Raw genomic sequence first — 144,179 nt, 5'->3', positions numbered from 1 at the left:
TCTTCCCGGACCGGGGCACGAACCCGTGTCCCCTGCATCGGCAGGCAGACTCTCAACCACTGCGCCACCAGGGAAGCCCCCCAATATTTTTTAAAACAGGAGTACCCTTATATCAAATGGAACCTTATGTTAATCCCTGATACGTAAAAGAGATAAAGGCAGCATTTTTAAAAAATAAATTTTATTTATTTATTTATGGCTGCATCAGGTCATCGTTGCTGTGCGTGGCCTTTCTCTAGTTGTGGTGAGCGGGGGCTACTCTTCTTTGCGGTACGTGGGCTTCTCATTGCTGTGGTTTCTGTTGTTGTGGAGCACAGGCTCTAGGCGCATGGGCTTCAGTAGTTGTGGCACAAGGGCTCAATAGTTGTGGTGCGACGGCTCAGTAGTTGTGGCACACGGTCTTAGTTGCTCCGTGGCATTTGGGATCTTCCCGGGTCAGGGATCAAACCCGTGTGCCCTGCATTGGCAAGCAGCTTCTTAACCACTGCGCCACCACGGAAGCCCCAAAGGCAGCATTTTTGTTGTAAGCATTTATAAGTTCGTATTTTTAACATTTACTTATTATAAGCCAATCATTGAAAGCATAAGTAAATATTGATGGCCTCCGATTAGTTAAATTATTACATATAAGATATGTGACTGTGGATGCTATCTTTCATTGAATTAAAAAATAGTTTGAATACAGAAAAAGAAGGACATTTACAGCGGATGTCTGCAAATAGATGCCCTGGGGCTACCGTGGAGCCGTGGAGCCCCAGATCACATTTTGAAAGTCTCTGCTAAGGGTATTGACAGCAGACGGGATCTCACAGACTGTCAAAGCCTGCCCTCTCATTTGACAAACAATACACCTGAGACCAAAGAGGGAATGTGCCTTCCCAAGGTCACACATCTGGGAAGGGGAAACTGGGACAAGAAGTCAAGGCCTTAGCCGCCCGGCACAGTGCTCCATTCACACAGCCATGCCATGCAGTGAGATTCTGGAGTCTCAGGAGACACAACCGAGTGTGCCCCTCCCTGCTGGTGGCCTCCGGCTAGTCCTGGCATTCATTATCACCTAGCTCCCAGGTGTACTGGCTACACTGGGCTCCAAAGGGCTTTCACCAGAAACTTATTAAACTCTGCATGCGTCTGAGCCTGTGGATCAGTCTGAACAGGTCTCATGATTTCTAATATTCCCATGAGGCTCAGAGAGGCTGAGTTACTTGCCCATGGTACAGTGCCCTCAGAAGACTGAGCTGAGAGGAGACCTGTCTTCAGACTTCAAGCCCATCTCTACTCCTTCAGATCCTCCCTCTAAGCCTCAGTTTCCTCATCTGTTCAGGAGATTTGATAATGTTCCTGGTCTCAGGTACCTCAGCCTCTATGCTCCACTAGCCTGGTAGGAGGGGACAGTGAGACTGATAAGGTCAAGTGCACAGACTCTGAAGTTAGTCAAATCCTGCCCTCCCTGATACCAGGGGATGACCTGTCGTCAGGGTCCTGCCCTGTCCCTTGGGGCCTTGCCACTGCAATGGCTCTTGCCAATCTCCACATCTCTTTGCTTCAGGGCTTTTTCTGAAGTTTTGGCAGGTCACCTCTACCCCCAGCGGCCCTCAGCCTCGATTCTGGGGAATGCCCCCGCTCCCCCACCCTCTCTCCCTCGCTGCCCATCTGCGGTCCTCTGTCTCTCCCAGATAAACTACTTGGGCTCAAATCCTTGTCTCGGGCTCAGTCTGGGTGAAGCCCAACTCACACAAGTAAGTTATTTAACTTCTCTCTGCCTCCAGTCTCTCAGCTGTAAAACGGGGGAAACCATGGTGCGTTCCTCATGGGGTTATGGTGATGGCCTAGAAAGATGGCCTGTGCCTGTCACTTACCAAGCGCTCAGTGGATGTTGACAAGAATCCCGTGAACACCTGTGGGCGTGGCATTTCCCAAAGGAGGAGATGGGGGAGCCACAAGGAGGGAGAAAGTTTGGTTCAAGCAGGCTCCCTTGCAGATGTGTGTGGTGGCGTCCTGACGGGCCTGTCGGGGGTCCTCACCAGCCCCGAGCACCCCAACAACTACCCCAACAATGTGGAGTGCCACTGGGTGATCCGAGCCTCTGGCCCCGCCACCGTCAAGCTGGTCTTCGTGGACTTCCAGGTGGAGGGCAGTGAGCAGTGCACCTACGACTACGTGGCTGTGCTTGGAGGGCCCGGCCCCGCCCATGGGCACCACTACTGCGGCAGCTCCAGGCCCCCCACGCTCGTGTCGCTGGGCCACGAGCTGCAGGTGGTCTTCAAGTCTGACTTTAACATCGGGGGCCGGGGCTTCAAGGCCTACTACTTCTCAGGTAGGAGGGCCGGAGGTACACCCTGAGTGCCCTGTGTGTGCTGGGCTCCTGCCTCCCCATCATGCCTGCGGCTGGGTGGGGAGGGGTTGTACTCTTCTGCCTCTGGGCCTTACACTTCCTGCTCTTTCTCTGCCTGAAATGTTCTAGCACACCCTCTCCCGTCTGGCCGATGCCAAGGCACAAGCATGTCACCTCCTCTGGGAAGCCTCCTTGATTCACTCAGAATTACTCCCTTCCTTCAACTCCTTAGAGAAGTTTTCTCATAGCGATGATCTAACACATCACTTCTGTACCTGGTTTGCATGCTGATTTTCTCTGCTTGACTGTGAGTTCCTATGGACTTATCTTTGTACCTGCTACGTAGAGGGTATTCAATTAATGTCTGTATGAATGAATGAATGAACCCTTGGGAATTAAACTGTCTAGTGGAGGAGATAGAGAAGGAAACAGACAATGACAATGCACTGTGATCTGTGCTGTCTAACAGTAAGAATCATGGATGACTTCCTGGAGAAGGAGAGAACTGAGCAGTGCTTTGAAGGTGTTAGCCAGTGGCAGAAGAAAGGGAAGAGTGTTCCAAGCAGAGGGATCAGAGGCACGGAGGACAGAGAGGGTTTGTGTGCTTGTACTACTAGGAAATATTTGGTGAGGCTGGAAGGTAGGGCTGGATGAGGGGCAGGGAGAAAAAGGGCAAGGTCAGGCCATGAACCACCTTGTCTGTCAAGTCCAAGTGGGACTCAACTCCGAGGAGAGGTATTAGGCATTGTTACTGAATTCCTATCAGGGTCAACACTCATGAAATGGTTTACGAATTGCAATGACAGTCTCAGTTTTCAGCTAGTTTCAGTTTAAAGCAGGCTTTGGGATCAGCTGTCTGGTTTTCTGGCCATGGTGCCCACAACCTGCCAGGGTGGTTTAAGGACCCTATAGCACCTACTGCCCAAGCTGTAGCTGCAGAGGGTGACAGTCTCCACCCTTCTCACCATTGCTCCTTCTGTCCTGCTCTCCCCAACCCAGGAGAATGCCAGGAGGTATACACGGCGGTGCGGGGCAACTTCTCCAGCCCACAGTACCCCAGCTCCTACCCCAACCACATCCGGTGCCACTGGACCATCCGCCTGCCTCTTGGCTACCGGGTCAAAGTGTTCTTCCTGGACCTGGAACTGGAGGGGCCCAACAGCCTGACCAAGACCTGTGACTTTGACCATCTGGCAGCCTTCGACGGGGCCAGCGAGGAGGCGCCCCTGCTGGGCAGTTGGTGTGGCCACCGCCTGCCACCACCGGTCACCTCGAGCCACAACCAGCTCCTGCTTCTGCTGCACACGGACCGTAGTACCACCCGCAGGGGCTTCTCTGTGGCCTACATTGGAGGTCAGCTGGGGTTGAGGGTATGGGTGTGCTGGTGGGGGAAGGTGAGGCCGGGGTTCCTGGTCTTTGCAGCCTCCTTCCTCCATCTCACCAACTTCTCGGTTGGCTGCACCACTGTGGACTCCCGCCCTGGGACCTCTGAGGCTATATCAATGTGGCCCTTGCTTATTCTCACTATTACAGTGCCCTATTTTTCCAGCTTCTAAATCCACAATTCTTAATTCCTCCCTATCTGTCACCTTCCTCCATGGGCCCCTGGCCTCTCTTGTACTATGATTAATCCTCTGTATCCAGGGGTAATACACAAGATATGGTAATACTATTTATCGAAAACAATTGATATAATCATGGAGATGCTGACCAACCTTGCTTGTACAGTCATAAGTCCTGACTGACAGTGGTTTGAAAAAATGACCTTTGGTTTTCTTACATAACAAGAAGCCTAGAGCTAGGCAGCTGCTGTATTGGTTCAGGGACTCAACAGTGTCCCAGCTGATATGGCTGGGATTCTCTTGACCTCATGACCACAAGATGGCTGCCACAACTCCAGGCATCATGTCCATGTTCAAGGCTGGAAGAAGGTAGGGGAGGTGCCAGACACAAATGTTCCTTCATCAGGAAAGTAAATGCATTTTCAGAAGCCCTCAAAAGACTTCTTCTTGTTCTCATTATTTTGAACTTGGTCATATGGCCATGCCTAGCTGAAGAGCTGGCTAGGGAACTTGGCACTCAGCTTTTCCATCCTGCATAGTGCTAGTTAGATTTGCCAGCTGACAGCAGCTATCATCTATCCCCCGCTCTCATCACCCTTCCCTGGGCCACGGTCCCAGAAATGCCTGTGCTCTGGACCCATTTTGCCCTCTGCCTGACTAGGCGAGAGCCTCCTGTTGTGCAGGTGCGGAAACAGAGGTGCAGAGAGGAAACGACTTTCACTGCTGTCACACGGGCAGTGGGTGGCACAGCCAAGGCTAGAACTCACACCCTTGCCCTTTGTGTGGCTAAGCAGGGCCTGGGGAGGAGGCCCAGGACTGAGCTCAGACGGACGGGGGCCACATCCAAATGCTGCCATTTACTGACCATCCAATGGTGCTCACCTGTAGGAGGAGTTGATGGATGCTCTAGACAGGTGGTCGTTAAGATGAAATGAGGTAACACAGGTCACAGTGCCTGCCTCCGAGGGCATCCTTGCTGAGTGTGGATTTCTTTCCCTTATGTGTCTCAGTCCTGGTCTGCATTCAGAAGATCTTTCCTCGGGACTTCCCTGGTGGTCCAGTAGTTAATACTCCGTGCTCCCAATGCAGAGGGCGCAGGTCTAATCCCTGGTCAGGGAACTAAGATCCTGCATGCCACACGGCACAGCCAAAAAAAAAAGTCTTTCCTCTTCTTTCTTTCTTCCTTTCTTTCTTTTTCTTTCTTTCTTTCTTTCTTTCTTTCTATTTATTTTTGGCTGCATTGGGTCTTCGTGGCTGCGCACGGGCTTTCTCTAGTTGCAGTGAGCGGGGGCTACTCTTCCTTGCGGTGCGCAGACTTCTCATTGCGGTGGCCTCTCTTGTTGCAGAGCATGGGCTGTAGGCATGCGGGCTTCAGTAGTTGTGGTTCGCGGGCTCTAGAGCGCAGGCTCAGTAGTTGGGGTGCATGGGCTTAGTTGCTCCGCAGAACGTGGGATCTTCTTGGACCAGGGCTCGAACCCGTGTCCCCTGCATTGGCAGGAGGATTCTTAACCACTGTGCCACCAGGGAAGTCCTTCTTTCTCTTTCCTTACCCATGTGCAAGAGGAGTTTGGGGGCCCAGCGATGGTGAAGGAAACAGTAGAGCTGCAGAAAGCTAGTGGCAGCAAAGTGACCTGGGCAGACGCTCCTTCTGTGGGCCCCAGTCATCTCCATCCATAAACCTGGAGGAGAGCTGTCCCCCTGTTAGAGCGACCCCTTTCCCAGAGTGCACTCAGAGAGCCAGGTGCCATGGGGCTCTGCCACAGCTAGCTGGCAAGTCACTTTCTCTCTGCGGGTCTCAGTAAAATGAAAACATCAGCTGAAGGAGCTGAGAAGTCCCTTTTGCTCTGATGATCTTATTTCTGGGCCTGGGTCCTCTCCCAGCTGTGTGTGATCTTGGACATGCTCCTTCCCCACTTGGTGCCTCCAGAGACACCTCCCCGATGGCTGTGGGAGCCCAGGGTCAGACAAGACACTAGTGCTGGGCCAGGCTCCAGATGTGGCCCAGGCTGCAGGCGGCCTCCCGGCTGGAGGACAGCCTCGGCATCAATCAGGAGTGACACACAGTTCAGCATCACCAAGATCATCGTGGGAGACGGTGGGCCCATAAATCTCCGACTGCCGAGACACCAGAGGCTGAAATAGGTCTGAGGCATTTCCCGGAGAGGGGTTGAGATTTCCAGGCCTCTGCCTACCAGCTCTTTCCTTTTCCTCCCGCCAGCCACCCAGCTTCCTTCCCCCTACCCTCACCCTTGCCCCAGCAAGCACTGCCTCCGTACACACACGCGTTCACACACACACAGGCTCGCACGATCCCAGACACTTAGAGTCACACAGGCCTGGCTGGGAGGGGCTGCAGGGGGCCACCACATAGGTGGAGAGACCAGGAACTGTGGGGTCTTACAGACACAATGATTAAAATCCTGGCCTAGCCACCTTTCAGAGCTCCGGGTTCCAAAACTTTCAAATGCGTTTAGTCATGTCCACCTCAAGGCGTCATGATGAGGAGGGAGAGTGGGGCTTCCTTCACCACCTTTTCAAACTGCAGCCACTGCAACCCTTACCCACACACGTTCTGCTCTCCCCGCTCCCCGTCTTTCTTCTTTGCTGGATTTTCCTTCAGACTACTCTGACGCTTAGGTGTCTCTTACGTATTTACTGCCTCCTCACTCAACTAGAATGTAAGCTCCAAGAGGGTAGGCACTTGTGGCTGGTTTCTCTCTTTTCATTTCTGTATCTGGTGTTTAGAATAGTGCCTGCACCTAGTGGGCCACAGATACTTGTTAAATGATTGAATGAATTGCCTGGTATATGGCAAACATGATCAGCCAATAATAGCTTTCATTATGATTAAGAATATTCATTCATTCGGTCAGTCAGTCGTTTATTCAGCATTCACTGCACCTGCCAAGCCCTGTGTTGGGCTCAGAGGGCGCTGAGAAGTAGGCAGGGGGCCTGTCCTGGAGCTCATAGTTTGATGGAGTTAAATGGAGTAGCGCGTGTAAAACGTCCTCGTAGGACTGCTTAAGAGCCATCCCCTCTCTGGGCCTCGGTTTTCCATCCACCACCCTTTGGATAGGGGCTTGGAGAGGGTGGGGGTCAGACCGCCTGCCCCCATGGCCTCCAGCTCCCCACTCCCATCCATCCTCAGTGGTCCCCATGAACGTGAGTTGCTCCCGCACGGACTTCCAGATCCTGATCTCCGCGCAGGCAGTGGCCCCTCTAGAACGGACCAAAGTCTACCTGGGCAGCCGGAGCTGTGCTGCTCAGGAAGTCGGCAGCAACTTCCGGATCCAGGCCCGCTTTGACACCTGCGGCACTGAGTCTCAGGTAGGAGCTGGGGGAGGAGGGCGGGCACGAGGGAGGGGCTCTGATCCCTGGGGAGAGGCACCTGCCAGACCTGAGAATTCAGCTTCTCTTCCTGGCTCTGGTCACCCCACCAGCCTGGATGCAGAACTCAGCCCCTCTTGATTTTACCTCAACAAACTTGCTCAGCGTAGACACAACAAAGAACTCCGGTAGGGGAGACAGAGAAGGGGTGTCCTGCTGCACAAGCTGGCGACAACCAAAAGCCCCTACTGGAGGCCCCTCCCTCAAGGTCCTGTGAACTGACTGTTCCTGGGGGCCTTCCTGCTGCCCCCCTCCCCACTGGAGCTCCCCAGGGCCACCCGGTCCCCACCCCTCTAATGCACAGACCTGTTTGAGCGCTGCTGCCTGCTGCCCACCCCCTCCCCAGCCTTGTGATCCAAATCCATCGCTGGGCTCCGCAAAACAAAGGGGCCCCTCAAGAGACAGGATCCACCTCCCTCCAAAGGCAGCGAGGTGTACAAATGAAGTTTTTCTACTAACCTTGTATTTCGGAGGCCTAGGACCCAGGCTTGGGGCCCTCAGAGTCACCTGGTAGTGGCCCAGGAACCCTGGATGTTTGGATTCTCAGGGACAGGTTGGGAAGGGGAAAGGCGGAGAAGGCACAGTGGTCTCCATCGGGGACAACACCCCAGCCTTGGTGACGAATCTGGGGATTCGTTAGACTGTCTTGGCAGAAATCACGTGCTTTCCAGCAACCGTATTTCCCCACCACCCAACATTAACCGAATGTATGCCTCTGGCCCCTCCAGTCCACCCTCTGCTTCCCCAGCCTCCTGGCGGCCATCATCCTTTTCACCTGAGCAGAGGAGAAGTGGGAGTCAGGCTTAGCTGCCAAGATAATCTGCCCTCACCTCTACACCATGCCCTAAATCCCCTTGGGGTTTTCTCTGGGGGCCGAACCACGTTCCATAGAGTCATAAAATGATGGAGACAGAGAACCTCAGAAGCAAGGAATCATGAAATCTAGAACAAAGAACTCACAGACACTCAAGGTCTCAAAGTCACAGAACCACCAATAGAACCTGGAGCCACATAATCATAGAATCTTGGCATCAATATCATGGTAACATAAAAACTGAGAGCCTCAGACTCATGGATTCTTAGTGTAACACTTATAAGTCCTAGACGCATGAGGACCAATCTCTGCATCGAGTTGCTTTCAAAGATGCACAGTTCAAATGGCCAAAAGCCATGACAGCCTATCTGTGCATCTCTTAAGAACCACAGAGACTTGATTTCATAACTGTAACACCACATTTGTGTGGACTTTCTTTCCTCCTCAAGTCTCACTCATCAAAAACCCATGAAACTTCCCCGCACACCTGTTTTGTGTGATTTTTCCCTCCCTTCTTTATTATGTGGATTCACTTCAGCCCTTTCACTGGGTCCCCTTCCACTCCCAGGTTCTGTCTTTCTTTTTCCGATTCTGTGTCACAAAAGTCCAGGACACCGGTTCTCCTCAGAGGGTGTGGTGGTAGACAGGCTGAGGGCACAATGCAGGAGGCTCCTCTGGGGACACGGACTCAGAGCTTTTTGGAAGCCCAGAGTTGGGAGAGACCCACAAGGTCATCTGGTCCATGAAACTCCAGATCCGTGATTCCCCTTCACTGCCTTCCCCAAAAGGACCACCCAGTGTCCAACGATGGCAGCTTCCTGCAGATCACGCCCGTTTGCTCTGTTCTAGGCAGCTTTGGTTTTTAGAGAAGCCCCAGCTCAGAAGAGCCATGACTGGACAGGGGCAGTTGGGCGGCCTGAGGAGTGTAACGGCTGCTCTAGATTAAGGGTGGGTGGGAAGAGTAGCCCAGCATCACTGCAGCCCCCAATCCAGACCACACCAGACTGCCCGTCAAAATGCTGTCCCTCAGTCCCCAGCCCAAACACTCCACTGTCTCAGGTTGTCCTAAGTCCTGCCTCCTTCATCCATGGGGGTGGGGAGGGCAGCGGTGTGACAGGCTCCTCACATCACACTCCTCAATGGCTCTTCCCAACCCCAGGGTGGTGCTACTGGGCTGAACAGAACTCAACCACGGGGACACATAATTGCTGCAGACATAATTCGGCAAAACGGTTCCATAAGGAAAGTCAAGTAACACCAGGGACAGAGCATCTAACTGGGAGGCAGGAGACTTGGCTTCTGGATCTAGCTCTGGGCAAATTACTGCCTTTGCGGGGCCTCAGTAGCCACATCTGTAAATTGCCAAGGAAGGGAGATTGAACTAGATGTCCTGAAATTCCCCTTTGGTTCTACAGTCTTTGGTTTGAGTGAGGTGTGATGGCTAAGAGCACAGTTAAGAATCAGGCAGATCTGGAAGAGAATACGTTCCCTGTCAACTGTGTGCTGTGTGACCTCAGACAAGGGATTTAACCTCTGGGCCTCATTTTCCTTATCTGGCAAATGGGGATATTGATGGTACCAATAAGAGAAGGTTGTTGTGAGAATTAAATGAGGTAATGCCCTTAAAATGCAGAGCCTGGAACATGGCGAATGTCCCTGTTGTTACTGTTACTATCTTTCATAGACACCACGTCCTTCAAGCCAGAGCAAACACTGACCCATCAAATATGTATTGTCTTTTCAGACACCGTCGTAGTGCCTCTTTTACAGGTGGGGACACAGGCTCTGAGTGGGAAGGGAGTCAGTAGCCAAGCTGGGACTGGAAACCAGGCTCTGGAGTTGTGCCCCCTTGGCACTCAGTGCCTACATATCCAGGGGAACAGGGTCAGCCCTGGCCCCTTCAGGTGTGAGCAAGTGCCCCTTGACCCCCACAGAGAAGAAATAACACTTCAGTGATCGTCAGCGTGCTGTACATCGACTTCTCAGCCGGTGGGCAGGAGGATATCCACGAATACGAGGTCCGCTGTGAGCCGAGGCGAAAGGAGGCCTCTGTCCACCTGCTGTCCGGCTCCCACTGGCTTGGGCCCTATGCTGCCACGGCAGAGCACCTTCAGGAGGCACCACCCAGGGACGAGGCAGAGGCACTGGAGGGCCCCGTGGCCATGGTGGCCCAGGACATCAGTGACATCATCTTCCTGGGCCTTTGCATCCTGGCTGGAGTCCTCATGGTCATTGCCATAGTGGTCCTGATGCTGCTGTAAGCAGGGAGGGTAGGGAAGTGGCATCTGGCATTCCTGGGAGGCAGCTTGGGCACCCCACAACAGGGGCAGGACCAGGCCTTGCTGACTTTATGATGACCATGGGCAAGTCACTATCCCCCTCTGAGCCTCAGTTTCCTGGGGACCTTTACTCTGCCCTGCTTATCTCACAGGGCTGGCGTGAGGCTCAGAGAAGAGGATGGATAAGAGCTGCGTAAACTATAGCATGCCATGCATGTGTGTGCAATTGTTGTTGTTATTAATTTTGAAGATTTTCTGCTATAGAAAAGAACTCTGCTGTGTGTATTTGTCAGAATAGATAGTTGTGGTCACTGGTGACAGAGTTGATAAAACTGACTTGTTCTATAACTTGTATAACTGCTTCACCAGCTCAGGATACCAATAAGACCCCTCCTAATTTTCTGACTAATTGCTCGTCTTAAGCATTCATTAGCAGGAAGCTCGGTATCCATCCAGGGGCCTCCACTCTCCTGAACTGATCCAGGAACCCTGAGGACTTTATCTAAAGCAGATTAGTCCTGCCTCCAAACTCCAGGAACAGAGAGAAAGGAAGCTGAAACCCCCCCTAGTGCTGTTGCTTTAGCCCCTGCCACATGGTGGCGCTGTTGAAGACTGGTCTGGGACATCCTGGTGGATGCCTGTCCACCAGATGGACAGACCCCTAGAGTATAAACCACAGGCAGGCCCATACTATGCTCAGTAGTGAGGCTGGAGGCTGAGGACTGGTGTCTCTTTCATGCTGGTATTTTTCCTTAAATAAACCATGATCCTTGACTGAAAAACTGATTGAAGTCCCATGTGTCTCTGTCCTCACCCTGATGTTGAGTTCAGATTACTAGCCCATCCTTCTCCTCCAGCTGAGCTCTCTTTTGAGCCCTCTGGACTTTCTCCTGCCATTGGACTTCACTCAGAGCTACTCCAGTCCACCCACATTTTTCTAAGTTCACACCACAGTGACCAGGGGTTGGATTTCCAATGCTTCCCTGTGAGAAGACCTCTGGCATCCTTATGCGAATTGGTCCAGCACACCCCAGAGCCCTATATATCAAGAAGTGGAGGGCTTCCCTGGTGGCGCAGTGGTTGAGAGTCCACCTGCCGATGCAGGGGACACGGGTTCGTGCCCCGGTCTGGGAAGATCCCACATGCCACGGAGCGGCTGGGCCCGTGAGCCATGGCCGCTGAGCCTGCACGTCTGGAGCCTGTGCTCTGCAACGGGAGAGGCCAAAGAAGTGGAGCGGTCTTGTTAATGAAAAATAAACAAAAAATACATTTATAATACATGACTTCCCCCTGTTCACCTTTATATTTGCATGATGAATCACTCAAGTGAGTCCTTTCATAATAACAAAAATCTCCAAATTGACCGTGCCAACCACTGACATCAATTTAAAAGATTGTAGTCCAATTACAATCCCTTCAACAATCCAACAAACATCCACTGGTTTCTAGCCTTGTGCCTATTGCTGTGACAGGCTCCAGGCATACAGAGGGGAGCAAGTCAAAAGAGATTCCTGACTTCAAGAGGCTTACAGTCAAGTGTAGCCAAATCAGGGACAGGGAGGGCAGATAAGTTGGTAATTTGCAGAGAAAGGACCTAGAGAGAAAAGAGCTGATATAGCAAGAAATGAATCAAGCAAGGGAAAAAGAGTAGCCTGCACATTGGGAGAACTGGGCTCAAGTCCACACTCTTCTTTTTAATTGAGTCAGCCTGAGCGAGCCACTTTGATGCTATGAGCCTTGATATACCCACCTGCAGAATGGGACCAAAGTTCCAGGTCTGTTGTGAGGGCATAGCAACATGATGAATTAGAGGTCTGTCAGGGTCTTGTGCCAGCAGGAGACTCTGGGGTGTTTGGAACAGAGGCCCCAGCCTCTTCCTCTCCCACCCACTTCTTGCTCTCAGACTCCTCCAGCCGCTGAGCCAGGCTTCCTTCACCAGCCTGAGTTGTGAACACCTCATAAACTTCCCAGGTCTCAATTTCCCTGTCTGGGCAGGACTGGACACACAGCATACACTCTCTGAGGACGACCTTGGGTGGGGTTCTGCCTCCCGGGCCCATGAGCTGGGTTTTGGGCTGGCAGCGGGACCTAGGCTTGCCTTGTCCTCAGCAGCTCATCAGATGGGGGAGACGATAGGCCAGCCTGTGGCAGGGCCAAGGGCGTCTGCGCACAAAGCTGGGAGCCTCGATCTCCACCCTCAGCAGCTGATCTTCAAGGGCCCCAGCACGGAGGCTGGAGCTGCACCTCTGCAGACAGACCACCCGGGTTGAACTCAGGCTCCGCTACTTGCTAGCTGTGTGACCTTGGGCAGGTCACCTCATCCCTTTGAGCTGCAACCTTCTACCGGCAAAGTAGGAATAATAATAACACTGACTTCATCAGTCCATTGTGGGGATTAAATGAGATAATACGTGACAGTGCCCGCCCATGGAAGGAGTCAACAAAGCTCACTCATTACCATTGACCTATGAGTCAATGGTAATGAGCAAAGGCTCTGGCCTCGAAACCCAAGTTCTAGGCCGAGCTTTGCCACTGGCTTGCTGTGTGACCTTGGGGGAGCCCATTTCCTTCTCTGGCTTCAATTTCCCTATTTCCAAAATGTGGCAGGCATCACTATCACCCCCAGCATCATCACTTTCGTAGCTACTATTCTTAAGCACCCCTACATGGCAAGGGTTTAAGATACATCCTCCCACTTAAGCCACCTTGTGAGGCAGACATAGTTGCCCCCATTTTACAGATGAGGAAATTGAGGTTTGGGGAGGGAAAGTGCTGTGCCCAAGGTCACATGGCTATGACATGTTAAAACTAGGCTAAGAGGGACTGTTCTTCCCTGTGCTGGGGGTACTATGCAGTGATCTGGGGCCTCTTGGGACCCCAGGCCAATGCTCTGAAACACAAGAGCTGTACCTGCTTGGGAAAGGACTGGAATGGCAGAGAAAGAGAGGATGGTTTTATCTTCCCGATCGTGCCCAGATACTGCCGTTCCCAGCCCTCCGGGCAGCCAGTGCATTGATCATCTTGCAGGAAATGACAGTCTTTATGACAGCATAGTGTCTCCAGAAATGAAAGGGCTGAAATGATACCCATTAGCCAGTGTGCCCTGGCCCTGGATGTATCGGGCACGGGGGGTGGAGGGGGCGGGCATGGCGCAGCTTTCCAGCTCACCTACCATTTCCCCTTTTCAGAGGGTAAGGGGGCTGTGGAAAAAGCCAGGCTTAGACCCCAGGTCCCTCCCTATTGACGTATGGCCTTGGGATGTGCCTCCCCTAGCCTGGAGCTTTGGTTTCTCCTGCCAGCCTGTCCCTGTAGGGCCGATATTATTGATGAGGAAGCCCTTGGCAAATGGCTGTGCTGGTCCTGGGAAAACCTCTCCTGGCCTGCAGGTCAGGCAGACCTGGGTTCCTTTCCAGTTCTTTCTCTGACTCTATGTGACCTTGGGCAAGTTGCTTAACCTCTCTGAACCTCAGTTTCTTCATGTATGGAATGGGGGTAGAAAAACCCTCCTCATGAGGTCATTGTGAGGACTGAGAGAACAAGGGGGTGTGCTCCACATGAGGTCTCCTCCTGGACCTTTCAGGAAGTGGTTGCTGGCCGGCCCTGGGCTCTTCTCACATCCCAGAGCTGGAAGGGCCTTACAAGAAAGCAAGTTCCCACCCATTCCTAGGAGTCTCCCCTGCACCCAACCTGCCCTGGTCTCCCGGCTTCCCTGCTGTTCGTCAATAGACCGAGGTCGTTCCCACCCGCAGCCTTGCTCGCTCCTGGTCCTTCTGCGTGGAAAGTCCTTGCACCGAGCGTCCCCTGACGTGGCTCCTGCACATCCTTCTCTGCCCAGTGGGCCCCCAACCACGTATCTAAAACTGCACCTCCACCCCGTCACTTTGTACCCCTTTGCTTTGCTTTGTCTCCTTCACAGAATGAACTGTCACCCGAAATGGTGTGAGGAGTGTGCTGGCTTTTGCCTGTTTACGCCCGCTTCCCCTCAGTGCAACGCCAGCTCCGTGAAGTCTGTCTTCATCAGAGCCTGGTACACGTGGCCTTCAGTGAGCACTTGTGGTTGAATGAGTGGACAAACAAGTGAATGAATGGACGATTTCACGCAACTCCCTTCGTTCGACCCCACGTGTGTGGCAGTACTGGTACTTTGGTGCTTTCTGAGTCAGGGACACTTCCCATGTCTTCTGTGTACTGCATCTGGGCACAGAGATGAAGACTGGTTCAGACACGACCCCTCCCTTCAGGAACTCGCATCTGGGGGGATGAGCCAGCTGTAAGGCACACAGTGCTCAAAGGGACTGTATCAGCTATGTCAGTCAGGGTTGGCAGGAACCAGCAGATAGCCCACTGAATTCAGGAATCTGAAGCGTGTTTAATAAAGGGGCTGTTTACAGATGTGCGGGCAGGATGCAGAGAAACCACAGGGGAGTGTGCAGAAGCTGGGGCTAGTTAACAGTGGGGTCCTTACTGTCCTCTGGCTTGAAAGGTGAGGAGAGGAGACTTGTGCTTGGAAGGACACAGCCAGCCAGGGGACCCCTGGCTCCTCCTGCCCTCTAGTCTTCTGGGGAGACGGGGGGCTCCTCACTGGCTGAACCCAGAGGGTTCACAGAGCAGGGTGGAGAAGAGTGACAGTGGATCTGGAGCCACAAGTGGAGACTAGCACAGAAATAAGCAAAGTACTTTCCTCTCAAAGCCTTTTGGGAACAAGACAGGGTTAAAATTACTGACTCAACTTGTGCTAGAGGAGCCCAGAGAGACTCATGGTGCCAGGAGGCTCAACAGACGGAGGAGGAGGAATGGCATCCAAGCACAGGGAACTGCATGTGCCAACACAGAGGCATGAAGGAGCACATCATGACTGGGAGACAGGAAGGGTGCAGCGGGCAGGGGCTGGGAGGGATGCTGGGGGGCGAAGCTGGAAAGGCAAGCTGGGAAGTTATTATTTAGGGCACCTGGATGACACCAGCTGCTTCTCTCGGAACAATGATGGAAGCAGCCCCTGTGTCCTTGGCTTCAGAATGAAACCCACTTGACCAAAAGGGCCACGTGGCCGCTCTTAGCTGTCATTGATGTCTTCTCCTGGGACACAGCCCACCACGTAGAAGGTCTCTTAATCTGTTGGCACCACGCAGGTTGTTGGGGGGTAAACCAGCTTAGCACCGTGAGCTGAACCTTAGCTTCATGGCTGTCTCTGCTGCTTCCTGGCCAAGCAACCTTGCTTTGTCCATCCACCAGTTCTCTGGGCCCCCTTCAAGAGGCACTTCCCCAGCACCCACCACAAGACAGGACCTGGACCAAGGCTCTGGTGTCCAGAGAGGAATGAGGCACAGGTGGTGTCAGGAGTTGGACTTGAGAGGAGGATTCCCATCTTAGCTCTGCCACTAGCTTCCGTAACCTCTCTAAATCCCAATTTCCTCATCTGTGAATTGGGAATCATAGTAGAAGCATTTTTTGGAGTTTATTCTATTCCAGGCATTTTTCTAGATTTTTTTTTTTTTGCATTTACTTTCTCCTTTAATTCTCTAAACAGTAATTATTATTTCCTCAAAGAAACGGTGGAAGGAGGATTGAAACCCAGGCACCAGGTCTGTCTGCAGAGCCCAGACCTTACAGTAGAGAAGGTGAGGAGAGTCAATGAGAAAAACAGGTAACAACTGTAACTCATGCTTGTAGCTGTAACAAAACACATTTTAGATATTAATACTGAGCATTTTGTGCCCGGCGTTCTTCTAAGAATCTAAGCGCTTTCCATAAATTAGTGCCTTTGATCCTTGTAATAATGCTATGAGGCATGAGTACTGTTATGAGGCCCATTCCACAGATGGGGAAACTGAGGCACTGAGGAGTTGAGTAACTTGCTTGAGGTCACAGCTTGTAGCTCTCATTAGGTGAAGGCTAATGCTGACAGCAGGAATTGTTCTAGACGCGTCACGTGGATCAACTTGTTTAGGCCTCACAGGAGAGGAGCTTGGACAGAGAGGGTGGGTGTCTTACCCACAGTCGTATCACTAGTTAGTGGTGCTGCCAGGCCTCAAATCAGGAGTTCTGACTTCAGAGTCCAGCAACACTAACACTATGGGCACAGTGCCTAGTGCAGAGCACGAACTCGGTAAGTATTGACCAGTCCCAGCCTGAAGCTACAAAATGACTTGGGGCTCCTGAGGTCCCAGAGAGGCCCTGACAAGCTGCTGCCCCATCATGGCTGCCTCGTCAAAGGCTGCTCCCGGTGGAGCCTTCCAGGAGCCCCTGGCTACCCTGGCCTGCTGTTCCATCCCTGCAGGCCCCCAAGCACACAGTGCCCGAAGCCAGGCCCAGCTGTCCTGGACACTGAGCCTCAGGGCCTCCCAGGGCCACTCTACATTCCCCTCCAAAGTCAACGACGCCCCAGCTGGCCTCCCTCCTGGAAAATCAGTGGGCTCACTGCCCTCTGCTGGCTTCCTCCAGGCCCACCCAGGCTCTGAGAAGGCCGCTCCGGCCATCTCAGCACCCTGGCTCCACCTGGGCCTGGACCCCACGGCTGCACTGAACATCCCTGGCTACAGCTCTGGGGGCTGCACTGCAAAGAGCCTGGACGCCATCTCTTTCAGAGTTGCTGCAGAAATGGAGATATAGTAGCAATTGCTCCTGCTTACTGAGCCCCCCAGGGACATGGGTGCTTCAACCACCCTATTCTTCATGACTATCCCACTTTACAGATGAGAGAGCTGAGGCTAGCCAGGCTGAGGAGCTTACCAAAGACCACCTGGCTGGTAGGTGGTGGAGGGGGAACTTGAGCCCAGCTCCTTCTGGGGGATCTTTCCACGAAACCAGAACCATATGGATTCTCCCAGATGGTCCTCCTGCTGTTTGTACCAAGAGGACAATTCAGGGGTATTTATTCATGCCTTTGGGTGCCTGGCCCTGAACTTACGGCTGCTGGGGAGACAGGGCAATGTGAGTGGTGTGGGTAACCTGCTCCTAAACCAACAGTGACACAAAGCAGGTGAGTGCTGGGGCCAGAAGAGGAGCCCCAACACTGCCTGGAAGCAGGGAGGGTCCCCTGAAGGCAGTGATGCCTGGGCAGGGTCCTGGGGGATGAGGAGGTGTTAAACAGGTGAAAGGGGAGAAAGGGCATTTCAGGCAGGGCACGGCTATAGATCAGAGATTTGGGAGCCTCGAGGGAACCCCAAGTTCACCAGGTGGGACAGCACAGAGTGGGAGCGGAGAATGGAGGTGACAAGCCCAGAAAGGCACGTGGGGACAAAGCCTGGCTGTCGAAATTCTCCCCACACAGCGAGGCCAAGGCCTGGGGGATCTTGGGTGGCCACGTCAGCTCTTGGTCCCCATTTGGTGCTGCCAGACCCTGTGGAGTATAAAGGGCTCCCCAAATCATAAAGCCTGTGCATTGGCTTTATAGTCGAAGCCCAGAGAGAAAGCAATTGGCCTAAGGTTACCCTGAGGAGCCAGAATCACACCCAGATCGCCTGACTCCAAGGGACACTCTATCCCTGCAGTGCAATCTCATGGCCCTTCTCCATCCTGGGGGGTGAGTTTCCACCTGATCACCGTGGGGGGCATCAGGGTCCCCAACCCCTGGGATTCCCCTGGCAACTCTGTTGACCAGGCCCCACCCATATCACCTGGGTGAGGGAGTTTCCCTGTCTTTGAAATCAAACACAAACAAACCCCAAACAGAAACTGCCTCACACCTGAGCTGCAGGTAGTCACAGCCCAAGCCTGTGGGGTGTACACACCTTCTGGCTCACACCCAGGAGAGGAAAGGAAGCTGTTTGAATAAAAACTCCCCTGGATGGGTGCCCAGCATTTAACAGTTTGCAAAGTGCTTTCTCCAAATATTCTGTCTTTTTGATCCTCACACCTGTCCTGAGAATGAGGTGTTGCCCATTTAAAAAAAAATTTTATTGATTTATTTATGTATTTATTTTTGGCTGCATTGGATCTTTGTTGCTGCGCACGGGCTTTCTCTAGTTGCAGCAAGCGGGGGCTACTCTTCGTTGTGGTGCGTGGGCTTCTCATTGCGGTGGCTTCTCTAGTTGCGGAGCACGGGCTCCAGGCATGTGGTCTTCAGTAGTTGTGGCTCGTGGGCTCTAGAGCGCAGGCTCAGTAGTTGTGGCGCATGGGCTTAGTTGCTCTGCAGCATGTGGGATCTTCCCGGACCAGGGCTCGAACCCGTGTTCCCTGCATTGGCAGGGAGATTCTTAACCTCTGGGCCACCAGGGAAGTTCCAAGATGTTGCCCATTTTACAGAGGGGGAACCTAAGGCCTGAGAGATGAAGTGATGTGCTCAAGGTCACACTGAGAGTTAATGACAGATCTAAGGTTAGAAACAAGCAGCCACAGGAGGCTGCACCTGCTGCCCACACATCGACCAGACGGCTCGTCCCTGATGAGGGTGGTGGGTAAAGCCAGGAGGCATTTGGTCTGAGTGGGACAGAGGAGGTGCCACTGAGGCCGAATCCTTCAAAGATGCACCGCAGTCACCAGGCAGAACGGGGGGAAGGGATTTCTGAGCAGAGGGAACAGAGTGAGCAAAAGCCTGGAGGTAGGAAAGCAGGTGGACAGTTCCAGAACAGGGAGTATTCCAAGGGGGCTGGTGCACAGGGGGTGTGGGGATGTGGGAGGTGCTCTCCCTCCATCGCAGGGGCCCCCTTCTCCCTTCCTTTGTCTCCAGTTGCCTCTCTCAACATCTGCTTTGCTGTCACTGTCAGTGTTCAGATCTGTCACCCCCGTCATTCTGGAAGGTCCTGGAGGTCAAGGACCCTGTCCGGTTCATCTCTGTGTCCTCAGCCTCCAGCACAGGGCTGGCCTGGCATAGAGACGGAGTCAGTGAATGAATAAAAATGAATAAATGAATGAGTCCACAGTGCTGGGGCTGCGTATGAAATAGCAACTAACAGCTTTTTGAACACCAACTGTGTGCCACCAGGTGCTTGGCTAAAAACTGCTTTTTACATGTATCCTCTCTTTAATCCCTTGAGGCCTGTGCGAGCATTTAAATTGTATTATCCTAATAATCTCCATTTTACAAATGAGGAACCAGAGGCACAGAGAGGTGAAGTAACTTGGACAAAGTCACACAGCCCAGAAGTATCTCTGGAATTCAAACCCAAGCCACAGGCTCATCGGAGAAATTTTGCACACACTCTCAGGCATGCGGAGAGATGTCCTCCTGCACACGTATGTGCACACACACACACACATACACAGATATGGATGCACACAACATGGACGCCCAGGCCACAGCCCCACGCTCAGGTGGGCTCTGAGTCTCTCACCCACTTCTCCTTGGGTTGCAGCTCCCTGTCCTTAGGCAACTCTAGTTCTGTCAGGGTTGTGGAAATGCTCTCTTTACAGTCGTCCCTGTCCGCACAAACCCCAACACAAAATACTGGTTCCCTATCATGAAGGAAGCAAAGATTTCCCATCTGCTTCTGGCGTGCCAGGCCATGTGCCAGAATCCTTGCTAACAGTGTCACCCCTGGAGAGCACACCCAAGGTCGCCCAGAGTCAGAGGTGGAAGGGAGCTCCGATTTAGGTGGATGGGACCCTCCAGAGCAATGTGTCCCCCACTGCCCAAGTTTCTCACCAGGACCCCCAAGCCCCTTTAAGGTCTGTAGAGGGCAATCCAGTCTCAGGGAACAGAGGAGGGACCAGAGAGGGGAAGGCCTTGCCTGAGGTCACACAGCCAGTGGAGGGAGCTAGAACAAGGGCTGGCAGTGGGGGACAGGTCTCAAGAGCACATGTCCATCCAGAGCTGAAATTGAGGCTGGCTGGGGGCTTGTCTGGAGGTTTGGGGAAACACTGCCTGGACACTGGCTCTCTTTGCCAACTCCGTTTCAAAGCTGAAAGGGACCCTGGAAGGGAGGGGCCCGCTGGGTGTCGGGTGTGCAGACCAGGCCTGCAGTGCTGAGCCGCAGGCGACTTTGGGTGCCTGAGTCCCTGTGCTGGCCTTCACACGCGCGCTGGACGGGATTCCCCTCGCGTGTGGCTGGGTCACAGGTGCGAGAGGCTGCATGTTGCTGCGTGTGCCGGTGTGTTTGGAAATATATGGGTGTGTCTAACGTCACCCCCACTGCACTCTCACGTGTGCCCGACCTGCTTCGCTCTATGAAACCCCATCTCCTCCAGCGTTTCATTTGATCCCCACCAAAGGGCTGTGAGGGGGTCGTGGAGAAAGGGAGGTTGAGAGGGAAGCGAGGGGAGGGGCACTTGACTGCAGGAGACAGCTCTGTGTGTTCACGTACAGGGGTGTTCCCGTGTGTGTGTGCGCATCACTAGACGGGACCGGAAGTGGTGATCCCTCAGATGCCTCCTGGCTCTGCCGAGCATGTTCCCGCAGGGCTGTCGGGTTTGGGGTATTTGGGGAGCCTGTGTGGGCAGGAGAGTGTGGTGTACATGCCTGGTGAGAGAGAAGAGAAAACCCCTGTGTGCACTGTGGGTGCATTGGGGTGTCTTCCTCCACCAGACGTTTCCTAAGGGCCCGAGGCCTGGAGAGAATGGGGGAGCCAGCCCAGAGGGTGGGCGGGAGGCCCCTCTGCCCACCCGGCAGAGTCCTGGGCTGGCGTTGGGCACAGCGCCACCTTGTGGAGCCGCAAGGAGGGATCCGTGGCATCATCAGGATGCTGATGGCCTCCCTGGGGAGGACGGATGGTGATGGGGAAGCGTGGCCTGGGGGACCAGGAAGGCCAAACCATCCCTGGAGCCGGACCCAGCCACTACATCCGTGTTGTGCCAGTTTTCCAGCAGGAAAAAGGTTTGAAATGCCTCCTAGAGGGTTTTCTCCAACATCCCAAACACAACCCTGAATCCTCCTGGCATCCTTCTCCTTCCCCTGACTCTTAAATCCTATTACACTGACCAAATCCTTAAAACTGGGATATGTGAAAGCTGACCAATTGTCCTGGCTTGCCTTGGTTTGCCAGGACTGAGGGGCTCCCCAGGATGTGGAACTTTCAGTTCTAGAATCAGGGAAGTCCTGGGCAAACTGGACTTGCTAGTCTCCTAGATGAGTGAATGTGTCAAAGGGGAAACAGCCAGTGTAGTGGAGACAACTTCCCAGGAGCTTAGCTAAGTCTGAAGGGCGAGAGGAGTCCTCTGCCCTCACCTAGTAGGGTCTTGGATGATCTTGTTTTTCCTGGGGGTTTTGGTACCATCTTTGTGGTATTTGGTGACTCCCAGCCTGTGTCTCCACCCAGACCTCTCTCCTGGGTTCAGTCCCCTCATGCGCTGCTTTAGGTGACAGTTCCAGGCTGCCCCACAGGCAAAGCCACCCCGTAAGTCTCAAATAGAATCATTACGTTCCCCGAGCCTCTTCTTCCTCCTGTGCTCCTATCTCAGTGAGTCACCCGACAGATACCTGGGCTCATCTTTGATCCCTCTCCTTCCCTCACTTCCCACATCCAGCCTGTCAATTCCATGTGCCCCCATGTCTCCAGTTTGTTCCTGTCTCTCTCATCCCCACTGCCACTACACTGCCATCATTAACCTCCCCTGCCTCCAGCTATTGCCTGGAGTTCATCTAGACCGTGGGCAGACCATGGAGTCTGGACACAGCATGAGGATGAGTAAAAATGTTAGCTTGGACTTGTTTCCAAGTTCTGGGTCCTGAGAATTCTTGCCATGCCGGCCTGAGGACACTCCTTACCTACCCTGCACTGGAGGGGCTGCGAGGATCCCATTTCTGTCCTTTAGGGCCTCTGTCTGGGCAGGCTGACCCTGGCTGCAGGCCCCTCTACTCCATCCCCACACTGCAGTGGAGATCTTCCTGCTGAGGCCCCACCATGGCTCCCCACTGTCCTCAGGATGAAGGTGGAGCTCCTCAACCTTGCCCACAGGCCCTGATGACCAGCTTGCATCACTCTCAGAGTGATGCTTACATCCATTGCTCTACCTGTACCTACTATGCTGTTGATTTTCTTTTCTTTTTTAAATTTAATTTAACTTATTTTTTTATACAGCAGGTTCTTATTAGTCATCAATTTAATACACATCAGTGTATACATGTAAATCCCAATCGCCCAATTCAGCACACCACCCTTGCCACTTTCCCCCCTTGGTGTCCATATGTTTGTTCTCTACATCTGTGCCTCAATTTCTGCCCTGCAAACTGTTTCATCTGTACTATTTCTCTAGGTTCCACATATATGCATTAATATACGGTATTTGTTTTTCTCTTTCTGACTTACTTCACTCTGTATGACAGTCTCTAGATCCATCCACGTCTCTACAAATGACCCAATTTCAGTCCTTTTTATGGCTGAGTAATATTCCATTGTATATGTGTACCACAACTTCTTTATCCATTCATGTGTCGATGGGCATTTAGATAGCTTCCATGTCCTGGCTATTGTAAATAGTGCTGCAATGAACATTGGGGTGCATGTGTCTTTTTGAATTATGGTTTTCTCTGGGTATATGCTCAATAGTGAGATTGCTGGGTCATATGGTAGTTCTATTTTTAGTTTTTTAAGGAACCTCCATACTGTTCTCCATAGTGGCTGTATCAATTTACATTCCCACCAACAGTGCAAGAGGGTTCCCTTTCCTCCACACCCTCTCCAGTATTTGTTGTTTGTAGATTTTCTGATGATGCCCATTCTAACTGGTGTGAGGTGATACCTCATTGTAGTTTTGATTTGCATTTCTCTAATAATTACTGATGTTGAGCAGCTTTTCACGTGCCTCTTGGCCATCTGTATGTCTTCTTTGCAGAGATGTCTATTTAGGTCTTGTACCCATTTTTTGATTGGGTTGTTTGTGTTTTTAATATTGAACTGCATGAGCTGTTTATATATTTTGGAGATTAATCCTTTGTCCTTTGATTCATTTGCAAATATTTTCTCCCATTCTGAGGGCTGTCTTTTCATCTTGTTTGTAGTTTCCTTTGCTGTGCAAAAGCTTTTAAGTTTCATTAGGTCCCATTTGTTTATTTTTGTTTTTATTTCCATTACTCTAGGAGGTGGATCAAAAAAGAGTGTTCTTCCTATGTTTTCCTCTAAGAGTTTTATAGTTTCTGGTCTTACGTTTAGGTCTTTAATCCATTTTGAGTTTATTTTTGTGTATGGTGTTAGGGAGTATTGTAATTTCATTCTTTTACATGTAGCTGTCCAGTTTCCCAGCACCACTTATTGAAGAGACTGTCTTTTCTCCATTGTATATCCTCGCCTCCTTTGTCATAGATTAGTTGACCATAGGTGCGTGGGCTTGCTGCTGATTTTCTAACTGTGTTCTGTAGAGAAAGAGGATATGTGTGTAATGGTGTGTGTGTGTGTGAGAATGGTGTGTGTGTTGGTGGTATTTATGTATGTGATAGTTGTGATGATGGTGTGGTGGTTGGGACGATGGTGTGTGTAGTGGCTGGGACGATGGTGGGGGGAAAGAATAGGGCTTTCAGACCCCTCAAGTCTACTTCAACCAGAGCAGATCCACTTGCATCTGTTTTAATGCATTGGTTTCTCACATGACTTCATTTGTAAGGAGGCTTTTGCAGCTCTGAAAGGCTTATGAAGAATCGCTGCCCTAAGATGACTTGCTGTTCTCTGCTCCTCCTTGCCAAGCGGGTTCCCATCTCTGTGCTTTACCCACGCTCTTCAAAGACCTCCATCTCTGCCTGTAGAAATGCTGCCCTCTCAAATGCCCCTACCTCCAAAAAGCTTTCGGGGCTCAATGGCAGGGACGGGATTGCTCCCTTCTCTGTACACCCTGCTTGGCTCTACCTCCTGTATTCTTGTCTTACTCACATGCCTAGCCTGAGAGCTTACCGCCTCAGTAATCTCCATGCTAATATTCCTTCTTCTCTGCTGACTCCTGCACAGAGATGAACAAAACTTCATCAGGGTTTTCCTTCAGCACAAAGCCTGGGGACCAGGGGGAGATAGACACATAAATGGATGGTATTGTGACATGAGTATCGTATGATGAAGGGGAGCCCAGAGGCCCTGGACCAGGGATCGGTGGAGCAAAAAACGTCTTCCTAGAGAAAATAATCCCCAAGCATAATTTAAAGGATGGCATGTGAGCCTGAAGAAATGGGGAAAAGTGTCCTAGGCAGAAGGAATAGCATGTGCAGGGCACCCAGAGCGTTAGAGAAAATGGTTGGCTTGTGTGACAAACTATAACTAGAATGTGGACTAAAGAATGTGTGTGGCAAGAAGCAGAACATGAGGCCTGAGAAGTGGGTAGGGAGCCGGGTCATAGAGGGCCTTGGCTGCCAAGCTGTGGAGCTGGAACTTAATCTTCAGAACAATGGGGCCTTTGCAGGGAACTGAAAAGATACTGACAAGGTCAGATTTACTTAAATAATTTTTTTAAAAAAAGAATTTTTTTATTGTGGTAAAATACATATAACATAAAATTTACCATCTTAGCCATTTTTTTTTTTTGCGGTACGCGGGCCTCTAACTGTTGTGGCCTCTCCCGTTGTGGAGCACAGGCTCCGGACGTGCAGGCTCAGCGGCCATGGCTCACGGGCCCAGCCACTCCGAGGCACGTGGGGTCTTCCCGGACCGGGGCACGAACCCGCGTCCCCTGCATCGGTAGGCGGACTCTCAACCACTGCGCCACCAGGGAAGCCCCATCTTAGCCATTTTTAAGTGTGCGGTTCACGGCATGAAATACGTTCACATTGCTGTGCAGCCATCACCACCATCCATCCCCAAAACTCTTTCCATCTTGGAAATCTGAAACTCTGTACCCATTAAACAAGAACTCTCCATTCTCCCCGCCACCCACCCCCCAGCCCCTGGCAACCACTCTTCTGCTTTCTGTCTCTATGGGTTTGACCACTCTAAGCACCTCATATAGGTGGAATCATACAGTATTTGTCTTTTTGTGACTGGCTTATTTCGCTTAGTATAATGTCCTCAAGGTTCATCCATGTTGTAGCATATTGCAGAATTTCCTTCTTTTTGTAAGGCTGAATACTGTACGTATGGACCACATGTTGCTTATCTGTTCACCCTTCTATGGACACGTGGGTCGCTTCTACCTTTTGGCTATTGTGAATCATGTTGCTATGAATATGGGTGTACACATATCTCTTGGAGACCCTGCTTTCAGTCCTTCTGGATATATGCCCAGAAGAAAAATTCCTGGGTCATACGGTAATTCTATTTTTAATTTTCTGAGAAATCACCATATTGTTTTCCACAGCAGCTGTACCGTTTTACATTCCCACCAACAATGCACCATGTTCCAATTTATCTACATCCTTGCCAACACTTGTTATTTTGCTTTTTTGATATTAGCCATCCTAATGTGTGTGAGGAGGTCTTTTAAAAAATAATTTACTGAGGTGAAATTCACATAACATAAAATTAACCACTTTAAAGTGCACAGTTCAGTGACATTTCGTACATTGACACTATTGTGTAACCAACATCCAATTCCAGAACATTTTCATGGCTCCGAAGAAAGACCCCTTACCCACTAAGCCGCTTCTTCCCATCCTTCCTCCCCTCAGCCTCTGGCAACAATCAACCTGCACTCTGTCTTTATGGACTCTTATCTATTCTGGACATTTCATTTATAGAACCATACGATATGAAACCTTTTGTGTCTGCTTTTTTTCCCTTTGCTTAATGGTTTCAAGGTCCATCAGTGCTATAGCATCTATCAATACTTCATTCCTTTTTATGGATGAATACATTCCATTGTAGGTGCAGTCATCCTTTGGTATCTGTGGGGATTGGTTCCAGGACCCCTGTGGATATCAAAATGCACAGACGCTCAAGTCCCTTATATAAAGTGGCCTAGTATTTGCATATAAACTAGGCACGTCTTCCCGTGTACTTTAAATCATTTCTAGGTTACTTATATTATCTAATCCAATGGACTTAGTTGTAAACACAATGTAAGTACTGTGGAAATAGTTGCCAGCCCTCAACAAATTCAAGCTTTACTTTTTGGAAACTTCTGGGATGTTTTTCCCCCAAATATTTTCGACCCACAGGTGGCTGAATTCACAGATGAAGAACACGCGGATACAGAGGGCCAACTGTATAAACCACAGATTGTTTATCCATTTATCCGCTGATGGGCCTCTGGGCTGTCTGGGTTTACTTTTGATCCCTCTAGCTGTGTCCATGCAATGGTTTGGAGGGGACAAGACTGGATGAGGAAGATGGGCTGGAGGCTGTGTCTGTGATGCAGACCGAGGTCACTGACTGTGAGAAGACAGAAGGGCTGCATTGGTATAGAGGGCAGATGGTTGTAAGATGCTGGAGGGAGGAGTTCAAAATGACTCCCCCGTTCATTGCTCGTGAGACAAGCTATAGGGGAGGAGAACTTTGAGGAGAAGGTCATGAATTTGGTTTGGACCTTGCAGGTTTGAGTTGCTTATGGACCAGATGGAAGTGTCCTCCAAGCAGTGAGAGGTGTGGGCCTGGAGCTCAAGAAGAAGGTCTGGGCAAAAGATTGGAGTCTGACAGTCATCAACCTGTAGCTGAGATTAACAGGAGGGAGTGGGGAGGTAGCAGATGTGGGGAGGCTCAGAACAGGACCCTGAGGGTCCCGTTATACTGTGTGCTCTTGAAGGCAGGTCCTGACCATCTTGCTCACCACTGACTCACCAGGCTGAAGCACAATGACTAACACATAAAAGTAACCACATACATCCTAGCTGAATGAATGAAGGAATCCAAGAAGCCCAAGAGACCCAGGAGGAGAAACCAGAAAAATATGATATTGGAAAAATCGAGAGGAATGTGTTTCAAGGATGAAGTGGTCAGCAGGGCTGATGTTGCAGCCAGCCATCGTTCTGTTACGATCCAGCAGCTTTGACTTATATTTAGGAAGGAGGAGAGCACTGGTGACACAGGCAAGTGACATGGTGAAGGCGAAGGTCAACGCCCAGTGAGCGTGGAGTCAGATTTGCAGCGGTGCAAAGTTGGGGCAATCCCGAGAGCCCTTGCAGGAGAGGTGCTCGGAGTGGAGAGGGTGAGCTGCAACGTCCCATCTGGTCAGCCTAGGCCCTGGTCAGGAAGCCAGGATCTGACTGAGTGACTTGGCTGAGTCCCCTCCCCTCTCAGGCATTTGAACAGCTGCTCCTGGAGAATCTGCAGTGACTCTACTACATCCTCACTAGCTGCACATCCCCCACCCCCCGACTCTCCCCAGGACCCCCTTACTTGTGAATGTGACCCAGGCCCCTTGGCTCTGCATAGGGAAGAGCTCCCTACCTCAGGGAACACTGATGGGTCCCCTGTCTTTAAGTGGCCGTGGGAAGCAGGTAAGTGGAGAAGGCAGAACTAGAAGCTTCTGGATGTTCTGCCAGAGTTTCTAGGAATCCATAATAGTTTTCCTTCTCTTCTCTGAAGCTGAGATTTTTCATAAGCCGCAGGCACATCAGATGGGAAGAGGAAAGGCATCTGGGAGAGGCCGAGAGACCACAGGAGCACCTAAAGTTAGAGGGAGGGCTGGCCTTAAATCCAGATGGCTCACAGGACCCCCACTCCCATCTGCTGCTAGCCCAGAGGTGATGTCCACATCGGTGGTAGGAGTTGAGGGAAGAATGTGGACACCGGGGCTCTGGGTCTGGCTTCTCACTTCCTCACTGAGTGGCTGCGGGCTAGGACTCCTCTGTTCCAGAGCTGTTTCTTGTCTCTACCATGGATTCACTTGACTGTCTAATGCCCTGACATTCTAGGGCTTCAAACTGCCATACAGAGACCAACACAGACACAGCACAGCAGATCGCAGCCAATGAGTGGCGAATACACATCCCAGCTCCCTTGCTCCTTGACTGGGACAACTTTGAGGCACGTTCTACACTATCATCCAGAATCCCTTGGTGGAATCCTTGGTTATCAGAAACTTATTTGATAACATCCTCCACTTCTTTCCCTTCCTTGTCTCACCTTTCAACATGTCTGCAGGTGCTTCCTCTCGTCTCAAATCCTTGTTTCAGGGACAGTTCCTGGGGAAACCCAGCCTCAGACAGTATAATAATGATAATGGTAACTGCCTTTTATTGAACACCTACTATGTGCCAGGCTTCATGTATATTGGCTTCATGTGATCCTCCTGACAAACCTTCCAGGTGGACATTATCACCTCTGTGTCACTGTTGAGATGGCTCATGTTCAGAGGGGAGGTGGCCTGACCAAGGACTCTTGGCTGACAAGCTTTCAATCCACAAGGGGGTGAGGGTCGATTCCCTGCACTTGGTAGGACTGGGTGCCAAGGGGCCCAGCCCCAGTGGTTGGTCGCACCCAGAACAAAGGCAGCGTGGGGCACTTTTAAGTCCTGACACAGTCCTCACGGCAGAGGCACCGTGAACAGTGGCAGCAGTGGGTTCCTTCCAAGGGTGTCACTAGTTGAGGATATTGATGAAGATGTAGCCCTGAGCTGCAGAGGAGGAACAGGCAAGTATCTTATGATGACTGCCATCAACAGGCTGTTTTTTGGCTACTCTTGGGGATTCCCAGGAATAGCCGGGGGACCCTCTGAGAAGGGTAAGTTCCCGCTTATGTAGAAGGAGGCTCAAGATCATTGTCCTTTGGACAAAAATGGGACTCCATTTTGTAATCACAGGTCGGTGAAGCCAGGCAATGTTTAGTTTGTGTCTAATACATTCTTTTTTTAAATTTATTTTTATTTATTTTATCCAAACAGAAAGTCACAAAAATTATAGTCATCCTCATCAGTTCCCTCAGTCCCATGTAACTAATCTTTTTTTCATCTTGATCTTTTGTTAGCACTTTTATGAATTCATCAGTTTTCCATTAGAGTTCTGGAAATGCTTATTCATTCAGTTCAGCAGTACAGTCAGTTACCAGTAAACCTGTACTTGTCAGAGTCTTTTCCATGAATTCCTTGAAGATGAAGCCCTTTAATAGGAACATTTTTGCAAAAGTATCAGAGTACACCCAGAACTGTCTGTAAATGACAAAAGACTTAAAAATGACCACGGTTAAAGATTTGATGAAAGTTTATAATAATGCAATTGATAAGGAAATTTAGTTTTTTCTGAGATATACATTTTAAAGTAATAACTAAAATTATGACTTATAACATTATACCAGAACATATAAGATTTTTCGAAATTTCATGTAATGTCTGAAACATTTATATTAACATATTCCCATACAAATAACCCAAAGAAAGTTTAGTATTAGTTGTTTTTTGTTTTTTGTTTTTATACTGCAGGTTCTTATTAGTCATCAATTTTATACACATCAGTGTATACGTGTCAATCCCAATCGTCCAATTCAGCGTCTAATACATCCTTAATGTGTTTGTGTGGACAGAATATGGTCTTTGTTTATGGCAGTCAATGTCTTGCTTTAGGTTTGAGTTTTAAAGCATGGTTCCATATAAAATATTTTGTCATATAAAAAGAAAGCTATTGAGACTTCCCTGGTAAAGCAGTGGTTAAGAATCCGCCTGCCAATGCAAGGGACATAGGCTCCATCCCTGGTCCGGGAGGATCCCACATGCCGTGGAGCAACTAAGCCCATGTGCCACAACTACTGAGCCTGCGCTTTAGAGCCCACGTGCCACAACTACTGAAGCCTGCGTGCCTAGAGCCTGTGCTCCGCAACAAGAGAAACCACTGCAATGAGAAGCCCGCACGCCACAGCGAAGAGTGGCCCCAGCTCGCCGCAACTAGCGAAAGCCCATGCACAGCAGCGAAGACCCAACACAGCCAAAAATAAATAAATTAAAAAAGAAAGCTATTTGGGTAATAATGAAGTCATACACTCACGTACAGTAAAATAAGCTCCCTTGACGGTACTCAGGGGCCCACATTAGACTTCACACTGGGCCCATTTTTCCAAGAGGAGCTTGGAAGCCCCCCCCCCATTTCTGGCCTCAGTTTCCTGATGTGTAACAAGTGAGGCAGCCAAATGAGCCCCAAGCTCTCTGAGGTCCCAGGTTCGATAGGGCCCGTGGCTTTCCTGTGGGGCTGTTTGGCAAATCTAGGCAGGTTCCTGCCCCCCATCTAGCCTAGAAGCAGATCTGTAATTGAGCCTGCAGGGTCACTGTGACAGGCACAGCCTTCAGATCTCAGCTGGGGAAGCGACCCAAGGAGATAAATTGTACTGCGGCTGGCTCTTTCCTGGCTCTGGGGGCAGCCTGGCTCCGGGGTTAACATGGAGAGAAGGGGAGCTGACAAAGCCATTCCCCATGGATGAGACACCCAACAGAGTGGGCGGCACAAGGACCCAGGCCACCGCCGGCTGGGAAGGAGTGGGTGCAGAATGCTCTTCTCCTCAGGGCCCGTGAACAGGGGCACAGGATGGTTTAAGCAAAACAGCGATTGGGTCAGAATGAATGCTTTGTCATGGAGTGTTCACACGCCTCTTTCCTCCCCTGGGCTCTGAAGCCAGACACTGTGTGTGAGTCAGCTTGTTGTGCTCAGCACAGGGACAGGGAGAGGATAGGCGTAGCTGAATACCAATAATAGACAATAACAATGATAACTAATACTGAGTGTTTATTCTGTGCCAGACCCTGTGCTTCTTGTTCTGCATATATTATTTACTCCTCACAACAGTGCCAGAGGTTACCCTCATGAGAATAGTTGAGAACATATAGCACAGAGATGTTAAATAAATTACCCAGCATCACTTAGCTAGTTGGTGGCTGAGCCAGAATTTAAACCCAGGTAGCTTGGCTCCAAGCCTGGGCGCTGGATCCCTCTGCAAAATGGTCCATACAGTAGTGATGATAACAACAGTGATAACTTACTGTGTGGGGCACCCATCACAGGGACTATAGGAGGAATTGATGAAGGATGGCCGGAGTCCCCTAGGCAGCCTGGCAGAGGGAACACTGGATGCAAAGACAAGGGACTGAGAAAGGTCATTGCATGTTTGAGGAACAATGGTACGCTTGGAAGATAACGGGGTGTGCTGAGAGATGCATGCGCTGGGGGAGGGCAGGGCCCAGGTCCAGATGAGCTTTGGTGCCAGGCTAAGGGGCACAGGCTCTCTCCTGTGGGCAAGGGTGGGGCAGAGACATGGCCGGGTGTGAGGACCTCCTCTCACCAGCTCTGTGACCTCAGGCAAGGCACTACCCCTCTTGGAACCTCGGTTTCCTCACCTGTAAACTGGGGGGGATCATTCCTGTAGCATTCTGCCTCTCGGGGCTTGGGCAAGGACTAATAAGACAATAGACCAAAAGGATTTTATAAGCTGTAGCAGATTTGACAGATGCAGGTTGGTGGGAGGGATGAAAAGAAGTGAACAGACAGCAGTTGTGAAAGTAGCCAGCTGTTTTTATCTAGACTACCAGATTGCCTCCAGCTTTTATTGTTATTAAAAGTAACAGCATTTGCATGAGGCTTTGCTACTTGCCTTTCTCGGCCTTTATCACCTCACTTGAGGATCCTCAGACCTTTTAAGTTAGATGTAATCATTTCCATCTTACAAGTGAAGACACTGAGGCACAGAGAGGTGACGTCACCCGCCCCAGCCAGTGCAGGTCAGGGGCAGAGCTGAGGTACAAGCTGGGGTTAAAGCTGCACAGTTGCGTTTTTCACTGTTTCACCTGGCCTTGCTTATACTGAGCAGCTTGTCAGAGCCGACACTTCCAAAGGGCAAACCAAGGGCCTGAAGGTACAAGGAGGCAGGAAACAGCAAGGACTGATGACTAGAGCTATTCAGGGTTGGAATAATAGGTCAGTAACCTCAAAGGTCTGTGACAGGTCATAATTTGTCATTTTACTGAGGCCCAAATTTGAATTCTTTGCTGCAAGACCAGTAAGTGGGGAAAAGCCTGTCAGTGGGCCCGTCCAGCTGACTGCCCAGTGGACGCTTCTCAGCTCAACTTTCCGGTTTGTTCCTTCTTGTGGGAGGCAGGGTGGCCTGGGGTTGAACGCACACAGGGTTAGAGACAGTCCCAGCTCTGCCACTTGAAGCTGTGTGACTTTGAGTAAGTAGTTTCCTGTCTCTGAACTTGTTTCCTGATATGTAATACAAGGATAATAATACCTACCTCCAAGGGCTGTTGAGAGGACTAAATGAGATAGTAGTAATTGATGGGACTCTCAGGATAATCAAGGAGCTGGGTGGTGCAGTGTGGCCTCTGGGAGGAGAAGTGGGAGACGGGTGCAGAGGAGGGAGGGAGGCTTTCTTCTCCCCATATACTCTTTTGTAATCTCTTGTTTTGTTTTGTTTTAATCATGTGTAGGGGGTTCCTTTTCAAATAAATTAATAGAATTTCAAAAAGTGAGATAATACATATAAAGTACTTAGCACAGTCTTGACATTAATACTGCATAAATGTTAGCTTTTATAGTTATTATACATGTTAGTATAAAGCAGTTTTTATGAACTCTGTTTCTCTGTGGAAAATGACTCCCTCCCCACCAAAGGTGAAAACCTTGATGGAGCTGAAGAGGAAGAGGCTAAAACCAGGGATGCTTCTTAGCCAGAAAACAGGAGTTTCACGGGGCAAATGCCTGCCTTTGATTGGGCTTCTTGCTGAAGCAGGCGAGGCTGACACCTGGGTACCTGCAGAATCATGGCAGCTTCTCTGGAGGGGGAGGCTGGCCTTGAATGTGTGTCAAACCATCCGTCCACAGGCCTGGGCTTTGCGCCTGTCTCTGCGGCTGGTGGGCGGAGTGACCTTGGGCAAATCAAGGAACCTCTCTGAGCCATCAGATTTTCATTTGACAAATGAGGGCAATGAGACTGGTCTGCCTTGCAGGGCCGTTGGGAGGGTTTTGAGAGAGTTATGTGGTACCTACCATCATCACCTCTTCATCTTTATCATTGTGAGGCATTTGGCCTTCACCCGGGCACAGTGGGGGCCAGTAAAAGGCTTTCCCCCTGGTGCGGTAAGGTTGGATTTTAAGCATTCTTAGAGAGGTTGCTCTGGAGGTCAGTGTGGAGAGGGAACTGGAGGGGGAGAGCGAGGAGGGGACTGAAAAGGATTCTGCTTGTGACCCTCACACCCACCCCATTTGACCTCTCTGAGCAGCACCCCCAGCCATGAACTGGACTCGCCCCGCAGAAGGAGAGTTCTGGAGCATAACTAAGAGAGCTTTTCCCTTATCCACTTGCCCGGGACAGTATTTATGCTAATCCTATTCCCAGCAAAAGCATCTCACTAATAAAAGCGGCGCCTTGGCTTTGGCCTCCACTCCATCTGTCAGTCTCTATCAAGAGGAGCTCTTCCTGGGTAGCAAGGGCCCTACCGCTGGGCTGCGTGAGCCCTCGTGGGCCAGCCTGGAGGTGCCATTCATTGAGCACATATGTACGGAACCCTGATGGAGGCCAAGCCCTGGGCCAGGTGCAGGGGACCCGGTGGAGAGAAAACAGACAAGGTCGCTGCTCCCATGAAGCGTGCGCTCTGATGGGAGAGGCGAAAACACAAATGAATAAATAAGTGACTAAGGTAAGTTCAGATGGGGTTAAATCCCATGAAGAAAAAACTGTGTCAGAGAGTGACCTAACAAGAGGGTGACCAGGGGAGACCTCACTGAGGAGGTGAGTCACCCGGGCCCGTCAGAGTGCGCCAGGCAGAGGGAAGAGCGGATGCAAACGCCCCAAGGAAGGGTCACGGTCGGCGAGTTTGAGGGACAGAGACCAGAGCACTGGAGCCAGGGTAGGAGACAAGATGGAGACCCCTGGTGCCACGTGGGACCCTGTAGGCTGTAGTACGGACTTTGTGTGACGGGAGCCACTGGAGGGCTTTGAGTGGCATGACCTACAGTTTGTTTTAGACATTCATGCTGGCTGCTGGGTGGAGAATCCATTACAGGAGGGACAAGAGTGCCCCCAGGAGACCAGGTAAGAGGCTCTGGCACTGGAGATGGGGGAAGAGTTAGGATCAGGGTTACCTTTTGGAGGCAACAATGTGAATAAGATACAGAGTGTGGCGTACATAGCACAGTGTCTAACATGCAGCAGGAGCTCAGTCCATGACGACTGGGGTTTTGATTATTTTGATTTTCCTCTGCCACACAGCCTCTCCAAAATAATATTCTTTAAAAATCCTGATGTTTGGTTAGCTCAAGTACTGGCCCCGAGGCCCCCAGGACAATGCTCTGGGCATTTTCCCTGGTGGGCTGGCCTCAAATCATGTCCCTGAAAGCCACATGGGCTGCTTTCCTCTGAAGTGAACCTCCCAGGGGCCATGCGATCATTTTCTGGCTCTGAAGCAATCCAACATTTAGTGCTTCCTCAGGGAGACTAGCTCTCTGCATCAGGCGGGAGGGGATACGACTCTTGAACGTAGAGAGATTTACTGACCCAGCACACACTTCAGAAGCAAGAGAAATCCACAGCTGAGGGAGGGTTTGGCCCCAGGCCAGCAAGGGGAGGTCCCAGGCAGGACCCAGGCCAGGATCTCCCCTGGTCTTCCAATCACACTCATCCAGGGCATGTGGACTGAGCTCCTGCTCTGTAGCAGACTATGCTGAGGACCCAGAAAGGAACCAGACACAGTCCCTGCCCTGGAGCTCGCCTTAAGGTGGAGGGGGAAACAAATAGTGCCTGATGGTGGTCAATATTAGTAGGTGCTCAGTATTTGTTAATTAACAGTTACCCACGCAGTAAGCCCCTGATACTGTACCTATAATTTTATTAAAATTTTATTTATTTATTTTTGCCTGCGTTGGGTCTTCGTTGCTGTGCGCGGGCTTTCTCTAGTTGCGGCGAGCGGGGGCTACTCTTCATTGAGGCGCATGGGCTTCTCATTGCGGTGGCTTCTCTTGTTGTGGACCATGGGCTCTAGGCACACGGGCTTCAGTAGTTGCGGCATGTGGGCTCAGTAGTTGTGGCTCGCGGGCTCTAGAGCGCAGGCTCAGTAGTTGTGGCACACGGGCTTAGTTGCTCCGTGGCATGTGGGATCTTCCCGGACCAGGGCTCAAACCTGTGTCCCCTGCATTGGCAGGTGGATTCTTAACCACTGTACCACCAGGGAAGTCCCCTGTACCTATAATTTTACTTTGGTATTTCCTCATCTCAAAATCTTTAAAGTTCTCCAAGTAGAAACTCCCAGCCCAGAATCCAGGCCCTTCATAGATTGGCCCCCACCTCATTCTCCAGTCTCACTCCATGCCATTCTTCCTCTTCATGCACTTTGCCTCCTGCCACACGACACTTAATATTGTTCCCTGTCCTCTGATCTTTCTCTGGCTTAAGCTACCTTTCCTCGTACCTGGAATACCACTTCTCCCATTCACTACCTGGTAAACTCCTATACACCTATCAAAGCCCAGCTCCAAAATTAGCATCTTGGCAAAGCCTTTTTGATTGGCTCCAGACCAGGCCCCTCCACAGGCACAGTTAGCTCCCTCCCCACGATGCTCCCACAGTCCTCCACTCATCGCTCTAGTATGTCAGATTGCTACAGGTCAATGACTCAGTCCCCACATTGGACTGTGAGCTGTGATAAAGAGCCTTATCCGGTTCACCTCTGTGGCCTGGGGCCCATCACAGGGCCTGGCGTAGAGGAGGGAGATAGTCAATAAGCATTTTTGTTGGGTGATAAGACCATCAGTGTGGCCATGGTTATAGGTGGATAAGAGGAGCAAGCATGAGGCCAAAGAGGCCAGCAGACACCTGCTAGGGCAGGGCCTTGAATGCCAGGCCTTGGGGTGGATTTCAGCCACTGGAGAAAAAGCTGAGGAAGAACAGGAAAACCAAATCCCACTTAGAGAGATGAAAGAGCAAGGAAGGAGAACTATTTGGGATTATGATAGGGGATATAAATATTAATTATGTTTACACAATGTTGTCAAAGGCTATTAGCTCTGGGTCCATTTTCCAACATAAATAAGAGACGATAACCCTTGCCATTAAGAACTTAAGGTCTATTAATAGACAACAAAACACCTGTACACCTATAAACATAAAAAAATCATCCCTTTCTTGGCCTCTGACTCCATCTCATGAAACATTGCCTCATTCAGAAGCGGAAATCAAGTCATGGAGAGTTGCAATAGCTTTGCTTAATGTTGTTAGTTGAACAGCAACAAGCCAATGACTATTTTACTCAAAGTCAGTCATGAAGTGCTTTGGAGGAAAAAAGTCTCACCAGTCATAGAATTTATTTTTCACACAGCATCATTGTTTATATGTTTTCTGCATTAAAAAAAAATACAATACAGGAGTTGATATCCACTGTGAAAAAAAGTCAGATTGGATTACAAGCCAAAGTATAAAGTCCATACTCATATGAAATAAATAATAAATAGGGGAGAATTCCAAATAATATAAGTAGATACTCCACCCTCCCCCAGGAGGTGGAGTTTAATTCCCACCACCTTTGAGTAGAGTCTGGACTCAGTGACTTGCCTCTAGAGTATGGAAAGGGTAAAATAGAAAACTTCACAGGGGAGAGACCTGGCAAACTCCACCTCAACCAAGCAGTCAAGGTTAACATCACCAGTGATAAAGTCTGAGGATATCATGTACCCCCGGAAGTGACGTGACGAGAAGGGCACCTCACCTCTGTGGTATTCTTCCCCCAAATGCATAACCCCAGTTTAGTCATGAGGAAATCATCAGACAAAACCAAATTTAGGAACATTCTACAAAATACCTGGCCGGCCCTGCTCAAAACTGTCAAGGTCATGGGAAACAAGGAGAGACTGAGACACTGTCATGGAGTGGGGGAGACTGGAGCGGCATCATGACTAAACGCAACTCAAGCTTGGACTGACTCCTGGAACAGAGACAGGACATGAGGGGAAAAACTGGCGACGTCCGAATGAAGTCTGGAGTTTAGTTAACAGTAATGTATCGATAGTGGATTTTTAATGTTGACAAATGCACTACATTAATGTATGATGTTAACAATAGGGGAAACTGGGTGAGAGCAGATAGGAACTCCCTGTGCTATCTTTGCAACCTTTTGTAAGTCTAAAATTATCCCCGAATAAAATTTTTTAAAAAAAAATCAGTAAGGAGAGAGCAAGTCCCGCCCCCCCCCACCCAGACCAGCCCCACTCCATTCAAAGCCTCTCCCTAATTAGGGTATATAGCTGTATACATCTTTATCTTTTTTCTCTTTTTTTTCAATATATTCCTATAGAAATAGTTTTTTTCCCTTTATATAGATGCATCATACTGTACATATTATTCTGTAACTTCCCTTTGGCACGTAACAATATGTCTCAGTGGTGTCTTCATGTCGGTACTTACAGACTTGTGCTGTCATAATACAGTAGCCACTGGCCACAAGTGGACACTGAGTGCTTGAACATGTACAGATCTTCCTTGACTAACGATGGGGTTGCTTCCTGATAAAAATACACCTAACCTACCGAACATCAGAGCTTAGCCTGGCCTACCTTAAACGTGCTTAGAACACTGACATGAGCCTACAGCTGGGCAAAATCACCTCACACAGAGCCTATTTTATAATGAAGTATTGAAGAGCTCATGTAATTTATTGAATACTACACTGAAAGTGAAAAACAGAACGGTTGTCTGGGTACTGAATGGTTGTAAGTGTATTGGTTGTTCACCCTCGTGGTCGTGTGGCTGACTGGGAGCTGCGGCTGCCGCCCAGCATCGCAAGAGAGGACCCACCGCACATAACCAGCCTGGGAAAAGATCAAAATTCAAGCTTCGGAGTATGTATAGCTTTCATACCATCTTAAAGTCGTAAAATCTTAAGTCAGCCAGTTGTAAGTAGGAGACCATCTGCAGGTAGCCCAAACTGAGATGTGCTCTAAGTGTAAAATGCACATCAGATCTCAAAGACTTGGTAGCAAAATAAGAATGTAAACTATCTCATTAATAATTTTTACTTTGATTACATGTTGAAGTGATGATATTTTGGGTGTATAGGGCTCAAAATCTATTATTGATTTCATCTGTTCCTTTTTACATTTTTAAAGTGGCTCCTGGAAAAATTTAAATTACCTATGTGGCTCACATTATATTTCTATTGTACAATGTTGTTACATAGATCTAAACTCATTCTTTTTATGTGCTGTATAGTATTCCAAAATCTGCATGTACCACAATTTATTTAACCATTCTTCTTTTTTTCTGTTGAATTTTTGAATTTCATTTTATTTATTTTTTTATACAGCAGGTTCTTATTAGTCACCTATTTTATACACATCAGTGTATACATGTCAATCCTAATCTCCCAGTTCATCACACCACCAACACCACCCCCGCCGCTTTCCCCCCTTGGTGTCCATACATTTTTTTCTCTACTTCTGTGTCTCAATTTCTGCTCTGCAAGCCAGTTAATCTGTACCATTTTCTAGGTTCCACATATGTGCGTTAATATATGATATTTATTTTTCTCTTTCTGACTTACTTCACTCTGTATGACAGTCTCTAGATCCATCCACGTCTCTACAAATGACCCAATTTCAGTCCTTTTTATGGCTGAGTAATATTCCATTATTATAATATACCACATCTTCTTTATCCATTTGTCTGTCGATGGGCATTTAGGTTGCTTCCATGACCTGGTTATTGTAAATAGTGCTGCAATGAACATTGGGGTGCATGTGTCTTTTTGAATTATGGTTTTCTCTGGGTATATGCCCAGTAGTGGGATTGCTGGGTCATATGGTAATTCTATTTTTAGGTTTTTTTAAAAAATTTATTTATTTAGTTTTGGCTGTGTTGGGTCTTCGTTTCTGTGCAAGGGCTTTCTCTAGTTGCGGCGAGCAGGGGCCACCCTTCATCACGGCGCGCAGGCCTCTCACTGTCATGGCCTCTCATTGCGGAGCACAGGCTCCAGACGCGCAGGCTCAGTAGCTATGGCTCACGGGCCTAGTTGCTCCGCGGCATGTGGGATCCTCCCAGACCAGAGCTCAAACCCATGTCCCCTGCATTGGCAGGCAGATTCTCAACCACTGCGCCACCAGGGAAGCCCCTATTTTTAGTTTTTTAAGGAACCTCCATACTGTTCTCCATAGTGGCTGTATCAATTTACATTCCCACCAACAGTGCAAGAGGGTTCCCTTTCCTCCACACCCTCTCCAGCATTTGTTGTTTGTAGATTTTCTGATGATGCCCATTCTAACTGGTGTGGGGTGATACCTCATTGTAGTTTTGATTTGCTTTTCTCTAATAATTACTGATGTTGAGCAGCTTTTCACATGCCTCTTGGCCATCTGTATGTCTTCTTTGGAGAAATGTCTATTTAGGTCTTGTGCCCATTTTTTGATTGAGTTGTTTGTGTTTTTAATATTGAACTGCATGAGCTGTTTATATATTTTGGAGATTAATCCTTTGTCCTTTGATTCATTTGCAAATATTTTCTCCCATTCTGAGGGTTGTCTTTTCATCTTGTTTGTAGTTTCCTTTGCTGTGCAAAAGCTTTTAAGTTTCATTAGGTCCCATTTGTTTATTTTTGTTTTTATTTCCATTACTCTAGGAGGTGGATCAAAAAAGATCTTGCTGTGATTTATATCAAAGAGTGTTCCTCCTTAGTTTTCCTTTAAGAGTTTTATAGTGTCTGATCTTACATTTAGGTCTCTAATCCATTTTGAGGTTATTTTTGTGTATGGTGTTAGGGAGTGTTCTAATTTCATTCTTTTACATGTAGGTGTCCAGTTTTCCCAGCACCACTTATTGAAGAGACTGTATTTTCCCCATTGTATATCCTTGCCTCCTTTGTCATAGATTAGTTGACCAAAGGTGTGTAGGTTTATCTCTGGGCTTTCTATCTTGCTCCCTTGATCTATATTTCTGTTTTTGTGCCAGTACCATATTGTCTTGATTACTGTAGCTTTGTAGTATAGTCTGAAGTCAGGGAGTCTGATTCTTCCAGCTCCATTTTTTCCCTCAAGACTGCTTTGGCTACTCGGGGTCTTTTGTGTCTCCACACAAATTTTAAGATTTTTTGTGCTAGTTCTGTAAAACATGCCATTGGTAATTTGATAGGGATTGCATTGAATGTGTAGATTGCTTTGGGTAGTATAGTCATTTTCACAATATTGATTCTTCCAATCCAAGAACATGGTATATCTCTCCATCTGTTGGTATCATCTTTAATTTCTTTCATCAGTGTCTTACAGTTTTCTGCATACAAGTCTTTTGTCTCCCTTGGTAGGTTTATTCCTAGGTATTTTAGTCTTTTTGTTGCAATGGTAAATGGGAGTGTTTCCTTAATTTCACTTTCAGATTTTTCATCGTTAGTATATAAGAATGCAAGAGATTTCTGTGCATTAATTTTGTATCGTGCAACTTTACCAAATTCATTGATTAGCTCTAGTAGTTTTCCAGTGGCATCTTTAGGATTCTCTATGTATAGTATCATGTCATCTGCAAACAGTGACAGTTTTACTTCTTGTTTTCCAATTTGATTCCTTTTATTTCTTTTTCTTCTCTGATTGCCATGGCTAGGACTTCCAAAACTATGTTGAATAATACTGGAGAGACTGGACATCCTTGTCTTTTTCCTGATCTTAGAGGAAATGCTTTCAGTTTTTCACCAATGAGAATGATGTTTGCTGTGGGTTTGTCATATATGGCCTTTATTATATTGCGGTAGGTTCCCTCTATGCCTACTTTCTGGAGAGTTTTTATCATAAATGGGTGTTGAATTTTGTCAAAAGTTTTTCTGCATCTATTGAGATGATCATATGGTTTTTATTCTTCAATTTGTTAATATGGTGTATCACATTGATTGATTTGCATATATTGAAGAATCCTTGCATCCCTGGGATAAATCCCACTTGATCATGGTGTATGATCCTTTTAATGTGTTGTTGGATTCTGTTTGCTAGTGTTTTGTTGAGGATTTTTGCATCTATATTCATCAGTGATATTGGTCTGTAATTTTCTTTTTTTGTAGTATCTTTGTCTGGTTTTGGTATCAGGGTGATGGTGCCCTCGTAGAATGAGTTTGGGAGTGTTCCTTCCTCTGTAATTTTTTGGAAGAGTTTGAGAAGGATGGGTGTTAGCTCTTCTCTAAATGTTTGATAGAATTCACCTGTGAAGCCATCTGGTCCTGGACTTTTGTTTGTTGGAAGATTTTTAATCACAGTCTCAATTTCAGTGCTTGTGATTGGTCTGTTCATATTTTCTCTTTCTTCCTGGTTCAACCCTGGAAGGTTATACTTTTCTAAGAATTTGTCCATTTCTTCCAGGTTGTCCATTTTATTGGCATAGAGTCGCTTGTAGTAGTCTCTTAGGTTGTTTTGTATTTCTGCAGTGTCCATTGTAACTTCTTTTTCATTTCTAATTTTATTGATTTGAGTCCTCTCCCTCTTTTTCTTGATGAGTCTGGCTAATGGTTTGTCAATTTTGTTTATCTTCTCAAAGAACCAGCTTTTAGTTTTATTGATCCTTGCTATTGTTTTCTTTGTTTCTATTTCATTTATTTCTGCTCTGATCTTTATGATTTCTTTCCTTCTGCTAACTTTGGGTTTTCTTTGTTCTTCTTTCTCTAGCTCCTTTAGGTGTAAGGTTAGATTGCTTATTTGAGAATTTTCTTGTTTCTTGAGGTAGGCTTGTATAGCTATAAACTTCCCTCTTAGAACTGCTTTTGCCGCATCCCATAGTTTTGGATCGCCATGTTTTCATTGTCATTTGTCTCAAGGTATTTTTTGATTTCCTCTTTGATTTCTTCAGTGATCTCTTGGTTATTTAGTAACATGTTGTTTAGCCTCCACGTGTTTGTGTTTTTTAAGTTTTTTTCCCTGTAATTGATTTCTAATCTCATACCATTGTGGTCAGAAATGATGCTTGATATGATTTCAATTTTCTTAAATTTACCAAGGCTTGATTTGTGACCCAAGATGTGATCTATCCTGGAGAATGTTCCGTGCACACTTGAGAAGAAAGTGTAATCTGCTGTTTTTGGATGGCATGTCCTATAGATATCTATCAAATCTATCTGGTCTATTGTGTCATTTAAAGCTTCTGTTTCCTTATTAATTTTCTGTTTGGATGATCTGTCCATTGGTGTAAGTGAGGTGTTAAAGTCCCCACTATTATTGTGCTGCTGTCGATTTCCTCTTTTAGAGCTGTTAGCAGTTGTCTTATGTATTGAGGTGCTCCTATGTTGGGTGCATATATATTTATAATTGTTATATCTTGTTCTTGGATTGATCCCTTGATCATTATGTAGTGTCCTTCCTTGTCTCTTGTAACATTCTTTATTTTAAAGTCTATTTTGTCTGATATGAGTATTGCTACTCCAGCTTTCTTTTGATTTCCATTTGCATGGAATATCTTTTTCCATCCCCTCACTTTCAATCTGTATGTGTCCCTAGGTCTGAAGTGGGTTTCTTGTGGACAGCATATATATGAGTCTTGTTTTTGTATCCATTCAGCAAGCCTATGTCTTTTGGTTGGAGCATTTAATCCATTCACATTTAAGGTAATTATCGATATGTATGTTCCTATTACCATTTTCTTAATTGTTTTGGGTTTGTTTTTGTAGGTCCTTTTCTTGTCTTGTGTTTCCCACTTAGAGAGGTTCCTTTAGCATTTGTTGTAGAGCTGGTTTGGTGGTGCTGAATTCTCTTAGCTTTTGCTTGTCCGTAAAACTTTTGATTTCTCCATCGAATCTGAATGAGATCCTTGCTGGGTAGAGTAATCTTGATTGTAGGTTTTTCTCTTTCATCACTTTAAGTATATCCTGCCACTCCCTTCTGGCTTGTAGAGTTTCTGCTGAGAAATCAGCTGTTAACCTTATGGGAGTTCCCTTGTATGTTATTTGTCGTTTTTCCCTTGCTGCTTTCAATAATTTTTCTTTGTCTTTAATTTTTGTCAATTTGATTACTACGTGTCTTGGCATGTTTCTCCTTGGGTTTATCCTGTATGGGACTCTCTGAGCTTCCTGGACTTGGGTGGCTATTTCCTTTTCCATGTTAGGGATGTTTTCGACTATAATCTCTTCAAATATTTTCTCTGGTCCTTTCTCTCTCTCTTCTCCTTCTGGGACCGCTATAATGTGAATGTTGTTGCATTTAATTTTGTCCCGGAGGTCTCTTAGGCTGTCTTCATTTCTTTTCATTCTTTTTTCTTCATTCTGTTCTGCAGCAGTGAATTCCACCATTCTGTCTTCCAGGTCACTTATCCGTTCTTCTGCCTCAGTTATTCTGTTATTGATTCCTTCTAGTGTATTTTTCATTTCAGTTATTGTATTGTTCATCTCTGTTTGTTTGTTCTTTAATTCTTCTAGGTGTTTGTTTTTTAATTCTTCTAGGTCTTTGTTAAACATTTTTTGCATCTTCTTGCTCTTTGCCTCCATTCTTTTTCCGAGGTCCTGGATCGTCTTCACTAACATTATTCTGAATTCTTTTTCTGGAAGGTTGCCTATCTCCACTTCATTTAGTTGTTTTTCTGGGGTTTTGTCGTGTTCCTTCATCTGGTACATAGCCCTCTGCCTTTTCATCTTGTCTGTGTTTCTGTGAATGTGGTTTTTGTTCCACAGGCTGCAGGATTGTAGTTCTTCTTGCTTCTGCTGTCTGCCCTCTGGTGGATGAGGCTGTCTAAGAGGCTTGTGCAAGTTTCCTGATGGGAGGGACTGGTGGTGGGTAGAGCTGGCTGTTGCTCTGGTGGGCAGAGCTCAGTAAAACTTTAATCCGCTTGTCTGCTGATGGGGCAGGCTCGGTCTCCTCCCTGTTTGTTGTTTGGCCTGAGGCGACCCAACACTGGATCCTACCCAGGCTCTTTGGTGGGGCTAATGGCGGACTCTGGGAGGGCTCACGCCGAGCAGTACTTCCCAGAACTTCTGCTGCCAGTGTCCTTGTCGTCACTGTGAGACAGAGCCACCCCCCAACTCTGCAGGAGACCCTCCAACACTAGCAGGTAGGTCTGGTTCGGTCTCTATGGGGTCACTGCTCCTTCCCCTGGGTCCCGATGCACACCTACTTTGTGTGTGCCCTCCAAGAGTGGAATCTCTGTTTCCCCCAGTCCTGTCGAAGTCCTGCAATCAAATCCTGCTAGCCTTCAAAGTCTGATTCTCTCGGAATTCCTCTTGCCGTTGCCAGACCCCCAGGTTGGGAAGCCTGATGTGGGGCTCAGAACCTTCACTCCAGTGGGTGGACTTCTGTGGTATCAGTGTTCTCCAGTTTGTGTCACCCACCCAGCAGTTATGGGATTTGATTTTATTGTGATTGCATCCCTCTTACCATCTCACTGTGGCTTCTCCTTTGTCTTTGGATGTGGGGTATCTTTTCTGGTAAGTTCCCGTGTCTTCCTGTTGATGATTGTTCAGCAGTTAGTTCTAACCTTTCTTTTTCTAATGTATATTTAGCTTGCTCCAAAAATTTTGTTATCACAAACCATGTTGCAATTAAAATCTTTGTACTTGCCTACTCTGTGCACATGTAAGAGCAGGGGCTGGCAAGCTAAGGCCCATGGACCAAATGCAGCCCACTGCCTGCTTTTGCAAATAAAGTTTTATTGGAATACAGCCATTCCCATTCATTTACATACTGTCTATGGCTGCTTTAGCACAACAAGGGCAGAGTTGAGTAGTTGTGACAAGGACCATATGGCCCACAGAGTCTAAAATCTTTATTATCTGTCCTTTTTTAGAAAAGTCTGCTGACGCCTTCTCTAAGAGTTGTTACCAACAACTAGAAGAGACATGTTTCAGGCCCAGTTCCCTAGGGAGGAGTCTCTGAGATGGACATTAGCATACAGGAAGTTATTAGGGGTTGCTCTTGGGTGGTGGAAGGGAAAGGAGCAAGATTAGGCAGAGACCAACAGTAAGACCAGTAGTAGTAAGACCTGGTGCAGTAGTTTTGCCACCGCAGTAGTAAGACCTCAGCTGGTGCCACAGAGCTGTGAAGCCCTGGTCCTTCAGAGCTGTGCTGAGTTGGGGTAGTGGAAATAGGCCTTTATAACCCTTAATCAACCTGCCCTGGGGGAGGGGTCTGACCTGGGGTGAGGTAACTCTCTTCAGCTGAGGGAATCCCCCGCTAGCTGCTAGCTGAAGGGGAATGGGTGCATCGGTCGTAGGGTTGGGGGTCTGGGTAGCGTAGAACAGCATCTTCTAGAGCCCACACCTGTGCCATCCAGCCCCACTTCTTCATTTAAGTTCTGGGAGCATCTCTTCCAGGATTCTGGTGGGCCTTTTTTCCTGGGGGAAACTTACAGAGGAAAGTTAGTGGAACAAACTGCAGCCCTCACCACTGTGACTGGTCTTGAGACCACAACTGACACTCATCATCTTCCACTTCTGTTATCCATTCTAGGTTCCCCTCACCCTTCGTTAGCACCTCTTCTGGTCTCAGTGACCTACATGGTGGCATGATACAGACCCTCCGTCCTGAGACGTCTGAGCCTGTGGTCACCTTATCCGTCTCAGGCCATGGACCCTGCACTTGTCTATTTCCTGTAAGTATTGGGCAAGGGAGTACCAAAGGGATTCCAAATGGATCGACTGAGTACCAAAGATATACCTCCCTGCTCTCCAGTGCTTAACAACAGCCTTACCTCCTCTGGATTATCAGGGTTAATTATGCCTGAAAGAATGGTGACTCTACTTTTTGCGTGCTGGTCCCTTGACACCAGGAGCTCAAAATGCCCAGGTGTCAGACACGGCGAAAAGTTCAAGAGTCATCTTGATGTTTCCCCTTGCTGAAGAGTTGCCTCTTTGGGAATCAGGGCCTCTAAACCTGCAGAACCTAGAGCTGCGGGGACAGGAAGCATAGATGCTTCCTGGGAGTGATGGTAAGCAAGAGACCACTCCTGCTTTCATCCCTTAGTTCCTGGACCCATGTATTCTATAATACCTATTGGAGACAAAGCACTGTGTAATGGTCTTTGATTTAGAATATATGCTGCTTCTAGGAGGACGACATCCTGTCCTCACAGAGTATTGTTTCTGAGCTGGTATCTCAGCCGTGCCTTCTACACATAGTTCCAAGCTGGCAGCTTAAGGATAGTGCAGTATGTGAAGGGATGAGTTGCCTCCATGGCCGTGTGCCCACTGCTGTAGAGTCATGAGAGATCCCATGCCAGTAGATTAAACACTCTGTAACCCTTGGAGAGTTACACAGGATGAAGCCCTACAAGCAAAGCAATACCGAGGATATATGTCTATTTCAGTGAAGATGAATCACAGCTCTTTCCAGGGTAGAAGGGGTTTAATATAATCAACTTGTCAAGTGGCTGGTTGTTTTCCTCAAGGGAAGGAAACATATCTGAGATTCAGAGTTGGGTTTTGTAACTGGCAGGTTGAACACTTAGCATCGGCAATAGCTACATGAGTCTTGGTGAGAGGGAACCCATGCTAATGGGCCCATACTTGCCCTTTCTCCATGCCATCATGGTTACTCTGTTTATAGGCACCTCTTTTGCCAGCACTGGGGTGGTCTCAGAGGCTGGCTGATATCGACTGCACATACGTGGTTGTTTAATGCTTCTTCTATGGTATACACTGTCTGGTGGGTGTTAACATGGAATACAATGACCTTCACGCTTGGTGCCCATTTCCATAGGTCCATCCACATGCCTCTACCCCAGGTCTCCTTGTCCCCGGTTTTCCAGTCTTATCCTTCCAGATCCCGAACCAAACAGCCAAACCATTCACTGCTGCCCATGAGATCCAGTAATAGTCTAACCTAGGGTTCCTTTTCTTTCTCCAAAAAGTGGACGACTATTCAAAGCTCTGCCCACTGAAACTATTTTCTCCTTCCCTGTCTTTCAAGGACACCCCTGTGTGGGGCCTGCAGTGCAGCAATGGTCTATTTTTGGCTTGCTCACATGTACTGAGCCGACTCTCTCATGAACAGATTTTGGCTTTTTTTCTCCTCCAGCTGGATATAAGGAGCTCCCCAGACAATCACAGGTGAGCTGAGGAAGACACACTGGTGCAAATGTGGTGGGTGACATAGGTGTCTGGGCCACCTTTTCATGCAGCTACCTTCTGCCCTGTGGCCCTGCTGTGCCCAATCCCACTTGTGCCAGGTCTATCTCATGACGAATTGCTGCTGGCCTTGTCTGACCTTATGACTTGGTGGATCTGAAGGAATCCAGCTCACGCTGAGCAGCTTCGGCTGCGTGGTCAACTTGATGATGCGTGGTCAGACGGTCTGTCTCTACCAAAACCCTGCAGCGAACCAGGCCCCACGGCACGTGGGACCTTAGTTCCCCAACCAGGGATTGAACCCGCGTCCTCTGCATTGGAAGGTGGACTCTTAACCACTGGACCACCAGGGAAGTCCCTGGGAGCTGTGTTGTGAAAAGTGTGTCATTCCTGGCTACAGATGACATGGCCCTGCTCCAGAACCCCAGGGGTCTAGACTATGACTCTCCTACTAGGCCTTGTCATAAACTCCATAGGCATCTTTTCCCACTACAGATACCTCAGACACCATGGGTTCTGCTAGATCATATGGTCCACACAGCAGGGCTACTTGTCTTATAGCCTAGACCTGCTGCTGAGACCTTTCCCACTCTGGGTCCGCATCAAAATGGGCAACCTCTGTGTTATCCAGTATATGGGATGAAGCAGTATTCCCAGGTATGGAAGGAATATGCTGCCTCCAAAACCCAAAGAGGCCTACCAGGCATTGTGCTTCCTTCATAATGGGGGAGTAGATGCAATACTGTCTTTTACTTCGGAAGGAATGTGCCTGGCCTATCCCAGATGACAGGTCCCTAAAAATTTCACTGATATGTCAGGCCCCTGAACCTTCATAGGGTTTTCTCCCACTGTCTGCAATGCATGTGTCTCACTAAGGCTTCTGATACACTCGCTGTTTTTTTCTCATCTGGTCCAATTAGCTGATGTCTTTACACAGTAGATATGTGTGATGTTCTGCAAGATACCTAGGCAGTGCAGGTCTTTCCAGACTAGGTTGTGAGACAGCGGGAGAGTTAACAGTCTTGGAGCAAGACTAAATGTATACTTTTGTCTGTTCCAAGTGAATACGAACTCTGATCTTCCTTTCTGATAGGGAAGGAAAAGAAAAACATTCACTACGTCATTGGCTACATACTATGTACCTGAGAACATGTTAATGTACTCTAGGAAAGATGCCACATCCGCAATTAGAACTACCACTTGGTTGACCTTGCTGTGGTCCACTGTCATCTTTCAGGACCCATCTGATTTTTGTAGGGGCCAGACCAGTGAATTAAATAGAGAGTTAAAGGGAACACTATCCCTGCATCCTTTAGGTCTTTAAAGATGTCATTAATCTTTGCCATTCCCTGATTACCAGTGAGGTTGAGCATCTTCTAATATGTTAATTGGCTTATTTCCTCTTTTTGAATTCATAATTCAGTCTGCCTTTTAAAAAATGGTTTATCTGTCTCCTTCACTAGACTGTGAGCTTCCTGGGGCCAGAGACTGTTTTATTTATCCCTTTGACCCTTGGGCTTGGCACATGAGAACTCAGTAAATATGCCCTGAATCCAAGATTTTTTTCTTATTTTTTTTTGGCCATGCTGTGTGGCTTGTGGAATCTTAGTTTCCCGACCAGAGATTGAACCCGTGCCCTCGGCAATGAAAGCACCGAGTCCTAACCACTGGACCACCAGGGGATTCCCTAAATCAAAGATTTTTAACAAGATGAAAAAGTAGCATTTGATTGGACATCCTGGTCTTCTTGGATCTTGCAACCAACCTCCTTAGCTTATGGGTAAAAGCCTATTCCTGGCAGCAATTGTATCATTTTGGTTGATTTAAAAGAAAATACAAAGTCATCCAATCAAATCATCTCTCTTCTGAAACCAAGGCAGTGTCACTAAACTAATCGAAGCTCCAAAGCCTTGTTTTCTGGATGGACTCCCTTCGATAGCAATAATGGGCAGTAACAAACTAAGCCCTTGGCCCATCTGGCTGTGATAAACGCATCCAAAACACATTACAAATCTCAGGGTGAGGCTCTGAGGCCTAAGGCTGTAGCAAAAGAAAACCAAGGTTGACAAGCACAAGTTTAAAAACCTGATATTCTATAAATGAAAGAAGGCCAGCTGCCTGTTCCTTCACCACTGAACACAGTAAATGCATTATCTCAGCTTTCTGCCATTTTTCAAACTTGGGACTCTCTAATGATATCTGTTTGGTCAACTCTAAACTTCATTTGTCAAAAAAAAAAAATCTCTCATTTACTGAATCTCAAGTGTTTCTTTCCTTTGCCTTAAATAGTTGTGTGTTTTTTTCATTACATTTTTTTCTTAAATATCTGTTTATACAGGAACATTTTTATCGTTTTAAAACACACATCTTATTAGGTCCCTCACCTCCTCAGAAACTTCTCATGGCTTCCCATGATCTGAAGGCCAAAGTCCAAACTCTTTCACAAGCCCTCCAGGCTTTTTTTCGTCCCATTTATCTCCATTACTAAGACCCTTATGCTTCGACCACCCATTATATTTGCCTTTACTGAAACAAGCCATGCACTTCACACCTCTGTGCTTTTGCACACATACTGACCCCTCTGCTAAGATCTCGTAACTGCCCTTCGAGATGTGGTTCAAACGTTAACTGTGTGAAGACTTTCCTTCCCTTAGAATGGTGTTAATCACTGCTTTCTCCACTTTCTCAACATTTTAAATATCTACAGTAAACACTTAATATGCTATACTGTAATTATTTTCCTACCTGTCTGTCTCCCCACCAAACTAAGAGTTCCTGAAGGGTAGAAATTGTATCTCATTTACTGCAGTTTCCCCAGAGCCAGTCTAGTCCCTGGAACACAGGAGCTGGGCAACAATTTTTTTTTTTTTTGGGCAACATTTTTTTGTTGAGTGAATGAAAATAGACAAGCTCCCTACTCCAAAGACCAGGACCTCCAATTTAACGACCACAAGAAAAGGATCAATAAGCTGCTGGAGCAGATTCTAATGGTATATAGTCTCCCAAATTTCCCCTAGCAACTGAACACATTTAGAAACCTGGCTTCTATGCCTAGGCTTACAGGCAACTCAGAGGTCCCAGGAACTTCTCTCACCTCATTTCACGAGCTGACCCTTTCATTTTTAAGAGGCTGGAACTCAGAGGTGCTTCTTAGTGGGTGGGCAAGCTTGCACGGATGTCTGCAAGCCTCCTTCCCTTCAGCAAGCACTAGAATAGCTCCATTAGTGTTCATGGAAATTCTGCACATGCACCAAGGAGAAAACAGCCACAAATAACATAGTCTGCTTTCCAAATCTCCAAAGCACATCTCTGTAATCATTGTAGTTTCCAACTATCACCACTGAAGCCTTTCAGCCAGAGAGCAATTTGTCTTCAACTTACTCTGGGTTCCTAAGTTAACAGAACCTTTCGGTTGTTTAAAAATGAAGCTTCCCACTTCCGGTCTCTCTCCCTGCTCCAGCTTCTCTTCTACACAGCCCCTTACCCAGAAAACTAAGTGCATAGTTCCTGCATGGAATCAGTCCAAACGCCTTCGCCTAGTGCTCAAAAGGCCCTTCAAATTTGATCCTGGTCATCCAGGGTCTGAAACTTGGGGGACAGGGATGGGCTGAAGATACAAACTGGAGTTGTCATCAGCATGTAAAAGATGCCTGAAACCACGAGAGTGGATGAAATCAACCTGGGAGGCTATATACAGGCAAATAGACCTGTTTCTGTTTTTTTTTTTAACATCTTTATTGGAGTATAATTGCTTTACAATGTTGTGTTAGTTTCTGCTGTATAACAAATTGTTTGTATAACAAACAATTAATTTTTGGCTGCTATATGTAAATCCCCATATCCCCTCCCTCTTGCGTCTCCCTCCCACCCTCCCTATCCCACCCCTCTAGGGGGTCACAAAGCACTGAGCTGATCTCCCTGTGCCATGCGGCTGCTTCCCACTAGCTATCTGTTTTACATTTGGTAGTGTATATATGTCCATGCCACTTTCTCACTTCATCCCAGCTTACTCTTCCCCCTCCCCATGTCCTCTTTATTCCTGTCCTGCCCCTAGGTTCTTCAGGACCTTTTTTTTTTAGATTCCATATATATGTGTTAGCATACGGTATTTGTTTTTCACTTTCTGACTTACTTCACTCCGTATGACAGACTCTAGGTCCATCCACCTCACTACAAATAATTCAATTTCATTTCTTTTTATGGCTAATATTCCATTGTATATATGAGCCACATCTTCTTTATCCATTCATCTGTCGATGGACACTTAGCTTGCTTCCGTGTCCTGGCTGTTGTAAATAGAGCTGCAATGAACATTGTGGTACATGACTCTTTTTGAATTATGGTTTCCTCAGGGTATATGCCCAGTAGTGGGATTGCTGGGTTGTATGGTAGTTCTATCTTTAATTTTTTAAGGAACCTCCATACTGTTTTCCATAGTGGTTGTATCAATGTACATTCCCACCAACAGTGTAGGAGGGTTCCCTTTTCACCACACCCTTTCCAGCATTTATTGTTTCTAGCTTTTTTGATAATGGTTATTCTGACTGGCGTGAGGTGATACCTCAATGCAGTTTTTTTTTTTAACATCTTTATTGGAGTATAACTGCTTTACAATGGTGTGTTAGTTTCTGCTTTATAACAAAGTGAATCAGCTATATATATACATATATCTCCATATCTCCTCCCTCTTGTGTCTTCCTCCCTCCCACCCTCCCTATCCCACCCCTCTAGGTGGTCACAAAGCACAGAGCTGATCTCCCTGTGCCATGCAGCTGCTTCCCACTAGCTTTTCTATTTTACGTTTGGTAGTGTGTATATGTCCATGCCACTCTCACTTTGTCACAGCTTACCCTTCCCCCTCCCCGTATCCTCAAGTCCGTTCTCTAGTAGGTCTGCATCTTTATTCCTGTCTTGCCCCTAGGTTCTTCTGACCATTTTTTTTTTTTTTTTTAGATTCCATATACATGTGTTAGCATACGGTATTTGTTTTTCTCTTTCTGACTTACTTCACTCTGTATGACAGTCTCTAGGTCCATCCACCTCACTACAAAAAGAAATGGATTAAAGACCTAAATGTAAGGCCAGACACCATCAAACTCTTAGAGGAAAACATAGGCAGAACACTCTATGACATAAATCACAGCAAGATCCTTTTTGACCCACCTCCTAGAGAAATGGAAATAAAAACAAAAATAAACACATGGGCCCTAGTGAAACCGCATTGCAGTTTTGATTTGCATTTCTCTAATGATTAGTGATGTTGAGCATAGACCTGGGTTTTGAATCTTAGATCTTCTATTCACTATCCGTGTGACCTTGAGTAAGTGACTAAACCACTGTTGAGCCTCAATTTTCTCCCCTTTAATTGGGTCTTTTTAAAAATGTCTAGCACAGTGCTGATCAATCATTATTCCAGCTCCCACAGTCACTAGCAGTGGGAAACTGAACAAGGTACTTCTGCTTGGTGAGCCTCAGGGTCTCATCTGTAGCTCCAGCCAGGTATCCACAAGGCCTCATGGAATGGGTACTCAGCAAATGGTTGCTGAATAAAAGAAGAAATCTAAAGAACTGAAACAATACCTACTAATACAACGAGATGATTCAACAGGATTTTTAAAAATCTATATAAAGATCAATGTAAATGCTAACAAATTATCTTAGAAAAAGTATCTAGCACCTAGAAGGTAGACAATGTTAGTTCCTTTCTTTCTGTCCTTGCTTCTTTTTTTTAAATTTCTCTAAAATAAATCTCTGATAAGCTTAATCCATTAAAAGAACAAAATTATAAACATAAACACACACAAAATCATACAAGTATATTCAACATCATTACATTGGCAGATTTCATCTTGATACACTTTTTTCTTCCCCAGCTCCTATCTCCTCTCATGCCATCTTCTGACTCCCCTCTCCTCCCTAAGGCAGCCAATGGAAATGACCTGATATATATCGTTTCATACATTTCTCCGTGTTCATATAATCCTGTACAAAGACATACATTCATATATAGGATTTTTTTGCTTCCTTTTTATGAAACTGGGTTCTTATTAAAGACATTTCTCTATAAATTTCTTTTTTTTTTCACTTAACAATACATCTTGGTCAACCCTTCAGGTCAATGGATACAGCAGTCATTCATTCTTTTTTTTAAATTAATTAATTAATTAATTTTTGGCTGCGTTGGGTCTTCGTTGCTGCGCGCAGTCTTTCTCTAGTTGTGGCGAGCAGGGGCTACTCTTTGTTGCAGTGCGCGGGCTTATTGCAGTGGCTTCTCTTGTTGCAGAGCATGGGCTCTAGGCACGCAGGCTTCAGTAGTTGTGGCACGTGGGCCCAGTTGCTCTGCGGCGTGTGGGATTTTCCTCGGACCAGGGATCGAACCCATGTCCCCTGCATTGGCAGGTGGATTCTTATCCACTGCGCCACCAGGTAAGTCCCGTTCTTTTTAATGACTACTCATTGTCAGTCTTCCCCACACACAAATAATGCTGCACAAAACATCCTTGTATGTATTACTTTAGGAAAACTTTCTGCTGGGTCAATGTACATATATGTTTAAATATTTGTAAATATCGGCAGATTATTTTCCAAGAAGGGTGTGGTAATTCATATTCCCACCATCAGTGTATAAAAGTGACCATTTCCCCACATCTTCACCAGAAGTTGGCATTTTATTTTTTAACATCTTTATTGGAGTATAATTGCTTTACAATGTTGTGTTAGTTTTTGCTGTATAATAAAGTGAATCAGCTATATGTATACAGATATCTCCATATCCCCTCCCTCTTGCATCTCCCTCCCACCCTCCCTATCCCACCCCTCTAGGTGGCCACTAAGCACCGAGCTGATCTCCCTGTGCTATGCAGCTGCTTCCCACTAGCTATCTATTTTACATTTGGTAGTGTGTATACTATGTCAGTGCTACTCTCTCACTTCGTCCCAGCTTACCCTTCCCCCTCCCTGTGTCCTAACTTAAAATGTTTTCCAGTTTTATCGGTGAAAAATGGCATTGTATTATTGCTTTATTTTGCATTTTCTTGAATATTTTTGAGGTTAAGCATCATTTTTCTTTTATTTAATATTTATTTGGTTGCACCAGGTCTTAGTTGCGGCAGGCAGGCTCCTTAGTTGTGGCTCACTGGCTCCTTAGTTGTGGCATGTGAACTCTTAGTTGCAGCATGCATGTGGGACCTAGTTCTCTGACCAGGGCTTAAACCCAGGCCCCCTGCACTGGGAGAGCAGAGTCTTACCCACTGCGCCACCAGAGAAGTCCCTAAGCATCATTTCTTGTTTATTGGTCATTTGGGGTAAAAATCTGTGATGTATGCAACTTACTGTCAAAAGAGTGTCAGAAAAAAGCTGAGTGTGTGTGTGAGCGTGAGAGAGAGGGTGTCCTTCCTTTTTAATCCATCTCTTCTTTTTCTGAATTTTAAATCTCTCCCCCCCTTTTTTTTTTTTTTTGGCTGCGCTGCGAGGTTTGCAGGATCTTAGTTCCCCGACCAGGGATCGAACCCAGGCCCCCAGCAGTGGAAGCACAGAGTCCTAACCACTGGACTGCCAGGGAATTCCCTAAATCTCTCCCTTTCTACTGGCTCCTTCTTTTCAGATTACAAACATGCTCCAGTCTCCCCTAACCTAAAAAACTTTCTTTGGGTCTTGCTATTTCCCTCAGATTCCTGTCCAATCATTCTTTATTTTCACCAACTATACTCTTTCTCAACCCAAAACACTTTTCAGTGAACAAGCCATACCTTTGGTTTTAGGGACAAAAAAGCCCCAGTTTATTATTACTTTTTAAAAAAAGCAAATATCACTTACATAATTGTTCAAGCAAGTCTATATACGGGTATTTCATTTGAAAATACATATGTATATAATTTTTCTCCTACAGTAATTCATTTCAAGAGCAATTTCATTATGTATCTTCTACAGAGCCCTAAACCAAGAGAGCCAACATATTCAAATAAACCCCAAGGTGTGGGGATGCTTCAGGACAGTTCCTCATTAGAAGCCTCAGCATGGGGGCTCTGGAGACCAACGCAGGTTTTCCAGGGAGAGCTGAAACGTTCAGATAAGTGAGTTCTGGAAAGAAGGGGTAGTTGGCGGGCTCTGGCAGGCTCACCCCTGGGGTAGAGCAAAGAGTACAGACAGGGGAGTTCTGAGAGGCACTGGAGCTATCTAAACTCAGGGGGATGGAACTGAGTGAGCAGCTGTGGTAATTGAGTTTCAGTTACCTGCAGGGTGGCAAAATAAAGTAGTAACTTCATCTGCCTGACACGGAGGAAGTTTAGAGGTGTCCCTGGCATATTCACAGCGGAATTCGTCACCCTTTCACTGTGTTGGGTGATGGCAACCGTACTGCGCTTCCTAGCGACAGCAAGCGCACATCCTGTTAGGCAGCACCAGCGCACTCCAGCTAATGAAGCACTTCCTGCAGGTCTGTCTCCCAGGGCTCTCTGTATCCTCTGTCTGAAGGAATGGCACCATGGGAAAATTCAGCACCGCCAGCATCAGCCATCGCCCAAACTCAAAAGAGTCTTTGAATGGCAGAGAAAGGCCCATTTTCCTTTCTGCCCAGCCCAGGGTTGGAACCATCCTCAGGTCATTTTTTGTGGGTCTGTACAAACGTGCCGACTGGCAGCGTGCCGTTCTTCACCTGAGCCCGGATTTCAGCTCGATGCTTTAATGTGAAGACCAGGGCTCTCACTGTCCGCCGGTATGGCCCATTAATGAGGCGGGAGCAGAGATGAAACGTTTCCTGTTCAATATTTTCAACCAGTAGGTGATCCATCTGAAAAAACAGCAAAATTATCAAATTAGGGCCTTGCATTGCATAAGGATTAAAAGCAAGAGAGGCTGGAGCACTTTGCTCAGAGGCCTCCATTAATCAACTGAAATTCAAAGACATCTACTTCCTGTCACAAAAGAAACAGGAAGAGCAAATTAATTCCACCCTGGCAATTAAGGAACAAGGCCATGTGCTTTGTGACAGGGACCTCATTCACAACCCCTGCCGGGTGGTAATATTTGCCATTATAACAGGAAACTGGCTTGAACCAAGCAATGGGTTCTGGGCCCTGGGCCCTGTACTTTACCAACCAGGAAACGAAGACCAAGGATAATAAATCAGTATAACAGTTTATACTTTTTTTGTTGTTTGTTTGTTTTTAAAGTGACTTTTAACCCCTTACAGCATTTTAAAAACAATGGGTCTGGATCCTAATATGTGTGTAAAGCAGTTTATAAATCACTTTTCACATTTACTGCTCACAACTCCTATTATCTCATTTTATAGATGAGGAAACAGGTTCAAAGGTAAAGGAATGTTCCAGATCTTACAACTATTAAGAGGCAGAGTTGGGACTCTAACTCGGAGCCCCCAACTCCAACACCCATGTTTCTTCCCTTTCACCATACTCACTGCCCCCTTAACCTTCTGACAGACCAGCTGAGTCTGGAGAGACCTCTGCAGGGTCAGCTAAGCAGAAAGTGGCCTAGAGGATAGGACCTGTGGCAATTCTGGGGTGGTCTGGCTCAGGCCCAAGCCCTCCTGAAGTCACAGGCCTAATGAAAGCAGGACAGGTCTGAGACTTTTGCCCACATGATCTGGATCCAGGCCAGACTGGGTTGCTGGTCAGAGACCCCCTCACTTCGTTCCTTTCCAGGTGCATCGCTCACTATTCGCCTCCCTGGTCCTGACCCTGGCCCAGCCTGAACAACCTCAGCTGCTTTTACATACCTCTACGCCCCTGCGCAGGTACACGTTTCCTCAGCAAGGCGCAATTTCCCTAGGAAACTCATTCCTATTTATATGTCAAAGCTTAAGTAAAAAACAAAAAGCAAAAAAGCAAATCCTAGCTTAAAGGACTGAAAGTTCCCCTTGGGGCTGCCACAGTGTCCCGAGCTTCCCTTAGTCATTTTCATAACATATTATAATGATCTATTTTTTCGAGTTTGTCTTCCCTGAGAGTGAGTTCCTTGAAAACAGGAAACAAATTTCTCTCACTTGCTTTTTTCCCTTCAACTCTTTCCCTCCCCACCCTACCACACATTCAAATACTTACTCAGCACTACGTGCCTGGGCTGAGGAAAGAGCAGTGAACAAGGTCAACACAGCTCTTGACTCCACAGAGAGCACGGGTTGGCTGGAGACAGATAGAAGCAGGGACTGCAAGTGTACCGAGGGCTGGGAAAGAGGATATGAGCGAGTTCTGGGGCACAGAGCTAAAGCAAAGGGACCCGACCCAGGAGGGCAGCTCCTGGCCTCAGGAGGGAATGGCATTTGACGTGAGACCTGGAGAATGACAAGGATCAGGCCAGGTGAGGTGGGCACTTGCTTAGTGATGAATTCAGTGAGCTATACATATATCTTTTGTGTGCTTTTCCATATATGTACTATACTTATATTTTATTTTATTTTTTTAATTTTTTTTATTTTTTTGCGGTACGCGGGCCTCTCGCTGTTGTGGCCTCTCCCGTTGCGGAGCACAGGCTCCGGACGTGCAGGCTCAGCGGCCATGGCTCACGGGCCCAGCCGCTCCGTGACAGGTGGGATCCTCCTGGACTGGGGCACGAACCCGTGTCCCCTGCATCGGCAGGCAGACTCTCAACCACTGTGCCACCAGGGAAGCCCTATACATATATTTTAAAAAGGAAAAGTTTAAGGAAAAAATGCACCAAAATAAAAAAAGGATCACCAGACATTTGATAAGTGTCCTAACAAAAGAGAGAGACCAGCAGACCAAAATGAATATAATAAAGAAACCTGGAAGAAATGAGGACCACGCAGGAAACAGAACAGGACTGAGAGAGAGAGAGAGAGAAAGAGAAAGGGAGAGAGAGAATGAATATCCAGGTCCAGACATCTGCCTAGGTGTAACAGACAAAAGGTGTTCAGGGAAGTTTGGGGTCCTGATGACTGACTGATTATCTCCAAGGCTGGTGCTGGAGTGAGTGGACGTGGTGCCATGGCTCTCCAGAACCCAGACTCCTTGAGCTTTTCATGGCCTCCTGGGTGGGCACTGAACTAGCCCCCAGCCTGAGGCAGCCCGGGTACCAGACTACTTTACAAGGCTATAAGGGTGGCTGGCCGTCTGCCCAGCATTTGTCCAGCAACATTTGCAAAAGAGGCTCCTCACCCCAATGAGGGTTCCTCGTCCCAGTGTGAGGATGGTTAGTCACTGACTGTTTAGAGATTCACTTAATACGACAGGCAAGAAAAAAAGCTCTGTTTTTAAATTTTTTCTTTTTTTGAGGGGAGTGGTTGTTAGGGGAAGAAGGGTATGTGTACATTTGCAAAAATAAGTCATGGCCATTCCATCAAACTGTAGTATATATAAAAAAGAACCTTGAGAGTGCCTTGAAATTCACAGAACTGGATACTTATTCATACTTCATTCAGCAAATAGTTACTGAGTCGCTACTCTGAGTATGGTCTGATTAGAGATACCCAAGCAGAAAACACCTGACCCCCTACCCTCTAAGAAGTCACAGCCTAGAAAGGAGAGGCATGTACACAGAAAACCAAGGGGCAGCAGGATAGGTGCTATACCAGCAATGTGATGGGAATAAGAAGCAAGTAGCTAGCAATTCTCATGCATGCTTCTTGTTAAATGAAGGCCAATCGGAATGAAGAAATGAAGAAAAACATTTGTAATATTAAAATGTAAATCATAAGGGAAAATGATTCATCATGCATCCTTGTGTATAACATGTTCATTGAACAAAGTGAAGAATGCCTACCTTATAACTGCCTTTGGATAATCCAAACATACCCAAGTTGAGAGTCCTTCCCAATGGGTCCTAATCTGGTAATTTAGGTAAGCCCTTTTGGGTGAAAGGACCAGAGTCTTACTGAGACTTTGAGAAAAAGGGGTTTTACTATGAGATACATGTGTATGAATGGGAACAAGAATGCTGTAAGAAACCTAGGGATTTATTTACGGACCATATCCTTTCTCTGTGTCTCTCATGATTTGCCTGGTCTCTTTTTCAAATGTTTTTCCTCCTCTCCATTTGCCTTACTATCAATTCTAACTGCCTTATTCTCTCCCCCTATTCTACACATCTCTACCCATAGCTTCTGCTTCCTCATAACTCCTCCAATATATCTTCTGTTTCAAAACTCCCACTGTTGCTTCTTGGTATTTCCCAGTTCAGTTTCCCAGAGACAGAGAATCTGATTTGCCTTCCTTATCTATTTGTACCTGTGAGTTGAGTATGTGTTATTCAGTTGTCCAATCCTGGACAAACTGCCAATTGCTGGGTGAAGATATAAAACACATCCACCCAGAGCGGTCTTTTGTCAAGGATTCTGGACTCAGAAGAAACGCTGCCATAATCAATTAGTGATGTCTGCCACATCTGTTAAGCTCTTTAAAAACAAGGGAAGCAGCTCTTCTTCATGTGTATACCTTAAGTGCAGAACTTCCCACACTGTATTGTGACTATTCGTTTGCCTACTTCCCTCAGAGACTGTGAGCCCCTCCAGGGCTGGTACCATTTTGGATGCACTTCTAAGTTCCCCATGCCTAGTAGCATAGGTACTGGCACATATTAAGTGCTCAGTAAATATCTGTGAAATGAATTTCCTCTTTCCCCATGTATACCTCCCTCCTTTTCTGCTCTTTTAGTAACATCCTATACATAGCATATGAAATATGTTTCTATTTTATATGTATTTTCTAGTTAGCAAAGTCCAACCACTCTTACAAAGGCCAGTTCAAGTGCTGTCTTTTTCATGAAAGCTTCCCAGATTTCCCCATCAGATTTCATTGTTCTGTCCTTTGTGTGTTTATACCACTTGCTAGTAACACTATTTCAGACATATTTCATCCTGCCTCGTATTTAGTCAGTCATTTACAGGCTCTTAGTCAGGAGACAGTAAGCTTTCTTAGGATAAGTACTGCAACTCATTCATGTTTGCATTCTCCTCCGGCACTAGTAGTAGTAGAACTAAACATCTGGTGAACTGAATACCCACTAGAAGCAAACTTTGTATGAGTTTTCCAATAGCATGATTGGATTTGTACATATATACCCACACTCCGTTTTGACCACTTGAATACATTTATTAAAGAGCTGGTCAAAGCCAGAGGTACAGTCTGAGGCCATTAAACAAAGAAAAAACTAACAGTCCCATATGGGGATGTACCCCTGACCTGGATCTCATTAGCACCATCTGACAACCAACTGGGCCAACCAGCCAGTGTTTCATAACTCTTAACGATAACAGGCTCACTTTGAGAATCAGATTCATTTTTTTAAAATGACATAATAGGAAAATGATCACAGGCCGTGAGGTAGGAAGGAGAGTGGATAATGAGGAAGGGGAAGTAAGAGAATGACACCACAGGGGACGTTCATATGAGGAAAGATCTAAAAGACAGGGAAGAACAAAGAAGATCTGGAAGGGAGAAAGTAAAGGGGAATGGAGTGTGGGTCTCAACAATGGAGATTTTATTCATCTATTCCTTTATTCCAAGAACAAGGAAACAATCCATGAATCTGGAAAGCAAGATGTGTAGAGTAATAAAGAGATGCACTTTGGGGCTGTGTGTGTATATTCTTTATCTGTGGCTTTCACTACTAAAGGATAAGACCAAACAAATAACATAGAAACATTATTTTCTATAAAAATGTAATGAGTGGATTTGAAAAAACACATGCTAAGATCAAATTGCAAAAGCTTTTTAGTTATTAGGCCAATAACTTATCCAATGGTTTACTACTGCCTGATATAGTACATTTATGGAGATCTGATGTCTGATTTGAACGCACTCAACATTGGTTACTATCAAAGACCAGATACTGGATTAGATGGTTCACCGATTTGCCCTAATATGAAAATGTTTCAGATGATGATGGGTGCTAAGAGTTAACTTTATGTAAAAAGTGTTTGTATTTATATTTTCTGACATACCAAACTGATAAAAAAATACTATAAAATGTTGTTTATGCAGGGAAAACAGATTGATTTTCTTCGGCCAAGGAAGATGGCTAAGATGCACACTTTTAATTTTTAAAATTTACTCTTTGGGAACAAAACCATTCAACTATGCTTAATCTGATATTTTTTCCAATTACACTGGAAAGCACTAACGAATGTATCACTTTTTAAACTTTGCTTTGTAACACTTGAGTGCTTACCACTTGATGTGCCAGCTAAAGGATAATTAATGGATAAACTAAAAGGATAATTATTATTGAGTTTAATATAGCAGGCAAACTGCTCATTAATCCTTACAAGCAAAGCTTCATTATTATCATTTACTTAAAAAGATACCACAGGGAACTGGTATTTACCACCACATCAACTACATATTATATACCCACACTCTATGTTTCTGCAATAATTTTGGTTTATTTTAAAAATAAACTTATTTTACAACATCAAATAGCGAGTCTTGTTGGCTAATCGATACTCCAGAAAATTAGACTTACAACCTTCATATTTTTTTTTCTCTCTTCCAAGGGCTTAATATTCATATTAATATTTCCTTGGGAAAAGTTAAGCAAACACAGTATATTAATTCACTGAACCATCAAATAGACATTAAAAAATATAAGAATAGAAATATATAGAAAAGTATATACAAAATGACACTAGCTGATATTGATCAAGATTAAAAATACAACATAAATGTGAATAATTGTCAATTTTCTGCAACGTTATTTAAATAATCAATAAAAATGTCTTATGGAATAGTTGGTACATAATTGGCTCTTAATAAGTCTGGGATAATCATAACTTGCCCAGTATTCATTGAAAGAGCTACAGGGACTTCCCTGGTGGCACAGTGGTTAAGAATCCGCCTGCCGATGCAGGGGACACAGGTTCGAGCCCTGGTCCAGGAAGATCCCACATGCCACGGAGCATGTGGGATCAACTACTGAGCCGGCGCTCTAAAGCCTGCGAGCCACAACTACTGAGCCCACGTGCCACAACTACTGAAGCCTGCGTGCCTAGAGCCCATGCTCCGCAACAAGAGAAGCCAGCACAATGAGAAGCCTGTGCACCGAAACGAAGAGTAGCCCCTGCTCACTGCAACTAGAGAAAGCCCGCGCACAGCCAAAAATATAAATAAATAAATAAATTTATTAAAAAAAAAAAAAGAAAGAGCTACAATAATTTACCAAACAGGAAATGCACCAAAATGTTAACAAGACTATGTCTGGATGGTAGGTTCAATGGTGATCTTATTTTTCCTTTCCATATTTTTTCATCTTCTATCATAAGTTTGTATTAAAAAACCCCAAACTTTATTTCTTAAAAGTAAATAATATACCACAAGCCGATTTGCCTTTCTTTTGTGGATACATAACAGAGATAGAAAGGTTAAAATATTTTTTCAGAGAATGCAGTGACAGATCGGGTATTTAAATCAGACTTCTGAATTGCTTCTTTTGTTAATAATATTAAGTTATTCTAAGGATACATTATTAGGGATACCCTGAGAAGAGGAAAAAATATGGATGTTATATGTCTGATTTTTCCAGAATATTAACTGACCTATAAGATTTATTTGATGATGATTAATACTATTGCTAATGAGCAAACATTCTTCTTCCAGCATGTGTACCTCAAACCACTAACACCATTCTAACTGGTGGTCATGAAGATGATAGGGACTGTGCAATTGACTATATACATTAGAACTAAAGGCATGAGTGCTGGCCGAAAATGGAGTACAGTCTTTTCAAAAGACAGCTGTGTATTTTGCCATTGATATTCCATAATGGAGTCCATCTCAGAATTTTTGCTTCAGTGGAAAGGGAAAGAATTTTATTTATTTATTTTTATTGAAGTAGAGTTGATTTACAATGCTGTGTTAGTTTCTGGTGTACAGAAAACGGATTCAATTTTATATATTCTTTTTCATATTCTTTTCCATTATGGTTTATTACAGGATATTGAATATCCTGTAATATATATATATATTGAATATCATGTATATATATATATATATATATATATATATATATATATATATATATATACGGTAGACCTTGTTGTTTATTTATTTTGTATATAGTAGTTTTTATCTGCTAATCCCAAACTTCTAATTATCCCTCCCCTAACCCCTTTCCCCTTTGGTAACCATAAGTTTGTTTTCTGTGTCTGTGGGTCTGTTTCTGTTTTGTAAATAAGTTCATTTGTGTCATATTTTGATTCCATATATAAGTGATATCATATGGTATTTGTTAGGGTAAGAATTTTAAATGGGAAGGAACCAACCTTCATTAAGTGACTTCTAACCACCAGGCACTCTCCTATTCTTTTGTATATATGGTTCATTTAATCTTTCCAATAATCTTAGGTAGTAGGAATTATAACCTTCATTTCACGGATAAAAAATCAAGTCTCTGAAATGTTAAGAGATTTGCCTAAGGTGTCACAACCAGCACATACTAGAGCCAGGGTTTTAATTCATGTCTTGCTAATTCCAAAGCCTGTACTCTTTATACAATACTGTCCCCCAGAACATTTACAAATCCAGAATCTTTAAAAAAAAAAAAAAGTTAGAATAAAGCCATAGCACTTAAGACTATGAAAATTCATTATGAAAATATGAAGGTCATTTAACCCAGAGTACCTAGTCATCACATTCCAACCAGGACATTACCTCCAATTCCAAGGCTTCTGAGAGTAATTTCTGGGCGTTTTTCCTAAATGTCTCGGTTTTGGAATCACTTCGGACTTCTATAGAAGGTCTATCCTTGTGTTTTTCAATGAAAGTTCTCCACTCAGTGTAAACTTCTCTGGCAAGACAAGCCACTTCTGAATCTGAGTGTTGACGCATCTTGTTCACAGTGTGACCTGGAACAAGAGAACAGAAACCAAAGAAAAGGTTGTTCTGTATTCTTCTGAAAGGTACAGAACTGGAAGGACTAATGTGTGGCACTTAGCAAGTCATTCACACACCTAAGGATGTAAAGGCTCTTGTGCAAATGAAGACCTGTTTCTCAAAGGCTGAGACAACAAGATAATCACTGGGGGAGAATCATTGGGCTAGCCAATGAAATAAGTCATAAAACAGAAGCACGATCAATAGATACTTAAAATGGAACACCTAAGGTACCAACTCCTTAATCCAAAAATTGCAATAAAAGAAAATGAATTAAGCATTTATCTTGTCTTTTCAGTACATATTATATTTCAGGACAACCAAACAGTCCTAGTTATTGACAGAATATTCTTTTTTTTTTTTTTTTTTTTTTTTTTTTTGCGGTACGCAGGCCTCTCCCTGCTGTGGCCTCTCCCGTTGCGGAACACAGGCTCCGGACGTGCAGGCTCAGCGGCCACGGCTCACGGGCCCAGCCGCTCCGCGGCATGTGGGATCTTCCCGGACCGGGGCATGAACCCGTGTCCCCTCCATCAGCAGGCGGACTCTCAACCACCGCGCCACCAGGGAAGCCCCAGAATATTCTTTATTCAGCTAATAAGTGTGATAAAATTGACAGAATTTAAAAAATTTTTGTGGCCCATGATGAAATAATTCATTCAGGTGACAATCAACAGTGGATGAAATCAGTCAATGAAAAGTTGATGGGGAAACGTACAATGGAAAAATGAGGTGTCATCATCTCCACCGATCAATCTTAGCATCCCTAAGAGTGGCACTATCAGATAGAGGGAGCACTTCACAGCCCTACCTATGAAGTAGTCTTACACCCTCCTCCCAAGGAAAAGATGAACCATAACCCTAGTAACTAGTCATTCAAAGCTAACCTCCAGTTTATAGAAAATATGAGAGACAGAGGAAATAGTTAAATTACAGCGTAAGAAACAAATCCAGAATGTGGGACATTCCACAGGACAACATTCAATCATCAATGGCACTTTTAAAAAAAGGGAGTAAGGTTATGGATTGCTAAAGATTAAAAGAGTCTTTTGAGTCCAAACTATCAAATGTGATGTGTGATCCAAATCCTGACTGGAATAAACCAATTAAAATATATTTTGATATAAACAAGAAATACGAATATACACTGGTTATTAAATTATATCAAAGAATTATTGTTGATTTTGTTGAGCACGATGATGGCATTGTAGCTATGTAAGAAAAGATCCATATTTTTTAGAGATGCATACTGAAGTATGTAGAGCTGTAATGACAAAAGGTCTGAGATTCTGCTTTAAAATACTTCAGTAACAGCACAAAAACACAAAAAAGGGAAAGATAAAGTGAATGCGACCAAACCTTAATAGTTACTGAATGTAGGTGAAAGGCCTATGGGGGTTTGTACTATTCTGTTTATTTTTGTGAGTATTTGAGATTTTCATAATAAAAATGGAAAAAGAGGAAAGGGTCAAAAAATATCATATGCAAAAGTACTTAGATAAAAATAAACACATAGAAAAGCCAAAGAAATCAAGTAAACATTTAGAATTAAAGCTCAAAAAGTATTAGAATATAAGGTAGGTATACTTTTAAAAACAATCGATAGCTTTTTTATGTCAGCAATAAACAGTCAGTATAATAGGGGGAAAATCATGCTTAAACTAGTAAAAACCATAAACCACTTAACAACTCATTAACAAGAGGGGGTTGCATGCCCACGTGCTGTTTGTGTATGTGCCTATCTCCTTAATAGCTCTGGAACCACTCTTAAACTCCATCCCCATCACCACTGACCTTGCCTTAGGGCATGTCGCCTCCAGATGACTCCAGCAGCCTGACTGGCCTCTCAGCCAAAGTCTGGAACCCTTAATGCCACCTTCCACACTGCAGCCAGAGTGGCCTTTATTTAACTTTATTCGTTTCTCTTTCAGGGATATTTTTTAAAACGTTAATCTGACCATTACACTCCACCACTTAAATCTTTCAATCCTATATCCAAATTCTTATCTAGTCACACAAGTACCTTCACTATCTGCCACCTTCCCATCTACCTTCTAGCTTCATTTCCAGCTATTACCCCACTGTCATCGATACTCTAGCTACCTGCAGCTCCTAAGACACTTCAATATTTTTCTCACCTCTTTACTTTTGAACATATACTCCAATGAGCATTTTGTCTGCCTGGAATATTCCTTCTTCTCTCTTCATCTGGTTAACTTACATTGTGCCTTTAAGACTCAGTTCAGGAGTCCCCTTCTCCAGGAAGTCTTCCTTAATATAATAACCCCTAGTCTTGGCTGGTACCTCTCCTCTGTGCTTCCTTAGCACCTCATGCTCCTGTTCATCACAATAACTATTATAATTAGTTGTAATTATCTGATCAGTTATCTCTCTTGCCCACCAAAGAGAGCTCCTTGAGGGCAAGAGCTGTGACACGTTTATCTTTGGATCTCCAGTAGAAAACAGGGGCAGGAGAGGGGGTCGAGAGAGTGGGTGTTTGGTAAATGTTGGGGAATGAGAAACCCAGATGAGGAAATACATATATTTTTACTAAAATATATAACAGAAAATTTGAATGAAAGGGGAAAATATACCATATTATATGATGGAAAGACCAGTACAGAGATGTCAATATAGAAATTGATTTGTAGATTTAATGTAATTACAATAAAAAATCTTAGTAGGCTGCTTTTATTAGAATACATCCAAATAGCTTTAGACTTATTTTAGAAAAACAAATGGGTAATAGCATAAAATACTCTTATGTATTATGAGGTATAACTAGCCTTATATGCTATTGGAACATATTATAAAGCCACTAAAATTATATGGACTGGCACCAAAACAACAGATGGATAGATCTGTGAAATAAAAAGTGAAGCTCAGGGGACTTCCCTGGTGGTGCAGTGATTAAGAATCCACCTGCCAATGCAGGGGACACGGGTTCAAGCCCTGGTCCAGGAAGATCCCACATGCTGCAGAGCAACTAAGCCCGTGCACCACAACTACTGAGCCGATGTGCCACAACTACTGAAGCCTGCACGCCTAGAGCCCGTGCTCTACCAACAAGAGAAGCCACCGCAATGAGAAGCCTGCGCACTGCAACAAAGAGCAGTCCCTGATTGCCACAACTAGAGAAAGCCCGTGCGCAGCAACGAAGACCCAACGCGGCCGTAATTAATTAATTAAGCTCAGGAACAAACCCTATTGTATATAAAAATTAATATATAATAAAAGAGGCATCAATGAACAAAAGGAAATGGAAAAGAATTCAATTTTGGGAAAATGGTCAAAACATTTAGAAAATTTCTCAGATCACACCAACTGCATAGCTCAACACTTGCTTGATTTATTTACTCCTCACATGTTGACTGAAGGCCTACTCTTTGTGCTAGGTATGCTAGGTACTAGTCACACAGGGCTGAACAAGAAACTGTCCCTGCTTTAAAGGTTCTGTGAAGAGCATCCTGGAAGTAACTTTGAAGGGAAGACAAGATTCTTTAACTTCTCTCTCTATCCCATTATCTCCCAGGAATTTTTATCTAGTCTTTCTACTGACCAGGGAAAGAAGTACATCAACACTCATCACAAGGAAGAAGGTGAAGGGGAGGCATGCAGAGCCCTCATTAGAAATATCTCAAGGTGCTTCCTAGTTAGCAATGCTTAGTGAGGTGCTTCTGAAACACATGCCACTTAAAGCTGAAGTCACTACTCAACATTTTCCTTTTCTGGCTGGAGTTCTCCATATCCTTGAGATTATTCATTCAGAAAACAATTTTTTGTGCTGTTGGTCACTGTTGTGGATGGTAAAAACCCAAAGGTAAATGAGACACTGCAGGACCTCAAAGACCTAAATTCAGGGCATTTTAATACTTTTACAGAGCACCTACTTAATGCCTGGTGCTGAGGATACAGACATGAATGAGACACGGTCCCTGGAATTTAACCTACACTCACCCTGCCAAAGTGTGCAAAGAAGATTTATGTATAAAAATATTCATTACAGTACTGTGTACAGCAGCAAAAAGTTAAAAACAACCTACAAGCTCACCATTAAGGGTGCAATTTGTTAAATGAATTATAGTCCCTTCAAACAATGAATACTTGGCAGCCATTAAAGACTGCAATAAGCGGGCTTCCCTGGTGGTGCAGTGGTTGAGAGTCCGCCTGCCGCTGCAGGGTACACGGGTTCGTGCCCCGGTCCGGGAAGATCCCACATGCCACAGAGCGGCTGGGCCCGTGAACCATGGCTGCTGAGCCTGCGCGTCCGGAGCCTCTGCTCCGCAACAGGAGAGGCCACAGCGGTGAGAGGCCCGCATACCGCAAAAAAAAAAAAAAAAAAAAAAAATACAGGAAAAAAAGACTGCAATAGCTCTACGTGTAGTAACATGGAAAGATGATTACTTTACTCAGGTTCTCAGAAGAGCATGCACAGTATAAGCCAATATTTATTTTTAAAATTACATTTGTGTATATATATATATATATATAAACAAACACATATATTTGTTTATACACAGAGAAAAAGAGTCTAAAAGAATTTATAATGAAATTATTAACAAGGGTCTCCTCTGAGCAGTGGGACTGTATGTATCTATGCAGTTCAGCTCACAATCTCATGGGCTGGCTCAATCTGTAAGCAATCCGAACAGCACGATATGCTATACCAGAAGTGCATTCAGGTTTCTTTGGAATAGAGATCCTTCCCTTCATGTGTTCCCCACCTTATCCTTTTCTCTCCCCAAGACAGGCACCGTTGATCCACCTTTATATACAAGAAATGAAGATGCACAAGTCCCACAGAGAGTCCTTCTTCTTGTCAAATCCAATGGACCTTTTCCATCGTGACATTACTTGATACCTCTGTGGCATCTGTCACTGCTGCCTTTTTCCTTCTGAAATATTCTCTTCCATTGCTTTTTGAGATATCACCTGTTACTGATTCTCCTCTTCCTTTTCCATCTCTTCTGCTGGCTGTACATGCCTTGCCCAACCTTTAATTACCTGTGAACCCCAGCTCGGACATTGTCCTTGGCCTCTTCTCTTCTTTCTTCACCTGTTTTCCCTGAGTAATCTTACCCACTCCTGTGGTCCAACTACCATCTGCAAGCAGATGACTCCCAAATACATATCTCTAGCCTAAAGGCTCTCACTGAGCACAATACCCAAATATCCAGTCCCCTACTGGACATCTCTGCCTGCTTATTTTGCAAGCACCTCTAGCTCAACATTTCTAAAATGGAAAATGGAACTCATTATTATCCCCCTCAGTCCCTCCTCCTGTATTTCTTGTCACACATGGCACTAGCATTCACCCATTATTTTAGGCTACTTAACATTTTTTTTAAGATTTTTTTTTTTGATGTGGACCATTTTTAAAGTCTTTATTGACTTTGTTACAATATTGCTTCTGTTTCATGTTTTGGTTTTTTGGCCCCAAGTCATGTGGGATCTTAGCTCCCCCACCAGGGATCAAAGAGGTGGGGGAGCTAATGCACCCCCTGCACTGGAAGATGAAGCCTTAACCACTGGACCACCAGGGAAGTCCCTAGGCTCCTTAACATTTCTTGCATCTTTTCCTTTTCCTCACGTCCCTCTTTATTCTCCCTGCTGCCCTGATTCAGGTCCTCATCACCTCTCCACAGGTCTACTGCAATGACTTACTAATCAATCTTTGTCCCCAGAGTGGCCTTCTCCAATTCATCCTCTATATTAAAGTCAAATTAACCTTTTAAAAACACAATTTAATCACATCATTCCCTTACCAGAAGCCCTTCAATGGTTCTCTCCTCTGTCCTCAAATTAATTTCTAAGTACAGATTCAAGCCCTCGATGACCTGGAACCTCTTTGGCCATACCTCTCACCATATCTCTCTCTTTCCTTCCTCTCCTCAGTCCCAGCCCTCCTACCCCTTTGGCCTCCAGGTGCTAAGTTCTAGCCATAGAAAGCACTTTGCGTGTCCTTGATAGGGTCAGGCTGTCTGGCCTTCTTACATTTCTGTACTTAGCTCACACTGCTCCCTCCGCCTAGAAGGTTTAAATGCCTACTTTTCCCTCTAAACTTGATGTAAACATCTTGGGTGCAGAGCCCCATACCTTACTCCTTACTCCAAGATATATTCCCAGCTCCCAGCATAGTGCCTTACCACAAAACAATCAAGAAATGTTTGCTGAACTGAATCAAACAGTTATATTACAAAGAAAAAAAAGTTTACATTTGGCTTTCAAATTGGCTTTGTACTAACATTTGAATATGGATGCAGTGGATTGGGAAAATCACACAATTGCAAACAAAATAATGGAACTATACTGTAAAGAATTGAATGAAAAGTTTCTAATTCTTACCCATTGCTAAGAACCCCTCCTGCTTACTACTCCAGATTTTATAGGAATTATATCATTTAATTTTTTGAAGTAAATACTATTATATCTCTTTTTACAAAGAAGCTCAGCCAAGCAACTTGCCCAGGGCTTCATGGCTAGTAAGCATGGAAGCCAGGATCTGAGCACAGCAGCCTGACCCCAGAGCCTGCATACTTAATGGCCCAACACCCTGTCCTTCTCTGTTATTAGGGACTGGCACACAGAGAGTGTCCAATAAAGTTCTGTTAAGATAATGTTGTTCACCTTCTTGATATTCCTAAATCAGAAGAGCCAAAGGGCAGAAGTCTTCGACTCTCGGGCCAGGGCAAAGGAATCACTACTCTTGGCCTGCAGGGGGCAGTACACCTCACAGATACTCCCACAGGAGCCCCACCTGGACTGGTCAGGAGGCTCTCCAAGCACCAGGGAAACCACCCCAAGAAGGGCAGGGGCTATGAGGAGACCTGGGGGATGCAAGCTTTGCAAGCAAGAGGGTGAAAGAAGGAAGAGTAACAGCAGGGAAGGTACTGAGTCTGGGGCAGGAAAAGAGGAGAGAGGAGGCCTAGGGAACCCTCTTCTATAAAAAACAAGACAGAATGACAAACTTTAAATGAAAAAGGGAATTTCACGATAACAATAATGACAGTTAGCCACTGCACTGAATGCTTTACATTTAAGTCAATGAATTCTCAGAACAACCCTATGAGGTGCTATAATGATTCCCCGTTTAACAGGTAAAGAACTAAGGAACTAAGAGGTTAAGAAACTTGTGCAGGACGTGGCAAGTAAGAAGCAGGGACAAGTTTCAAATGCAGGCAGTTTGGCTGCAGAGCTCAAGTATTAACCCTATACTGTTGCCTCCAGTGATCATACAGTCCTACCTCCTCCTGATCCAGATGGAAAAAATGAGGCTCCATGACCTTTCCCCAAGGTCACAAGTTGGTCAGTAGCCACATCGAGGAAGTTAATGATCTGCAAAAAGTCATTATTTGCTCCATGAAGTTTATGTTAAAGCAAGCAGTGCCACTGGCTGGTCTTATGATCTAGGTCAAGTCCCTTGGGTTTAAGAGTTCGGGGCTTCTGCATCCCAGCACATTAAGACAAATTCCCTGCAGGAAGCGGTCTTTTGCTCATTTAACAAACATTATCAAATACTTAGTAAGTACCAGGCCCTGTGCTAGACTTTGGGATAGAATGTTGAACAAGACACAGCCCTTTACTCAAGGAGTTCCAGGTAGGTCTAAGCACAGGAGAAGACACCTAAACAAAAACAGTGCACCAAAGTGTTACAGGTCCTAAGATAGTATTGAAGGGGGAAACCAAGGGCCAAAAGGACAGAGGAGTCAATTTGGCTGGCAAACGGGCCAGGGAATACCATGAAAGAGGCAATTCTCGTCCAGAGTCTTGACAAGCAGTAGAGTGAATAAGAGCATAGAACCTGAAAGAGCACAGAGTAATTGAAGGGCTGTGGTGGGCAAAATAATAGTCCCCAAAGACATCCATGCCCTAATCCTCAGAACCTCTGAATATGTTACCTTACATGGAAAAAGGGACTTTGCAGATGTGATTCAGGTTAAGGACCCCGAGATGGAGAGATGAGCCTGGATTACCTAGGCAAGCCCAATCTAATCACATGAGTCCTTAAAGGCAGAAGAGACAGAAGAGTGGGTCAGAGAGATGAGGTGTGAAAAGAATTCAACCCACCATTGCCAGCTCTGGAGATGGAGGAAGAGAATCACAAGCCACAGAATGCAGGTGGCTTCTAGAAACTGGAAAAGGCAAGGAAACAGATTCTCCCCTAGAGTCTCCAGAAAGGAATGTAGCCCTGCCAACACCCTGATTTTAGCTCACTGAGACCTGTACTGAACTTCTAACCTATAGAAATGTAAGATAATAAATCTGTGCTTTTTAAACCACTAATTTTCTGGCGATTTGTTATGGCACTATTCACAGATAATGAACACAGGAGCTTATCAGCAGTTCAGGATTGCTGAATCTATGGGACAACTTAAGAACAGAAGGCCATTTGAAAGTTCCTTGCCACTAACTTATCCCATGAACTTGGGCAAGTCAAATCACAAACCCATTCATTCACTCACTCACTAACTCGTTTATTCATTCAACAAACACTTTTTGCTTCACCAAGACGATTATGTTTCATCTGGGTCTTAAAGGACAAGTAAGAGCTTGCCGTGGACAAAGGTGCATCTTTGGGTTTCAGGAGGTGGCATGACATGGCATAAGTCCACCTTAGCTTTGTCGCTTATTATTTGGTTTCCCGACCTGGGGCAAGTTACTTTAAACTCTCTAAGCCTCAGTGTTCTCATTTGTAAAATGAGGAAATCAGTGTTCTCATTTGTAAAATGAAGAAATAATAATATTTACCTTATAGAATTGTTATATGGATCAAATGAAGTCGTAGATGCGAAAGCACTTTGTAAGTACAAGGTTTTTTGTTGTGAATCAATTATAAATGAAAATCAGATCAATATGATGGACTTAAAACTTCTCCCAGAATATTTATACCTACAGTATTGCAGAAGTGGGGCATGCCTGCCTACCAGGTTGAGTGCAAGGTCTAACTCCACTGCCTCATCAGCCATTTACTTAATATCCCCGCCCACTGGTTTCCTTTATAATAAAGGTATTCAGACACAGAGGCCCCATTAGGTGCTAGATCCAAAGGCTTTTGCCCAGCTGGCCCTCAACTTCCCAGACCACTTGAGAACAGTGAGGTTACTCACTTCCCCTGCCTCTCAAAACACTCTCCTTGGGCTTCCCTGGTGGTACAGTGGTTGAGAGCCAGCCTGCCGATACAGGGGACATGGGTTCGTGCCCTGGTCTGGGAAGATCCCACATGCCACAGAGCGGCTGGGCCCGTGAGCCATGGCCGCTGAGCTTGCGCGTCCAGAGCCTGTGCTCCGCAACGGGAGAGGCCACGGCAATGAGAGGCCCGCGTACCGCAAAAAAACAAAACAAAACAAAACAAAAAACCACTCTCCTCCTTAGCCCGCGTGTCACTGCACAGCCCTGGTTCTCTTCCTCTCTCTAATTATACTCTTGCCTCTTCACCGGCTCCTCTTCCTCTTCCCATTTCCCTGCCACGGATATTCTCCCCAGCTCAATCCTTCAGCCCTTTAATCTTTTCTTTTACTCAGAGAATTCATCCACTTAAGTGATTTTAAGCAAATGCTTCCAGGCGAATGTCTTCCAAATACATATTTTTAGTCTAGTCTCTCATCTGAGCTTCAGTCCTACATCTCCAACTGCCTGCTGGACATTTGCACCTAAAGAGTTTATGTCAGAGCAAACACTGACTAAAATGAAAATACTAGGAGAAAACTCCCATTTGAAGTACACAAGAAAAGGCACTAAATTCTGATTTAAAAGAGGTGAGCTTGAGCAGATGGCAGAACCCATAGAGATGGTCCAGTAAAATTAAGGCACATATGGCTGGGATTCAGGGCACAATGGCAGTCTGCTAACCAAGAAAGAACACTGCCCCAAGAGACCTGGATTCTCATTACATCTCTGGTGCTAACTCACTACATGGCCCTGGATAAGTCACTTCATCTCTCTGAGTCTGAATTTCCTTGTTTATAAACTGAGGTAGCTAAATGGATTTAAACGTTTATGACATTGACACTTATAAAGTTCAGAAACAGAAAACAAAAACTATAAGATCTCAACAGTAAATGGACAAAGAACACAAACAATTCACAAAAAAAGGACAAAGTGCCAATAAACAAATAGAAAACAATCCATTCTATACAGCAAATGAAAACAAGATGCTATTTTTACCCAGTAAATTAGTAAGATTTTAAGAAAACTGTAGCAATGTAAATTGGAACAGTATTTCTAAGAATCTAAGATTCAGAAATGGATCAGGACAGGAGACGCATACCCAGGAGTTTTCTGAATTAAGGCCTCAGTTAATCTGGAGAAGTGGATGGCCTCTCTGGCTAAGTGCTCTAAAGCAGCAGCCAAAGACTGAGGTCTGAGCTTTCTGGAAAAGTACCTCCTGTGAGAGGACGGGAGACAAAGATGGACGAAACAGAGAAAGGCGAGAAACAGGAATAAAGAAAGCTAGAAAGCGCCATGGAGAAAATCTTGTTTGACCCTGTCATGTTCATTAATTTGATGAACATATCCTGAGCATCTGTTATATGCCACACTATGCTTGAAATGCATTGGTGAATAAAATATATTGCATGGCCTTGCTGGCATAGAGTTACTGTACAGTAAACAAAAAAATAACTCAGTAAATAATTAAATAAGTAATTAAAACTCAGATAAGGGCTTGAAGGAAATAAACATTTAAAAAATAGATAAAGAACTGGCAACAAGTTCAGTATCATTCATATTGACAGAAAAGAGAGTAATCAATGGTCTCAAGTTCACAGTTCTGGGAAAATGAGAACTGAGGTAAGACTACTGGATTTGGATAGAATGAAATCTCTTGTGTCCTTAGAGAGAAGAATAGTGTTTGTGGGAGAAGCCAGCATGGAAATAATTTAATGAAGGAGGGGAAGGGGCAGAAATGGGAGTTGTGATTATTAATCATATTTAAAGGAATTTGGCTATAAAAGGAAGAAGTGAAACAAGGTATCTGGAAAAGATGGCAGACAATTAAAGGAGAAGATTTAAGTGTATCCGAAGGTAGAAAGAAAGAGCCAGTAAAGGGGGTATGGGTGACAACAAAATGAGAGGCATCATGGCATCCTCATCTCCACAGTCAATCCTTACCAAGTCTGGTCCATTCTCCCTGATAAGGTCTCCCTACGAACCTGTCACTCAACAGGTTAGGTTCCTTCGTATTTTAAAAATTATAACTTTCTTCAATTCCACATTCCTTTCTGATATTGCCACCTCTCTCTTTCCTTTCAATACCAAACTTCTTGAAAGAGTTGTCTGTTTTCACAGCTCATTTCCTTACCTCCTCCTCATTCCTCAAGCTTCTGCCCTTAACCTTGCCTTTGAAACTGTCCTTACCAAAATCATTAATGACCTTACTTTGTAAAATCCAACGTGCAATTTTTAGAATTCGCTTCTTTGGCCCTTTGACAACGATGGACACTGCTGACGAATCCCCTCTCAGAAGCCCTCCTTCCCATTCCATGACAGCGTTCTCTCCCATTTCCCTGCTCACACCTTCTCCATTTCCTGTGAGCCTCATATATTGATGTGCTTCAGGATTTGGGACTTGGCTCTTTGTTTTTCCTACATACTCTCCCCAGGCAACTGCCTCAGTTTCTAACTATATGCTGATGATGACTCTCAAGTATATATTTACTGTCCCTCCTTAGCTTTAGCCTTGTACATCCAACATTCTGTTGGACATTTCCTCTTGGATGTCCCACAATAGTGGGACACTAAAGAAACTGCCCAGAATTTTTTGAGAGACAAGGAGACATATGAGCTAAGGGGCATGGAAAATAAAAGATCTAACAAATTTCTAATTGTAGAATGCCAGAACAAATAAATAGAGAGAATAAAGGAGACGTGCTTTTGAAGAGATAATGGTTGTAAAACTTCTACAAATGAACATAAATCTGCAGGTCCAGGAGGTAGAATATATCTAGGTTAAATTAAAAGAAATACATGCTGTGATAGCCTGTCTACAAGATAGCCCCCAATGATCCTCACCTCTTTGTATTCATAACCCCTGTGTAGTTGTCTCCCAACTGTACCCAGGTTGGTCTGTGTGATCAACAGAATATAATAGAAGTGATGGTATGTCACTTCCAAGATTAGATGATAAAAGACACTATGGTTTCCATCTCCGTTATTCTCTCTCGGATCACTTATTTTGGGGAAAGTCAGCCACCATGTCATGAGCAGCCCTATGGGGAGGCCCAGGTGATGAGAAACCGAGGCCTTCTACCAGCAATCCCATAAGTGAGGAGTTAGGAGCAGATCTTCAAGCCCTGGTCAAGCTTTCAGATGACTACAGTCCCAGCCAACAGTTTGACTATAACCTCTTAAGAGATCACGAGCCAGAAGCACCTAGATAAGCAGCTCCTTGATTCCTGACCCTCAGAAAACCTGTGTGAGATAACAGACACTTAAGCTACTAAATTTGGGCATAATTTTTACACAGGGACAGGTAACTAATATGCATGCTAAGACCAAACAGTTTTGAATGGCTTACAAAGAGTCTTCTCCATCTGGTCCAGACTCTGTCTCCAGCTTATTACATTTCAAGTACACAAAACTTCTTTTAGTTTTTGCAGTGTACCATGTTCGCTCCCACCTCCAGCCCTCTGTACAGCTCACGTGATATACCCAGGCCTGACACATTCTTTAACATCTTTTCTACTCCCAACACATATACTCCTTGGGCTAACTCCTCCTCATCATCAGAGCACTCATTGCATTGTATGATAAAGTCTTGTTAAATTGCCTGTCCTTCCATTAGACTGCAGGCTCCAAAAAGGTGGGACAGTATCTGTCTCCTTCATCATTATGCCAGCATAGTTCCTAGCACAAAGAAGGTACTCAGTAAATATTTGTCCCTTACAGCCCACAGGATAGGGACAGGCAGGAGGCTAAAGGTGGAAGAATGTAAACATTCTCAGGCAATGATCCAAATGAATCTTCAGGCTAGCAACTGACCAAGGAACCCGTATATTCCACACAACCTCAGGTTATGGAAAGGCCTGGGATAGGGTCAAGACTCAAAAGTTGGATGGTTTCCAGCTCCTCTTAAGTTATACCCCCTTGTTGTGGTTTCATTAGGATTCTTGAATTGGAATCTCTGAACATCAGACACACCCTTTCTTGAAAGCATATTCACAATGGTACTCAAAGGACAAATAGAAATGATTTTTTTAAAATTGTCATCTGTTCTGTATTTGTAGGACAATTCCAGACTATTATGCTGATATTTAAGATCTGATTGTAAGTGGTATTTGTGGTGTGCCTAAAATGAACATATACATACACATATGTACATGTATACATGTCATAAAATATTAACCACTAGTACCCTCTACTGGTGGAAATACCTTATCTGCTCATATGAATGGTCTTATTGCCCTCTAGTGACCACAACCCATAAAGAGAAAATCTAGCAGCAGATGGGAGACTCTCCTTGGCTATAATGATAGGGTTTTATGTTCTTTAAGCATCTAATTTTCTCAGATTCTGGTTTATATTACAGGGGTGCAACTCTCAAGACTCTTGGGGGAACCTCTGGGGAATTTCACACAGCTCTTGCCAGCTGTTAGCGCCAGTCTGAAGCTGCTTTCTTTCCTGCTTCTCATGAACAAGAGGTCAAGGGGAGGCAGAGAAGGCAATGGCTGCACTGGTGAGGGCAAGAACAGCAGCTGTGAACGACTACCCTGGACTCCCCGGGGACTTGGGAGCAGCTTGAGGAACACATGTTGGCCCTCCCTCGCATATTATTCACAGTTGTGTACTGTACTAAAATGGTAATTCAACGCAGTTCCTGACTTACCTCTTAAAATATCTCCAATGCTGTAATAAATGATGTAGCAACAAATGTTGCTATTATTTTGTTTTTACAAACCATGCTTTGGAAGTTATTTCTACTCAAGATGGAAAAGCCAAGATTTAAGTGAAATGTCGCCTCTTCTATGGAGCCTTTTCTGAATTCCCCAGATGTAAGACTACTCTGTCCTCTGTGCCAGCATATACCTTGTACAGATCAGAATGGTACCATGGACAGTATTTATAGGCTTTTATTTTTAACCTATACTATTTTACTACTCCCATTTGTCTACCTGCTTGTTTCTCCACCAAACCCTAAGTTCCTTGAGGTCACAAATCATGTCTTCTTCATTTTTGCACACCCAAGCATCAAGCACACTCAAAACGTTATCCACAGATCATGCTAGTTACAAGTTCATGCAGTAAGTACAGAAACTGAAGCAAGCATTTAAAACTTTGACAAAGTACTTCTACATTTGTTGAGTATAATTTTTTTAAAAAGTAGGGCTTACATTTTGTATATTTTAATTTCATTTTTCTGGTAATTTTTATTATATTTTAAGAGTATTAGTCTGCAACCAATGGAGAATTTTTTAAACAATGATCTCTTACCACAGATAGTTTGAGAAGCACTGATATGATAGATAATGTCTGAGGGAGGGAGGAAAGGAGAAAGAAGGAGATAAAATATAAGCACTTATAAAATTCGGAAGGAACATACCTATCCTTGTTGATTTTAACACTTCCTTGGAGGGTATTTTCTTCTTTAATTCTCGTAAGGCTTCAACTAGATTCTCTTTGGTTTGATCAGGAAGCTCCAACATAGTTTTCCATCTTTTTATGTCTTCTATAACCACAACTCTCTGAGAAAAAGAAAAGTCATTTGGAAAATGGAACATTTTCATTAGAAAGACATCTGCCTTCACCTGAGCTAATGGGGCTCCTATTGACATATGAATTATTGATTATGACCTGAACCAAAGCACAATATATGTGATGGCCCCAAATGATGGGTAATTGCTTAAAAGCAGCTCCTGCTTACTGCAAATCAGGAAGAGGGTTACATCTATTAGGAAAAGTGCAAGTTTTAATCTTACCATGTCAGACACCACTGGGCACTTAGCACTGAGAGGCAGTAAGGAGGGGAAGAAAAGAAAAACGATGCTGAGGTGAATCAACCTTATAGCTCACTTAAGTATCTTAATTCATAGGCAAGGACAGAGAGCAGAGAAGTCATAAAGACATATTTATTTCAACAATAAAAAGCACACTTCAACAGCTCCCTACTTCCTAGATGGTAAAACTCAAACCCTCTCGTTTGAAGAATTTTTTAAAACTTTAAACAAATAAAAAGGTAGAGAATAACTCACTATTTATAATGAAAAAAGTTAACATTTTGCCATTACACATAAAATAATAAAACACTGTAAAGTTCAAGTCTCCTTACACCCTTCGCCCTTCATTCCCTTCCTTCCGTTTCTAGAAGAAACCACTATCTTAAAGTTGACACGAATCTTTCCATTAAGTGTAAAATATTAACAATTAAGGAATCTGGGTGAAAGGGATGAGGAAGGTCTTTGTACTGTGTTGCAACTTTTCTGTAGTTTTGAAATTATTTCAACTAAGAATTTTTTTTAAGTAAACTGGGAGACAAAAAAATAAAGTCGCTTTTATAATTGCACAAAAAAAATTTTTTTTCTTGCTTTTATCAACATTACCCTGGGGAGGTAGGCCCGGGTAGGGACTGGGAAGGGGCACAGGGGCCTCTGATAAATGTCCTGTTTCTCGATCTGGATACTGGTGACACAGGTGTGTTCTCTCTGTGAAAATCTGTTAAGACGTACATATTTGTCTACTTTTCTACATGCATGTGATAGTTCAATAAAAAGCAACCCAAAAAGTCTCAACTCCCTCCCTGGCTGGGGTCTAGCCTAGCTGCCCGTGGTGGGAGAAGGGGATGTCTGGGGACTTCTCTACTTCCCCACCTCTGCTTCTCCTCCTCCCCCATCTGCTTGTTTGCTTTGGTCTTTGGCCCTTCCAGGTTTGAAACTGGGAAAAAAAGAAGCAGTAAGGGAAAGCAAAAGCCTTATTTTTGGTTGTGATGCTACGCTCATCAGGTTTCAGTGCTCTCTAGACTTGGCAGATATTCATGAGATGTTTTTGTGGTTCCGTGGAGAGCTCCCATGGTTGAGATCTCACCTGCAGTTCCCACAACACTAGCAAGGCCTCTTCCAGCCAGCTGCTTAGAGGTCCACCCTAAGTCTCCAGTTTCTGGCAACTGCTTCACCCACTCTCTCTGTAGGGGTCCCACTGCCCTTCCAAGGATCCTTGTGAACTGAGCTCCTTTAATTCAACTCCAGGCCAGTTAGCACCACTACGCCCACATCTTTGCCCTGAAAAACTCTGTGCATAACAGCTTTCCCACAGCAGCCACTTCTCCTTCTTGTGGCATCAGTTGCCACCCTGTTTTTAGACTTTCCCAGGCACAGGTCTGGTCTCTGTGTCCACCAACTCCAGGAACTGAGGTCACGTTCTCCAAGTGAAAATACCATAGCCCTCCCACTTTATCCAAAGGAATTCTATCTCCTCTCTTTCTTTACCTTCAACATTCTTTTTTTTTTTTTACCTTCAACTTTCTTTATTGCCTAAGGTAGGTGATAGGTTCAGGATTCCAAAACTGGTCTTCATTATCTGGCTTCACAAGTTCTGTATAGATGGTCTAGAATAACATTTGGGAACACCATTTTATAGCTATTCCTTTGTTCTCAGCCTTTAGGAGCCCTAGCCAAAATTGATACAGAGCCCTTTTTTATGATCCGTTACAATATAAAATAGTTTCAGTGTTAAATGGTATGACAAATAAATCGATGAAGCCAGGTAAGGGATGTTTTCAGTAGGAAGAAGGTGTAAATATAGTATTCTGCAGCTTGCTTTTTTCACTCAGTATAATTTCTTGATTTATCCATACTGATACGTATAAACCCAGTTGATCTGTTTTAATAGTATTGAATATTATTCCATTATTTTTATATACAATGTCTTAGAATTTTAAAATCTAGTCCCCTAATGGATATTTAGGGACTTTTTCCCCCCTCACATTTTCCCTATTATAAACATTGCTTCAATGAACTCCTGCCTATTATACATTCATATGTCTTCCATCCTTTACTTTCAACTTTTTTCTGGGTCATTATGCTTTAATAGCCTATGGCTGCTTTATTTTGCTCCTCCTCCCCTATCCAATCTGAGAGTTTCTATCTTTTAATAGGCATGTTTAATCCATTTGCATTTATTATGATTACTGATACACTGGACATACTTTCTCTTTGCTTTTTTCTTCTTTTCTTATCTTTTATTTAACAGCCTGAGTTTTCTTTAATCTTGTTTTTTCTTTTATGGTTTGGAAGTTATACATTCTATTTCTATCATTTTAGTGTTTGCCCTTACAATTTTTAAGATACTCAATGAAATCTATACCAGTATCCTCCTCACAAGTCTCTACCTTCTGAAACGCTTATTAGAAATATACATGGTCTCTGCCTGTCCTTCAAGTCTCTTGTCATATTTCTATTTCTGTGGGATGCATTCTAAGTGATTTCCTCAGATCTAGCTTTCAATTCAGCATTTCTCTCCGTAGCTATGACTTACCTACTTTTAACCTGTTCAATGTGTTTCTTTGTCAACAAATATGCTTTTTCATTGGATAAATTCTGTTTTTTCCTCTAAATCTACCTGTTTTCTTTTCATACTATCCTATTCTTATCATTTCTATTACTTTCATTATCCTGTGAACATTTTAAACATATTTAAGGTCTTTTCAACTGTTATCTCTGCTTCCTGGAGTAGAAATTCTATTATTTACATCTGCCTGCTCATCCTCCCTCCTGGTAATTTATTTTATTGTAGAGTTTTGTAATTTTTGACCATGAATTCATCTTTAATGGAGACTGTTTTCCACAGGAGTCCTGTGTACTCTAGGTTGTGAAGTGTCTTAACAGGGAAATCTCACCTTTGCCTTTGCCAAGGCCTTTGGATTTCCCTGGTTCTGGGCCAGTTTTCATGTTAATTTTTCAGCTTTGCAGATAGCACGAAGTTAAAAATATATATACACACATAGTAATAAGTGTGAGGTTCTAATTTATTATGGTCAACTCTTTTTGAACTCAAACCCTGAGATGATACAATCTTCACGCTGATTCCTTGGACTGGTGGATGGAATTTTTCTAGTTCACTTTTCAAAAGCATAGTAGCCCTGTGTTGACTCCCAGCTTCATGTGGCCTGAAGCCTTATCTGCTGTCCCCATACTGGCCCTAAAACCCCAGCCCCTAAACTCTGTACCTGGTTTGCACGGAACTATATACAAGCATACCCTGTTTTATTGCACTTCACTTTATTGTACTTTGCAGATACTGCATTTTTTTTTTTAACAAATTGAAGGTTTGTGGCAACCCTGCAACGAGCAAGTCTACAGATGCTGTTTTTCCAACAGCATTTGCTCACTTTGTGTCTCTGTGTCACATTTTGGTAATTCCTGCAACATTTCAAACTTTTTCCATTATTATTATATTTGTTATGATCTGTGATCAGTGACCTTTGATGTTACTATTGTAATTGTTTTGGGGTGCCACAAACCATGCCCATACAAGACAGCAAACTTAACTGATAAATATTCTGACTGTTACACCAACCAGCCATTTCCCCATCTCTCTCCCTCTCCTTGGGCCTCCTTGTTCCCTGAGACACAACAATATTGAAATTAAGTCAATTAATAGCCCTACAATGGCCTCTAAATGTTTAAGTGAAAGGAAGAGAAACACGTCTCTCACTTTAAATCAAAAGCTAGAAATGATTAAGCTTAGTGAGGAAGGCATGTTGAAAGCCGAGACAGGCCAAAAGCTAGGCATCTTGCGTCAAATAGTTAGCCAAGTCATAAATGCAAAGGAAAAGTTCCTGAAGGAAATTAAAAGTGCTACTCCAGTGAACACACAAATGATAAGAAAGCAAAACAGGCTTATTGCTTATATGAGAATGTTTTAGTGGTCTGCACAGACCAAACTAACTACATTCCCGGGGAGGGGGGGTGATGGTGTGATGAATTGGGAGATTGGGATTGACATATATACACTAATATGTATAAAATGGATAACTAATAAGAACCTGCTGTATAAAAAGATAAATAAAATAAAATTCAAAAAAAATAAAGAAGTATAATTGTTATGTTAAGAGAGGAGAGAAATCAGAATCATAAAAAAAACAAAAAAACTAACTACAACATTCCCTTAAGCCAAAGCCTAATCTAGAGCAAGGCCCTAACTCTCTTCAATTCTATGAAGGCTGAGAGAGGTGAGGAAACTGCAGAAGAAAAGTTTAAAGCTAGCAGAGGTTGGTTCATAAGGTTTACGGGAAGAAGCCGTCTCTATAACATACAAGTACAAGGAAGCAGCAAGTGCCTAAGTAAAAGCTGTAGCAAGTAATCCAGTAGATCCATCTAAGATAATCAGTGAAGGTGGCTACACTAAACAACAGATTTTCAATGTAGACAAAACAGCCTCATACTGGAAGATGATGACATCTCGGACTTCAATGCCTGGCTTCAAAGCTTCAAAGGACTGGCTGACGATTTTGTTAGGAGCTAATGCAGCTGGTAACTTGAAGTACAAGCCAATGCTCATTTGCCATTTTGAAAATCCTAGGGCCCTTAATAATTATGCGAAATCTACTCTGCCTGGGCTCTATAAATGTAACAACAAAGCCTAGATGACAGCAAATTTGTTTACAACATGATTTACTGAATATTTTAAGCCCTCTGTCGAGACCTATTACTCCAAAAAAAGATTCCTTTAGAAATATCACTGCTCATTGACAATACACCTGGTACTCAAGAGCTCTGATGGAGATGTACAACGAGATTAATGTTGTTTTCATGCCTGTTAACACAACATCCATTCTGCTGCAAGGAGTAATTTTGACTCTCAAGTCCTAGAAATACATTTCTAGGATACATGCATCTAGAAATAGATTAGAAATACATTTTGCAAGGCTATAGCTGCCATAGATAGTTGGGTCCTCTGATGGAAAAGTAAATTGAAAATCTTCTGGAAAGAATTCACCGTTCTAGATGCAATTAAGAACATTCATGATTCACAAGAAGTCAAAATATCAACATTAACTGGAGTTTGTAAGAAGCTGATTCCAAACCTCATGGATGACTTTGAGGGGTTCTAGACTTCAGTGGAGGAATTAACAGTAGATGTGGTGGAAAGTGCAAGAGAACTAGAATTAGCAGTGGAGCCTAAGGATATGACTGAATTGCTGCAATCTCATGATTAAACTTTAATAGATAACGAGTTACTTCTTATGGATGAGCAGAGAAAGAGGTTTCTTGAGATGGAATCTACTGCTGGTGAAGATGCTGTGAAGATTGTTGAAATGACAATGAAGGATTACATAAACTTAGTTGATAAAGCAGCAGCAGGGTTTGGTAGGATTGACTTCAATTTTGAAAGAAGTTCTACTGTGAGTAAAATGCTATCAAACAGCACTGCACGCTACAGAGAAATCATTCATGAAAGGAAGGTCAATTGATGCGGCAAACTTCATTGTCGTATTTTAAGAAAATGTCACAGCCACCCCTACCTTCAGCAACCACCACCCTCATTAGTCAGCAGCCATCAACATCGAGGCAAAACCTCCACCAGCAAAAAGATTCCAACTCGCTGAAGGCTCAGATGATGGTTAGCATTATTTAGCAATAATTATCCAGCAATTTTTAAATTAAGGTGTGTACATTTTTTTAGACATAATGCTATTGTACACTTAACAGATTACAGTATAGTGGAAACGTAGCTTTTATATACATTGGGAACCAAAAAAAAATCGCATAATTGCAGTGGTCTAGAACGGAACCCGCAATTTCTCCAAGGTATGCCTGTTATCTCCAGCTCTGGGTTTGGATTTCCTCTTTCTTCCTGGCACCTGAGTGTTTCTCTTTCTTCTTTTCAAGCTCAGTTCTGTATTGGAGACTTTTTTTTTTTTCGTTTTTGGCCACGCCATGCGGCATGCAGGATCTTAGTTCCCCGACCAGGGATGGAACCCACGCCCTCTGTAGTGGAAGAGCAGACTCTTAACTGCTGGACTGCCAGGGAAGTCCCTGTACAGGAGACTTTTTATCGAGCATTTCTACATGGCTGGAATGAGGTTGGGGTTTTCATATCAGATCATTCCAGCATATGGAACTACAGAAGCCTAAGCTCTTTAGTATGGCATAAAAGATCTTAACAAACATGAGTTGGCTCCTGACATCCTTTTCAGCCTCACCGTTGGCTCAACATACATCAAACTATTTGAAGCTGCCTAAACAAACCACAGTATTTCACATCCTCTGCCTCGGATGCTCTTTCTCTGCCTGAACCACATGATAACACCCACTTATTTTGAAAGACTCTTCAAGAATCACCTCCTGTATGAAGCCTTGCTTGCCTCTCTCCAACCGCATCTGACCAAACTCCCTTTTGAGTTTGTAATCTGCACAGCCTTCAATTGCCCCATCTGTACTTTCTGCAAATAGTTATCTACAAGGCTGTCTTCTCCATTAGACTATGAACAACTTGAGGGCCAGAACAATTTCTTACTTGTCTCTCTATCCCCAGTGTGCAGTAGATGTAATTGAACAAAGTTATATCTACCCTCAAGGACTAAGTACAGTACAGTCTTCAGATCTGACATATTAGGGCAAAAATAGAAAAATATAGCAGCCCGTTCCAGAGAATTCCACACACATACAAAGAATGTTTCCCTATTTTTGTCCACATATGGGGCCCCAAACGGATACTGCAAGTTCTTATCTGAATTATTTAGAGGAAAAAGGGAAGTGGAAATAAAATATGAATGGGGAAGCTATAATGAGTAGTGGAATGGTTACTGCCAGAAAGAAAAGGTGCTCTCCAAAATACCATCTGGTCTTACAGTTGTGGATAGCTGGAATATCAGGTTTGGTAAAACCAATTAAGGAAAATGCTTCGCTCATATGCAATAAAACGGGCACCATTCCACTGGTGGGGGCAGGGGACAACATATTGGCTAGTCAATCCTACAAAGGGAATATAAAGATTTATAAAGCATTCTTAAGTGCAGAACCTAAAATAATTAGCATCTTTTCAGAATCTTTGCATTTAAAAAAATCTCCTATTGCAACCAACAGAAGAAATCACTTTCCCTTAGGGAGAAAGAAGAGATTAACCAAATTAACCTTTACTATTCAAATGTACACCACATGAGCTTATTGAGTGTCACTTTTATTGAATGTGATAAGGCTATGGCAAAATTACTTGTAATATGCTGATAACAGAAGTACAATGGTCCTAATATTCCAAGATTTTTATACCTCCTCTGCTGGCATTCAGAAACCTCCACTTTTTTTTAGTTCACAGACTGTGGAACCAGATTTTCTAGTTCAAATCCCAGTTCTGCCACTGAAAGCTTCATAACTTTGGACAAGCTACTTAATCTCTCTGTGCCTTAGATTCTTCATCTGTAAAATATAAATGATAAAACCATCCATTTCACAGAACTATTATTAGAATTTAAAGAGTTAATATATGTAAAGCACTTAGCACAATGCCTGGCCCACAGAAATGGGCTCAATAAATGTAAGCAGGAATCATTATTACTATCATCATCATTCTCATCTCTAGTTTTACTACACAGCCTCTTTTTTTCCATACAAGAAAAGAGGGAACTACTTATTAGCTTTTATTGTGTGCCAGGCACAATGCTTAGCCCTTTCAATATGCATTTATTTATTTAGCCCTCATAACAACCCTGCAGGTTAAATATTATTTCTGATGTTACTGATGAGGAAATTGAGGCTTGAATATTCAGCAGATTCTTGTCATTAAAACATGACAGTGGGGCTTCCCTGGTGGCGCAGTGGTTGAGAGTCCGCCTGCCGATGCAGGGGACACGGGTTCGTGCCCCGGTCTGGGAGGATCCCACATGCCGCGGAGCGGCTGGGCCCGTGAGCCATGGCCGCTGAGCCTGCGCGTCCGGAGCCTGTCCTCCGCAACGGGAGAGGCCACAACAGGGAGAGGCCCGCGTAACGCATAAAAAAAAAAAAAAAAAAAAAAAAACATGATAGTGGTGTGTGGGAATAGTCACTTGGCAGAACGTGGACCTAGTTAACTCTCTAGAATTCATATTTAACTCAACTTGTTTTTAATTTGCCACTGTATACACAGGAAAGTAAGCATGTGTGCATGCATAAGCGAAAGAGAACAGCAAGTACCACTTACTGAATGGTTGTATGTTGCTACTTCCCTCTACCTAGCCAAATCTTTCCATCTCTTTAAGGTGCTCTGACCACTAAAACAGATGCTGAGCTCTTTTCTCTCTTAACTCTTTTTTTTGTCTGCGTTGGGTGCTTGTTGCTGCATGTGGGCTTTCTCTAGTTGCAGCAAGTGGGGGCTACTCTTTATCGCGGTACGCAGGCTTCTCATTGTGGTGGCTTCTCTTGTTGCGGAGCACGGGCTCTAGGCACGCAGGCTTCAGCGGTTGCAGCACACAGGCTCGGTAGTTGTGGCTCGCGGGCCCTAGAGCGTGCGGGCTTCAGTAGTTGTGGTGCACAGGCTTAGTTGCTCCGTGGCATGTGGGATCTTCCCGGACCAGGGCTCGAACCCATGTCCCCTGTATTGGCAGGTGGGTTCTTTTTCTTTTTAAGGCTCATACTTTTATCTTAAATTTTTCTTATGTTCCCTAAAGTACCTAGCATAGTACTGAGCATAAAGTTGTTTCACAGTAACATTTGTGGAGTAGCTTACTATCCAGACCCAGCAAGGGCATCCCCAAATAATGATTATTGTTTATTCAATAAATTTTTACATACAATGTAGCAGGCACTGTGTTAGGTCTTAAAGCAGAATCAGAACATAAGAGACTGCAGTCCCAGTCCTAACAGTTCATAACAGATTGGGGAAACTACAGGTAATCAGATAATTACAATACAGTAAGGTAAGCGCTACAACAGTTATTTTAACCAAGTGCCAAGAGAGTCTCAAAGAGGGAAAGATTAATTCCCCACAAAGGACCCAGGAAGCATTTCATCATTCACTTATTTAACAAATATTTATTGACCACTTAGTATGTGCCAAGCACTGTGACAGGTCCAAGGGTGGAGAGGTAAATGAAATGCCCAAGGTCCCTGTACTCATGAAACAATCTAAGATTCACTTGAGCGGGATGACAAATGGGTAGGAATTCATTCTGTAAAAGATGCAGGAAAGGGGACCAACATCAAGTCAAAACCCTGGAGACATGAAAGAGAATAGCTTAGATAGAGAAGAGCAGGAAATGGGGTGTGGCTGGAATGCATTCCCATGAACGGGGAGCTATGTGAGATGAGGTGAGATGGCACCTCAGACAGAACAGAATAGAAAGGGTCTCATATGCCATGCCAAGGCTTTTAGAGTTTAATTCACTCGGTCATTCAGCATGCCGCAGGGTGCAGCCAAAAACAAAAACCAAAAAACTAACCATTTCGTCATTCAGAAAAATGCACCATGGTCTTCTATATGCCAAGCCCCATGCCAGCTACTGGGGCCACAAAACAAATAAGACATAGTCTTTCAAGAAGCTGAGAGTGTAGCGGGACACAGTCATGTAAAGAAACACTTATTATATAGCACAAGTAAGTGCGATGGTAGAAGCATGTAAAGATATAGGGATGGCTTAGAGAAGGGAGAAATTAGATTGGCTCTGTATCTGGGGGACAGAGAGTGGTTAGGAAAGACCTTATAGCAGAGGAAACTCTTGACTAGATCATGGGAACAAAGGATTTCATAAAGTAGCTGATAACAGCAAACACTTACATAGTATTTAGTATGTGCCAGGCTCTGTTCCAAGCACTTTAAATACATCGACTCACTCAAACTTCATAACTACCTTATAAAATAGATATTATTATTAATCCCATTTTAAAGATGAGGAAAGACACAGAGAGGTTAACTTGTCCAAGGTCACACAGGTAGTTTAAGTGGCAGAGCCAGGATTTTAACACAGGTAGTTTGGCTTGAGTCTGTTTTCTTAATTACTATACTATATTGCCTCCAAGACAAGAGAAAAAAGCCGTTCAAGGCAAACAGGACAGCATAAGCAAAGGTACAGAGGTATGACAGAACACAACATCTTTGGGAAATTGTGAGTGGTTGACACTGGATGGAATGTAAATAAGAAGAGCAGCAGGGCAAGCAGGTACCAGGTCACAAGAGGGCCTTGGGTACCATGTAAAGAAATGTCTTTATCAAAAGGTAATTTGAAACCACTAAGGGAAGTGGTTTCCTCAGGCAGGGAGGTGACCTGAGTAGATTTTCTTTTTTTTTTTAAAGACTTATTTCTCTGGTGTAAGTGTGGAGGCTGGAATGACAGGGGATGCCAAGGGCACAGAGACAAGTTAACAGACCATGGCACTGATCTAAATTCAAAAATATTTTTTTTTAATAAATTTACTTATTTATTTTTGGCTGAGTTGGGTCTTTGTTGCTGCACAAGGGCTTCCTCTAGTTGAGGCAAGCGGGGGCTACTCTTGGTTGCGGTGCATGGGCTGCTCATTGCTGTGGCTTCTCTTGTTGCGGAGCACAGGCTCTAGGTGTGCGGGCTTCAGTAGTTGTGGCTCGCAGGCTCTAGAGCGCAGGCTCAGTAGTTGTGGCGCACAGGCTCAGTTGCTCCGCGACATGCGGGACCTTCCCGGACCAGGGCTCGAACCCATGTCCCCTGCGTTGGCAGGCGCATTCTTAACCACTGCGCCACCAGGGAAGCCCTCAACAAGATTTTGAATTTAAAGTGGGAGACGTTAAGGGCAAAAAAGGATTTTTAGGAGACAGAATTGAAAACTAGATATAAGAGAGAAGAATTAAGGATCATTTCTAAGTTTCTAGTCCCAGTTTCTTGGTATATGGATATAAAATAAATACAGGAGAATAAAAAACAGGTTTGGAAGAAAAACTATTGCATTTAAAGAGAATGTTATTCCATATGCCTATTGTTTATTCTGATTCCATAATCTTCACTTGGCTCATTCTCATCATCACACACAGTGATTCTCAACTGGGGCCCACGTGGCGACACAAAGGGCAGAAGGGTCAGGTGAAGGTATATTAGAATCTGGGTATTTGTACGTGAGTGTACATGTAGTTCAATTACTACCATCCTCTTTTTCTTCCAGACAGTCTGACATCACAATCCTGCCCACCACCATCCCTCACTGAGAATCAATACTGTGTACAGTTATCCACGGATACCCTGACAAACAGTTGAAAACCTTGAATGTGTTCCAGGAAGTCACAAAACTGCAAAACTAGGAGAGATTTTAAAGACCATCTAGAGCTCAGTAGGTCTCAACCAAGGGGTACTTGTAAATATGTAGGGCATTTTTGGTCATCACAATGGGACATTGCTACTGACATTTACTGTCTGAGTGCCAGGGATGTTAAATTTTGTGCAACTCACAGGACAGTTCCAAATGATGAACAATTATCTTGCCCCAAAGGACAACAGTGTTCCTTTGAAGAAACACTGCTATAGGTCAAACACTACCTTTTCTAGATGAGGACAAAGTGAGATCCCAGAGAAGGAAATGACTTACTAAAGATCACACAGCTGCACAGTAGGGCCTAGAACCCAGAGCTTTTGTTTATACTCCCCTTTACTGCTTTCTAATCTGGGTCTGGTAAGCCTGTGGCACATCTAGAAGAGAAATCCAACTGAGTATATCAGTCAAGTACTCAGGAGGCCACCTTGTTATCACAGTCCTTCGTACATTTTCTCTAGCCCCAGATCTCACTCTCACCTTCAGAGAGCTAGTCTAGAGGTGCAAGTTTGGCAGTCAGCAGCATGGGAAGCCTTAAGATGAATAAGATCACCCTGGCCAAACACATAAAATGTGACAAAGCTCTGGGGAGCACAAACATTAGTAGTCTAGTTGAGAAAATAGGAAGCAATAAAGGGAACCGAAAAGAAAAAGTCAGTAATGTAGGAGGAGAGGTTCAAGAAGACAAAGGGAACTAATTACAAACGGTTTTTTGTTTGTTTTTAGTGAAGTAATAATTACCACTAATTGGGTACTTATATCCATTGATTCAGTGTTGGTTGTCTATCCTGTATCTATTCCTTGCTTCTTCCTTGCTAACAGAAATCAGACAGTTTGAGGTTGCAAAGAGTCTATTTTAACAGTCTCTCTTCCAATCTCAGCTGTCGCTGTAAAGGCCATGTGATACGGTTCTGGTCAATAGGATATGAGGGTATGGTATCATCACCCAATCTTACTGAGTTTGTACAGGGAACACAAAACCATATTTGGTACTTTAACATTCCATATAATAGACAAGAAAATTTTGCAAAAGAAGAATAACTTAGGGGGCTTATCCTACCAGCTAGCAAAACATACCACAAAGCCAAATTAATTAGAAGAGTGTAACGTAGTGCAGGAATTGATAAACAAGGTATGACGGAAACAAACCTGGAGTGGTCAGGAACACTCTGGGGAGGACGCACAGAAATAAGTAATTCATAGGTCTTCTATAGTAGAACTCCTCCCGACCTCTTGGCTATCAAGTCCTTTGCACATTTTCTCCACTCCCAGATCCCCTCTCACCTTCAGAGATTCAATCGTGGCCTGCTTGTAAATCTTTCCTCCAGGAGCTTTCTTCTGAGGACTATTCTGGATTCTGGGTGTTCGAAGGACGAATTTATCCATTGCTAGGGGACTCCAACTACCTTCACGTGTTTGCACCGTGTTCTGCTCAAGAAAGAGGGCAGGTTCTAAAACGTCATCAAAGCTTCTGTGATGTGTGTTCCCTAAAGTGACACAATTGGGTTCTACACACTCTGGAAGCATTCCTGAATTATTAGGACTCTTGGGTGAAATTCACAGAAAGATTTCCTCCTGAAAAAGAAACATCTTCCTAAAAACTGAAAACTGTATACAATGATGGGTCTACTTCCTGAATTAGGAGGTGTCTAGCTTTCAGAAGTGCACACTGTAGAGGGGCTTCCAATACTGGGCCAGGCGTTGAAACTGGTGACTTCTAAAGCCTCTTCCAACTTAGGTTGGGTTGTGGCAGGGTTAGAGTTCCCTCGGGTTCAATGAAGCTGTCTTAATTACCGCACCATAGCCACAACCCCAAGGGTTCCCCTAGTAACCAATAACCAACAACCTCCTCCAGATCTCAGCAGGGTCCTCACAGCAACCAGTCATCTCCAGGAACTACTCCGTGGTCAAAGGACCCTAACCACGACTGTCCTGCTCTGATCCCAGAGCAAAGGGAACCACCACCTTCCTCTGCCCTCAGCACTCAGGAGCCCAGGAAGGGGAAGCCTAACAACGATGTCATGTGAGATGAGACCCACCAGGAATAGCAGCCCTGTCAGCAGCTGGGCCTCTCCAGAACGCACCCTCTGAGGGCCCAAGCCTAGACCTCGGGGGTCAGAACTAAACGACGCCTCCTTCCACTGCTGCAGTTTCTCGTTAGCGGAGGCTCAGCTAGCCGGGAGAACACCAACGGCCGTCAGCGGGGTGGAGGGGGGGGTGGGTGTGAACCAAACCATATTCCCCAGAATACACCGCGAAGGGGCGGGCTCGGGCGCACCTAGGGCGGCTGTAGTTCTCCGAGACCAACTTTCCCAACCCACAGTGCGCCTCCCGCCTATGGAGAACCACATGCCCCAGCGTGCCTCGCAAAGCTAAGGAGTCGCTTCGCTCTAGTACTCGCGATGTTTGGACCCACTTCCTCTCGCCAATCTAGAAGTTCGTAGACCTAGAGGTGGGGCGAGAGGCGGCAGTTTCGGGCGGGTCAGGGCGGAGCTGAGAGGACGGCAAAGGCGGAAGCAGCGGCCCGCGGGACTGGGAAGGGGCTGGTCCCGGAAGGAGGAGGAAACCTGAAAAGAAAACAGCAACAAGCTGAGGTGCTGTGACAGAGGCAAACAAGATGGCGGCGGCGAAGGGGAGCCTTTGGGTCAGGGCCCAACTGGGGCTCTCGCCGCTGCTGCTGCTGCTGACTATGGCCCTGACCGGAGGCTTGGGCACCGCTTCGGCTGAAGCTTTTGACTCGGTCTTGGGTGATACGGCGTCTTGTCACCGGGCCTGTCAGTTGACCTACCCCTTGCACACCTACCCCAAGGTAGGGCCCGTCCAAACCGGGCTACAGCCCTTCCGTGGCCTCCCATCTCTCCGCTCTCCCGTACCTCTGTCGGCTCTGGAAGCCTGACTGTTGAATCCACCCTTCAACCGCTGTCTCCCATCTGTGTAACTCCTGTTTTCTTCCCCTAATCTTACCCGCACCGCGCTTCTGCTGTAATTACCGGAAGTTTGTGCCGCACCTACCCTGTAATAGGCTGGGGACACAAAAATAAGCAAGACACGACCCCTTTCCTCTGGGGCCTTGCGGGGCAGCAGGGGAGACGAACACTCGGAGGGGGAGGAGTATCCAGATGATTAATGCGGGGTCCTCACCTTCCAGGGACGGCGAGGGGAGGGGGGCAGTTGCAGATACGCCAGCCCACAAAATGTTAACTCTTAACCCCTGTTCCCTGAGCGCCTCTCTGGGCTGGGACCTTGCAGTCTGTTCCTGGAGTCAAACAAGTAGACAATTCCACCATAGTATGAAATACATCAAGGAGTTGGGAGACGCTTAGGAAGGGCTTTCCGCCTGTGTTGAGTAACTGTACAAGGCGCTCACACTGGGACTGGAATGGCTTAGAGAAAAAGCAGTTAGGTTGCTGCATTCAGAAAACTTACCATTCAGTGCAGCAGAAGACAGAGGGAATAAGTGGAGTGGGAAAGAAATGAGACTGCCCTTAGTAGGGGATCACAACTTATGGACAGAGTGACCCTTCCTCCCCTCCTTGTCCGCCCTCAGGTGCTGCCTTTCCTTTAATTCCATTCCACTAATCGAGTTGTTTTGCAGCTTCTAAAGAACTGTTGACTCAACATCCTAAATTGCGTGGTGACTCCCCCACCCTTCCAAATATATAATTTGAGTATATCATCCTCCCTCCCCCGCCTTTCTTTATGAGAGCTTTTGCTGGTCTTTTTGCCCTTGCTTTTCCTTCATCTTCCCTATGCTGTATGCTTAACTGTGTCGCTAGCCCTCTTTGCTCTCTCAAACTACAAAGTGACAGGTTTAGGATGTTCCTTATTGGCAAGTGCTTTCAAGCTTTTGAAATTCTGAAGTTCTAAATGCTGTCACTGCCTGTATGTTTGTTTACTGCTGGATTTTACATTGCTTGAGGATTATCAGTTTTCAAGAAAAAGTGTGGGAGAGGGGATTATCAAATTTTCAGTCAGAGACAAATATAGCAGTCAAGAGAGAGAAATGAGGAATTCTGACTTCCAGACCTTCAAATCCGTGTGTACTGCTCCTGGATACATTATTTTTTTCTCTTCTTATAAACCTCTCATAAGTAAGAGGATTGTATGAGGAAACTAATATTGATTTGTCCTGGAATTGGGCAGAGACTTATTTTGTATCTTTCTAGTGTTTGGATGTGTTGGTTGTTTTGTTTTGTTTTTTCTGAGATTTTCCTAGCAAATTTGTAGTTATTTGAATACATATGCTGCGAGAATAAACAATTCAAAAGGATAAACGTTTCTGGAACCTCTAGGTATTTTTATAATATCCACTACTTTCTAACAATTGATGTGATATCTAAGTGTTTTTTACTTATTCAGTAAAGCTCTTCTCCTCAGGAACTCTAAATCATCTGGCTCCCTGTGTGTCCTGGCCTTAAAATTGATTAACTGTCTACTCTCTGTTAGCCAGTGTGATGGGAGATTTACCTCCATTATCTCCAATTCTCACCCTGCAAAGCTGGGTTTTACAATTGAGGGAATCGAGGCTCTGAAAGATTCAGTGACTTGCCCAAGTTCACATAGCCAGGAAGTAGTGGAGTAATAGGAATTCAGTCCTAAAGCTGGCTGTATTATGCTGCCTTCTATTAATAAAGTTATATTATTACAAATATTTAATTTACTTATTTCACTGATGTCCGTCAGTCCTCCTTCAAATTATTGTGCTTTACAGTTCAGGAAAAAGCAGTGTGTGTTATAAGAAATTAGATGAATTTACAAGGTCCTGTAGCCTCTCTTGGTCTGGTATTTGTGACTGGCAGATAGAACTCTCATTTTAATGACTCTTTTTCAGAATTAATTATTTGTTGCAAGAAAGTAGGATACTTTACTTGTTTGTAAGTAGATACTTAAAATTATTATATTTTACCCTTTAACTTTCTTCAAAAGTATAATTGCTTAACTTGTCTGGGTCCAAATGCAGGAGACATAAGTCATGTTAATAACAAAGATAATTATAGAGCTAGCCTGGTCATTTTTTAACAGTGTGTGGGCTCTGGAACCATACAAACCTGGGTTCCATTCCCAGCTTCACTTTTTTTAAAATAAATTGATTGATTTTTGACTGAGTTGGGTCTTTGTTGCTGCACGTGGGCCTTCTCCAGTTGCGGCTAGTAGGGGCCACACTTCCCTGTGGTGCGCGGGCTTCTCATTGCGGTGGCTTCTCTTGTTGCGGAGCATGGGGTCTAGGCGTGCAGGCTTCCGTAGTTGTGGCAGATGGGCTTAGTTGCTCCGTGGCATGTAGGATCTTCCTGGACCAGGGCTCGAACCCGTGTCCCCTGCATTAGCAGGCAGACTCCCAAGCACTGCGCACTAGGGAAGACCCCCAGCTTCACTTTTACTATCTGTGCGTCCTTGCTGATTACTTAACTTATCATGACTTCATTTTGTCAACTATAAAAAAACAAAAACAAAAAAAACACCTCACACCTTGCAGAGCAAGTGTGAGGATTAAAGATAGTATACATGGCACTCTTAGCACAGTGCCTAACGCATGGCAATAGATAGTTATTTCCTTTGCCCAATGTCATAAAACCAGTTTGGTACATACAGTATATTAGTAATGCTGAATAAGAGGGAGAATAGTTAGCCTGACTTAGTTCAGGATAAGAATATGCATGTAAAATCTATGAATAGTAGGGTTCCTTCTTTAAGGAGGATTCATTAAGTTTCCTTCTAATTATTTAGCTGGTATTCAGTTTGGTGGGGAGCACCATTTCCTTGTGCTCTAAACTAGGGAAGGTCTATTTTATATAAACTTGCCAGTCACTTTGGATACATAGGGTATGAAATATTATCTAGAACATGAAACACTTACTTGGAATAAGGTTATGATTTTTAATAGCTACCAATTGAGTGCCTGCTCTGTGCCAGGTATCCTATGATACATTAAGTGTTAGCACCATGCCTGGCACATTATGGGTGCTCATGAAATATATTATTAATGTTATGTCTACTTACTAGTATAGCATAATATTAATGACATTGTAGATATAAGATATATAAATAAAATAATAAAGTATAAAATAAAATACTCATCATATTTCAAGATTGGCATATGAGTATTGGTCACTGTTTTACAACTAAGGAGTTGAGGCTGAGAGAGATTAATTCCCTTGCCCAAGGTTGTACAGAATAAGTGGTGAGGCTGAGCTTCTAACCAGGCCTAGTTCCTGAACCTAGGCTCTTTCACCATGCTACAGTCTCTTCTGAAAATGGTACTGGAGGGCTTATTGGATTGGTTTAACACATGAAAACATATCTGAAAATGAAATGGTATGCAGTATAGCTCATACTAATGAGCTCATGCTTCCCCTATGCAATATAAGGAAATATGTGGTGCTCCAAAGACGTAAGAGAATTCTTCCACTGTTTTACAAAGCCTGCAAAAGCTACTCAGGTATGAAATTTATTTTAATTACTAACTCTTTCAATTTCACTGTAACAATAAATGCAGCTAGAACTGAAGTCCAAAAATGCACTACCATCAAAGTTGTGTAATAAAACTTGTTTAATATTAGACTGCAGCCATCTCCTCTTAATGGATTGTTGCTGCTACATAAATTTTACTAATCCTGCTGAAAAGAAATGCATACCTTTGTATTCCATTGGTTGCTAACTGGTATATGCACATGCTGTTTCCTTCCTTATTAGGTGCCTGCCAGTTTGTACACAGTGAACTACACAGTAAGTTGAGGGGGCTCCCCCACATGTACTGGTTTGTTTCAAATACTATACATTTAACCAAAGAAAAGCCTGTTGAAGACGTTGTCATTAGTCTTATTAAGCAGTTCACATTTTCCAGAGATGAGTCTTTCCTATCTTGAGCTCTCACACATATACAATGATGCTTATAACTGTTGTTTTCTATTTTTAAAACCAGTTATTATGATTAACACTACTACCATTTATTGAGCACCTTCAATGTCCCAGGCACTGCACTAGGAATAGCTGTCTTCTGGCATTATTGAGGGGTTTGGAGATAATTTATAGATTTTATTTCCTTTTTGAGATTTAGATAGGTAAAGTAACTTGTACACACTGACCTAAAAGGTTTTATTCCAAGTCTGGCTGATTCCAGTGGCCTTTCCCATATGTCACATGTTGGCCTTGTTTGTGTTCTCAGTTCAGGTAAACCCAAGTTTAAAAAAATCCTTTCACTTAAGCATATTTTTAGATGTATACCTCACTTTATGGGGGCCTTTATGGCACTATTTGCCATGTGAAGCTAGTCGTGATACTTTTCCTGATAAGCCTGATGATTCGTATAAATATTTATGTGGCAGAAGTACACCATTGGTCCCTAAAGTACTTGTTTACTCATTTATACCTCTATTAAAGTTCTGATTATGTCACTGTTATTTTCAACTTTTCCCCCCAAAATATGACTGTGGAATATGGGAAAAGGGTGATGTTTTTAACCCACTAGGTTTGTTTCTTGGATATCACTTTTATTATTTATTTGTTAGTTTATTTATTTATTTTGGATGTCACTGTTAAAATAAGGAACTAAGGGCTTCCCTGGTGGCTCAGTGGTTGAGAGTCCGCCTGCCAGTGCAGGGGACGCGGGTTCGTGCCCCGGTCTGGGAAGATCCCACATGCCGCAGAGCAGCTGGGCCTGTGAGCCATGGACGCTGAGCCTGTGCATCCGGAGCCTGTGCTCTGCAATGGGAGAGGCCACAACAGTGAGAGGCCTGCGTACCGCAAAAAATAAAAAAATTTAAAAAATAAGGAACTAAAACTTCTTTGTATGGCAAAGGTCTTGGTATTACCTGGCTCCTATCATTTTTCTTTCAGTCATAAATCTTTTATTGGACAATTACAATAAACCCTATTAACTTTGCTTTCTTTCTGACCTATTTTCCCCCCGAAGGAAAAATGCTAGTTTTTGGTAATCCTCCCTGTTCTTGAACTCCCTAGGAAGAGGAATTGTACGCATGTCAGAGAGGTTGCAGGCTGTTTTCAATTTGTCAATTTGTGGATGATGGAATTGATTTAAATCGGACCAAATTGGAATGTGAATCTGGTAAGATGCTATGCTAATGACATCAGCAGTATATAACATTGGTGTTTTCTTTGAGTTGTGTTATGCTTTTTATGTGTTTTCCTCAGAAAATGACAGGCATACTGTTTATTCATCCAGCATACTTTAATTATTATGAAGTTAAACTTTTAGTAGATACTGCTAGAAATTTCATGGGCTTTAAATTTCATCTGTTTATTGATACAATGTTTATTTTATGCTGTGGATAGGACACCTTTGTTTAAGTAAGCATTTGGTTTAGACAAATGCAATAGTAATTACCCTTCTTATAATTCATCACTACCTTTTCAATGGATGGTATAATTTTCCTAAGCCTTTCATTCATAGGCTAGCTGACTTAGCTCCAAGTTTTTTACTGAATCAGGCCTTTGACTCAGTATTTAATAGTGTATTCTTTGTGGGTCATGCCAATAAAAGAAGTAACCAGAGTTTTGTCGTCTCTTAAACCACTATTCTTACCTTTTGCCAAAAGTGATGTGTTTAATAAAGTAAACCTGTAATCAGGACAAAAATGACATTTAGCTTTTTAAAGAACTGTAATGGAATTTTCTCCATTCATTACCTTACACTGTTTATTCAGTGTAGCAGGAGGTACCTTTCTCCCTATCACTATGCCAGTACTCACATTTAGCCTCTGTGATATCATAAACTTTTTTTATGGCTCAGTCTCCTAAATGGCCATCTTTATATGTGCATAATGCGGTTCAGTTTATTATCTAGCACCTTTGGGAAGTATATTACAAATGCATGACTGGGTGGAAAGAAAAATAAAATTGTTATAGTGGTAAAGTGTTATATCACAAGAAAGAAATGGCTCTAGTGAACTAAATGAAGAGTATATATGGTAGAGACTCATTCCAACTTTAGAATCCTGCTGTAGAACATTTTCTAAGTTCAGTTTTCTCAGAATTTAGGATGTTAGACTGATTGTTTTATTTTTCCTTGCCATGTGAATACCCTTGCTTCTCAACTAAGTGATTCAGTTCCTAACAGTAATATCATATATTTGTGTAAATTACTAAAGTATATTATTTTGTTCAACCCCATGAAATAGGTGGTGGTAGTTCAGTTTTAGATCTATAGAAATCAATAGAGAGGTTAAACAGCTCCACCTAAGTCACATACACTGCCAACAAGTGGTGAAGCCAGAATTTCAGGATGTCAGTTCAGTGTTTTTTCCACTATGCAAACCTTAGCTGTGAGGATCACCTCATATGAATGTCATCATGTAGCCAGAGCCTGAGTATGTAATTAATAGATTTATACCTGGAAGATCTGACTTGTGGGAGGCAGAAGATACGGGGTTTTATTAAAAGAATACATTTGCTACTGTTACCAAATGTGGAAATTCATATTGATGAAATACTTTTTAAGTATAATAAATTTCTTTATAAAATTTCTTTATAAGATGCCAATGTTCTCTCCCTTTTCTTTCTCTCCTTCTCTTTTTTTCCTTGTAATTTGACTGTTTTTCTCTTCCAGCATGTACAGAAGCATATTCCCAATCTGATGAGCAATATGCTTGTCACCTTGGTTGCCAGAATCAGCTGCCATTCGCTGAATTGAGACAAGAACAAGTACGAAACAATTCTGCCTTTCAGAAACGCCTGCTTAGATCGCACTTTGTATTGAAATGTATATTGCCCACATGATCATATTTTAGTGTTATATTTTATAATTAGTCTTCAACAAACAAATTATATGTTTGCAAATAGAAAAGTCAATTGATTAATTACTTTTGTATAATGCTTTACTGTTAAGATGTATGTTCACACCTATAATCTCATTTTGGTTTTTTTTTTTCTAGGTCCAGTGACAGTATTATCCCCATTTTGCATATGAAAAAACTGAGGCTCAGAAAAATTGAGAGTTCCTTTTTTTCATCCCATCTGCTATTGCCTTAACTCAAATCATCATTATTTCTCATCTGTATTACTAAATTAACTTCCGATCTATTTTCCCACTTCAGCCCCCTCTAGTCCATCCTTTAGTCTGTGTCCAGATATTTATTTTCTGTGTCCAGATATTTATTTTCTAAATGGGAATCTCGTCATGTCATTCTCCTATCTTATATACTTCAGTAGCTCCCCATTACATACAGGTTTAAGTCCAAACCACTTATCACAGCCTGGCTCCTGATTACCTCTTCTATATCATCTCTTATAATTCCCCACCCCTCATACTCTGTCCAAACATACTGGGAAAAGTTTTTTAATTTTATTAACTCTGGCATAAGAAGTACAGCCACATGGTACAAAACTCAAAAGGTTAAAAAAAAAAAGTTGACCCATATTACTACTGCACTACATGATCTGCAGTTGGTTGAATTCTCAGATGCAGAATGGCGGATATGGGGAGCCAACAATAATCTGTGTATATACACAGATTTCGGCACCCCTAACCCCTGCATTGTTCCAGGATCAGCTGTATAGTGAAAAGTCTCCTACTCCTGTATCTCTTAGCCACTCCATTTTGCTCCATTAATGTAGCCAGGGTTACCAGTGCAGAGGTAATTTATATATATACAAGAATACATGTATTCTTTCTTTTCTAAAATATAAGTAATAAATAAAGAATGTCTACTCGCTTTTTTTCACTGCATACATGTTTCATTGTATGGATGTATCATTTAAGTGGTCCCTTATTTGTGGACATGTAGGTTGTTTCTAATTTTTTTAATTTATAAATGATGTTGCATATTTTTCACATTTATATCTATAATAAAATCACAGGAGTAGAATTGCTGAGTTAAGAGGTATATGCATTTTTAATTTTGAGAAATAGAGCAAAATTGCCCTCCATGGAATTTGTATCAGATTTTAAAATTGACATATAATTCATTCTATAAAATTCACCCTTCTAAAGTATTCGGTGCAGTAGTTTTTAGTATATTCACAAACTGTGCAACCATCATTACTACCTAATTCCAGAACATTTTCATCATCAATAAAAGAAATCTCATACCCATTAGCAGTCACTCTCCTTTCCTCCTCCTCCCAGTCCTTGGCAATGTACAACTTTTATTACAGTTTTAATTTGTGTTTCTCTTATGAGTAACTTTAAAAATAATTTCTAATTTTTTAAGACCCATATTTATTTCCTTTTCTCTTAATTATGTACATACTGAACAGTCCTTAATGTTTGTAATATGACATTATTCCCTGCCTCTGTCCCTTCTACTCCCCATCTGCTCAGTGAATCCTCTTGATTCAGAGCAGGTGTCATGTCCTTTGCGAAGCCTTCTTAACCACCTCTGACCCCAGTTTGGGTTATGTGCCTTTCCCCATACACATGTTTCACCCTGTGTTTCACCTCTGTCCTATACAGATTAAACACAGATATACAGTGATAAATAAACACACATGGTTTAAAAATCTTAAAATTTATAATCTTAACGAATGCTTGTTTAGTGAACTAATCAATGAATGATTTCACAGCTATTAAGTGGGAAAATTGGATCATGAATACAGATCTTCTGATTCTAAAAACTCTTCTCTCTTAATACCCCATACTGCCTCTCTTTTGGAATATAGCAGAACCAAAGCTATCCCTAGAGTTCAGCAAGTTGTATCCCACACTTGTGCTCTAGAGGGGCCCACTGCTCCTAAATAAGTCAAGAAGTCAGAATTGGAGGGGAGGTGATACCAATTAATGTAAAAATCTCATCAGTAGCTTACTGTATGTAGTCAACCCATAAATACTTCCCTCACTCTGCCCTGTTATCAGATACCTTACATTTTATGCATATATTCTTTTTTTTTTCCATTGGTGTTCATTATAGCATGGTTTATTTTACATGAAAGCATTAAAGATGAGAATAGTATGATTTGTCCCTTCCCCTTCTACCTCTTGAGGACTTGCTAATCCTTATTTAATCAAATCTTAAGATTCTCCACATTTTTGGACCTAATTCAAAAGCCTGTTATTTTGATAGAGGTGACAGGTAGCTTAAAGTGTGTTTGGTCGCAAATTAAAGGATCCTGTGATTTTAAGCTTCTCATAGTTAATTTGCATAGGTAATGAAGAGTTTACTCTAATGTTGATGACTGTGGTAGAATCACTTAATGGTTTATATTCTGTCCCAATAAGGATTTGATTATGTTGCTCTCTTGAATATACATATATAAAAAAATAATATATTTCTCATGGTTTAATTTTTTTTTTTAAGCTCATGTCCCTGATGCCAAAAATGCATCTACTCTTCCCTCTAACTCTGGTAAGGTCATTCTGGAGTGATATGATGGACTCTGCACAGAGCTTCATAACCTCTTCGTGGACTTTTTATCTTCAAGCTGATGATGGAAAAATAGTTATATTCCAGGTGATGACTGTGCTTCATAGATTCATTTAAATACCAACAGTAGTAATGTATGTGTCTTAAATGAATGTCTTAGTATAGAGCCATGTACTTAGTCCCTTACAAATATTTATCATCAAATAATAATTACTTCCTAACCTACATTAAAACATTGGGCATCAGGACCCAATGTGACTTACCCCTCCCTCTGCCCATTGGAAACCTATTTAAAGCCTGTTGTTCTTTATCGTATAAGAACTCTGAATCTGCTAAATTTTAGAGTGGTTAAATTGATAAAAATGAAACCTCTAGATATGAAACATAAGAAAAATTAATGTAGTTTGAATATAAATAATGGTGTGTATTTATATCACATATGGATATTAGGGAAAAGCAATAGAACATAATTTTTAGTTGTTAATAGTGCTTTTTCTCATAACTCTTATAAGAGAGCTTGTTGAAGAAGCATATTGCCTTCTAGAGAGGTAACTTTTCTCCTACCTCATTATTTACCATGTGATATGATAATAATAGCTGCTGTCTTTGAAGGTTCATGTGTACTAGGCATTTACATATATTATCTCAAATCTTCAAACAACTTCATGAGGTTGTATTATCACTATTTTATTGATGAGGAAACTGTGAGTCTAACTTATTTAAGGTCACACTGCCAGTATAACAGAATTAGGCCTCAAACCTGGGTTACTTTAGCTCCAAGGCTCATATACCACCCTACCATGCTGTCTTCCTTTTAATTTGGTTGTTAAATTCCTCAAACTTACCAGCCAACAAATTATGTTGTGATGCTTTCTCTCAGGTAATAATTAAAGTAAACCCTTTAATTATTATTGCCAATTGAGTGGCTTATTATAAGGCTAGTCTGTGATTTTTAGCATTGTCCTGAGTCTTAGGTACCCTGTACTTAATTTGGTAATATGTAAAACACAGAAGGAGTTTTCTCTCTTTAAGTTCATGAATAAGTTCTGTGTCTGAAAGCTACTTAAGTTAAAGCTTAAGTTGACTCTCAGAGTGGAGTCCTCCTTCATTCCTGATTAGATGTGAGATTAGCTCTGTTCCTCTCTTTATGTCAACTTAAGTGTGACTATGATGGAGAAAATGCCACTCCAGAGAATCAGTGCTACATAGGAGATATAAAGTATGGAGCACTGAGCTATAATTTATGAATTACTCATATTTAGAGAAGAATGGAATGTTTCAGATGAGAAAGAATAGAGATAATATGTGTTTAACCAGAAATTTTGGCAGTCTGCTAAATTATTCCTGATCAACCAGAATTAGAACTCAGTTTTGCATGGTATGATACTTAATGTACTATGTTGTAATTTTTTTTTTTTTTTATGTTGTCAGGCAATTAAACTGACTAAATTCTTGATGATGCTGTAAGTCTGCTTCTTTGCAAGGCACTGGATCTAATGTTTAGCAAGTGCCATTAAAATATATTGTGGTTAACATGTTTTATTTTTTATACCATACTTCTGTTACTTTTTCTCAATTTGAATCTTTGTATAGATGATATGTTATAGAACTTCCTACTGAGAAAAGCTTAAGAAGAAGTACAAATGACTTAATTGCTTTCATTATCATTTTAGTCTAAGCCAGAGATCCAGTATGCACCACAGTTGGAGCAGGAGCCTACAAATTTGAAAGAACCGTCACTAAGCAAAATGTCCTGTAAGTTTTATTTTAAGTAGCTTGGGATTAAAAACATTAACAGTGAAATCTGGTGGTGTTAGAATTGGTTGTATGATTGTTTTTACACTAACGGAAGGTCAATAAATAATTTTTAAAACTGTGGTTCTCAAACTTTAATATGCATTAAGATCTGTAGAGTTTGTTAAAGCAATTTCTGAGCCCCACCTCCAAAGTTTCCAATTTACTAAATCTGGAATAGGACATGAGAATTTGCGTTTCTCACAAATTCCTGGATTCTGTTGCGGCTGGCCTGGGGACCACACTTTAGAATCACTATTCTAAAAACATTTAGTTTGCTTTGAAGGATGTTTTGAGTATGAACTAATGAGAGATTCTGGTATCTCCCAACAAACTAACCAAATAGTGAAACTACCCTGAAAATATGTTTTTATTCTATTTTTATTTCTATGCTAGAAGTGAATTTAAACTTATAGGAATAGAAAACATCAGGCTAAAACTGCTTACCTTTTAAAATGTGCTAGCTCATACCTTATTTTAGATACTGATTTTATTAACTTTTTAATTATTTTGGTGGGTGGATAATGACAGCACATAACACAAGGCCATCTTTAGATTTGAACAAACCAAATTCTATTATTACATTCAGAAATATAATTAAACAGAAAGCATCAATAATTTGAAAGTAAAATAGGAAATTCATAATGTTGTATAATATCCAGTTGATTTTTAATGTGCCAGAGGAACTTGCATTCATTATAAAATATGTCAGATTACATTTACAAAAGCAGCTGAATATCTGTACAGTGTATATATCTAGAAGCAGTCATTTGAGACTAGCTTTTGGAATATAGAATATCATAAACTTGTACCTTATTATTTCAGCAGATCTTCATATGAGAAGTTCACACGCACATAGGAACTATCTTGAAGATGGAGAACGTGATGGTTTTTTAAGATGTCTCTCTCTGTATGTATTCATCTTCACTTATGCATATAGGAGATAAAATCTGGCTTGTATCAGAGAGATGCAGTCCTTTTTATTATTTTAAAGTTATATTAGCTGCTCAAGAGTAGAAAACTTTTTTTTACCTTTTCCCTTTTCCCTACCAAATCCAAAGTTGTACTTTTGGATATTTTATTAGTTTGTTTAAAAGGTAATTCTCATACTACTTTAATCAAACCCGAGCGGGTAGTTTTTTTCACAGCACAAAAGCATCCTTGTTCTTATTGGGAGTCTTTGATTTATGTTACGATACGTGCTTCTTCAGCCATCTCAGTTAAGCTTTAATTTAATATTTATTGAAAAAAATTCACATATGAGTAGACCCACACAGTTCAAATCCATGTTGTTCAAGGGTCAACGGTATTTACTTAGCATTTACATTTTATTAGATATTATAAGCAATCTAGAGATGATTTAAAGTATACAGGAAGATATGCATAGGTTATATGCAAGTACTACACCACTTTATATAAGGGAATTGAGCACCCTCAGATTTTGGTATGGGAAGGGGCAGCATTCCTGGGACCAGTGCCCTGGGGATACCAAGGGATGACTGTGTGTCTAAATGGTTTGGGGGTTGGATTTTTGTTTTTATCTATATGGCCACACAGGAGGCTAGGGGAGGTAGATAAGGGCTACAGATAAAGGAGGGCTTTGTGTTCTATACTGAGTGTTATCTCCATGCCAAGGATTCTTTTTTTTTTTTTTTTTTTTTGCGGTACGTGGGCCTCTCACTGCCGTGGCCTCTCCCGCTGCGGAGCACAGGCTCAGCGGCCACGGCTCAAGGGCCCAGCCGCTCCGCGGCACGTGAGATCCTCCCGGACCGGGGCACGAACCCATGTCCCCTGCATCGGCAGGCGGACTCCCAACCACTGCGCCACCAGGGAAGCCCTCTTTTTTTTTTTAAATAATTTATTTGACTGTGTCGGGTCTTAGTTGCGGCGTGGGCTTCTCTAGTTGTGGCGCACGGGCTCTAGAGCACGCAGGCTTAGTTGCCCCTCAGCATGTGGGATCTTAGTTCCCTGACCAGGGATGGACCCCACGTCCCCTGCATTGGAACGTGGATTCTTAACCACTTGACCACCAGGGAAGTACCCATGCCAAGGATTCTTAAGGGTGGCAAGGGAAAGTGGGCAGGCGAGGGTAATTGTTACCTTGTGCCCTCCTGGGAAGGAATATCAGGCCTTCTGAGGGTGAGGAGGGTTTTATCAAAGTATGCATGCTTCTACTCCTCCAAGGAGTTGTGATATGAGCTTTCTCCCTGCAACCACCCCCCACCCCTAGCCAAAAAAAAAAAAGAGAGAGAGAAAGAGACAGTAGGCCATAGCACTTGGTGATAATTATCTACTCTGTGTCAGATACCAGACCAAGCACTTGAGTAGAGAGGTGAACAAGTGTGTATATACTCTAGTGGACTATTCTGTCTCAAGTGTAACACTTCAGTAGCCCACGCTACATGCTTCCTGTAATTTCTTAGAGTAGAAATAGTTTCTTGAGAGGTTTTATCAGATATCAGTAGGGTTCTGTTAGAACCTAAAAATTAATACTTTTTACTGAATAAGCTCTTTAAAGACTGCGTAAGAAAATGAGAATTAAAATTTTCCCTTCCTTTCATTGCTAAACTTGCTTTTGACCTTGTACAGAAAAAAAGGCAGTTTTTCTCTCTCTCAGTATTTTGGATTTTTGTTGCAGTTTGATACGTTTTATGGAACCTAAATAATTATCTAATCTTATGTTACAGTTTATTCTTTTTTTTTTTTTGGCCAAGACACGTGGCTTGACAGATCTTAGTTTCCCAACCAGGGATTGAACCTGGGTACCTGGCAGTGAGAGCACTGAGTCCTAAACACTGGACTGCCAGGGAATTCCCTACAGTTTATCCTTAATACTGCATTACCTGGCATCTTATTGATGCCTTATTGCCTTTTAACATTTTGTCATGTTTTATGTTATTCTTTTAAATCTAACATTTTAAAAATAGCTTCACTTGTTCTTTAAATCTTAATCTATAGTTTAGTAAACAATAGGGCACTTATGGAAGAAACTCCAGGTGCTGATTCTTGTAACCGGCCTTCTACCCTAAGATATTTTAATCATAAGAAAAATATAACTATCTCTTTTTAAGATATGTGCTAATGGATACAGAATGCTTCATAATAGATATGCTCTTGTAAGTTGAAATTCAAGTAATTGTGCTAAGTTAAATATTTGAAATGTAGTAGAGAAGCTAACTTCTGGAAGCCTGTTGTGAATCCATTTATAAAACAAATGATCATTTCATAATTTATCTATTCTGTACCTTAATTCTTTGGAATATTGGGTTTTCTTAAAGCAAGTATTATTTTAATACCTTGCAAAATAATATATGACATTTGTGTAGCACTGTACAGTTTATAGGACACTTTGATTTGCCTTATCTCATTTAGTAATTTAAAAATACCCTTAACAGTAATTTGCTTTAATTTCATATATTTAGCAGAAAGCCAGTATGTCTGATTTTTTAATTTATAAAAGTAACATAGCCATGTTATAGAAACTTGAGTAATGGAGGAAAGGACATCATATCACCCTAATATAATAGCTATTATAATATTTTCTTCTCTAAGTATGTTTTTTAAAATAGTTTTAAAGGTAGTACACATAAAGTTTTAATTATATTATTAAATAAGTACACAAGATTGATTGCCTGTAATTAAGAGCCTCCTATTTTTTATATTATGCAATTTTAGCATAACTAATTGTTGATTTTTTTTTTTCCCCCAGTAACTCCGGGTGGATTTTAACCATGACTCTTGTCCTCTCCGTGATGGTATTGCTCTGGATTTGTTGTGCAACCGTTGCTACAGCTGTGGAGCAGTATGTTCCCTCTGAGGTAAATTTAATTCTAACTCTCAGGCCTTTTGAAGACTGAGCCATATGATTTACTTTTTTTAATGCCTTATTGGTTTAGCTAGAAACGCAAAGCCTTTCTACTAATAGAATGAGAGAAGATTTGGTGGTTTTAATCACACACCGAGATTGGCACACATGAGAATTACAGGTTCTCAGCACAAGAATCACTTTCCAGTTTTCTGTGGCGCTAACTACCATAATGACCAGGGTATGCCGCCTGGTTTGAGTACAGTGTCTCTTCTCCCTGGACCTTTGAGACTGAAAAAAACCCAGTGACATCAGTTTCTTTCTTATAAGAAAGAAAGAGAGAAAGAAAACTTGTAGAACTACTTAAAATTTTAAATTTAACATTGCCACAAATGTTAAGGAATAATTGCTGCTTTAGAAGCAGCAAGGCTAGAGCTTTTGATTTTGAGTAATGTGTTCTGGTATACCCTGATAGAGATGGAAAACTGTCTTGACTTTCTTGGTAATTAAACTTTAACTGGCTCAAGAAACATACTGTTAAGGTAAAGGATTTTTGTTTCAGAAAAAAGGTCTAATTTCAGTATGGTATTGGCACAAAAACAGAAATATAGATCAGTGGAACAGGATAGAAAGCCCAGAGATAAACCCACGCACATATGGCCACCTTATTTTTGATAAAGGAGGCAAGAATATACAATGGAGAAAAGACAGCCTCTTCAATAAGTGGTACTGGGAAAACTGGACAGCTACATGTAAAAGAATGAAATTAGAACACTCCCTAACACATACACAAAAATAAATTCAAAATGGATTAAAGACCTAAATGTAAGGCCAGACACTATAAACTCTTAGAGGAAAACATAGAACACTCTGACATAAATCACAGCAAGATCCTTTTTGACCCACCTCCTAGAGAAATGGAAATAAAAACAAAAATAAACAAATGGAACTTAATGAAACTTAAAAGCTTTTGCACAGCAAAGGAAACCATAAACAAGATGAAAAGGCAACCCTCAGAATGGGAGAAAATATTTGCAAATGAAGCGACTGACAAAGGATTAATCTCCAAAATTTACAAGCAGCTCATACAGCTCAATATCAAAACAACAAACAACCCAATCCAAAAATGGGCGGAAGACCTAAATAGACATTTCTCCAAAGAAGATATCCAGATTGCCAACAAACACATGAAAGAATGCTCAACATCACTAATCATTAGAGAAATGCAGATCAAAACTACAATGAGGTATCACCTCACACCAGTCAGAATGGCCATCATCAAAAAATCTACAAACAGTAAATTCTGGAGAGGGTGTGGAGAAAAGGGAACCCTCTTGCACTGTTGGTGGGAATGTAAATTGATACAGCCACTATGGAGAACAGTATGGAGGTTCCTTAAAAAACTACAAATAGAACTACCATATGACCCAGCAATCCCACTACTGGGCATATACCCTGAGAAAACCATAATTCAAAAAGAGTCATGTACCACAATGTTCATTGCAGCTCTGTTTACAATAGCCAGGACATGGAAGCAACCTAAGTGTCCATCAACAGATGAATGGATAAAGAACATGTGACACATATATACAATGGAATATTACTCAACCATAAAAAGAAATGAAATAGAGTTATTTGTAGTGAGGTGGACGTACCTAGAGTCTGTCATACAGAGTGAAGTAAGTCAGAAAGAGAAAAACAAATACCATATGTTAACACATATATGTGGACTCTAAAAAAAAAAATGGTTATGAAGAACCTAGGGACAGGACAGGAATAAAGACGCAGATGTAGAGAATGGACTTGAGGACGCAGGGAGGGGGAAGGGTAAGCTGGGACGAAGTGAGAGAGTGGCATGGACATATATAAACTACCAAATGTAAAATAGATAGCTAGTGGGAAGCAGCTGCATGGCACAGGGGAGATCAGCTCAGTCCGTTTGTGACCACCTAGAGAGGTGGGATAGGGATGGTGGGAGGGAGACGCAAGAGGGAGGCGTTATGGGGATATATGTATCTGTATAGCTGATTCACTTTGTTATAAAGCAGAAACTAACACAACATTGTAAAGCAGTTATACTCCAATAAAGATGTTTAAATAAATAAATAGAAATAAATAAAAACAATGACTTTTGAGCTCTTAAAAAAAAAGTCTAATTTGATGATTCAACTTAGCTTTCAAGGAAGGAAAATTAATTATATAACTAAACATAAGATAATAAATTCTATTGACATCAGATCCAACTGAAATAAACTTTAGTTCTCATATGCCTCCAGAATGCAATAGAAAAAGAGAGAAAAGAAGAAAGGAGGGAAATTTGAAGAATGGTATGGATTGGCAGAGACAGGAGGGTGGACAATATTCCCAGGTACAGACAAGAATAAGCTACTATCAGGGAAGGACTGTAAGCAGCTGACTTGATTAAAAGAACTTAAATTAGGAAATTAAACCAAATGAATAAAGTTAGACAGGATTGGGAAGAACATTGAATTGTGGAAGTGTTAGACAATGGGTAAATTTCTGTAGAACTCATCTGTTTATGATATGATCTGAACATCCTCTTGCTAATTACCTATTTGTGTTCTTGTTTAGTTCTGATATCCATATTTTAATTATTTTATTGTTCCTGATAAAGTTGAAATTACACATCTTACATAGGATTGCCTTTGCCTATTACTTGCTTTTGAACTGCCCCATGCACTCTAAATCCTCATGACAACAAAGCTACAAACGCAGAGTAGTAAATCTTTATTGACACTGTGGTACTTTATTCCTTCCATTAGCACAATTCCTTCTCTTTACTTCTAGGATGCCCCTTGTAAAAGAAAGATACGCGTAGAGATTGGTGTGGTTATTTCCTGGAAAGATTGAATTACTGGCCTCAGGTGGAATTTACCTTGATAAAATCACCACTACCTGGCTTCTGGTTCCCAGGACTACTGACTAATGTTGAGCATTTTCTGCTGGACAGCGTTCTAAGCATTTTATATGAATTAGCTCATTTAGTCCTTTCAGTAACTCTGTGAGATGGCTACTATTATTATCCTCTTTTCCAGATATGAAAACTGAAAGAGAGAATGTATTATTGCCCCAGTGTCACATAACTAGTAAGTGGTAGAACCAGAATTTAAACCTAGGTCATCTGACTCCAAAGCCAGTACCCTTAAGTTTTTTAGTTAACCTGGAGTCATCACTAGGGAAGTTGATTATGTTACTCGTATCAGGAGCTCATCTTCTGTGTAACCTCTTTTGACACTAGGAAGTTGAACACCACTGGGACCACATGTTTCATGTTTTTGAGCCAGGATGCTCAAACTCTCTTACTGAAACAGTTCTTAGATGGACATTTCATAGTTTTTCCTCTCTTATCTCCTTACTTATGGAATTGATCTCCTCTTCTGGTGGTGTTTAGACATAACAGTGCTTCACATTGTGGTTTTGGTTACATCTTACAGACCTGGGGATCTGTCCCTCCCTTTCAGAATACTCTTGGTCTTTTTCTTCCTTGTAGATGTTGTCTCTGCTGTGATAAATTTTGTCTTGATTGTATAGCTTTAATTCTGTGAGAAGTTCTTTCCCCTTATTTCCAAGTTGTTTGTAGAACGCCTTGTTGTTCCCACATATGCCCAGGCCCCTGGATCATAAAGCCTAAAGCATCAGAACCATATGTGGAGTCCTGTTGGCAGCTATTACATTCCCTCCTGATATCTGCATATGGGTGTCACTTTCTTTCCCCTCTCTAGAACTCTTCTTCCTGTCCTTAACAATCAAAAGTATGGTGACATCCTCAAAGAGCCTATGCTTTCCTAAGATACATCTTCTAGAAAAATATATCGAAAACACTTATTTGAATTCACTGCTTTTAGGCTTTACTTTGTATCTGAAACCACACTTTAGCTAAGTAATAATGTTTTTTCAACTGTTTTTTTTGTTTTTGGGGGTTTTTTGCCATATGCGGGCCTCTCACTGTTATGGCCTCTCCCGCTGAGGAGCGCACAGGCTCCGGACACGCAGGCTCAGCGGCCATGGCTCACGGGCCCAGCCACTCTGCGGCACGTGGGATCTTCCCGGACCGGGACACAAACCAGTGTCCCCTTCATCGGCAGGCGGACTCTCAACCACTGCGCCACCAGGGAAGCACTCAACTGTATTTTTAATTATAAAAATTCTATATACTTGGTATAGAATTTATAAAGTTATATATAAAGAAGCGGGGGGGGGGGACCTTGAAGATGGCGGAAGAGTAAGACGCGGAGATCGCCTTCCTCCCCACGGATACACCAGAAATACATCCACACGTGGAACAACTCCTACAGAACTCCTACTGAAGGCTGGCAGAAGACCTCAGACCTCCCAAAAGGCAAGAAACTCCCCACGTAACTGGGTAGGGCAAAAGAAAAAACAGAGACAAAAGAATAAGGACGGCACCTGCACCAGTGGGAGGGAGCTGTGAAGGAGGAAAAGTTTCCACACACTAGGAAGCCCCTCCGCGGGCGGAGACTGCGGGAGGCAGAGGGGGGAGTTTCGGGACCGCGGAGTAGTGCACAGCGACGGGTGCGGAGGGCAAAGCGGGGAGATTCCTGCACAGACGATCGGTGCTGACCGGCACTCACCAGCCCGAGTGGCTTGTCTGCTCACACGCCGGGGCGGGCGCGGCTGCGAGCTGAGGCTCGGGTTTTGGTTTTGGATGGAGCTCAGGGAGAGGACTGGGGTTGGCGGCTTGAACATACCCTGAAGGGGTTAGTGCACCACGACTAGCCGGGAGGGAGTTCGGGGAAAAGCCTGCACCGGCCGAAGAGGCAAGAGACTTTTTCTTCCCTCTTTGTTTCCTGGTGCGCGAGGAGAGGGGTTTAAGAGCGCTGCTTAAAGGAACTCCAGAGACGGGCGCGAGCCGCGGCTAAAAGCGCGAACCCCAGAGACGGGCGGGAGACGCTAAGGCTGCTGCTGCCGCCACCAAGGGGCCTGTGTGCGAGCACAGGTCACTCTCCACACCCCTCTTCCGCGGAGCCTGTGCAGCCCGCCACTGCCAGGTTCCCGGGATCCAGGGACAACTTCCCCGGGACAGCGCACGGCGGGCCTCAGGCTGGTGCAACATCACGCCGGCCTCTGCCGCAACGTCACGCTGCCTCTGCCGCCGCAGGCCGGCCCCGCACGCAGTGCCCCTCCTTCCCCCATCCCCCAACCCCTGGCCTGAGTGAGCCGGAGGCCCCGAATCAGCGGCTCCTTTAACCCCGTCCTGTCTGAGCGAAAAAACAGACGCCCTCCAGCGACCTACACGCAGAGGCAGGGCCAAATCCAAAGCTGAGCTCCTGTGAGCTGTGAGAACAAAGAAGAGAAAGGGAAATCTCTCCCAGCAGCCACAGAAGCAGTGGATTAAAGCTCCACAATCAACTTGATATACCCTGCGTCTGTGGAATACCTGAAGAGACAAGGAATGATCCCAAATTGAAGAGGTGGAATTTAGGAGCGAGATCTATGATTTTTTTCCCTTTTCCTCTTTTTGTGAATGTGTACGTGTATGCTTCTGTGTGAGATCTTGTCTGTATACTCTTGCTTCCACCATTTGTCCTAGGGCTCTATCCGTCCATGACTTTTTTTTAAAAATTCTTTTTCTTAATAATTAAGTTTAATTGTAATAACTTTATTATACTTTACCTTCGTTCTTTCTTTCTTTCCTTCCTTCCTTCCCTCCTTTAGACAACAAATCACCCCAAATTGAGGAGGTGGTCTCAGGGAGCAGGATTTATGATTTTTCCCCCTTTACCTCTTTTTGTGAAGGTGTATGTGTATGCTTCTGTGTAAGATTTTCTCTGTATAGCTTTGCTTCCAACATTTGTCCTAAGGTTCTATCCGTCCCTTTTTTTTTTTTTTCTAAATATTTTTTAATTCAATAACTATATTATACTTTATTTTATTTTTACTGTATCATCTTTCTTTCTGTCTTTTTTCCTTCTTTCCCTCCTTCCTTCCTTCCTCCCTCCCTCCCTCCCTCCCTCCTTTCTTTCCTTCTTTGCTTCTTTCTTCCTTCCTTCCTTTCCACCTTTCCTTCTTTCTTTACTCATACTTCTACTAATTCTCCCTACTTTTTCTCCCTTTTATTCTGAGCTGTGTGGATGAAAGGCTCTTGGTGCTCCAGCCAGGAGTCAGGGCTCTGCCTCTGAGGTAGGAGAGCCAACTTCAGGACACTGGTCAACAAGAGACCTCCCAGCTCCACATAATATTAAACGGTGGAAATCTCCCAGAGACCTCCATCTTAACACCAGCACCCAGCTTCACTCAACGACCAGCAAGCCACAGTGCTGGACAACCTATGCCAAACAACTAGCAAAACAGGAACACAACCCCACCCATTAGCAGAGAGGCTGCCTAAAATCATAATAAGGCCACAGACACCCCAAAACACACCACCAGACGTGAACCTGCCCACTAGAGAGACAAGATCCAGCCTCATCCAGCACAACACAGGCACTAGTCCCCTCCACCAGGAAGCCTACACAACCCACTGAAACAACCTTAGCCACTGGAGACAGACATCAAAAACAACGGGAACTACGAAAGTGCAGCCGGCAAAAAGGAGACCCCAAACACAGTAAGATAAGCAAAATGAGAAGACAGAAAAACACACAGCAGATGAAGGAGCAATATAAAAACCCACCAAAAAAAAAAAACCCACCAGACCTAACAAATGAAGAGGAAATAGGCAATCTACCTGAAAAAGAATTCAGAATAATGATAGTAAGGATGATCCGAAATCTTGGAAGTAGAATGGACAAAATGCAAGAAACAGTTAACAAGGACTTACAAGAACTAAAGATGAAACAAGCAACGATGAACAATGCAATAAATGAAATTAAAATCACTCTAGATAGGATCAATAGCAGAATAACTGAGGCAGAAGAACGGATAAGTGACCTGGAAGATAAAGTAGTGGAAATAACTACTGCAGAGCAGAATAAAGAAAAAAGAATGAAAAGAACTGAGGACAGTCTCAGAGACCTCTGGGACAACATGAAACGCACCAACATTCGAATTATAGGGGTTCCAGAAGAAGAAGAAAGAAAGAAAGGGACTGAGAAAATATTTGAAGAGATTATAGTTGAAAACTTCCCTAATATGGGAAAGGAAATAGTTAATCAAGTCCAGGAAGCACAGAGGGTCCCATACAGGATAAATACAAGGAGAAACACGCCAAGACACATATTAATCAAACTGTCAAAAATTAAATACAAAGAAAGCATATTAAAAGCAGCAAGGGAAAAATACCACACAAGGGAATCCCCATAAGGTTAACAGCTGATCTCTCAGCAGAAACCCTACAAGCCAGAAGGGAGTGGCAGGACATACTGAAAGTGATGAAGGAGAATAGCCTGCAACCAAGACTACTCTACCCAGCAAGGATCTCATTCACATTTGATGGAGAAATTAAAACCTTTACAGACAAGCAAAAGCTGAGAGAGTTCAGCACCACCAAACCAGCTTTACAACAAATGCTAAAGGAACTTCTCTAGACACGAAACACAAGAGAAGGAAATGACCTATAGTAGCGAACCCAAAACAATATATAAAATGGAAATAGGAACATACATATCGATAATTACCTTAAATGTAAATGGACTAAATGCTCCCACCAAAAGACACAGATTGGCTGAATGGATACAAAAACAAGACCCTTATATATGCTGTCTACAAGAGACCCACTTCAGAACTAGAGACACATACAGACTGAAAGTAAGGGGATGGAAAAAGATATTCCATGCAAATGGAAACCAAAAGAAAGCTGGAGTAGCAATTCTCATATCAGACAAAATAGACTTTAAAATAAGGACTATTAAAAGGGACAAAGAAGGACACTACATAATGATCAAGGGATCGATCCAAGAAGAAGATATAACAATTGTAAATATTTATGCACCCAACATAGGAGCACCTCAATACATAAGGCAAATACTAACAACCATAAAAGGGGAGATCAACAGTAACACATTCATAGTAGGGGACTTTAACACCCCACTTTCACCCATGGACAGATCATCCAAAATGAAAATAAATAAGGAAACACAAGCTTTAAAGGATACATTAAACAAGATGGACTTAATTGATATTTATAGGACACTCCATCCAAAAACAACAGAATACACATTTTTCTCAAGTGCTCACGGAACATTCTCCAGGATAGATCATATCTTGGGTCACAAATCAAGCCTTGGTAAATTTAAGAAAACTGAAATTGTATCAAGTATCTTTTCCGACCACAACGCCATGAGACTAGATGTCAATTACAGGAAAAGATCTTTAAAAAATACAAACACATGGAGGCTAAACAATACACTACTTAATAATGAAGTGATCACTGAAGAAATCAAAGAGGAAATAAAAAAATACCTAGAAACAAATGACAGTGGAGACACAACGACCCAAAACCTATGGGATGCAGCAAAAGCAGTTCTAAGGGGGAAGTTTATAGCAATACAAGCCCACCTTAAGAAGCAGGAAACATCTCGAATAAACAACCTAACCTTGCACCTCAAGCAATTAGAGAAAGAAGAACAAAAAAACCCCAAAGCTAGCAGAAGGAAAGAAATCATAAAAATCAGATCAGAAATAAATGAAAAAGAAATGAAGGAAACAATAGCAAAGATCAATAAAACTAAAAGCTGGTTCTTTGAGAAGATAAACAAAATAGATAAACCACTAGCCAGACTCATCAAGAAAAAAAGGGAGAAGACTCAAATCAATAGAATTAGAAATGAAAAAGGAGAAGTAACAACTGACACTGCAGAAATAAAAAAAATCATGAGAGATTACTACAAGCAACTCTATGCCAATAAAATGGACAATCTGGAAGAAATGGACAAATTCTTAGAAATGCACAACCTGCCAAGACTGAATCAGGAAGAAATAGAAAATATGAACAGACCAATCACAAGCACTGAAATTGAAACTGTGATTAAAAACCTTCCAACAAACAAAAGCCCAGGACCAGATGGCTTCACAGGTGAATTCTATCAAACGTTTAGAGAAGAGCTAACACCTATCCTTCTCAAACTCTTCCAAAATATAGCAGAGGGAGGAACACTCCCAAATTCCTTCTACGAAGCCACCATCACCTTGATACCAAAACCAGACAAGGATGTCACAAAGAAAGAAAACTACAGGCCAATATCACTGATGAACATAGATGCAAAAATCCTCAACAAAATACTAGCAAACAGAATCCAACAGCACATTAAAAGGATCATACACCATGATCAAGTGGGGTTTATTCCAGGAATGCAAGGATTCTTCAATATACGCAAATCTATCAATGTGATAAACCATATTAACAAATTGAAGGAGAAAAACCATATGATCATCTCAATAGATGCAGAGAAAGCTTTCAACAAAATTCAACACCCATTTATGATAAAAACCCTCCAGAAAGTAGGCATAGAGGGAACTTTCCTCAACATAATAAAGTCCATATATGACAAGCCCACAGCAAACATCATCCTCAATGGTGAAAAACTGAAAGCATTTCCACTAAGATCAGGAACAAGACAAGGTTGCCCACTCTCACCACTCTTATTCAACATAGTTTTGGAAGTTTTAGCCACAGCAATCAGAGAAGAAAAGGAAATAAAAGGAATCCAAATCGGAAAAGAAGAAGTAAAGCTGTCACTGTTTGCAGATGACATGATACTATACATAGAGAATCCTAAAGATGCTACCAGAAAACTACTAGAGCTAATCAATGAATTTGGTAAAGTAGCAGGATACAAAATTAATGCACAGAAATCTCTGGCATTCCTATATACTAATGATGAAAAATCTGAAAGTGAAATCAAGAAAACACTCCCATTTACCATTGCAACAAAAAGAATAAAATATCTAGGAATAAACCTACCTAAGGATACGAAAGACCTGTATGCAGAAAATTATAAGACACTGATGAAAGAAATTAAAGATGATACAAATAGATGGAGAGATATACCATGTTCTTGGATGGGAAGAATCAACATTGTGAAAATGACTCTACTACCCAAAGCAATCTACAGATTCAATGCAATCCCTATCAAACTACCACTGGCATTTTTCACAGAACTAGAACAAAAAATTTCGCAATTTGTATGGAAACACAAAAGACCCCGAATAGCCAAAGCAATCTTGAGAACGAAAAAAGGAGCTGGAGGAATAAGGCTCCCTGACTTCAGACTATATTACAAAGCAACAGTAATCAAGACAGTATGGTACTGGCACAAAAACAGAAAGATAGATCAGTGGAACAGGATAGAAAGCCCAGAGATAAACCCACGCACATATGGACACCTCATCTTTGATAAAGGAGGCAGGAATGTACAGTGGAGAAAGGACAGCCTCTTCAATAAATGGTGCTGGGAAAACTGGACAGGTACATGTAAAAGTATGAGATTAGATCACTCTCTAACACCATACACAAAAATAAGCTCAAAATGGATTAAAGACCTAAATGTAAGGCCAGAAACTATCAAACTCTTAGAAGAAAACATAGGAAGAACACTCTATGACATAAATCACAGCAAGATCCTTTCTGACCCACCTCCTAGAGTAATGGAAATAAAAACAAAAATAAACAAATGGGACCTAATGAAACTTCAAAGCTTTTGCACAGCAAAGGAAACCATAACCAAGACCAAAAGACAACCCTCAGAATGGGAGAAAACATTTGCAAATGAAGCAACTGACAAAGGATTAATCTCCAAAATTTACAAGCAGCTCATGCAGCTCAATAACAAAAAAACAAACAACCCCATCCAAAAATGGGCAGAAGACCTAAATAGACATTTCTCCAAAGAAGATATACAGAATGCCAACAAACACATGAAAGAATGCTCAACATCATTAATCATTAGAGAAATGCAAATCAAAACTACAATGAGATATCATCTCACACCAGTCAGAATGGCCATCATCAAAAAATCTAGAAACAATAAATGCTGGAGAGGGTGTGGAGAAAAGGGGACACTCTTGCACTGCTGGTGGGAATGTGAATTGGTTCAGCCACTGTGGAGAACAGTATGGAGGTTCCTTAAAAAACTACAAATAGAATTACCATATGACCCAGCAATCCCACTACTTGGCATATACCCTGAGAAAACCAAAATTCAAAAAGAGTCATGTACCAAAATGTTCATTGCAGCTCTATTTACAATAGCCAGGACATGGAAACAACCTAAGCGCCCATCATCGGATGAATGGATAAAGAAGATGTGGCACATATACACAATGGAATATTACTCAGCCTTAAAAAGAAATGAAATTGAGCTATTTGTAATGAGATGGATAGACCTAGAGTCTGTCATACAGAGTGAAGTAAGTCAGAAAGAAAAAGACAAATACCGTATGTTAACACATATATATGGAATTTAAGGGGAAAAAATGTCATGAAGAACCTAGGGGTAAGATAGGAATAAAGACGCAGACCTACTGGAGAACGGACTTGAGGGTATGGGGAGGGGGAAGGGTGAGTTTTGACAGGGCGAGAGAGAGTCATGGACATATACACACTAACAAACGTAGTAAGGTAGATAGCTGGGGGGAAGCAGCCGCAAGGCACAGGGATATTAGCTCGGTGCTTTGTGACAGCCTGGAAGGGTGGGATGGGGAGAGTGGGAGGGAGGGAGACGCAAGAGGGAAGACATATGGGAACATATGTATATGTATAGCTGATTCACTTTGTTATAAAGCAGAAACTAACACACCATTGTAAAGCAATTATACCCCAATAAAGATGTTTAAAAAAAATAAATAAATAAATAAATAAATAAAAAAGAAGCAGGAAAAAAAAATCACTCATCCAGAACTATTTCATATTGCCATTTTAGTGGATTTCTTTTCACAATTGAAAACTGTATAGGACTTGCCTGGCGGCACAGTGGTTAAGAATCCGCCTGCCAAATCAGGGAACATGGGTTCAAGCCCTGGTCCGGGAAGATCCCAAAAGCCGTGAATCAACTAAGCCCGTGCACCACAACTGCTGAGTCTGCGCTCTAGAGCCCACGAGCCACAACTGCTGAGCCCGTGAGCCACAACTACTAAGCCTGCGTGCCTAGAGCCCACGCTCCGCAACAAGAGAAGCCACCACAGTGAGAAGCCCGTGCACCACAATGAAGAGTAGCCCCCACTCACCGCAACCAGAGAAAGCCTGTGCACAGCAAGAAAGACCCAACACAGCCAAAAATAAGTAAATTAATTAAATATATATATTTTTTTAAAAGCTGTATTAACTGGGACTTCCCTGGCCATCCAGTGATTAAGAGTCCATGCTTCCATTGCAGGGGTGTGGGGTCAGTCGCTTGTAGAGGAACTAAGATCCTGCATGCCTCACAGCACAGCCAACACAAAAAGGAGAAAAAACAAGCTGTATAAACTATTTCAATATTAATGTTTTGTTTCTTATTGTAAAATATAGCAATGTAAATACTCCTTCCCTGGTATTTTCTCCTTTATTGTAAAAGTAGCTGAGAGTTTAGCATTAGGAAAGTTATTCAGATTTTCTTAATCAAAAGCTACCTATTTTAAACTTTACTTTCATAAAACCTTTTCATTGATTTTATTATTGGAACATAAGTTACTTCTGACCCCTCTCCATAGTAGCATGAGACTCCGTGTTAAGAAATACAAGCAATAAGCAATGTTATTTATATTTTGTTATATTATTTATATATATAATCCTATGTGTTTATAGGAAATCATAGACCTGCTGAGAGAATGTTTCTCTTCAGTATGGACCTGGTATCTTGAGCTCAAACATAAAATATTAAAAGCTTCCTTTTCATTCACTACAAATAAAGCTTAAAATGGTGCTAATAAGGGCCAGGAATGTGGTCTTGGAAACTTATGAGCAGCTTTATTTTTTTTATTTAGGAAAGTTCTGAAATAATTTATCCTTAGCCTGTTTTGTATATAGTAGGTACTCATCATATACCATTTGATAGTAATGCCAGAAAGAGTTGGCATTTGTTGATCTTAAAGCAGTATCATTTTGAGTGACTTACAAAGATTTTGATCCTTTTTTCTCCACTGTTTTTCCCTGTTCTTTCACATTTATGATGTTTTTTTGAAACTTCATGAAATAATGCTTTTCTCTTGTTGAGCTGTCTATTTAAGATAATAAAGAGTTATCATTCGTAGTGGTCCTTGTCAGGCAGGTCAAACCTGACTTATAAAAACAGGGTTCAGCAATATTGGATATTCCTTTCTAGAGACCAGGCAGCCTCAGAAAATTGCCAAAGCCACAAATAATAATATAACTGCTGCCTCAGTGTTAATCTCATTATCTGTTTGCATCCTTTTTTCTTATTTGTCAAGACCATGATCATCTGATTTCAAATGGTTAGTTAAGAAAGGTTTTAGAAGACTTCAAATAACATTCATGTTAGTAAATCACAGACACTTATGGATAACATATGATGTGCTAGGCCCTGTTCAAGAGATTAGAGGTACAATGAAGAATAACATGAAGGTGGAACAAAGTTGAATGTTAAAGGCTGCAATGACTCAAGAAGTAGGGTGGGGGTTTCCCTCATGGCGCAGCAGTTAGAATCTGCCTGCCAATGCAGGGGACACAGGTTTGATCCCTGGTTAGGGAAGATCCCACATGCTGTGGAGCAGCTAAGCCCAAGCGCTACAACTACTGAGCCTGCGCTTTAAAGCCCATGAGCCACAGCTACTGAAGCCCGTGTGCCTAGAGTCCGTGCTCCACAACAAGAGAAGCCACGACAATGAGAAGCCTGTGCACTGAAACGAAGAGTAGCCCCCGCTCACCGCAACTAGTTAAAGCCCACGTGCAGCAACGAAGACCCAACGCAGCCAAAAATAAATTAGGTTAATTTTTTTAAATAGTAGGTGAAACATGTCTTAAACTATAATAAACATTATTTGTCTAAAAAAAAAAAAGACCAAGAATCTTGCTGTTTAGAAGCATTAAGTCTCAAGAGAGACAATCAGAAAACGATGTAAATGCCATAGCTTTTTAATCTAAATTCTGTTAAGAAAATGAGTTTTAGAAAAGATTTATGTACATCTAAGATTGCATAACTGGTTAGTGGCAAAGGCAGGCCTAAAGCCCAAATACATACTAATTGAGTTTATTTTTAACTTTTAGAAGTAATACGTGTGACATAAAATTGACTTCCTCTTCCTCACTTCTCAGATAAACCAGTCAATAGTTTTTAAAATTTTTTCCAAGCAGTTGCCATTTAAAAATTTTATCTTTTATTTCTTGTTTTATCAATTTTAGACATTATCTGATGTCCTCCTACTAAAGGATGAGTTTAGTTCCCTTATACTGTCTTTCACTTCCATCTCTTCAGTTGCTGGGTTTTGGGGTTTATATATATATATATATAAATTTATTTCTTTTATTTATTTATTTTTTGGCTGCGTTGGGTCTTCATTGCTATGCGCGGACTTTCTCTCATTGAGGTGAGCGGGGGCTACTCTTCGTTGTGGTGCGCGGGCTTCTCATTGGGGTGGCTTCTCGTTGCAGAGCACAGGCTCTAGGTGCACGGGCTTCAGTAGTTGTGGCACGTGGGCTCAGTAGTTGTGGCTCGTGGGCTCTAGAGCGCAGGCTCAGTAGTTGTGGTGCATGGGCTTAGTTGCTCTGCAGCATGTGGGATCTTCCTGGACCAGGGCTTGAACCTGTGTCCTCTGCATTGGCAGGCAGATTTTTAACCACTGAGCCACGAGGGAAGCCCCCAGTTGCTGGTTTTTATAATGTATATTATTATTTTGTATACATTTAGTGAGTGCTTTACAAATTTCTGTTGACTCCTCATTACTGCCTTTCCTTCTCCCTTTTTATGCTGTCTCAATTTTCATTAATTATTATGATTGTTGACAATAAAATATACTCATTCTTCTGTATATATACTTTCATAGGTTGATCTGAAAAATTAAAATCCACTAGGCAGCATTTACAGTATTATGATTATATAAATATTCAAAGTAGAACACTGGTTCTATTAAAACACTGGCAAATAGTTTATATTTGAATACTTAAAAAGTGTTCCCAGGAGAATCTTCCATATATCTCTGCTTAATGGAACCCATTTTTGTTTTGTTCTGGCTTTCTTCCCATTTTCTAAGTCATCTCAGTTGCTACTGTTTCTTGTATGTTATTTTCTTTCTTGATTTCCTCTTTACTTTTGCTGGACCTCCTTAAGTAATTTTTTTCATAAAGGATACTTGAGCAATAAACTTCCCAAGGTAACACTTTTGAAAATACCTCTGTTGTACCCTTGTATTTGATTAGTAATTTGAGAATACAGAGTAGCCACAGAATCACTAAACATACTGGTTAGAGGTTATCCATATGCTCCCATCCATTTCCCTGCACAAATTTTACTCTTTCTCCCTGATCTTCTAGATAGCTTCTTCCATATAGATGTTTGAAATAATTTAAACAGTTCCTGGTCACTGTTTCAAGGTTTTTAAATGTTAAATAGAGTTGTGAAAGTTTTTCTTTCATTGTGCCCCATAACAAATTATCACATGTTAATTTGGGTTTTAAGGAGGCCTTAGTATATCAGATCCATGTCCAATCCATCAACCACTGAATTTGTCTTGAAAATATTCTCTTACTGGAAAAGTGTCAGGTACTGGGCCACCTCCTTGGTGCAGGATAGTTATTGCCTTGAAACAGTAGACAGCAGACCACATCTGAAATGTGTTCAAGTAAGCAGCCATCATGACAATCACTTTTAGAACTTTTTTATCACCTCAAAAAGGAAACTCATGCTAGTAGTTACTCCCCATTTCCTCCCAAGCATCTTCACCAGCCATAGACGACCAATATGTGTGGTCTCTTGTGACTGGCCTCTTTCACTTAGCATAACATTTTCAAGGTTCATCCATGTTGTAGCATGTATTGGTATTGTAGATACTTAAACTTTTGAAGGTGCTCTTTATTCAGCATCTTCTAAAAGCACCTTTCCAACATCAGGTACTTCTGTGTCGGTCTGTCTTTTTAATATAGTCAGTTGCCCTGTCAATAATGTCAGCACTTCAGTTTTTAACTTACAGAATCAGAGATTTATTGCCATATGCATTAACAACAAAATCTATCCCGTTTGTTAGTAAAAACTTTTCCTTTTCTATTTTTTCCTTTAGGAGATAGGCCTATATCTAAATAGACCTACTCTCAAAAGATATTAGACATTTCCATTATACTTCAGTGAATTTTATGACATTTGCACTGATTCTGTGTTATGCTTTCATTCTTTCGTTTTAGTATCTATCTTCTTGGATATGTTAGTAATAATTTGAGCTTTTATATGTTTATGAAGACGTTTCTATCAGTGTTAAAGTATTTCATGTACATTCTTTGTTCTACTCACAGCCTTTTAAAATAGTACATACCATTTTCCATATATGTTAATTTAGAACATTTAGTAGCAGAGAAACTTAACCCCAGATCATTTGACCACTTGGTTGGAGAGCTAAGATCTTAAAGGAATTGATCACTTAAGGCATCAAACATCCAGAATCCATGCTCTTGTATGACCACACTTACTCCATTTAAACCTGAGCAATTTTTCTTGATGCTCAGTTGTTAACTTCTAAGTATTTTAAGTCAGTACATGTGGAAAAGTTTTCTTTGGCCATCCACTGGGAACTGAATCACATATCTGTAACACTTTGAGTAAAAGCATTCTTGAGGACGTTTATAGACATTTTTTTTTTACCAGATACCCACAGATTAAATTGCTATTTTTGAAGACTTACTTGAAGAGGTTCCTAATTATCCAAATTGCTAATGTTCATTGATTGTTTTTTGCAGAAGCTGAGTATCTATGGTGACTTGGAGTTCGTGAATGAACAAAAGCTAAACAGATATCCAGCTTCTTCTCTTGTGGTTGTTAGATCTAAAGGTGAAGATCATGAAGAAGCAGGGCCTCTACCTGCAAAAGTGAATCTTGCTCATTCAGAAATATAAGCTTTTTTTTTTTTTTAAGAAAAGTGTATAGACATCTAAATTTCCATTCCTCATAGTGCTTTTTAAAATGGTTTCATTGGCTATAGGACTTAAAAATCACTATTAAATGCAAATAAAGTTACCGAAATCTGTGACGACTGTATTTGCTGTAATTTTACCTGTAATTTTTCTCTAGTAATTTAAGAGATGGATATTTGGGATTGTATTTTTATTTTACTAATATCTGTGCTGTTTTAATTATTATTTGCATTGTTTTTGTTTGTTTCCTTTCTTAGCCAAATTCTGTGAGCTGATCATTGTTTTTCCCCACCTCCTACCATGTCAGTCACCTTAGTTAATAAGTTGAATACTCAGTAGGATATGACACTCCTACTCAGCAATGGCCCACAATCTGTAATTTGAAATTTAGTAGAAAATGCCCTTTAATACACTACATTTTCAGTTGTATTGAACTGAAATCATTAAAATTTTATTTGAATAATTATGTGCTGGAATTTGAGTTAATATACTAATTTTCCAGATTGTCCCTTTCACCCCTACCCAACCCAGAAAATAATGAGGAAATGTTCTATGTCTGTTTATTGCTATGTGATGATCAGGGAGCAAATTAAAGCAAAAATGATTCACAAATGCATTTTATGTTATTTTGCACAGGCTATAGATTTTTTTGTTGGATGGATCTTTCCAAAGAACTATTTTTCTCTGTTAGAAAGCATATCAAGTATAAGTTAAAGATATTATCAGAGAAAGCTTTCCTTTTTTTTTTTTTTTTTTTTTTTTTTTTTACGTTACGCGGGCCTCTCACTGTTGTGGCCTCTCCTGCTGCGGAGCGCAGGCTCAGCGGCCATGGCTCACGGGCCCAGTCGCTCCGTGGCACGTGGGATCTTCCCGGACTGGGGCACGAACCCGTGTCCCCTGCATCTGCAGGCGGACTCTCAACCACTGCACCACCAGGGAAGCCCCAAGCTTTTCATTTTGATAGTAAGAATTAGACTCTCATGTTGCACAATTAAGTATAGAATTCACTTTGCAAAAACTGTTATTATCATTCCTTTATTATTATTGTCAATAATACAGATAAAAAAATAAGAGTGACATCAAGTAACATAGTACACCACAGTCTTAATGTGATTCAGTGTCATTAGACGTGAAATGTTAAATGACTTTGCTAACCAATACTTTCCTCACATGGGCATTACTGGCAACTGCACTAGTGCTGTTTGAATAAAGAGTGAGTCACACACTTGCCTTCAGCCTAGTCATTAGCTTTCTCTGAGTCAAAAGAAAATACAATTAACTAATCAAGTAAGGCTTTGGTCACAAAATATAGGTTTTGCTTTTTTAAATAGTAGGTTGTCTAGATTTGGAAGATAGAGGGTTAGAAAGTATGTCAGGCAGTCGTCTCTTTCTGATTTTTTGTGAGAAAACAGTTATAAAACATGAGAAATGGATTGGATTTACCTTAAAAAAAATAAGCCCAGTTGTCTTATTTACCACCCATGGTATACACTTATGTTCATTAATCAGACACACATTTAATTGCAATGCACCCAGTGAGGCCAACTGAGGGGAATATATTCAAAATGCTGCAGATTTATAGGAGTCAGAGAGCCCACTATTAGGAAAGGCCTCCCTTATAAAAACAAAACAATGCGAAAGAATATCTCGATAAGAAAGAGCAACTGTATAATTGTCCTATGCTGTTCCACCTTCCCTTGGTTTTGTTTCTCTTTGCTTCCCGAATGAGATACCCCTAAGATACCCTCAATCCTCTTGAAAGCATTGATCCAAGTTTAGACAAACTTTCCCCTCTTGTTTGTAAGAGACAATTCCTTGTATGAGGAAATACCCAATCTTTCCTGTTATTTATCAGGCACTCAAATATTTGTGTCCTGCCTTTTTATTTTCACATGATTAAACCAGACTGATGTTTTCAAAAACAGTTTTACTTTTATTTATTTATTTATTTATTTATTTATTTATTTTGCGGTACGCGGGCCTCTCACTGTTGTGGCATCTCCCACTGCAGAGCCCAGGCTCCGGACACGCAGGCTCAGCGGCCTTGGCTCACGGGCCCAGCCGCTCGGCGGCATGTGGGATCTTTGCCACCAGGGAAGCCCCAGTTTTACTTTTTAAAAAAAGAAAAGAAAAACGACGACCACCACCCCCCCCAAAGGTATACAGCATAAAAATATGTGACTTGAAAATTGCAACAAAAGCAAAGAAACTGGCCCCTTCTAAAGTAACAGTTTAGCCCTTTGGGTGGACCCAACTTTACTTGTTTCCATTAGACAGGTATCACCTTCTTTCCTACCACACAGCATATTCTTGGGAAGCTTGCCTTGGTTCTAGGCAAATTATCAAGACCCTTGAGTCTCTGGTTCAAACCTCCCAGACTCCTAAGGTCCTTCTTGCTTGGTTCAGGTCCCTGGTGTAAGAGATACACTGATTCAGGCAATTACAAACACAGTAGAAATCACCATAATGAATGATTTAGGCCCAAGATTCCCAATCTTTTCACAAAACTTCATGAATACCTTTTATATATGATATATTTTTTGTAAATCAGAAATTACCAGATTATCTGGTCTATCAATCTTATCTCAAAAATTCATATGATGTATTATCAGCGAATTTGAGCTGCTCATCAGCGTGTGAAACCTGGTACTTTGAGCCAAAAGCAAAAACTTTATCCCTTATTATTAGTCTGTGTGGCTTTATCTTAGATAAATGTGCCATTTCCATTATGATTTTTTAAATATATAAAATAGTTCTATTATAATTTTTGTGGGCTCTTAAGTATCTTAGGACTACATGTGGAGAATCAGAGGGTTCTAGACCTTTTTCGGTAAAGCTAATCAGGCCCCCCAACCTTTGGTGCAGTCTATATAACATTCTCAGCTGAGTCCCCACACCACGGTAGTGATTTTTGCGGAGATACCATATTAGAGATCCACAGTTTAACCATTCAACAACCACTTGTGAGCCTGAGTGCCAAGCCCCATGCTGGGAGATGGCACTGCAACAACAAACAAGACCCAGTGCCCAACTCTGGTCGCTCAGATTTTAAAGAGGGAGACAGACTATTATTAATGTGGTAAGTGTTGTGACCAGATAAGCATGGAGTACTGCGAGGGGACCCCGAACTTCTGGGAGGAAGTGATAACCAAGCTTAAACCTAGAGGGAAAAGGGAAGCCAAACAAAATATAAGGAGCAGTGTTTCAGGCAGTGGGGACAGTATGCTCAAAGACCTAGAGGCAAGAGGGTGGGGAACAATAATTGTTTAGCAGGCAGACACAGAGCATACAAAAGTATAGCTATAGATAGGGCTTGGCAGATCACATAATAAAGGACCTCATTAAACCTGGACTTGGTCCTGAGCAAGGTGGAAAGCATAGAAAGGTTTTAAGCAAGAGTTGCAGTGCTTTAGAACGATGCACGTGGCAACAGCGTGCACGATAGACCAGAGGGGCAAGTCCAGAGGCCAGCAATGTCTTAGCTCTACGGTAACCACCAGGGTCTATTAAATTTTGTGCTTATCCAGCCACAGAGAAATGGCAAATTCCATTCCCTTCCCAGGGTTTTGTTTTTGTTTTTGAACGCCCAGTAATCCTATTTCATTGTGCTTCACGTATATTTTTGAGCTTTTATGTATAAGGCTGTCTGTTCCTCCACCTTATTGTTTGGATGGTAAGCCTAGTCTTTGGGCCACAGTCACAATCTGAGTATTGCCAAGCAAACTGGGAAGGCTGTCCCATGCATTCCTAAGCTTCTTACCAGATTTCACATTGGGCTAAATTTTTAAACCACAATACTTGGTCAACTTATCACCGTCCTCAAATTCTAGGTTTGCCGGCCCAGCCTCAACTAACCCAGGTGTTCCTGAGCCCCTTCCAGCACATTTCCAGTTGCTGAGCATGTTATGTTTGCATATGAGTATCAGCAGTATGAGCTACCTTTTTTATCTTTCTTTCTCTGCCTACTTGTTCTAGACTAGAGTCTGGGGGAGGTATGTACAGTGACAGAGATAAAAGATTGAGATAGTGGGAAATGCAGCCTTCTGTGGAAAGCTAGATTGTACAATTAGTGTGGATTTTCTGACTCCTTGCAATATTGTAAGTTCTGAAGTACAGTTTATATACCTTTTCTGAAGTGTGTAATTGTTGAAGCCAGCTTTACATATTTCACTATTAAGTATTCTCTTCCTGTGATGTTAATGACTTATCTGTTTAGAGCAGGTGTTCTTGACGCTTTTTCATGCCATGAACCCGTTTGATAATCTGGTGAAGCCTATGGACTGTTCCTCAGAATAATGTTTTCACATGCATAAAACTAAGTATGCAGGATTGCAAAGTAAACTATATTAAAATACAGTTATTAAGGTATTTTCAAAATTTTGCAATTATGTATATATGTACTTCTTTATTAGCACATAAAATAAGGCCTACTGGTGGTTCTAAATCTATTGGAATTTCAAAGTAATTTCAAACTATTGTTTTGAAATCTCTGCAACATCTGTGATATCTAAATCTGATTTCTATTAATGATAAAGTCACAGTACTGCTAACAGTCCTGTCATTTATTGCCTATGTTCATAATTGAAGGAAATGCTATATTTCAGTTAGACATTAGTGAAAATATTTAATTTTTTTCTCATCCAAGTTCCCTGAACCCCTGGTTTAGAGGTTGTCTAATTTTACTTCGTCGTTTTAAGAGTAAAATATTTTTGTTTGCCTCTTCAATTCTAAATTATTTGGGTTCATTTTACTGTTTCTTGTATGTTTTTCGTACCTGAATTGTTTTGCAACACTGCAGCAATAATTGAAGGCTTGGATGGCAAGAAATCAACAACTGATTAGAAATGAGAGGTTTCAACCAAAGCTCTTGATAATGTTACCTCAGGATATACCATCATGCAGTCATTATTGGAGCCCCACATCTGATTATTTCATAACACTTAAGTCTGTAAGCATCGATAAAATTTGAATCATCGGCCTAAGCAATATTATAAGCTGTCTTGTAAAAGTGTCTACTTAGACCTTTCATGATGAAGTTTATCTATTGATTCCCCATAACTTTTGCAAAGCCCTTTATAGCACTCTATCATTTTAAATGGGTCCTTACAGCATCCCTCTAGGAAAGCAGGATGGGGTTTAACATCTCCATTTTAGAATTGAGGAAACAGTCCCAGAGAGGAGAGGTGGCCAGCCAGGGCTCTCAGAGTTATGGAAGGCACAGGGGAGGAGTGGTAAATATTGAGGCAGGGACTTGGCCTCACCTCTAGGCAGGTATGGAAGCTGATCTCTCAGGTCCCTGGCTCAATCTAGTTGTGGCGCCCACTTAGCATTGTCCAACCCAGAGCCAGGCACTGGACTAAGAAGCAGTCCCAGCCCCCGAGCAGATCTCTTTGTAATTATAAACAAACCAAGTCATCCAGAAACAATATCGCACCCTCCCAGGGTGCAGAACCCTTTCACATATGTGCACTCGCTTCGTTCTAACCACAACTCTTTGAGGTAAGTATTCTTATCCCCATTCTTCAGACGAGGAAACAGAGAGGCTGTGACTTGCCATCTTAAATCAGGTAGGTATTAATTTGGCAGAATCGGGATAAAAACTCAGGTTTGCCTGACTCAAGGTGAGGTTTACTGATCTCATGTGCAGAGGGTCTCCGCTAGCCACAGCCAGGGTAAGATGGGGCCCTTGACCATAAGGAATATAGGGAAAGGTAAATCCAGGGTAAGGGGGAGAGTCGAAGAAGGCTTCATGAAGTGAGATTATCGCCTGGTTCTGGGCAAGAAAGATGGATTTAGAAAGGTGGAGGGAGCCAGCAAAAATCACTCTAAGCAAGTGACAAGCTGCAGACTGGGAGAGAGATGTATGATCCATGCAACAAATGATTCAAATCCAACATAAATCCATAAATCAATAAGAAAAAGATGAACCACCCATAGAAAAATGGGCAACAGATAGGAAAAAGCCATTCACCAGGGAAGAAATCCATATGACCAATATACTGGGTTGGCCAAAAAGTTCGTTTGGCTTTTTCCATGACATGGAAAAGCATTGTTAAAATGCAGGTTCTGGCTTGGCAGTTCTGGGGTGAGACCCCATCTCTCACAGATGATGAGGAAGCTGCTGGTCCGAAGACCACACTTTTGAGAAGTGAGGGGATAGGTAGGAGTAGAGTGTGAACTTTTCACCCACCCCAGTCTGCATCCCAGCTATGCTTCCTTTCAACTGTGAACCTTGGGCGAGTAACTTATTGTTTCTGTGCCTCAATTTCCTCATCTGTAAAATGGAGATAATAATAGTTCCCATCATCTGTGGTTGGGAGGACTGAATGAGTTAATATACGTAACACATGTAGTACAGCATGTGGCAAAATAGGTGTTCAATAAATGTTAGCAATTGGTGGTGGCCATAGGAATTACTAGAGAAACGCAAATTAAACCACACCGAGGGCTTCTCTGGTGGCACAGTGGTTGGGAGTCTGCCTGCCAATGCAGGGGACATGGGTTCGAGCCCTGGCCCAGGAGGATCTCACATGCCATGGAGCATCTAAGCCTAAGTTCTAGAGCTAAGCTCTAGAGCCCACAAATCACAACTACTGAGCCCACATGCCACAACTACTGAAGCCTGCGTGCCTAGAGCCTGTGCTCCGCAACAAGAGAAGCCACGACAATGAGAAGCCCACGCACTGCAGTGAAGAGTAGCCCCCGCTAGCTGCAACTAGAGAAAGCCCGCACTCAGTAACGAAGACCCAACACAGCCAAAAAAAAAAAAACCATACCGAGATGGATGTTGGAAAGTCTGACTCTTTCAAGACTGGGGAGACAGAAACTCTCACATGCTGCTAATGGGAGTGCAAACTGGTACAGCCACCTGGAAGAGCAGTTTGGCCATATCTGGTAAAGTTGAGGGGCCCCTGCACTGTGATTCTAGATGTATGTGTATGTGTGTGTCTAGAGAGTGTGTAAAAACCAGCCATTGGAATCATGCAAGGCATATTCAGGAAACTGGTTGACTCTGGGGAGGGGGGAAGGAATAATACAACTGGGGAAATAAGAGACCTTCAATTTTTGCTATACTTGATGGAAAGAGAAGTCTGAAGCAAAAATGACAAAAATTTTAACGTTTTTTATCTCTGGATGGTGGATACATTATTCTTCCAAGTTTTCTGTATTAAGTTTTTGAAACTTTTTTTCCCAGGGAAAGGGAGGGGGGAAGAAGGGAGAATTTGGAGCAGGTGGGCCAAGGGGGCCTGGTGCAGTGTTGGGTATTGAGTGGGGAGGACGAAGAGGTCCATCTACTGGGGCACCACCTTTCTTCAGGAATGAGTGGAAAAGAAGTTTAGAGAGGTAGATGGGAGAGCTGAAGCTCAGAGAGGTTAAGTGACGTATCAGAGGTCACACAGCTAGTGGTGGGACCATTTGGACCATCAGCTCCAAAGTTCCCACTCTTGCTAGAAGTTTACCCAGGTGTGCCATGGCCCAAGCAGGGAAGGGAGCCCAGCAGGGTGGAGGTGGAGGTTGTACAATGCAGCCCAAGTCCTTTTTCTCCTTAATATAACCTGGCTGTGACACCAGGAAATTCAGGGATTGAGGCACCAGGGCCTCTCCTCCATCTTTCCAGGACCCCCTGTTGCCCTTCACTCAAGGGTTCTTGGTGACAGCCTGAGCCCTGGAGAGATACAATGCTGCCAGCACAGCCAGGTGTGGCTGTACCTGGACTGGAGCAGGAGTCCAGAGGAAGGGAAATTTCATATCCCTGAAGAGTCTTTTCATAAAAGAACACTAAAGAATCACAGTCAAGAAAGGCCAGGGCTTCCCTGGTGGCGCAGTAGTTAAGAATCTGCCTGCCAATGCAGGGGACATGGGTTCGAGACTTGGTCCGGGAAGATCCCCCGTGCTGAGGAGCAACTAAGCCCGTGCGCCGCAACTACTGAGCCTGCGCTGTATATCCTGCAAGCCACAACTACTGAGCCCGTGTGCCACAACTACTGAAGCCCGCGTGCCCTAGAGCCCGTGTTCCGCTACAAGAGAAGCCACTGCAATAAGAAGCCTGTGCACCGCAACGAAGGATGGCCCCCGCTCGTTACAACTAGAGAAAGCTCGCAAGCAGCAAAAAAGACCCAATGCAGCCATAAATAAATAAAAATAAAATAAATTTATCAAAAAAAAAAAAAAAAGGAAAACCAGAGTTTAAGGACATGTGTTGGTCCCAGAATGGCAAAATGGTCATCATGCATGATACCACTCTCCATTCTTATACCCATGGCAGACATCACTATTCAATCACAAAATCCTGAGTCCTGACCTCATAATCCTTCTGAACCTCATGTTCCAGACACTCTCAACAATCAGTTGGAGTTGGCATGCAAGGTGAAATGCCGATGCACCTTCAGCACATGCCACTAGGGTCCTGCCCGTACCCCTCAGCCCTTTCCATTTCAGGGCACATCAGCCTAGCTTGCAGCTGCCAACACTGGCATCTCTTTGCCCAAGGCGGGCCAAGGGGTGCCAGGAATAAATACCCTCCAGCAGTTCTCAGCCAGTGACTGGCAAGAACTGGCAAATGCATACCTCAGTTCCCTTACCCTCGGGTGGGGTGACTCTGATGTGCATCTTCTCCCAAAATCCTTAGCAAGAGAAAGTTCCTCTTGCCCACAGTGGGATGAGTGTGATAACACTCCTGTTACTGGAGCCTCACTTCCCTCGCTCCCCCGGTGTTTCCTGGGATTGCTCCCTCTTAAATCTGCTTGCCTTCAAAACTGCGCTTAGGTCTGATTATGGGGATCCCCAAACTAAGACATCCTCTTCAACCAGTTCAATTCCTTCTTTTTCTGGACAAGAGAACTGAGACTCGGAGAAAGGAAATGACTTGCCCACGGCAGAGCCAGTGGCAGGGCCCGCATGAGAATCGTGTTCCCCTGACCTATAGCTTAGCCCTTCCCAGCGCTGCTGCCTTCTGAGGGCTGCCGCTGAGTCTGTCCATTCCACCCCCATCCCCGTGGACTTGGTAGTTTATATCCCAACAAAAAAGAAAAGGCTGGTTACAGGTTAGGCAACCCATGGGCATCAGAGGCAGCCTACGTACAGAGGGACCCTCCCTGAAGCCCCCAAGCTCACTTCTGGAGGTGGACGCCACTCCTCCCTTGGTCCAGGGCTTCCAACCAGACCCTTAAGCTCCCAGGTTGTTGGTCTCCTCGGCAGAGGGATGAGCTGAATTGGTAGAAGGCATTATTCAGGGAAGCAACCTGCCCCCACCCCTCCCCCATCACAGGCATCATCTCCGGAAAAATTTAAAGTACACGGCCACTTTTTTAAAGAAAATAATTTAAAATTATATTTGCTTTATAATTTTAGTGGGAAATGCATATTCTTTCCACCTAGGTTACATATTTAATTGAACAAACATCAATGAAAAAAAAATGACCCCTGCTTTTTAGCCACTGGAACGTTAATCCTGGGTATTTCTGCCTGGATCTTCATGCAGTTGCGGGGCCTGACATCCTCCAGTCTCATAATTGATGTGGAGGAAAAATCACACCCTGAAAAATTCCTGGGTTAATGCCCCCACCAAACCCACACTGTGTGACTTGAGGGCAGTTTCTCCCTCTATGAACCTCAGACTCTCCGCCTGTAACATGGGGATGAGAACTCCAACCTTGGAGTGTCTCTGTCAGACCGCAGAGTGGGGAAGGGCCAGGCAGGAGCAGGGCCCTGCTGCCCTTTCCGCAGCATGGGAGGCAGCCTGGGAGGGGCCTGCCCACAGGGAGGGTGCGGCCAGGCGAGGCCTGCTGTCATCCCTCCTCCAGGCTGCCCCTGGTGACAGGCAGGGAACCTGCGCTGAGTTCTCTGCACCCACCCAGGGCCCGGAGACTGGAGCCGGGAGCCGGAGACATGAAAAAGATCTTCCCCCAGGTAAGAGCTGCCCTGAGACAGCTCCTGACCAGGGGGAGCCAACCTCAGGCTAAGGGTGGGCAGTAAAGAGGGGAGACACTGAGGTGACTCCGGTCCTCCACCACCCTGGAGGCTCTCTACGGGGACCCAACAGGTGAACCAGGTACACGGTTCAGGTGATAAGTGCTGGGAGGGGAGAAGAGGCCAAGGGAGAGAATGATCGACACTATGGGAGGGGACATCAGGGGGATCCTCTCCAAGGGGAGCCGCCTGAGCTGGTTTGAAGGATGAATGTTTGCCAAGTGGACAGTGGAGGAAAAGGCATTCCAGGGCACAGTACAGGCATGGGTGTGGGAACGTGAAGTGGACGTGATGAGCTTGGGGCATTCAGCATGCTGGAGTGGGAGGGCCCGTGGTTTCCCCCGAGGCTCTTGGTGACACTTCTGAAAAACTTTTCAGTCTGGCTCCCTGAGTCTGGACCTCGCCTCACCTCAGCCCACCCCTCACTCTGTTCTCTTGGGCAGGGGGATGGCAATGCTGCTGCCGCTGGAAGCAAAGCCCTCCCCAGAAGGCAAGGTAAATGACGGAGGGCCTGGGGCCAGTCCCTCCCCAGTGTGGGGCTCCCTTGAAGCTGGGCCGTTGCTACAGAGACACAAAGGGGGCTCCCTAAGGCTCCCGCTCTCTCAGACCTCTGTCCCCTTGCTGATGTCCCCTTGCTCCCAGCATCCTGGCCAACCATGATGACAGCCATTTGTTTAATAGGGTGGTTCATTCTCTCCATGCACAAGCATGTGTGGAGCACCTACTGTGTGCTCACAGGCACAGAGCCACATACAGTACCCCTGGCAACCTATAGAGGAAAGAGCTCTGGAGTCAAGTCCCTGGCTCAGAGGGTGACCTGGGTGATTCTCTTTACCTCTGAGGGATAAAATAGGCAGGATTACACACTTATTTAGCACCTGTTCTTGGCCACTGGCTCACCTTGTGACCAGGACAGTTTGCTTTACCTCTGTGGAATAAAGGAAGGAAAGAACACATTTATTAATCACCTGCTATGTGTTTCCAATCTTGGCCCTCATTTGATCGTTTAAGGAAACAGCCCCAGAGAGGTAGCTACTACTAATAACTATCAAGGATCAAGGCCCTGTTATGTGCCCGGCATCGCAGGGCCTGTTTCAACCCTCAGGACAGCTCTGAGAGGGGCTCCTATTAGGGGGCAATAACAGATGAGGCAGCTGAGGTGAAGGGAGGTGAAGGTAGCTCAGCCAAGCTGGGATCCCACACGGATGGGAGGAGGGAGGCAGCGTTCAAATTCGAATCAGGGTCCCTCTGGTTGCAGAGCCCCGGTGCCTTTGCTGCTCCACACTGGCGCTTGTTTATTTCAAGCCTGGCTCACGGTGGGCATGATGTGGGAAAATGGCCTCCTTTCCCCATCTGTCCCCTGGGGCATCGGCACCTAAGGGCTTTCAGGCTTTGAAGTGCAGCCTTCATCTGGCCGTGGGCCCCGAGGCTCTCCCGTGACCCCACCCACCCGGCCTGTGCTGCACAAATGTTTGAGGAGTGGCTGCTTGGCCAACCAGGATGCTGCTCCTTGCCAGCCTTCCCGCTGTCTCCCTGGTTACCTGAGTTTACAAGGGAGCCACGGACTAAGGCTGCAGGGAATATGGGTTTTAGATTTATGCTGCATCTCCTACAGCATAAATCGGCTATCATCTCCCTTCCCAATGCATGCCCACTCCAGGCTCCGGACACACGGGGCCACTTGCTGTCCCCCACATGCCATCCAGGCGCTCTCTGCCTGGAGTGCCCTCTCCTCGCACCTTCCCCTCGCCTGCCTGTGGAAATCCCACCCTCCTTCAAGCACCATGACACCTTGTTCACGCTTTCTTAACCACACTTGCCACCTGGCTCTGTGAGCAGCTGGTGTACAGGTATAGTCTGAGTACAGAGTAGGCAGCTCTGGAAATGTGAATGGATTATATGGAAATGACATGAACTGACCTGAATTGGGCCCTTCCCTTGTTTCCTGGATCTTTAGATCAGAGTATTCAGAAAGCACCTACTGTGTGCCTGCCTACTATGTCCCCAGGCTGGGGACGTAGATGCGTCAGACCCGCTCCTGCCCCCTCTCTGAGATAATTGTGCCCCAGAGGACAGCAGGAGTGCCCACACTCTTCTTTTTACCTGTCTACATCTTGTCTTCTAAGTGCAACTACAAGCTTTTGGAGGGCAAGGGGATCAGAGCTGTGACTGCTTTTGTGTCCTCTACAGAGCAGGGCATCTAGTAGGATCCCAAGAAGACTTTGTTTCATTATTTCACAAGCAAGCAAATATTAAAGGATCGAAGTCAGTTAAAGGAGGAGGACATCACCTATTTCCACAGTACTTCAGATACAGAATGGCACATAGTAGATGCTCAATAAACATGAATAGTAGCTAAAACCTTTACAGCACTTACTATGTCCCAAGCACTGTTCTGATACAATACCTAGCTTAATCCTCTCAACAACTCTAAGGTGGGCATTATGACCCCCATTTTCCACTTGAGGAAACAGACACAGAGAAGTAAAGTGGCTTTTCAGTGTGGCCCAACTGGAAAGTGGTGCAGCTGGGATTCCAGTCAGCATCCTGACGGGCTCCAGAATGAGCAATCAGTTGGCATGTGGAAAGGGCACCCGTTTGGGCAGCAAATAAGTGTGGATTCACATCCCAGCTCCACACAAGGTGACCTGAACCTTTTCTTCTCTGAGCCTCAGTCTCCTCATTTATAAAATAAATCTTGTCTTGAAAACTACAAATAATGGCTATGAAGGGCCTGCTTTGGTCTTTGCCCCATGGTAGGGGCTTGATACGCAGGTGTACATCTCTCTCTTCCTCCTGAGGAGACAGCCTCATGGAAGGACAGGAGGGTGAGGGGGGTGGAGCAGAGACCTGGGACCCTCATCCTGACTGCCACTCACCAGCAACTGGACCTGGGCCAGAGACAGGTATTTGGTGGGGGTGGCCCACAGGCAGAGCTGAGAACATAATGGTGGACTTGGGAGCCCTCTGCCTCCAGGACCCCAGTAGGTAGGGACCACTAGCAGCGGTCAGGGCAGGGAATCTCTGGGCCCCAGCACTGGCTGCTCCATCACTGGTTTCCCACCCCACACAGCAGACCAGAGCCCTTTCTGCTGCTCGTGCCGAGGGGCCTGCCTCTCAGCCTTCCTGATGCTCCTGCTGGCAACTCTTGCAGCCCTGATTGCCCTGGTCGCCATCCTTGGACCCCCACCTCGCACGCCAGGTCAGGGTGGGCAAGGGAGGGTGGGTCAGACTTATTGGAAGGGGAGGGGGACACAGAGAGATGGGGGAAAACTGACCCTGCCTGGCTTCTCCATGAAATGACTTTTGGACAGTTCCTTAGGGTGCATGTGCAGACAGACACTGACATATACACATCTCTGAGCTTCCATTTGCACATCTATAAGCATGAGCTATTGAGAGGACCCAGCTCTGATGCCACCTCCTCCAGGAAGACCTCCCTGCCTGCCTGGTTTAGGAGCCTTGTCTCAGCTCCCATAACTTTCACACTTCTTCTTCCCCGAGTCTGCTCACCCTGGGTGGTGCCATCCATCTGCATGTCTGCCTTTGCTACAGAGGACAGGGACCTGTCCAGCATATCCCTGAGGCCCTACTTCAGTGGTGAGCCCCAACACCGACCCTGCCATCATGCAGCTAACAGTTTGGAGAGTGAGGCGGATATTAATCCAATAAGTACAGTAAGGCAGGGTTAGTGGGGGCTCTGAGAGTCTGGAGCAGGGCTCTGACCCAGTCCAGGAGTCAGGAAGGGCTCCTTGAGCAGTGAAAGGGGGCTGAGGCATGAAGGGAAAGTGGGATTGGTTAGTGAAAGCGGTGGCAGGAAAACCACAGGGAACACCCTGTGCAGAGTCCCTGGGATGGGAGGAAATGTGAGGAGAAGGTCAGTGGACACGAAGGACAGAGCAGTGGGTGGGGCCGAGGTCCAGGGCTTCAACGGCTGCACTGGGGAAGGAGGTCACCATCCAGAGAGCCATGGGCGGGGATTAAGCTGGGGGCAGGGTGTCAGCAGACCTACCTTTCTGAGAGATGGCTCTGTCATCTAGCAGGAGGTGCTAAGGGGACAGGTGGAGTAGGGGGTAAAATCCAAAGTACCCTACATGCCTGAGCATGGGCACTGGGGATAGATATGAGCACGCAAGGAGTTGCCTGCATGTATGTACCTGTGTGTCTGTGTGTTTATGTGTGCGTGTACATGTGTGTGCAGGTATCTATGCACATGTCTGTGTATGCAGGTACATATCTGTGTGTGTGTGCCCGTGTGTACACGTCTGTATATGTGCGAGTGTATTGATGTATGTCTGTGTGAGCAGCTGTGTGTGTGTGACAATGTAACTGTCTCTGAGGGTCGACCCCCTCACACTAGCTGAGGCAGTTCCAGGAGATGAGCCGTGGTTCACATGTGCACAAACACACAGGCACAAACCCGCTCCCACGTCCAACCTGCACTCATGCGTGTACACGTGCCCAGCCTGCGGAGCCAGACCTCCCAGTCCGTCTGCCAGTTTCTCTCCCCTAATTCTTTGGGGGAAGCCCCAGGGTTGAGTGTTCCCCGCAGTGGGATGGAAGGGCAGACTCTCAGAAGGATGGACACTCAGATGGTCCCCACCATTCCTGGACGCTGGGGAGGCGACCCGGCCTCAGGAAAGAGCAGAGGCAGCAGCCTGGGTTATTAGCCGTGTGGCCGGGCACGTCGTACCTCTCTGAGTCTTACTTTCCTCATCTAGGAAATGGGGCTAATGATGACACCTCACAGAGGTTTTTGGGGAAACAATAGAATAAAAATGTGAAGGCGCTTTGCAGCCCGTAAAGTTGTCCCAGATGTAAGGGATTGTGGCATAACGGTCCCCAGCCAGCCCCAGGACGTTGCCTCTGACACCTTCACCTGCACCAGGAGCCCCACTGTGAAAGCCACTTCACTGACTTGAGCACTGTCCTCAGGAACTTCCCGTGAGACAGTCTTTCAATAAACCATGACTTTCTCTGCATTCTCTCTAGGGTTATTCAAACAGAGAGGCTTTTTTTTTTTTTCGGTACGCGGGCCTCTCACTGTTGTGACCTCTCCCGTTGCGGAGCAACAGGCTCCAGACACGCAGGCTCAGCGGCCGTGGCTCATGGGCCCAGCCATTCCGTGGCATGTGGGATCCTCCCAGACCGGGGCACGAACCCGTGTCCCCTGCATCGGCAGGCGGTCTCTCAACCACTGCGCCACCAGGGAAGCCCACACACAGAGGCTTTTATGTAATCTCCCCAACTGTCCTGTGGGGTGTGTGCTATGATCCCTATCTTTCAGAAAGGAACCTGAGGCACAGAGAGGTTGGGTCATCTGCCCATGGTCACACAGCTGGCAAGTGGTTGAGCTGGGGCTTGGACCCCATCTCCGACGCTGAGCCCAGTGTCCTCCCCACTGCCCCAGCCTCTCACCCCAGCTCAGGTGGGGCTCAGTGGGGAGAACTTGGTGATGCCCTTGTAAACACCACCCTTGACCCTTCCGGGGCTCGCCCTGCCCACTCAGGGGCCCAGCCCTGCGTGACACAGATGAACAGGACGGGCTTCCTATGCCACGACCGGAGGAGCTGCATCCCAGCCAGCAGGGTCTGTGATGGCATCCACACCTGTGCCCACGGCGAGGACGAGGAGGAGGCCTTGTGCCGTGAGTAGTTACTCCAGGGCCCCTTGGGAGTTGCCTCCCCCAACTCCAGCTCTCCCTGCAGCCATACTGAAGCTCGACCACCCCTGAACATACCAGGCACCCTGATGTCCTCAGGCCTTTGCTTATATGCTGCCCTCAGCCAGGAACATCTTCCCCCGCCCTGTCCCACTCACACGCACACACATGTGCCCACACTAGGAGATGCCTCCACTCTGTGCCTCTCCGTGCCCAGAGAACCTGTGTACAACCCTCAAGGCAGATTTCAAGTGCTATCTCCTCCAGGAAGCCTTCCCTGACACCCAAACTAAATTACGTTCCCTCGTTTGGGCTCTCACAACCCCTGTGCTTCCCTGCACCCCAGCCCTAGTCACACTGGTTGTCACTCTCAATTGGCATGTTTGCCACCCGCATCAGACTGTGAACTCCTATGGGGCAAGCCTAATCTGCTTGATATTGGGGCCCAGTGCCTGGTGCAGGGCACTGCACAGAGAGGTATCGAGAATGATTTGCTGAATAAATGATGAAATGAGTGAATGAATGGGAAGGTCTAGTCCCAGACCTTAGAGACCTGACAGTTCTCAAGAGAGAGGAGCGTGGCACTTGCCACAGAGGAGGGAGAGAGCCTGGTGAGTCGGAGTGGTGGGATGGGGTAGCTTATGGGGGTAGGGTCATTGCATCATGGACCCTCAAGACCAGAAGAGATCTTAAAGGTCATCTAGTCCACGTCCCAGCTCATGCCCAAATCCCCTCTGCCTCTGCTTGCACATTCCCAGGATGGGAAGCTCACTACAGTTTGAGGCAGCTGCTCCCGTCATTGCCTGGTTTTTCCACGGGAACGTCTCCCTTGTACTGAGTTTAGAGCTGCCTCCCAGTAGCATCCTTGATTGGTTCCAACTCTGCCCTCTCATTAACCCCTGCCCCCCAAGAACCACATTTCAATCTGTCTCCCGTGATGATGGCACTGCATGGATTTGGAGATTGTTTTCTTGTCCCCTATGAGTCTCCTCTTACCCGGGCCACCCTCTGAACTCCCAGTCACCCCCTTATGATTGGTCTTCCCCACTCCACCAGCACTCTACAGAACACATACCAAATGCCTATGTCCCTCTCCCTGGACTGGCCCCAGAAGCATCCATGATACTTCTTTCTGGCTGGCTCTGGTGAGTCCAAGGAACAAAGGCTTTTCCCCTCCCAAGTCTGGGTTATACCTCTAATGATGTGGCCTGAGTTTGTGTTAATTTTTGGTATACCTGTCACACTGCTGTCTAACACAGAACCCACTTTCAAGAAAGATACTCTGACTCTCTTTCACAAAGCATGTGATCCCACATTCCCTGAGCTCTGGGACCCAAGTGCAAGGCTTCATATTTATTCTTGTTATGTTCCAGTCGGAGGAGGCTTCCTGGAGGTGAAGGAACTTGAACCTGGACTTGCAGTTGGAATGGTTTTGGACAGGTGTCAAGGAGGACTTTTCTGGAGGGAGGAATAAAGCAAGCAATGGTGTGGAGTGGGAAGGCGCAAGAGCTGACAAGGGAGAAGTGGCTCTGGGCATTCTATTGGGTGAACAGGGAAAGAACCCTCCTCTCTCCTTGACGACCTCCTCCCCCAGAAACCTCCTTTTGCCCTTCCTGGATAGATGGGTAGTGACCCCGAGTTTGACAGCTGCCAGGGTGGCCAGGACAATCCACCTCCAGATAGTCCTGAGACAGCTGCAGCCAGATGTGGACTTTCTCCTGCCTCATCTCTCCCTCTGTAGGAGACATGCCCCAGAGCTTCCCTGGCTTCCTCGTGGCTCACTGCGGAGACCCCGCTTCCTGGATCTACTCAGACCAAAAGTGTGATGGGATCAACAACTGTGGGGACTGCTCAGATGAACTGAGCCCAGGTAGGGGTCTGGGCACAAGCTTGGCTGGGGCAGGTGGCCAGGCAGTGGCCAGAGGGCAGAAGTTAAACAGAGAGAATCTCCAAAGTTCCCCCTGCATCCCCTTCTTGCATCCTAGGAAGAAGTTTTCCACTCCTCCTTGAATGCTTCAAGTGGTAGGGTGCTCACTACCACTCCAAGGGGCTCCTTCTGGAGAGTTATTCTTCTGTGGTGGGAAACTTGCTTTCAGGGTCGCAGAGGAGGAAACTGGGACCCAGAGGGCAGTCATGTAAGGAGTATGTACATGGCCCAGCCGGGGTTTGAACCTGGGCTTCCTTCATCTTCTCTGCACCACCCAACAACCCTGTGAGGAAAGGAAGGCAGGAATCGCTGGCCCCAGTTTATATGTAGGTAAACTGAGACCAGAGAGGAGAAGTGACTTAATATGATGAGTGATAGGAAGGGGGCTTGGGTGTAAACCCAGGTTTCCTGACTCTAAGACGAGTTCTTTCACTGCTCCAGAGTTTCCTTTCAATTTCTTCCCCAAGGTTCAACCCACAAACATGTTCTGAGCACTGTTGGGGGCTGGCCTGGTGCCAGGTTCTGCTGGGGCACAGTCAGGAGTCAAACATATGTCCCACCCCCAGGACTCACACCGTGATGATGCCAAAAGGAAGTGCTGGGGTCCCGGAGAGGTTTTTTGTGGAGGGGCTGGATAGGAGAAGTAATCATCAAGGGAGACTTCTCAGAAGACGCAGTATTCAAGCAGGCCTTAGAAAATGGACAGGGCTTCAACAGGCAGAGGCTGGGTGGGCAGGGAAGAATGCTGGAGGCCCAGGGTCCAGGGCAAAGGAGGGAGGTCTGCAAGGTGCCCTCAGGGAATCATAAATGGGCTGGTGGGACCGAATCAAGGTGAGAGAGGAGGATGGGAGACTATATGCGCCCACTAGTAACTGAACACTGACTGTGGGCCTGGCACTTTGCCTATCTTCCTTGATAACGACCTTGAGCACATGAGGAAACTGAGGTTCAGACAGAGAGACTTGCTTGAGGTCGCACAGCCTATGAGTTGGGGAGTCTAGATTCTCTCTTCTCCAGGGAAATAAGGAATATAGTCAACCCGTGTCAGATGGGGCAGGGCTGTGGAGGCAATGGTAGGTTTCAGAGCTAAAGAGTGCCCTGGTGCATGGGGCATTCCAGGACAGAGCAGCTGCTCTTCTGTCTTCCCAGTGACTGTGTGCCCACCCTGCGGCCCTGGCTGGTGGCGCTGTCCCTCGACCGTCTTCAAATATTGCAGCTGTATCCCCAGGAGCCTCTGCCGTGATCACGTGCAGCATTGCTCTGACTGGTCGGATGAGTACTCCTGTCCTGGACCCTGAATGGGTCCGGAGTGGGAGGCTGATTGGAATGGCACTGATAACCTGTCACGTGTGCTATGAAGCCAAGTACACAAGGGCAGGAAGGAGCCTTCGAGATCATGTAGTGGGATCTACACACCGTTGTCTCTGAATAGGAATTGCCTCTCCTGCTTTCAAGTTTTTCAGCCTCTGCTTGAATTCTTCCAGTGATGGGGAGCTCACTACCATGTTAGGCAACTCCTAACAGAGACGAAGGGAATCTGCTTCCATGATCGGAGGCCTGCCTCTGGGGCCACACAGAGGAAATCTGCTCCTCCACTCCAAGACAGGCTTGCAGATACTGACCTTGTCACCCCTTGGAGAAAAGA

General features: G+C 44.0%; 4 protein-coding genes and 1 long non-coding RNA gene across 10 annotated transcripts in view; 4 read left to right on the top strand and 1 right to left on the bottom strand.

Annotated features, from left to right (window-relative positions):
- CDCP2 (CUB domain containing protein 2) overlaps positions 1–10,609 on the top strand; it is a 19,998-nt gene extending 9,389 nt beyond the window's left edge. Inside the window, exons 4-7 of the mRNA XM_032611562.1 lie at positions 1,982–2,317; positions 3,335–3,688; positions 7,046–7,224; positions 10,033–10,609. Coding sequence (XP_032467453.1) covers positions 1,982–2,317; positions 3,335–3,688; positions 7,046–7,224; positions 10,033–10,359 — 1,196 coding nt within the window. The 3' untranslated portion in view covers positions 10,360–10,609. The remainder of the gene's footprint in view (positions 1–1,981; positions 2,318–3,334; positions 3,689–7,045; positions 7,225–10,032) is intronic.
- Positions 10,610–44,026: 33,417 nt separating this feature from the next.
- On the top strand, positions 44,027–47,037 carry LOC116744559. The gene is made up of 3 exons (XR_004347087.1): positions 44,027–44,066; positions 45,461–45,602; positions 46,919–47,037. It is a non-coding gene; the product is annotated as an uncharacterized LOC116744559 (long non-coding RNA).
- Positions 47,038–54,825: 7,788 nt separating this feature from the next.
- TCEANC2 (transcription elongation factor A N-terminal and central domain containing 2) lies at positions 54,826–98,040 on the bottom strand. 3 transcript variants are annotated; one of them, XM_032621616.1, is made up of 5 exons: positions 92,965–98,040; positions 91,376–91,519; positions 78,454–78,595; positions 63,699–63,892; positions 54,826–55,864 (listed from the first exon to the last, which is right to left on the bottom strand). In XM_032621616.1, exons 2-5 carry the CDS (start codon positions 91,475–91,477, stop codon positions 55,676–55,678), a joined length of 627 nt encoding a protein of 208 aa, XP_032477507.1. In that variant the 5' UTR covers positions 91,478–91,519; positions 92,965–98,040; the 3' UTR covers positions 54,826–55,675. The 3 variants fall into 3 exon arrangements, with proteins under 3 accessions (XP_032477507.1, XP_032477497.1, XP_032477516.1); XM_032621606.1 differs by lacking the exon at positions 92,965–98,040 and adding an exon at positions 92,131–92,293; XM_032621625.1 differs by lacking the exon at positions 92,965–98,040 and adding an exon at positions 91,938–92,120.
- Positions 92,563–125,442, top strand: TMEM59 (transmembrane protein 59). Of its 4 annotated transcripts, none has more exons than XR_004348303.1 (8): positions 92,563–92,900; positions 98,048–98,153; positions 99,654–99,748; positions 99,979–102,492; positions 104,079–104,160; positions 105,025–105,109; positions 107,909–108,017; positions 124,803–125,442. XR_004348303.1 is itself a non-coding variant. In XM_032621583.1 (8 exons), the coding sequence occupies exons 1-8, from the start codon at positions 92,709–92,711 to the stop codon at positions 124,956–124,958; spliced, it is 975 nt and encodes a 324-aa protein (XP_032477474.1). In that variant the 5' UTR covers positions 92,563–92,708; the 3' UTR covers positions 124,959–125,442. The 4 variants fall into 4 exon arrangements, 2 of the variants coding, with proteins under 2 accessions (XP_032477474.1, XP_032477464.1); XM_032621583.1 differs by having other exon boundaries at positions 102,340–102,492; positions 105,028–105,109; XM_032621573.1 differs by having other exon boundaries at positions 102,340–102,492.
- A 9,422-nt stretch (positions 125,443–134,864) lies between these two features.
- LDLRAD1 (low density lipoprotein receptor class A domain containing 1) lies at positions 134,865–143,832 on the top strand. Its single transcript, XM_032610282.1, has 6 exons — positions 134,865–134,885; positions 135,389–135,440; positions 138,019–138,147; positions 140,455–140,592; positions 142,349–142,477; positions 143,684–143,832. Exons 1-6 carry the CDS (start codon positions 134,865–134,867, stop codon positions 143,830–143,832), a joined length of 618 nt encoding a protein of 205 aa, XP_032466173.1.
- Positions 143,833–144,179: the final 347 nt, after the last annotated feature.

The sequence above is a fragment of the Phocoena sinus genome, chromosome 1 (genome assembly GCF_008692025.1).
Source record: "Phocoena sinus isolate mPhoSin1 chromosome 1, mPhoSin1.pri, whole genome shotgun sequence".
Lineage (NCBI taxonomy): Eukaryota > Metazoa > Chordata > Mammalia > Artiodactyla > Phocoenidae > Phocoena > Phocoena sinus.
Note: the sequence above shows the minus strand (reverse complement) of the source record. Positions and strands in the feature narration are given on the sequence as shown.

What these genes read in the sequence shown, in the direction of transcription:
- TMEM59 (XM_032621573.1), top strand. Translation starts at nt 92,709, where the DNA reads ATGGCGGCGGCGAAGGGGAGCCTTTGGGTCAGGGCCCAACTGGGGCTC. An exon ending in CAAATTGGAATGTGAATCTG is followed by an intron (nt 98,154 to 99,653) that starts GTAAGATGCTAT and finishes TTTCTCTTCCAG; the next exon opens with CATGTACAGAAGCATATTCC. An exon ending in AGCAGTATGTTCCCTCTGAG is followed by an intron (nt 108,018 to 124,802) that starts GTAAATTTAATT and finishes TGTTTTTTGCAG; the next exon opens with AAGCTGAGTATCTATGGTGA.
- TCEANC2 (XM_032621616.1), bottom strand. Translation starts at nt 91,477, where the DNA reads ATGGATAAATTCGTCCTTCGAACACCCAGAATCCAGAATAGTCCTCAG. An exon ending in CCACGATTGAATCTCTGAAG is followed by an intron (nt 78,596 to 91,375) that starts GTGAGAGGGGAT and finishes TCTTTTTCTCAG; the next exon opens with AGAGTTGTGGTTATAGAAGA. An exon ending in CAGAAGCCTTGGAATTGGAG is followed by an intron (nt 55,865 to 63,698) that starts GTAATGTCCTGG and finishes CTGTTTTTTCAG; the next exon opens with ATGGATCACCTACTGGTTGA.
- LDLRAD1 (XM_032610282.1), top strand. Translation starts at nt 134,865, where the DNA reads ATGAAAAAGATCTTCCCCCAG. An exon ending in TGAAAAAGATCTTCCCCCAG is followed by an intron (nt 134,886 to 135,388) that starts GTAAGAGCTGCC and finishes TCTCTTGGGCAG; the next exon opens with GGGGATGGCAATGCTGCTGC. An exon ending in CTCAGATGAACTGAGCCCAG is followed by an intron (nt 142,478 to 143,683) that starts GTAGGGGTCTGG and finishes CTGTCTTCCCAG; the next exon opens with TGACTGTGTGCCCACCCTGC.